This window comes from Pseudorasbora parva, chromosome 1, assembly GCF_024679245.1.
Source record: "Pseudorasbora parva isolate DD20220531a chromosome 1, ASM2467924v1, whole genome shotgun sequence".
Taxonomy (NCBI): Eukaryota; Metazoa; Chordata; class Actinopteri; order Cypriniformes; family Gobionidae; genus Pseudorasbora; species Pseudorasbora parva.
Genome location: NC_090172.1, coordinates 39,280,431 through 39,388,481, shown reverse-complemented (window position 1 = coordinate 39,388,481; position 108,051 = coordinate 39,280,431). Strand labels below are relative to the sequence as shown.

Genomic DNA, 108,051 nt, shown 5'->3' with positions numbered 1-108,051 from the left:
CAAACAAACAAACAAACAACAAAACAACAAAACAACAACAAAAAAACACTTAAATGCATTTTTTTTGGGATGTTTTCTTTCCAACAGCTTGAAAGAAGATGCAAAATTAAAAAATTGACCTGTGCATAAAAAACTATGGTTTTGCATAGAACCTTGCCTTTGGAGTACCAAGTAATGTAAATGTTCTTTAACAAAACTGATGTCAAACATGTTCATTTGGAAATGACATGCAGCCTCTAAATCTAAAACACACACATACATCACAACAGTAACATTTATAAATGTTGTAGTCAGTTCAAACATTTAGCAAATCACTTTACTAGGCCTAAGTTAAAGACTGGAGGCCATGACCTATTTAGTTCAATGTTAAACTATAATCCATCAGTTTAGAAGCAACTTTGTCTAGTTTCATTATCCAAATAAGTGTCAAAGCTAAGTGCTGAATCACAAACAAGGTAAGTTTTGTCGATAGCTTTTACCTGTTCTTTTTTGCACGTGAAAAATATTGTGGTGTATGCAGCTCTCTTTAAAAAGAGCATTGCTTTTTCATCCGATGTAAGTATTAGATATGCCATATAAGTAGATATGCCAATATATAAATGTAATAGGATACACAAAAAATAAACAATAATAATCACATACATTCTTGCTGCCCACCTGTTTCACTGGTTTTAGAATCAAACAATTGCTGTATAGAATTCAGACAATTGCTGTCCCTAAGCTTCTGGCTTCAGCGATGGTTTGAATAGATTTATAAACAGTTGGTGTCCCTGGTGTCATCTTATCAGGCCTTGCAGCTTGTGTTTTGACTTTTGAGAAGTATGTCGACATCGTCCTCTTTGACATGAATGAAGTGGACATTTTGAGATAGACAGGTGAAGTGGCAAGGGTGAGGTGTGAGTTTGTACAATACATTTCTTCCTTGTGTGATAGCAGTTGGATAATTATAAACAATTGATTGCTAAGGACATTATTGTGTAACATTTTCCTCACCTGACTGATCCGATTATCACATTTTTTTCTCCTAACACAGACAGGAAATAAACAATGGCGTGAAATAACAACAGTTATTCATATAGCGTCTATCTCTCAACACAGTGTTGTTTTTTTGGCACCATTGGGTGTGTGTTTTTCGGATCTTTCAACAGACACCCTCGTCCACACACGTCACCCCTTTTCAACCATGGCCATCTTGAGATCTGCATGCTGTTGCCTCAGTGTGAAATAACATCCATATCATTATATGATATATTTCAGATTTAGACAATTCACCTTTAAATCAATTCATCTTTGAAAACCAAGGTTGTTTGGCAGTCAACAAGCATTTCACACTGCATTTTGAAAATAAATTGAAAGAAAAGTCAAAGAGAGGCAACTATGATTAGTGTTGCAATGTTAGCAGTGGTGTTACGTATAAGAGAGGGGACTGAGATGTTTAAGGGCTGGGTAACACTGATAATGTTCCCAGCTGCTAGAAAATAGCTGGTGCAAGCTTTTGGAGAAAAGGGCGGGAGAAGCTCTTTCAGTTAAATATTATTTTAAAGCCTTTTGGCTGTCTTTATTCAAGGTGATTGTTTAGAAACTCTTCGGGGAGGGGGTGTGATGAATGCTCTGCCTACCCTTCAGTCGAGGTCTCCAAATGAACTCCTTTCCAACATTCTCCCTGGACTTTTTCTGCCATAACCTTAATCTTTTTGTACTGTTGTGTTTGTTTTAAAAAGTATCCTCTCAAATTCCATTTGTCTCTCTGGCACACAGAATTTGAAAACTTCTGTTCAAGTTTGGTTGTGTATAATAATCAGAAACCAGAATTGTTTTGTTGAGTTGTGAGTTGGTCTGTTTATGTTCATCTCTATCACAATTCCTATTTGTCTTATGAATGGGCCACATGCTCCTCATTATGAGGGTTGTTGCAGTGGAACATTGCTAGTGTTTTGTTGCACAGTACAGTCGTTTTTTGAGCAGACGTTAAATAAAGAGAAATACAATAAACACAGGTGTACATTATGCATAGACATCAGACTAACCCTGATAACTTGATCTAAAACATTTTGAATTGTGTTATATGTTGAAATGAGAGGGATTATTAAAATAGATTTTGGCAAACAAAGAGCAGTAATGTTGCCAATTCATTTTGCACCACCATTTAATTAAACATTTTTATTTATCTTCAGAAATCTTTTGGAAATTAAAATCAGTATTTAAACAAATCTGCAAAATACTTTAGAATCTCAGTGGGTTTTCCATTCACTTTAGGAATAAAAGTAGTGAATGAAACAGGAATAGAAAATGAAGGCTGTGGGACTGTGGGTATTTACAATTTACAAGTCAAAATTGAGACTATCTGAGCTAAACAAAGAAAAGGGTACGCAAGTGTTATCATGACAGACAGTGGTGTTGAGTGAAGGATTAAAAAAGGTCTTTTAAAGCCTCAGCTCACACAAACTCATCTGTTGTTAGAAGCAGTATCAAAGCATAGCACACTTCCTGTGTCCCAGGTGGGCTGGAATTCTCAAGGTACTGTATGTTCATGCTGACTTTGACTAGGCAGTTGGCAGTTTTGATCTTCTCTGTGCAACTGTGGGCAGAAGGAACACACACGAACTGATTAATAGAGGATCAGGTGAGCACCTCAGGTTCATAATGGCACACGTTATTCCCAAGGGAGGACTCAAACCGAGGTAGAAAAGAGGCAAAAGAAAAAAGAGGGAGTCTTGTTAAGAAAGGACTGAGACTACAGAGATGTACAGCATTTGTCTTTCTTTTTTACAGCATTTATTCACTGTAGAATTTTTTTTTTAAATGGCTATGATAATTTTGTCATATAATTTTAACAATTTCCCTAAACTCTTAACACAGTTAGCACAACACCTGTCTGTGCAGGCTATACAATTAACAGATTTCTTGTTGCTTTTACACAAAAAGCATAAAGTTAACACACATTTCAAATGCTTGAACTTCTTTTACACACAAGCTCACCAAAGACCAAAACAATGGATTTTTACTGCCAAATTTACCAGCGCTTTAACACTGTATGTCAGAACAGATAACACCATGTTCTACATCTAACCTTACAGGCTGAAGTCAAGGTAGACAGCTGTTCATATTGTGAATTGAAACACAAATATATCCTTCGTGTTTTATTCCATTGGTACTGAGAAACAGCTGATTGAAGTTATGCAAATATATAAATCACAGCTGATTCTCATCTAGGAATTATTCATGTGTTGATGTTCTTTCAATCACACGACCAGATGGCATAAATGAGAGCCTCTTTGGGGCAATCTTGTGTGAAAAAGGAACAATAGAGCAACACAAAGTAAGAAAAATGCCTGCACGAGAGATAAGAAGATGAGTATCATGCAGGACAATAGAGAGGAGTAGGACATGGTCAAGGAGGGAGGGAGAGATTGAGGATTTAGAATACATGGTGGCTCTCAAAGAAGGGCCAGAATTAGGGTAAGTGATGAAATAAGAGCTACTATCATATACCATGTCATAATCCACTGGCTATCAGACAGAGAGGCTGGTGAACGAGTAAAGACAAACAATAGTCATGTGCCCCAACAAGTAAAGTCATAACATGATACCTATATAAATCATTAGCTAATGATTAACTAAAGCAGACAACTGGAAGTTGAATTGCATGGCTTTGACCCCTTGTGGTAATTAACATTTGCATTATTAGTTAATATAATATGTTATTAAGGAATTAATAAATTATGGCACATTTAACTAAAAACAATTGAATGATTATTTAATCTATTAATCATGTTGAATGTTCATTAGTTGCTGATACAGTAATCTAAATGGGTTAGTTCACCACTAATACATTAACTCATGTTTATCTGTGCAATAATTAAGCATGAATTAATGCATATGAGTGCACCTGTATTGTAAAGTGTTACCTACGAGGTAATAAACTTCATTAACCATCAGTAAATTTTGGCCATCATTCGGACGAGGTATACGCTACATTCTGTGTCCAAAAACATCTTAGGATAAGGTTTTCACACTGACAGCTGTCATTGTAAGATATAGCAACTCTGTTTGTTTGTCCGAGTTATCAACAGTAACTAAGGGGGGCGGGCCTTACGGATAGGTCAATTGGTGATCCTCTGCCCATCTTGATTTCTGAGAGACACTGCCATTCTGAGAGGATCTTTTTAAACACAGTCATGTCGCCAATTGACCTAATAAGTTGCAAATTGGTCCTCCAGCTGTTCCTTATATGTACATTTAACTTTTCCGTCATCTTATTGCTGTCCCAACTTCTTTTGAAATGTGTAGATCTTTAATGAAATCCAAAATGAGCCAATATTTGGCATTACATTTCAAAATGTCTCACTTTCAACGTTATGTTATTCTATTGTGAATAAAATATTTTCCAATATTTTAAATACTTAAATATAAGTTTATGAAATCTGTAATTTATCGCATTCCTTCTTTTTATTCCCAATTTGTACTTTTTGGGAATCGGGTTTGTTTATGTTGATGTTTTATTTATATTTTATTTTTTAAAGTGCATTTATTGATTGTTATAGTGTCATAGTTAACAGTTAGTGCATATTTGCAGATACTTCCAGAAAATAAAAAAAACATTAATGTAATACTCAACTGTGGCAATTCTAATCAACAAATTTTCAGAAATGTATAAAGCACCCCCCCCCCCCCACACACACACACACACACATGACTGAAACTATGAACATCTTACTGCGAGAGGTTTATGCAGAGGCAGAGCCACAGATAGTATTACTAGTTGAGTGTTATCTCTTGTGATCCACTGAACCCTCTCAATAGTCAGTCCTGAGGAAATTGGCAAGTGTTGTTCTATATTATCTTTCAATCAATCCAGCTGTTCTCAATGGCCTTGAACTCCCATGATCCTTCTACTAATCTCAAGTGTTCAATTCTGGTCTAATCATCCCTGCAAAAGCATAAAGCTGGATGGTGGGTGAAGAGTGGCTGACGCAAGCAAAGACATGAAAAGCAAAGCTCCACAATTGCTTGTATTTGATTCACAGTGACACCTCAAGGCGGCATTCACCTCGAAACTATACTTTCATGTTTGATTTTTTGTTTGTTATTCAGCTGATGTCTAACCAAGAGCTGAAGAGTCCAAGCTTTTAGCAAATATATTTTATTCTTGAATTTTTGAAGGCACTCTTTTTTAGCTCTGTCTAGAGACAAGATAACAGCTTCTCCTATCGTATCATTTCCTTCATCTCCTCTCTGCACCTTTATTTTTCTACATCTCTATGTGAATCAACTGACCGCTGTTGTAAATGTGTCTTCAGAAAGATCAGGATGTTGCCATGGAGATATTAAATTGATATGAATATATTTGATATTTGATGATTTAAAAGCTCTATTAAATATAAGCTCCCACGAGGCAAATAAAGCCTTATGAGAACTGTTTTGACAATGCATACATGCTAGAAAACAAAGATTGTGTTGATCAATACAAATGACTGATCTGCCAAAAATATACTGCATTAGTGAAGCTTTGTGTGAGCCTTTATCGCCCTCCTCTGTCAAAGCTGCACAGGACAAGTAATAGTCATCTTATTCTGTGTTCTACAGGACAGTCATACACCTTCTACTTCTACATTTGCAGAATCTGTTTGAACTAACCAGACTTTAGAAATTAAATATTGACTATTTTAAAAAAGACACTATAACATTATATGTTGTATGTATTTATTAAACTATTACAGACATTCTATAAAAGCAATAAACCACCCATGACAGCTTTCAGTCACTGTATATTTGTCTTGTTTTGTTAGGTGCTGTTCAGTGATGTAGAGGAATCGTGTCTTTAGTTGGAAGCCAGAATCTGATCCACCCAGTCGCGAAGCTCAGTGACACGGGCGTACACACCAGGTATACTGGTGTCACAACGACTGCTTCCCCAGGACACAATACCCACCAGTGTCCAGACATCACCCTTCTGACACACCAGAGGACCACCAGAGTCACCCTAAACAGAGAGAAAGACAAGAGAATTATGGAGAGAGAGTTTTTTAGAGAGAAATATAGGAAGTTAGGAAGAGATGATAGTTTTACCATGCAAGAGGAGGCACCAGCAGCACCAGCACAAATCATGACATCGTGGATATTGCTTCCCCAGTAGTTCTTACAGTCCTGGTTGGACAGCAGAGGCAGAGCGACCTGCTGGAGTTCATTAGGGGTTAAGAGAGCTACAGACAGAGAGAGAGAGAGAGAGAGAGAGAGAGAGAGAGAGAGAGAGAGAGAGAGAGAGAGAGAGAGAGAGAGAGAGAGAGAGAGAGAGAGAGAGAGAGAGAGAGAGAGAGAGAGAGAGAGAGAGAGAGAGAGAGAGAGAGAGAGAGACCATAAAACATGTTAGTCATGGCAAATATAAATGTACGATACCATTCAAAAGTTTGGGGTTTAATTAATACAAAAGTGACAGTAAAGACATTTAAAATACCACAAAATATTTCAAATAAATGCTGTTCTTTTGAACTTTATTCATCGAAGAATCCTGACAAATAGGTATCATTGTGTATATATAACATCAATATCAATTATATTATCATTATATAATAATAATAATAATAATAATTTATTTCAATAGTATAATATGATGTATTATTATTATTTTACTGTAGATATATATATTCTAAATATTATATCATTATATATATATATATATATATATATATATATATATATATATATATATATATATATATATATATATATATATATATATATATATATATAAATAAAACATAATTCTATATCATTATATCATATAATTAAATCAAATATTTCTGCTGATCTAGAAACAAAAGCATGCATTAAAAAACTGTGATGATATGTTATAGATAACCAACCGTTGTGTTTGGTCACTCCCCAGCCAGAAGTCACACATGTCATGCCAGGAGCAAATTCATCTGAAGCCTCAGCAAGACAAACAGGAGACACGTGGGCGTTCAGTGAGACGGGGGAGGTCAGCTTGACTAAGGCAATGTCATTCTCGATGGTATTAGAGTTCCACTGAGGATGGGTGAACACCTGTAAAAGTGATTAAGTCATAAATGTTGTGTCAAAAAAGGAAAAGCAGTAAATAAATAAATGAGAGCAGTAAATAAATAAATGCATATACAGAGTAAAGGCTTAGTACGGTATAAATAAAAAGCATTATCATGCTGAATGATAGTTAAAGTGGACATTTCAGTGTACATCTCTAGTTTATTATTGAGGAATAAGTTTGGAGTTTTTGAACCTTACTTTCGACACTTTCATAGTCTGCGTGTCCTCCTGAGTGTTGCCACTTCCCTTGTTATGCTCTCCCAGGATCACACGGTGACTAGTTCTGGAGATAAGCAAGAACGGTTACTCCACGTCTATCCCAGAATGTATGCATAGTTAAAGTAATGATTTAACTGAGATTAGTCTCACCTCACACCGCAGTGAGCAGCAGTCACAACCCAGTACTCATTGATCAGAGAGCCACCACAGAAGTGCCAGCCAGTGAAGTCCTGTAATTTAAACAACACAACAGGCAAACAAATGAAATAAAAAATAAACTTTGTATCAGCTGTGTAAGTAAGAATCTAACATTAGCTAGCTATAATACTAACTTTATACCTGCAAGGAGACCTGCCAGGGCCAGGAGTGAGGAACTGCCTCCTCACCATTCACAATACGGGCATAGCCACTGACAACAGGAGGAATGGCAGGAACACCACAGCCTGGAGAAAAAGGACAACAGATGCAAGAGGACTGTAAATAATGAAATTTGGTAGTAACAGATGGAACTTAAAATGTAAAAAAGCTTCCTCACCATAGGCTGCACTAACAAAAGCAACGCAGGACAGGAGCCACAGGAAAGACATTGTGCAGAAGACAGCATTATTGAAGGCCGGACGTCCTATTTAACAGCAAACCATGATTTCACACATACCAATGAGGGCATGCCAATCTGATGTTATGGTCAAAAATTAACCCTGATAGTCTGCATCAGCTGGTCTTCACCTGTGCAGAATCCCATGCTTTTACCCCACAGCACTTGAACATTGTCATGTTTAAAATGCAAAGTACATTGCATTTTTATATAAACTGGGTAGTACTTCATAAATGTGCAATTAAACACTTCTGTTGATTGCTTTAATTCATTTAAATTATTTTATTAATTATTTTATTTGTTATGGTATATTTTTTTTAGAAAAATAAACAAATAACTCAATATTTTGCCAACCAATCGTTTACTGGAAGATTCACATTTATTTGGACTCTCTTTTAATGCATTGTAAAATGGTAAAAACAAATAATTGTGGAAGATGGTATCTTTGTACAAAAAAATTATTTATCAATGTTAGTATTTTTCATTTCAATTTGTCACTGGTAAAACATGATTTGGGAATGCAAACGCTATTGCTATGCAAATGCTAATGTATCTTTACTTTAATATTTTCTGTTTTCCCATGAAACGTACGTCATATTTCAATTTGTAAAGTCCTGAAAAACTTAAATACATTCCTATACAATCCTAAAATGGTGAGGTTTTTAATACAGTTCAGGTCAAATTTCAACCATAAAAGTATCTTTATATTTTTACTTATCCTAAAGCATAACAAATTGTTTTGTATCTTATTATTCTTGCATCATTATTATTTTAATAATATGTAATATAAACATATGTGTGTGTATATGTGTGTGTGTGTATATATAAGTGATATAAAAGATAAAGAGGGATGAGATTTTTCAGGCATCTGGAAAATTCTGATTATGTATTTAATGATAATGTTAATAATAGATCATATGATGGTTTTTGGAATGTGTCAGCACATTTTTAGAATGACTCACATAAAGATATGTATGTTGCAAAATATAATCACCTTCCTAAAATAATTGCCTCTGTCATTTCACAAGTAAAATGATGTGGGCAATTATTTTAGGAAGGTGACGATATGTAAATGAGCGGGGAGGACTGGTATATAAACCCCCAAACTTTGGTGAGACAACACTCATTCAGAAATGGCTTTCATCTGGATTCTGTCGTGTCTTGCTTTCGTTGGAACTGCCTATGGTTTGTTGCTGTTTTTTGTTCTGTAATATTTAATTTATATATTTGTATGACAGTTTCTACAAATACTTTTTTTAATCTCTAGGCTGTGGCGTTCCTGCCATCCCCCCTGTTGTCACTGGCTACGCCAGGATTGTGAACGGTGAGGAGGCACGACCTCACTCCTGGCCCTGGCAGGTGTCTCTGCAGGTATATCTTTTTAACAGATGATATATGGAAAATATAAGCAACTTTAAAATAACAAATAGATATCTTGGCTAAAACATCAATACATAAATATGTCTCATTACAGGACTCCACTGGCTTCCACTTCTGTGGTGGCTCACTGATCAGTGAGTACTGGGTTGTGACTGCTGCTCACTGCAATGTCGTAAGAGTATTCAAAATATAAAGTATTATTATTATTAATAATAATAATCATCATTTTTTATTTTGGAGAAATATGATTCTCTACTGAGTAAAATAAATATGTACAACTCTGAAAGTAAAAATGTCAATCTTTTTATTAGGACCTCTCATCGTGTCATCCTGGGTGAGCATGATCGTTCCTCCAATGCTGAGCCTATTCAGACCATGACTGTTGGAAAGGTGCTTTGACTCTTAATATTTTCTTTATCATACCTGAACTACTAAGACACTGTTTAAATAGAAAGATGAAAAATGTGTTGCCACTGAATATGAGAAGTGAATGCTGATGTGTCTGTATCCTCTTCCCAAAGGTTTTCAAGCACCCTAACTACAACAGCTTCACCATCAACAACGACATCCTCCTGATCAAGCTGGCCACTCCTGCTCAGCTCACCACGCGCATTTCTCCCGTGTGCCTCGCTGAAACCACTGACAACTTCCCCGGAGGCATGAAGTGTGTGACTTCAGGATGGGGCCTGACCAGGTACAATGGTGAGTTTCAGAATCTCTTTTCAGTTTTATGACATTTGTTCAGTTTTTATAGTTTAAGAAGTTCAAACTTGAGTTAGATCTCCGTCCTGATATCTATTTTCTATGATGAAAGCTTTTAAAATGCTGCCAATCTGTCCTTTCAGCCCCTGATACTCCTGCCCTGCTCCAGCAGGCCGCTCTGCCTCTGCTGACCAACGATGACTGCAAGCGTTACTGGGGAACCAACATCACTGATCTGATGATCTGTGCTGGAGCCGCTGGTGCTTCTTCTTGCATGGTGAGCTCCCCAATAAATAGATATGACAATTATTAATTCATACATTACTATTAATGAAACTTCATTTTACATGTATAGATAACTGTTTTGATCACAAACTCTTCTATGTGTTTTCCAGGGTGATTCTGGTGGTCCTCTGGTCTGTGAGAAGAATGGAGTCTGGACTCTGGTTGGTATCGTGTCCTGGGGAAGCAGCACCTGCTCCACCAACTCACCTGGTGTGTACGCCCGTGTCACCAAACTCCGTGCCTGGGTTGACCAGACCATTGCTGCAAACTAATGCACAATGTTTATACAGTAGTTCTTGGCCATCAATAAAGTTTTATTTTGAAAAAATAAAACAACCTGCCTGTGTTTTTTTGTTGTTGTAAAAAACATTTAGAACTATGTAAGTCACTAAATTTGTTTACAGTGGACAATTAATAATTGATTGACAATTGCAAATTACACAAAACATGAATTATTTAAAACTGCTATAAGTGCAGTATAAAAAATTTGAAGAAAATTTTTTTTTTTAAATTTAACTTGTTACTATTTTCTATAAAACCATATGCTATGACAAATGTTTATAATAGCAAAATAGTAATAACAACTAATAGGTTATTATAGTTAGCATGCTTTTTGAACATATAATTTATTTTTTGTAGGCCTATTTAACATCACATGTTAGGAAGTTGTTAGTAAGGACAAAAGTTTATTAACTTATTTTGCCTGCCATTCGTTTGTAAGCTATAAAAATATATCAATGATGCTAATTATATATAGTTAATATTTACAACACTGTGTATGCTGCGTCCAAATATGGGTCAAATATAGGTCAAGTGAATACAAATAGGATAGTTTATAGGAATTATAGGTAGGGGTTGAGTGACTTCAGATTTTTTTAAGGTCGACATTTATGTAATGGCAGTTGAGTTGATGTCGACTAGTCGCTGGTGACGATCATTAATGAACCAGGAACCTTGATGTGGCCTGCCTTGTGCAGTTATATCTAGTATGATGACACAGCTGCCAACAGTATTTCTACTAATGGAAAAGCTGTGGGATTTAGTTACTAAGAAATATATTCTAGAACTTTTCAGTTTCTAAGCTAATGGACACAGCTGCCCACAAGGATTTTGCTCCCTATAACAGCTCGTTTTTTACAGGTTCTTTTGTCTTTGTGTTGTTATATTTCTCAAGCCCCTTTCACACTGCGATTCCGGCATAATACACGGATAATGCGACCCTGCATTTGTTCCCGGCCCGCTATTTGGTCCATTCACACTGCCAGCGAAATACCGTAATATGTGCGCTTTCACACACAACCCATAACGGTCCCGAAACGAGTTGACACGTGACATCCTGATGTGACATATAACAGCGAGTGATCTCAGCTTCAGCGCGGATAGTAAGGAGCTCCGTGGTCTCGACTTGTGTCCAGTTTGCGCACATTTCTGCTTGTTTAATTTTAGTTTCTTTTGTATACGAACACTCTCTGCGTTTAAAACACCGACGAGCTCTTCTGGCACTGCAGGGTTGTATTATTGAAAAAACAAGCTCTAGGAGTCGCACGATAACTACGTACACGTTGCGGCATTAGTTTCGGCTTTTGTTCACACAGCGCTCGTCCCGGGTCGAATACTCAATGTTACTAGGTCCCCGACCCGGGTTCAATTTGGTAATCAATGCCGGGACGTGGTTGCTTTCACACAGAAGGCGACCCGGCAATGTTCCGGGAATATTGCGGGTCCGACGTGCAGTGTGAAAGGGGCTTAATTCAGATACAGTAAATATTACATAGTACATAATTGCATTAATAGTGAGAGTGGGAGTGTAACGAATTAATTCTATCCGACAGTATTTCTACTAAAGGAAAAGCTGGGGGATTTAGTTATTAAGAAATATATTAATTCTAGAACTTTTCAATTTCTAAGCTATTTTACTGATAAATCACAGAGCAGTGTTCACAAATAGCCTACATTTCGGCACTAAATGTTTCTATGTGTAGGCCTAGGCCTACGTATGTTATGCAATAGCAGAACTTACGAGTACGCTGTTTAAAACTTGCATTTACCCGACCAGCATCCAGATAGTATATTCAAACATATCTTGTGGAGCTCTCGGAGTATGCATTTACCGGCATTATCATTTTAACTGTGGAAACTTGACCTCAAAGATTCCTTATCCTGGTGCACCCATAAACCATGATAGTGACTAGTCGAAGCCAGTGTTTCCCAACCGGGGTGCCGTCTGACGTGAGCAGGGGTGCCAGGTGCCTGTACGCACTTGCACCGCGGTTTATCTCACTTCTGATGACTTATCTAAAATATGGGTTGTAATAATGCATGTATTTTTGTCGATGATATACATGCTGACTCCTCAGTGATATTACAACCACGATAAAAAAGAAAAACGTGGGCAAAACCCACTCTTTGTAAAAATGTTTCAATGCATGCGAGAGGAGTGCTGCCTTATGTTCGAATATGACCAGTGAATACCAATGAATAAATATGTGTATAGGCATATATTTGAAAATTAATACAAAATAACTTATAACTTATAAGTTCAGTTTCTCTTGGAATGAAATCTCATAATTTCAGCATTTTGAAGTAGCCTATTTTACATTACATTATACTCTAAAAAAACCTGGGTTAAAAACAACCCAAGTTTGTTTGAAAATTAAAAAACACAGCGATTTTTACTCAGAGTTTGTAAAATGTTTGCCCAATGTGCTGGGCAGTTTTATTTACTATTATTTACTATTGTTAAAAAACATACTGCTAGCTTAAAATTAACCCAAAATAGGTTGGAAACATAGCCTAACTACTAGAGGCAACAACACTCTAAATAATGCTGGGTTAACCCAAAATACTGGGTTACGACTGTTGGGTAATTTTTGTTGGTTTATTTGATCACAATTTAAACACCATTGGGTAGTTTCACATTTCCAGTCGTTGGGTTAAACCTGCTGGGTCGCAATGCTTGGTTGATTCTACCCAGCGCTTGGTTGTTTCACGTGCTTCCCGCCTTGATTCGTTTGAATTCACTCCCAAACTGCCATTTTGAAAGGACAATGCAAAAGGCAAAGTCACTGGTTGCAGATGTTTTAAGATAAGTTCATATATTTTCATTAATAATCATTTTAATTAGCATATTTATAGGTTTTTTCGTTCTTCGTGGCAACAATTCTTAAGCTTACATGACGGTAAGACGACACAAGTTTTACCTCAGTATCCGATGCAATGTACTGACTCGTGTTAGTTTAGGTAACGTTAGGCATGTGAGACGATAACGTTAGATTAATACAGTTTGTGATTACACGTAAACATGATCCCCTTACGAAAAATAAACAAGGTTGTATGTAACGTTAGGGATGTCACAAGTAACTTACCGGTACTTCGGTACCAAGTGTAGTATTCTTATGTTTGTCACAAACCAATCACATGTCAGCAGCAACGCATGCTGTATTCTTATTGGCTATAGCACTTGCCAGTGCAGTTTATGTAAAGTATTAGCCACAGAGAGTAGTTGTGTGTTTGCTGCCAGATAGTTAACACTCATGTCATGGACGTGAAACAAGTTTAATAAATCCTCATTGCAAACGTGCACCCAGAGCCTCCTTGTACACTTCATCGGTCATAAACACAACATGGTGTCAGAGTGAACGGATTATATGCAAGGATGGAGACCGCTGGAGTTCCTATGCCCACGATGAACTGGGAAGCAACGAATCTGCCTGAAGCATGGCGCAAGTTTCAACAGCACGCAGAGCTGATGTTCAGCGGACCCCTGAAGAAAAAGGGTGAGGATGAGAAATGTAGCTATCTTCTACTATGGGTCGGAGAAAAGGGCCGTGACATTTTTAATACATGGTCGCTGTCTACTGACGAAGCAAAGATCCTAAAGTCATATTACGACCGATTCACGGCGTATGTTGAGCCCAAATCGAACGTTATATTTGCACGTTACAAATTCCATGAAAAAGTCCAGGGAGACCGTGAGCCCTTTGAGCAATTTGTGACAGAGCTTCTTCTACTTGTCAAGGACTGTAATTATGCAAACAGTGACGAGATGATCCGCGATCGCATTGTGTTCGGGATACATTCGCCGAAAGTGAGAGAGAAACTTTTGAATGTGGGCTCTGAGCTAACGCTCGAAAAAGCGATAGATGTCGCTAGATCTCATGAGTTGGCACAAGCACAGTTAAAAACCATTTCAAGCAGCATGAGTACTTCACGTGAACATGCAGTGCACGCAATCACCCGCCACACATCACAGGGCGCGGTTCCAAAACAACGTAATGCTAAATACACAAAGAGTGAAAACCGGCAAACTAGAAATTCTACCCCAGTGCACACCAAAGGATGCGGCTATTGTGGAAACAAACCTCACGCCAATCGATCTCACTGTCCTGCAAAAGGAAAAGTGTGTAAAATATGTGGTAAATTAAACCATTTTGCCAAAGTCTGTCGCTCCAGCTGTGAGAAAGCTGTCCATGCAATAATCAATGAAAGTACAGACCAGGTTGAGGAGTGTGATGAGCTGTTTATTGACTCGCTTACACAGGGCAAACAGAGTTCAGACACAGAACAAGTCTATGTGAACATTAAAATAGGTCCAAATCACGAGAATGAAATCAAGTTTAAATTGGACACTGGATCCTCAGCCAACGTCATTCCTCTGTACGTGTACACCAAATTGAACACTCCGTATGCTCTGCAGCCAACATCTCGTCCCCTGTTTGGCTACGGTTGTGAACGTCTGGTGGTGAAAGGGAAATGCGACCTGAAGTGCAAGCACAGAGACATTGAGATGGTGCTGACATTTTATGTAGTTGACACAATGGCGCCCCCTGTCATAGGTCTAAAAGGATGCATAGATTTTGGCCTCATAAAGCTCGTACTATCAGTTACAGAGAGACAGACGGAAGTGCCAGTTTTGGAGGAGTTTGCAGACATTTTCAAGGGGATCGGACTGTTTCCTGGTGAGTGTACCATACACTTAGACCCGCACGCAACCCCAGTAGTCCATCCACCCAGACGCATTCCTCTCGCATTACGTAATCGCCTTAAAGAAGAGCTTGAGAGCATGGAAAGGCAGGATGTCATCATTAAAGTCACAGAGCCAACCGAATGGGTTAATTCCATGGTCGTGGCCGAAAAACCGCGCACCGGTCAGCTAAGGGTATGTCTGGACCCAAGGGACCTTAACAAGGCCATCAAGCGACCACATTACCCCCTGCCAGTTCTTGAAGATATAACGTCCAAGCTAGCTGGTGCCCGATATTTCAGTGTTCTAGATGCCCGATCAGGCTATTGGGCTATTAAGCTCACTGAGGAATCATCGAGATTGACCACCTTCAACACAGTCTTTGGACGCTACCGTTTCCGACGCTTACCCTTCGGACTGATTTCGGCCCAAGATGAGTTCCAGCGGAAAATTGACGAAACGTATGAAGGCTTAGATGGAGTCATGGCCATAGTCGACGACATTCTCATTTATGGAAAGACCAAAGCCGAGCATGATAAACACCTCCGCGCTATGCTGCTGCGTTCTAGGGAGAGAGGAGTCAAGCTCAATCCAGAGAAGAGCATTATCTGCTCTACAGAGGTGAGCTATTTTGGACACCTTCTCACTGCTGAGGGAGTAAAGCCTGACCCCGCCAAAGTTGCTGCAGTGAGAGACATGGAGCCACCTAAAGACAAAGGAGAACTTGAAACCGTGCTAGGTATGATTAATTATCTCTCCAAATTTGCACCTGGCCTCTCTGACGTCAACGCGCCACTTAGACAGCTCCTGAAGGAGTCAAGTGAGTTCTTCTGGGACGTCCAGCAGGACAAGGCCTTCAAGAAGATAAAAGAGCTAATCACATGCGAACCAGGCCCAGTCTTAGCCTATTTCGATCCTCTTAAAGAGCCCAGGTTGCAAGTTGATGCCTCCAAGTACGGGCTTGGGGCAGTATTACTTCAGGATGGAAAACCCATCGCATATGCGTCAAAGTCCCTCTCTGAAAGTGAAATCAATTACGCCCAAATTGAGAAAGAACTCTTCGCCATTCTGTTTGGCTGTAAACGTTTCCATCAATACATCTATGGTCGCCAAGTCATCGTTGAGAGTGACCACAAGCCCCTTGAATCAATCATGCGGAAACCCCTGGCATCAGTTCCCCCAAGGCTTCAGAGGATGATCCTCCAGCTCCAGAAGTATAACTTCACCATTGTACATCGACCAGGCAAGGACATCCCTGTCACAGACACGTTGTCCAGAAAGTCACTATCAGACCAGGATACGAGCCTCAGTGAAGGCATGGACATTCAAGTACATACAGTGTACAGCAATCTTCCTGTCAGTGATTCAAAGATGAAGGACATCAGAGATCAAACCGTAAAGGACCCTCAGTTCCAGATACTGAAACGAGTTATTCAAAGTGGTTGGCCAGAAGAGAAAAGAAAATGTCCCATGAGTGTGTCAGAATTCTGGAACCACCGCGATGAGCTTTCGTACTTGCATGGAATAATATTCAAAGGTGAAAAGATTGTCATTCCCACAAGTCTTCGCCCAGACATGCTGTCACGTATACATGCCAGTCACCTAGGCATCGAAAAGAGCAAGCAGAGAGCCCGTGATATCATGTTCTGGCCTGGGATGGGGAAAGAAATTGAGAACATTGTCAGCAAATGCTCAATCTGCCTTACATTTCGCCCGTCTAACACCAAAGAACCAATGATCAGTCACAAAGTCCCAGACAGGCCATGGCAAGTAGTGGCTACCGATCTGTTCACTTGGAACAATGAGGACTATCTTGTGACAGTTGACTATTACAGCAGATATTTTGAGTTAGACAAGCTCAGCAGCACAACCTCATCTGCTGTGATAAACAAACTAAAAGATGCTTTTGCACGACATGGCATCCCGGAGGATGTCATTTCAGACAACGGCCCCCAGTACAGTTCGGGTGAGTTTGAGACATTTGCCAGAACATGGGAATTTACACATACCACCACAAGTCCATACCACCCGCAAAGTAATGGGTTGGCAGAGAAATCTGTGCATACTGCTAAGATGATGCTGGAAAAGGCCAAAGCTGACAAAAGAGATCCGCACATCAGTCTCCTGGAGTATCGCAACAGCCCTGTTGATGGTTTCAAGTCTCCGGCTCAGCTGTTAATGAGTCGCCGCCTGCGGTCAACCTTACCGAATACCAATCATCAGCTCTTGCCAAAAGTCGTTAGCTGGAAGGATGTCAGAGCAAAAAGGTTGCATAAGCAACAAAATCAAAAAAGCTACTATGACAGATCGGCTAAACCCTTATCTCAGCTCAAGGAAGGGCAAGCAGTTAGAGTACAAGAGAAAGGATACTGGAAGCCAGCTGTCATCGTCAGAGCGGCCAACACTGAAAGATCATATCATGTGCGTACTACTGCTGGACAGGAATATCGACGAAACAGACGTCACCTTTTGGACACAAAAGATCCTGGAAGCAGCAACTCTGACGATGGTGCTGAGCTATGCACAACACCAATCCACAGTGAGCCACAAAATGACATTGTACACACACCTGCCCATACTGATGAGTTGCCCAAATCCACCGCTTACAGAACCAGATCCGGCCGCCAGATAAAGCCCAGAGTAATTCTGGATCTGTAATTGTACAAGGGTGTAGGCGGATCGCTGCCCTTTCAAAAGATAAAAGAAAAATGTGTTCACACAATGTTCAATGCAGTTTATATGTTATGCAGATGTGACAATCTATTGATATGTGAATACAGGCAGTATGATTTTTTTTTTTTTAGTCTCATAATCTATTGCTGTTCCAGTGTGCATGTGACTTTTGGTTACAGAATTCTTCTTGCACTAATGTAATACACATTATTTTGTATTTACATTGTTTATTTCAAAAGAAGGGGGATGTAGTATTCTTATGTTTGTCACAAACCAATCACATGTCAGCAGCAACGCATGCTGTATTCTTATTGGCTATAGCACTTGCCAGTGCAGTTTATGTAAAGTATTAGCCACAGAGAGTAGTTGTGTGTTTGCTGCCAGATAGTTAACACTCATGTCATGGACGTGAAACAAGTTTAATAAATCCTCATTGCAAACGTGCACCCAGAGCCTCCTTGTACACTTCATCGGTCATAAACACAACACCAAGTACACTGAAATGTTAAAAATGTGACGATAGTATCTGTGTACAGCATCGACTTACAAGTAGACTAAGTTATATTCGGTCCCGCAGCTGCGTTCAGTCGCGTCACGCGGGGCTCCAGACTGTAGCCGAATATATACCAGTGTCTGTGTATATTAAATACTATATAAATATTACTCTTCCATGTTTTGCGTCTCTGTGTGAATGACGGCGGCGCGTGTCATATCATGAACACAAATACTCAAAGGTCACGGCAACCCGTCAAAATAAAAGTTTGATTTAAACGTGAATAAATTGACAGAATATATTAGTTTGTAGTTGTCATTGTTGCCAATTTTAACACATGTGTGTATTGTACCATTTGTCAAGCAATAAAAATGATTGTTTTAACAGTCTAAACATGCATTCTTCATTTGTTCTTTCATAATTGTCTAGTTTTACAGTAGGCTAATGCACAGGAGATTTTTTAAGAACAACCCAGCAAGAATAACCCAGAATAGCAAATCCATTAATGGTAAAAAATTGAATACATTTTGGGTTTTCTCAACAGCCCAGCCTGCTGGGTTAAAATGCCACTGGGTTAATTTAACCCAGCATGTGTTCTGTCCAATATTTACCCAGTGCTGGGTTGTCAATCGGGTTGTTTTTAACCCAGCCATTTTTAGAGTGAATAATAATCAAAAGGTGAACAATTATTAATAAGCAATTGAAATGTTTATTGTTTAATTATTATTAATTAAACCTATTAATAATGTTAATTTATTAAACATAGCCTATTAATAAATGTTAATTTCCAACATACTTTGGGTTCATTTTAAGCAAGCCATACAGTAATTTTTAAACAATAGTTGAGTTAAATAAAACTACCCAGCAGATTGGGCAAACATTTATTGCGAGTTAAAACAACCCAATTGCGGGGTTTGTCCATTTTCAACCCAGCTTGGGTTGTTTTTTAACCCAGCATTTTTTAGAGTGTAGGCATATCCAGTACAAAGTAAACTGGTTGCAGATAATGTAATTATGTACATATACAGTATACAGCTGAATTCATGAACATATGGAAAAGGCTTAGATATGAGTTGGGAATCAGTGCAGATGTGGACACAGAGGCCTTGGAACCAGGAACATGGTTTTATCAGTGTGTATGAAAATAGCTTGTCAGGTCAGGGTTACAGCAGTCACCATAACAGCTTTTGAAAAATGTATGTTATGCAACAAAAAGTAAAAGAGAGCTGAATTCACTGAATACGCTTATTTAATCAATGCAAAATATAAAATCCTCTAATTAAACCTAAAGGAAGCTTTTTGTGCAGTCTACATGAAATAAGCAAACAGTAGCAGCTCACATGTGAAATATACCATGGCCATTTCCACCACGCAGGCATAATATCGACTATATTCATGGAGGATGTCACTTTTCTGAGTACAGTTTTCCTAAGAAATGTTTTGCATGAAACTGAGATATTGAAAATAATATTAGAGCAATAATTATGGCAATTAATTCACAAATGAATAGCATTCATCTAAAATAACCTCCATGTAACTGTATATGAATGTCATTAATGAAATCATTGTAAATCTGAGAGAGTTAACAACATTCTTTAATAGGTAAGTAGGTAGTATTTCTGTAGTTACAATAGTAGAGCAAGGTGTTAGCAATGCCAAGCTGAAGGTTTTACACCCATGTAATGCATGAACTGATAAAATGGTTACTTTCAATGCATTTCTCATAAGTCTGTCAAATGCATAAATGTTAATGTAATTAATTAAGGAAAGTTTTACACCTGATTGAAAAAGCAACCAGAGGGAGGGAGCATTATCTTTTGTAGGGGTGGAAAAAGCAAGGTGCACAATATCCCACAGTGGAGCGATAAGATGTCCAGCATATGAATGAGGACTGGATATATAAAGCCCTCAGAGGAGCAGACAGCATTCAAGAGCAGCAATGGCCTTCTTGTGGATCCTCTCCTGTCTTGCCTTCTTTGGTGCAGCCTATGGTAAGATCCTGTTTTTCTTATGATAAGATACTTTTATACCAGCCTTTATGACTGGCTAACCTTTATTAAATAGTGTTTAGGATTCATCGATCTGTTAAATTGCTTTGATGTAATTTTTTGGTCTGTTAGGCTGTGGCGTTCCTGCCATCCCCCCTGTTGTCACTGGCTATGCCAGGATTGTGAACGGTGAGGAGGCACGACCTCACTCCTGGCCCTGGCAGGTGTCTCTGCAGGTAAAACTGGTGCAAATAACACTTCTTTATTAATCCTCAAATGATTTATTCATTTTTTATATAATTAAAAATATATTACAGGACTCCACTGGCTTCCACTTTTGTGGTGGCTCCCTGATCAACGAGATGTGGGTTGTAACTGCTGCTCACTGCAATGTCAGGTAAGACAGTATTAAAAAGTAAACTCTATTGGGGAATAATTTTTAATGTAAATTATATTATTACACCATTTTGATTACCTATATATTTTTATACAGGACCTCCCACCGTGTTGTCCTGGGTGAGCATGATCGTTCATCCAATTCTGAGGCCATTCAGACCATTGCTGTTGGAAAAGTACGTCGAACCTCAATATCTATTTTATTGACTATTTCTTTGTTTCTTGCTGAATTCTGTTTTTCAGTGGGAAACCTCTGTCCACATTCACTACATAAACATATAAAGCGGAATTGGTTCATTTATTTACGAAAAATATATAGCATCTTTAACAATATGTCATATCGAAAATCAGTCAGTGATGATGTTTACGCAAAATATTCCTAATGCATTCGACATCACTGAAAATATTCAAAATGACTATTCAGGACCACCTCTTTCAGTGTAATACATGTAATGTTTTCCTATGTAAGATTTAAAAGGATGGCATAGAATCCCATTTGAGAAGAAAACTGATTATACTGATTTTTTTTTTTTAAATAGGGCATTCAATATACAGCACATTCAATGTTTTATGGCCCCTTATAAAGACAACTTTCACTTCAGTAAATAAGTCAGCCTTAGTAGTTCATAAATTCTAGAACCATTTTCACCATTGGTCATTGATCAACTTTGCTTTTGAGAAACACAGCCCTTATCGATTCAGTTCAGTAAAGGATCCTTCAAAGAGGGAACCTTTTGAACTATTCATTAAAATAGCCAGCTCTTAAGCGTCATTTGTTTCGTGAATTACACTGGTCATGCTGTAGTACATGTTTTTGATTCACTAAAAAGTCATTTGTAGAGTAAACTTGCAACTTCACAATCACAACGTATAGCTAATATGATTTATTATTGATAAAGTTTCAGCAGTGGCGGCACAGATTGCCCATTGTAGAAAATCATTGCTAAAAAACTATCCTACGTCACCCACTGCCGGAAGGTAGTCTTTTAATAAAAACCTGAAAACAGTGTTTCCGAAGACAGCTTAAAATTAGAATGCTGACGTGCCTGTATCTTCTTCCCAAAGTCCATCAAGCACCCTAACTACAACAGCTTCACCATCAACAACGACATCCTCCTGATCAAGCTGGCCACTCCCGCTCAGATCAACACACGCATTTCTCCCGTGTGCCTCGCTGAAACCACTGACAACTTCCCCGGAGGCATGAAGTGTGTGACTTCAGGATGGGGCCTGACCAGGTACAATGGTGAGTTTCAGAATCTCTTTTCAGTTTTATGGCATTTGTTCAGTTTTTATAGTTAAAGAAGTTCAAACTTGAGTTAGATCTCCGTCCTGATATCTATTTTCTATGATGAACGCTTTTAAAATGCTGCCAATCTGTCCTTTCAGCCCCTGATACCCCTGCCCTGCTCCAGCAGGCCGCTCTGCCTCTGCTGACCAACGATGACTGCAAGCGTTACTGGGGAACCAACATCACTGATCTGATGATCTGTGCTGGAGCCGCTGGTGCTTCTTCTTGCATGGTGAGCTCCCCAATAAATAGATATGACAATTATTTATTCATACATTACTATTAATGAAACTTCATTTTACATGTATAGATAACTGTTTTGATCACAAACTCTTCTATGTGTTTTCCAGGGTGATTCTGGTGGTCCTCTGGTCTGTGAGAAGAATGGAGTCTGGACTCTGGTTGGTATCGTGTCCTGGGGAAGCAGCACCTGCTCCACTTCCACTCCTGCTGTGTACGCCCGTGTCACCAAACTCCGTGCCTGGGTTGACCAGACCATTGCTTCAAACTAAAGCAGCCATAAATACTGTCTTTATTTCTTTTAATAAAGATGTATGACATGACATTTGTTTCCTGTTTCTTGGACTTGTTATAGTAAAGACTTATATAAAATATTTAGATTCAGATTTAATTTAAACACTACCAGTCAAAGGTTTAGACACACTTATTTTTTATTATTATTATTTTAAGAATAATCATAATGTAATCAATACATAAACATACATTACACAAATTAAATTGTGGCTATTCCTGTGAATGTAATGAACAAAATGTTAAAAAGATCAAAACTAGCTTATATTTTATTTTCTACTAAATACCTATGCAAAGACAGCATTATTAGTTGTCTCAACCAACCCAGCACTTCATCAAAATTTCTCCATTCAGCTCGGTTCATCAACCATAATGCTCTTCTAGCTGGCCTTCCAGCATGCCCAAACCCTTGCAAATGATCCAGAATGCAACGGCGAGAGTGGTCTTTAATGAGCCGAAGAGAGCGCATGTTACGCCTCTCTTCATCAGACTGCACTGGCTGCTAATGGCTGCTCGCATCAAATTCAAGGCACTGGTGCTCGCCTACAAAACAACCACTGGCTCTGCACCAATATAAATCAATTGTTCAGACTTACACACCCTCCAGAAGCTTGCGTTCTGCAAGTGAATGACGCCTTGTGGTTCCATCCCAAAGAGGCATGAAATCGCTCTCACTGACCTTCTGACCTTGTCCTGGAACATTCCCACCTGGTGGAATGACCTGCTGATCTCAATTCCTGCAGCCGAGTCTGTAGCCATTTTCAAGAAGCATCTTAAGACACATCTTTTCCAACTGCACCTGACCAATAAAGACTAGCACTTAACTATCCAATTCAATTTTCTGTTGTTTGTTTGGAAGAAAAAAGAAAAAGTAAATTGTTTGTGTACTGTGCTGAATTAACTGAGACTTCTTACAGCACTTGCAGGTTGTTGCTATTGTTTGTTTCGTTGCTTCTATTGCTCTCCCCTTTTTGTAAGCCGCTTTGGATAAAAGCATCTGCTAAATGATTAAATGTAAATGTAAATACCCATTTTATGAGGTGCATCCTGGAATGCCTCTTAAGCAGAGGTGTCAAGTAACGAAGTACAAATACTTCGTTACCTTACTTAAGTAGAAATTTTGGGTATCTATACTTTACTGGAGTAATTATTTTTCTGCCTACTTTTTACTTCTACTCCTTACATTTTCAAGCAATTATCTGTACTTTCTACTCCTTACTTTTTAAAAATAGCCTCGTTACTCCTCTTTCATTTCATCTTTTTTTTTTTTTTTTTTTTTTTTTTTTTTTTTTCATTTCATCTTGTTTAAAAAAAAACTATGCAGATAAATCGCGTCATCGATAGTGTGAATTTGATTGTGGTTGGATGAGAAGTGTAAACATATACCATTCCAACACCCTATTGGTTACATCGCGCCTGCACATGACTCAAAGCACAAATCACACACGGTGTTGCCAGATTGGGCGGGTTCCAGCGCACGAGCGCGCGCACTTTCAGTCAATCAGCGATCAGCAGGCAGACGCGCTCATTCGTGACAGCCAGGTTTTTAGCGCGATAACTCGTTGTAGATGTATATTCAAGTGATTGCTATGCTAAAGTGGCATACATACAGTATATATATACACACAAGCCGTTTCTACAGTAAGGAGTGGTAGAGTGAACCAACTCTCAAACGTGGATTACACCTGTGACTCGAAGACTATCATCATGATCCTGTCCATCATAATACACACTCAGGACATCTGCAACTAGCAACCCCAACAGCTGCTGAAAGAGGTTTGAATCAATGATGAATCAGTTTTGACTGGGCTAAGTGCATGAACTTCACAAGGGTACTGTAGTTTTGTCAGAGCAAAGCTAAACGCATTGTTGTTATTTTTTTGTCGGCGAATTATTGTACAGTATATCAATGAATTACGCATTTTGGCAGTGGTGTGTTTTAACGTGTGAAATGCCTGTTAATTATTTGCTTTTTCCGATATCTTATATTGGGCACTGTTTGCACTTAAAGTGGCTTCTTCAATAAAATACCATCACATTATTTTGCCTGTTTTGGTGACCTTTGAGCCAGTGGCGCCACCAGGGGGTGGCCAGGGGTGGCCACGGCCACCCCTGGCGAACCCCTGGCCACCCCACTGGCCATGGCGTAGGTTTGGGGGGGACGCTAGGTACTAGTCCAATCAATTTTTAAAATAAGCAAAATGACGCGTCCCGTATCAAACCAATATGGGACGCGATGCACAAGATTGCATTTTAGCGGCGCTTTGCTGCCATAGCGACGGAGTCTCGAGAACATGCGCTGGAAACCTGCGCGGTTTTTTAAAAACATGTCGAGCGTCCACAGTTTGGTTTGAACGCAAGAGGATTTCCAGATATAGGGCTGTCCAGTAACTTAAGATGAACCTAAGACAAACTGCACCCTTTGCAGAGAAGCATTTCAGTGTCTCAGGCTGTCTGACTTAAAGCATGTGATGACAGACACATCCGTGAACTAAAGGTAGGCCTATTGTTTTTTTTAATGGATAATATAATATAATATTCCATACTTTATCAGAGCGTGGCAGACTTATTTTTTCTAGACATTAGAACGGTTAATTTAATAGGTTATAGCCTATTAATGTTATCAATTTATCATTTAGCAGTTTGATATTTAAAAAATATTTAGATTAAAATGAGACAAATAATTACATAATAATATAGTCATAATAGTAAATTAATAAAGAGGATTAAACATTTTTGAATTTCAGATTTGTCAGTAAAGTGGTTACTGGTTCAGAATGACTGCTTAAAGAGACAGTGCACCCACAAAAAATCTGTCATAATTTCCTCCCCCTCAAGTTGTTCCAAACCTGTATGCATTTCTTTATGTAGAATACAAATGAAGACACATTCCTACCATGGAAGTCAATGTTGCCCCCAAAGCAAACATTTGGTTACAAACGTTCGTCAAAATATATTATTTTATGTTCAACAGACCAAAGAAACTCAGAAATTTAATTTTTGGGTGAACTATCCCTTTAAAGTACACCAATACAGGCTTCTAAAGAGCTCTTCAGAAATAAATAAAATAATCAAAAGTAAAATAATTTAAAATGTGTTCTGTTGCAAGTTTACATACATGATTCCATGTTTATTGTTGAGCTGCTGTCATTGTTTCATTGTCACTCTTATCACTCTTTAACTGCCAAGTTCATAAATTATTTTCAAAAACGGATTCAAAACTGATTTGAAAAAAAAAAAACATACACACAAAATAACTTATTTTCAATATAAAAAATGATTGTGGACTGGATATTTGTTGACCTTTTATCACATTCTTGTACGTCAAAGATTAGTAACAACACTGGCTTTGATGCATTGTTAGTTTTTGTGCAGCATCAGATTTAAATTTTTTTTAATCCCTCATTTATATGCAGTTATTCTATACAAATGCCAGAAACTAAGCTTCTTTTTTTTCTTCAGCACAGGCCTATCTAAAGGGTTAATGGTGCCACCTGGTTATCAACTGTAAAAATTACACATTTTACCTCTTCCCAACTGGGAAAACCACCAACAATCAAAAATGCATGATTATATGGTGTCATTGCTTTCCAATCAAAAAATGTGGCTATAATGGAAGTCAATGGGGCAAAAACAGCCACGAACAATAAATGAGGGAGGAAAAATCTGATGCTGCACAAAAACTAACAATGCATCAAAGCTAAAGTTGTTACTAATCTTTGACATGCCCAAGACTTTTATATATTTTATATTTAAAACAAGTCATTTTGTGTGTATGTTTTTTTTTCCAAATCCATTTTGAAAATCATTTATGAACTTGGAAAATAAAGAGTATTATTATTTTGGTACTGGATAATTTGAACTGAAGAGCCTCATAAATTAATAGACTTATTAATAAGTCTTTGTGCGCTCAGACAGCTACAGGTCAGCTCATGCCCGTCAGTCAACAATTTCAAAAGAAGTTAACGTTAGAAGACGTAGACTACTGGTAAGTAAATAAGTCAAAAAATATTTTTTAGTAAAAGACGACGCGGAATTATGTGTCGTGACGTGCTACAGGCCGGTTTACTACACCAGTAGAATAAAATTCTGAAATTATGGTTTCTAGTTTTGGTGTGCCACCCCAAGATTTTAAGTGATCCCATCTGGCCACCCCTATGAAAAATTTCTGGAGGCGCCACTGCTTTGAGCCCTGCACAATCCTTCTTATGACACACTCCTGCAGTCATTAAAATAGTTCAGCTTTGTTTGTAATGTCCAATAGTTATATTTCGTTTAGTTTCTTTAATAAAGTTAATTTAGAAAAATGTTTGGATAATTTGTTTGTTTGTTAATTTTTTTTAAAGTGACAACCAAGCAGTCAGCGGCCGACAGTGGGTATGAGGTTAGGGGTGCAAAAGTCAGGGCCCGTAGGGCTCTAAAGCGTCGACTCAATCTGGCAACACTGATCACACATGTAGCCTACATTTACATTCCGATAAAGGTTATTCATAACTTATAGGCAACTAGACATCATATCTTCCGCTTCAGGAAACATGCTCAGCAGTACACATATGTCCATTGTACTAAAATGCATACATTTTCAATGGGTATATGTGGCTGAAACAGGTAGCCAGTGCATCCCAAATTTTTCAACATTAACATTTTAATATAACATTATAGTCATTATGGCCTTTAGAAAAATGTTTTTTTGAGGAGGTGGGGTAGAGCACTATAGGCCCCGTGTTGTGTGGCCTTAGCTTTTGTCTTTAATGGCATTTTTTTCCTTACATTACTTTTACTTTTATACTTTAAGTAGTTTTGAAACCCAGTACTTTTACACTTTTACTTAAGTAAAAAGCTTGAGTTGATACTTTAACTTCTACAAAAGTATTTTTAAACCCTAGTATCTATACTTCCACTTGAGTAATGAATGCCAGTACTTTTGACACCTCTGCTCTTAAGTAGTTCCCATAAATGCTGGGCTTTTGTTGCTTTTTTTCTAACCAATCCTTTCCCCACTCACTAGTCACTAGGATGCAGCTTTCCATTTAAGAAGCACCCTGACCCAGTAGGCTATACAGTCCCTGACAAAAGTCTTGTCGCTTATCTATTTTCTAGAAATACCTGATATTAACCTGACTTTAAATTAATTAATTGGTGTTAGAAATAGCTCATATGAAAAGCTAAAACCCTCCCAAATGATGTTTTAATGCACTGAAATAAATAATGTTCACAGAAAAAATATTTATCATTTAATCAAGACGGAAAGGTCAAATTTTGGCAAGACAAAAGTTTTGTCGCCTATACAGAAATTAAACAAATTTACAGCAAATACAAAAATATGTTAGCAAATTAAGTTGTGGTGCTGTGAGATCCAAATTTAATATCTTGTATGACTTCCATGAGCTTGAAGGACTGCATCCATGCGGTTTGGCAAGGATTCATAATATTTATTGATGAAGTCATCAGGAATAGCTAAGAAAGCAGTCTTGCATGCCTCCCAGAGTTCATCAATATTCTTTGGTTTCGTCTTCCATGCGTCCTCTTTCATCCTACCCCACATATGCTCAATGATGTTCATGTCTGGTGACTGGGCTGGCCAATCCTGGAGCATCTTGATCTTCTTCGCCTTGAGGAACTTTGATGTGGAGATGGAAGTATGCGATGGAGCACCGTCCTGCTGCAGAATTTGGCCTCTTTTGTGGTTGGGAATATAAGAGGTAGCTAAGATTTCTTGGTATTTTAGACTATTGATGTTGTCTTCCACCCTGCAGATCTCTCGCACACCCCCATACTGGATGTAACCCCAGACCATGATTTTTCCGCCACCAAACTTCACTGTTTTCTGGGTGAATCTCGGATCCATTCTGGCTCCAGTAGGTCTCCTGCAATATTTGCAGCGACTGTTGTGTAATTCAACAGAAGATTCATCTGAAAAATCCACCTTCTGCCACTTTTCCAGCGTCCATCCTTTTAGCAGGCTGTGGGCCTTGGCAAATGCCACACAGTTTTTCAATTGTCTTTTGTTTAGTGCTGGCTTCTGGGCACTGATTCGACCATGGAGGCCATTTCGAGACAGAACCGACAAACAGTTCTGGTTGACACAGGGACTTCAGGTGACCAGGTCTCGTGGAGCTCTGCTGCTGTGGAAAATGGGCTGGCCTTGGATTTTCCAGCCAACAAACGGTCCTCTCGAGCAGTTGTCTTGCGGGGTCTGCCTGACCTGGGCTTGTCAAAAACGTCTCCAGTCTCTTCAAATCTTTTTTTTATCCTCTGTACTTGACGCTGAGACACATTGAAGGTGTCTGCCACATCAGCAGTGGATCTGGTCTTCAGCCTCTTGATAATCAAAACTTTAGTCTCTGGGTGAATCTTAGGCATGTTTGCAGAAGTCTAGTTGCAGTTGATGTGAAGGTCTAGTGTACTGGGGTTCTTTTTATACACACTTGAGACCTAATTGATCCATTTTTAGTCACAGGTGAAGCTCATATGACAAGGTGACAAAACTTATGTCTTTGCAAAAATTGACTCAATTGGCTTTACCAAGCAGTGAATATTAGAATACTTTTTGAAAGTTTAGTTTTTCACTGAAACATTATCACAAAAGCTGGTGGGATTAAAATGAGCCATTTCTTGTAAAAAAATCTTGATTAGAAATATATTTCAGCGGCACTTTAGGTCAATTTGTACACAAGCGACAAGACTTTTGTCAGGGACTGTATATCATGTTGATAAGGCTTTGTTTGTGTTTTAGGATACATTTACAAAAATACCAAAAACCATCCCCGTTCACACGGATAATGAGAACCGAAAACAGTAGCATGGCAGTCAAGTAGTTTGTGAGGTCACTTCGTAAAGAAAAAATGTGCCGATAGACTGAACACGTAATAAGCATGACGTCATAGTTTTCATGCATTTATGTTTTTGTAGTTTTCACAGAGACAGTAGCGTTATCGTTTTCAAAAACATGCGTTTTAAAATTGTCATTGTTATTTAAATTAACGGCAAAAACACATAAAAAGGTGTCGTGTAAACAGCTCCTTAGCCTTCAGTTTAGCCTGTCTGTGGAGTTGTTTACACAACACCATTTCTTTACAAAGTGACAGCGCCAACTACTGGCCTGGCATACATAATAATACAACGATCTGTGTGAACAGGGATTGTTTTGACAACGATGTTCTCTTGAAAAAGGCAACGGAAGAACTTTTCTGTTATTAGTAAATCATTGTCATGTATATGACATAACCTTTTCTTCCATGTTTTCTTCCATGTTCCATGTGTCAGGTCATGTTTTCAAATTTTCACTGATTGATTAGGCCTAAGCTGTATTCCTATCACCCGTTTGCACTTGCACTCACTTGTTGTCTGGCCGTGTTGTTGAAATGTTTCATGGACTCACCTTCTTTGCTGAGAACGCTTTAGAAAAGAGCTTACCTGTAGATATTTACTGTGTTTTTAGATTATGTGCCTGTGGCTGTGGGCTAAGATAAGTCACTGTGGATTTACGTATACCTAAGATTTTACCTGATTTCCTCACTTTTTGTGGACAGATGTTATCCTGAGCTACTGTCACCTTGTTTTTCAACTGGGTTCTTCATTGTCTTTTTTCATAAGCTTTTTTTCAAGCATAGATTTTCCCCTCAGTTTTTCTTCTGCCTTTCAGTGTATGTGTGATGTGCTTTAATGTCAGTTTGTTTGATACCTTTTATAGCTCTTTCAGTTAATACTCTACACATATGCAATAAGAGTTTATTGAATGCATATATACAAAATATTTCAGATAATGAGTTGACCTTAAAATTGCAATAAAATTGCACCTTAAACTGCAGCAATAAAAATCTGAATTGTTAAGAGAAAATGTGCACTCTATGCTTTGTGCAGCTTTATTAAACAATATGAACCATTTTGTTTGGTCTATATGAAACTTTTCTGTGGATAGTGTAAGGCTGTATGTTTGCAGTAGTATCCACGTATACATTCTATAGCTGTTTAAACTGTAAACATTAAGCCACCATTAGCCATTTCAGAGTAGAATTGGGCTCTATGCATATTAGTTTTTGCAGGTGTGGTCCATGCTACGGCAGTAACAGAAGGCTTTAAAGAAACGGCAGTAACATGTATCGCAGGGGTTACAGCAGGGCAGGTGATGGCCTAGGCAGGACTGCTGATGTGGGATACAGCGGCTAGGGGAGCGTGTGCCTCTTCTCTGCAGTCGTACAGCTTTACCCAGATCCTGTGGTAATGGCAACAAAACCAAACAAAAATACTTAAGATTAATTAAAATAAAAGGAAGATTCTAAAATATTTGTTTGTCATTTGGTGTACCACATTCGGACACAAACCCCTGATGGCACACATAAATTCTGTAAGTTACATGTTATTAAATATGAAAGCCAAATATAAATGAACCACCTCTTCATAGGATCCAAAATCTTCTAGCAGTTTTTCTTCTGCAGAGTTTATTTCAAGGTGCTCCACTACAGGTAGTATGTCTATGACATAAAAATACACACATTTGCCAAAAACACAAAAAAGCAGTCCAATTTGAAATGCACTAATTTAACACTTAATGTTACACAGGATTTACACAATAAATATTATGCATTCCTTATAATGATCAAAATGTAAAGATAATGTCTAGATAAAATAGAATCCACTTTAAGAACTGAAATTATTTTACTTATTTATTAAACAATTTTTTTTACATTTTAAAAAAAAAACATTCTGATAAAATATCCCATATAAGAGATGGGTGAACATGTGTAGTGCATTAAATTACATTAAAATGCATAAACAACAACAACAAAAAATACTTTTTAAAGATAGGGCCATCTGAAATGATAAGTACAAAAATAAATAATGAAATAAATCAAAATAAATAAATCAAAATAATATCGGTCAGGAAACCTTACCTGAGTCAGACAGAGCAAAAGTGTGTTCACTACGTCTCAGGTTTGGATGTGATGCCATCACCATGACATTTATCAAAAAACAGCATAAGATCGCTGTGTTCAGCATCATAATCATTTAAACTCAACAAGATAAACTTCAGCCACACTTTTAGTGATTTGGTTGTATTCACTGAAAAAGAGAGTGTAGTGAAGAAAATACAGATTGAAAATACAGACTGAAGATTGTTTGAAATCTTGTGTATATGTTTGTATGCATGTAGAAGATGTGTATTTGCCATTCAATATGTATGTGTGGATCTATATACCCTCGCACATACACGTGTCAGTTAAGTATGTATGTTTGACCTACCTGCAGTGTTCCACGTCCCAGGCTGAGGGTCTGCACAAGACTCCTTGATTTATAAGGCTCCTTGAGCTGGGAGGTGAGGGACACATGGTGCTGATCAGTGGATGGAGGTGTGGTCTCTTGTGCCTCACAAAACCACTTCAACACATCAAAACAGGATAAGATAAATAAACAGAATATGCTGGATGATGGTGTCTGATGGAATATTACTATAATATGTAAAAAAATGCTGAAATATAAGAAACTAAATCTGAAAACACCTATTTCAGATTTTAAAATGTTCAATTTATGTTAAATGTATAAAATAATAGGTATGAACAATTAATTGCTAGTTAGTAAATCTCTTGCATTTTTGTTGTTGGTGTTGTTGGTTTAACTTAAAAAAGTAAGTAACCTGCTTGCCTTAAAATGTTGAGTTTATTGAAATTAAATTTTTTAGTTGATACAATGAAGCAAATTGGTTAAATAAATAGAAACTCAAAATATAATTGTATGTGATAAATCATGAAAATAGCACAATTTCACTGCGTAATCACAAATAAAACACACACAATTATCCAATATGCTTACAAAATATTTTAATAATATTTAAATAAAGGTTGCCGATTCTCAAAAATGTTCATTGCATTAACTCAATTTTTTAATTTCAATGAACTCAACATTTTAAGGCAACCAGGTAACTTACTTTTAAATATTTTTACAGTGTAGGATTGAAACATGTTTTTGTATTTTAAAACCCTTTTTGGTACAATAATCTGTGAAAGGCTTGAAAACATGAGCTGAGCACTGCATTTGCACTTCAGATAACTACATTTATGTCATGCTCATCCTATAGTTAATGCTCAGTATACTGACCAGTAAACAATTCATTATGAAGCTAATAGATCTACAATCAGCTGATGACTTCAGCCTGCTTATTTACTGCTGATGACGCAATACAGCATCCATTTGTGTGAAATCAAATTGTTTATGAAAAAGAACTTTGAGTACTTATCTTTGTACGGTCAGATAGGTCAGAATGGTTTATAAGTGGAAACTAGAATGTGTATTTAACAGAAACCTATGTGTTATTCAGATAATTTTGTATAATACAAACAGGCCAAGTAATAATTGCTAGTTTATTGAAAGACTGATGTACAAGGACTCTAGGGCATAGTAGACGGTCAGGCTAACATATAATGTGAGTAGCCTAGTGCTTAACTGTCACCAGACCTCTCTTCAACAAATAATTGATGCTATTTTAAACCCTGACAAGCTTTTAGCCGTCTAATATTGAATTAAGATGATTTCAGTTCATATCCTGCTCTCTGGAAAATATAAACCACATTTGAAGAAATAATGGACTGAGTGTTTCAGTGGAAAGACAATTTATCTACATTTAATTTAGCAGCAAAAATAATTTATCAGAGGGCAATGACAAATTCACAGAAATCTATTAATTCTCCAAAATATACATTAATTAATCTTCCAGTGAACACCATCATCTGGACAATTCTCTCCATATAACTTATAGGTACGTACGTGCAATGTTCAGTGTACCTCTTTCAGACGCTGGTCTGAGTGCCTCAAACAAACAAACATAGAATTTGGTGGTGGATGGGTGCATATATAATTCAAATAAATAAATTTTGCTGAGCAACCAATCCAAACATTCATTTAAACAAACAAACAAACAATCCATGTGGAATCTTTAGTTTGAGGTCACCATTTAACACAAATAAAAACAAATTACATATATACATTTTTTTTTTTAAATAAGTAGGAAATACAGACCTTACAGATAGCCTATATAGCACCTGTTTACCCCTAGATAATTATAAAAAAGACACAAATAATAGCCTACTACAACTAATAATCATTTGGCCAATAATGTCAGCCTGCTATAGAGGCTAACGTTATAGAGGTATGCGTGCGTCTCAATCAGCTCCCTACAGTTCAGTCAGTAGTCAGGGAACTGATCAGGACATAAGTCAATGGGCTGACTCCCTGATCACTTCCCTGACTACTGAACTGTAGGGAGCTGATTAAGTAACCCCTAATATTAGGCTTACTGATACTGCATTATCGACCGCGGCTTGAACTTCAACCACACTCTCCCGCGAGATTTCCGTTGGTATGGTCCCGACGATACCTATACTTGAATCCATTTGCAGCCATATGTTGTGTAGAGCTGGTCTGAGATCAGTGTTTAAGGTCTGACCATAGACCGTAAAAAAATATGGACGACTCGACATCATCCGTTTCCGCTTGCCATATTTGAAGCTTTCAGGCGGCCTTGCACGGCGCGGACATCTTGGGACCGAGTCTGCGCAGTAGCGATTTCGGGACCGGAGTTGCGCAGTAGAGCGCAGGAAGTAGAGCAGGAAGTACAGTCGCGATATCAAAAGCCCGCCCACACTCTCGCAGATGCAGAACAATTAATTATGTTGGTGTGAAATAAACAGTTATGGAAATGTAGAAATTAAAGCTAAAGCTCTAATCTGCTCCCAAAAATTCCGAAAAAAGTCCGTTAGTGCCTCAGTGACAACTTCACTCAGAGAAGCCGTCAGTCTCAGCTGTCAATCATGACGTCACACCCCCCGTTTTTATAGCATCAAATAACTAACTCAAACTAAACTTATTTTTAAAACGAACACCTGAAATGAAATCATCGTGATGATAACTGCCTTCAGTGACATACACTAACTTTGGGGAAAACATTTTTGAAGTGTAATTTTATTATTTCGTTTGCCTCGCGTCCATTAGAAAACACAGAGGGGCGGCTATACTGGGACCGGTCACCGGGGGGCGATCGAGGCGCGAAAGCTTCAGTAAATGAGAGGGAGACTGCAGGCTTGGGTCTGACGGTCAGGTGCGCAGTCACATGAGCGTGTGTGTGCGTGCGCGCGCGTGTGCATGTATCCATCCGGGTAATCGCAACTTCCCTCATTCAGTTAAGGGAAGTCTGACTCATTTCCAAGAATCGGTTCTTTCCAACCGCTCGATTTAAAGGTTCTTGCTTCAAAACGATTCTTAGCTGCTGGTAAATTGTATTAATAATTGTTAATTGTTATGTATTATTATGTTGTAGTATCCCAGTTTAGTTTATTACAACTAGGATTCAGCTACATAAAGTAATGTAGAAATTTTGAAAGTTTGCATTTATAATAAACAAAATTAAAATGTCTTTAGATTTTTACTAAAACCAACTATTTCTTATGTTTGTTGATTAAACTGCCATACAATCAAGTTGTAAACAATCCAGTATTTGGCTCATTGAATTATTCGGACCTGTTTTGTGAATCTGTTCAAATATTTGATTAAAAAGATCCGACTCTGAAGAACAAATCATTTTCGAATCGGACAACCCTGTCACTCCAGACTGCGTTATAGAGCTAACGTACAGCTTGCTTTATCTTTAGCTAGCACACAGTTCGTCTTATTGTTTTCCACCATGCCTTTCTCTGAATTATATTTTAATGTGGATAATGGCTATCTGGAGGGGTTGGTGAGAGGTTTTAAGGCTGGTATTTTATCTCAGGCGGATTATTTAAACCTTGTTCAGTGTGAAACTCTGGAAGGTGAGTCGAATATGTGTGTAGGATGCTAGCTTAATTGATATGTGTCGGTTTACATTTTCGACATTTTCACATGCAGTTGCGTGTCGTTATTGACATGTAATCCCATTTAAAGACGCATCAAGACCGTATTTTGTCATTGCTATGTTATCTCGCTCATAAATCATCATATAAGTTAACAGCAGCACAGCTAATGTCAGTTAGCTTGTTTCTTCAGCCAGCACAGAGCCTCCGAGCGTCTAAATCCCCTTCTGCAGGTTAAGTTCAGTTTTTACATCCCTATATTCCCCATGTTCCTCTGCTGTGATATTAAGTAAATAAACGAAGCCCTCTGATAATTACATTAACTTATATTACTTTCTAATTAAAGAGCATTAAAAAATACATGCTAACTGTGGTGCTGTCAGCTACATTTAATGTATCAGCTATTTTCTAATGTTTATTTACGTATTTATTTTACACGATCGCACGCAAAGGTTAAACCATGGCTCTATTTAAAACGATGTACTAGAGCAGTATTAATGTAAAAGGCCTGCGTTTAGGTTTAACCTGACGGTATGATGGTTACCAGGGCATCATCGGTTCTGATATCAACCTCGTTTTTCAATTAAGACCAGCCAGTCATAGATTTCGATCCTTTTAAAGCAATGATCGTGATAAATAGTAAATATGCCTTTTTTTATTATTATTTAATAAACGAAATATGCAGGTCTGATTTGAGGAATGATAGTTGAGGGTGCTGGTCATGTGATACAGTGTGTCATGACGTCAATTATGTACTGATGGCATTATAATTAGATTTTTTATGATTTTACTCTTCCAGCAGTTTACTTCCTCTTATTTAAAAAACAAACAAAAAACCCTCCTAAAAACAACAACAAACATTTGCTTCAATGAGAGAAAATATTGATAACCAAAATGTATTGAATCTAGCCTTCTGGATAAACCAAAAGAAATAATAAACATCTAAATCAATTGCATAGTTTATTTACACATCCATTAGATGTAGAATATATATATATATATATATATATATATATATATATATATATATATATATATATATATATATATATATATATATATATATATATATGGAAAAGAGCTTTGCTTCTCCCTGATAAATACTGAATTTCTCACAAAATAAGAGAAGTACATTTTAACAATCTGCATAATATTGATCCAACTACCGGTAGCTCCCAAATTGGTACTTTTGTTGATGTTTCCAACTTCTTTGTATCTGTAAAATTGGGTAAGAAAACTTGCCTAATTTATTTAATCAATTCAATCAGATACATTCCTTTGGGAGAGTTTAAATTATATTATCTCCATAAAAACAAAACAAAAAACTGAAAGATATGTTACTGTATGTTTCTGGTTGTAACCATGCAGTTTAACTTATTGTTAATCTCTTTGTTTCGATTAGCAATTTGTTTAGCAAATAACACCTTTCTTTTAACATTCTGTAGATTTGAAGTCTTTATTAATAATATTTCCTATACTGTAAAACCTATACTGTACAAATGGTGTGCTGTATTATAGCCTAACATTTCACACTTTACAATTAAATAATTTTTTTAATAACCTTAATGTTAAAAACATATATATAAATTATAGCTAATTTTTGTCACCTTTAAGAATCAATGACAAGTGACTCGCTTGGAATTTTTGCCTGTTTTAGGGAACTGGAAACTGTGTACAGATATTTCTGAGTTAAATATAAATTATTTCCAGAGCACAACCCTTTAGCATTGAAGAATAAGAATTTGTATTTACAATTTCTTTCTTTCTTAAATAATTAAAGGTTTTGCTTGTATTTCTCCTCAGACCTGAAGCTTCATTTGCAGAGCACTGACTATGGAAGCTTCCTGGCAAATGAAGCCTCCCCCCTCACTGTCTCCGTCATTGATGACAAGCTGAAGGAGAAGATGGTGGTTGAGTTCCGCCATATGAGGAACCAGTCTTATGAGCCTCTGGCCAGCTTCATGGATTTCATCACGTGAGTGAAGTCAGATATCAAAGTGGACAAGTCTGCACAAGACTAGCAAATATAGTGCTGTATTTTACAAGTATGTTTATATTGGATTTAGTGAATATTCATAACCAGGAAAAATTTTGCTTGCTTTAGCCCTATTTGGACAGTAATTGTTTCTGGTGGGGTCGTAAGGTAGTTTCATCATTTACATGGGCTAATCTGTGATTTTATTGCCGTCCGAATCCAGAATGTCAGTGTTTTTGTCTCCCACCACCCGCGTAAAAATCCCCGGCAGAATTACCAACTGTTTTTTGACAAACATCAAGGTTGTGTGGTGATTTAATTGCCGTCCGAGAGTTTTCAAGAAGATATCAAAACTAACTTTTATATCCTTTCTGACCACTGCAGAGCACCGTATCGTTACGCTTCGCTGTAATATGGATGCATTTTAAAGCTCTATAGCCTACACTTTTATTACTGAAATGCTGGAAAGTATTTACAAGAATAATCTTTCGTCACCGCTCAAAAGAGAAAGAGAAGAAAAACACGTAAAAATTTGAAATGAGCCGTTATTTCGGCAGTAATTGGTATATAGGTTAAATTTGCAGCAATGTAGGCGATTACATTATTTCTGCTCATTTTCCTTTTTTTAAAAAAAGGAGATTTAAATAATTAAATTTCCTATTATTAAATTAAATATGATTTTATTTTTATTATTGTCAGCATATGACATTTTTTCAGCAGACAATAATTCGACTGACCCCATGAGTAGTGTTCCCAGATGCTCAGGATCACAAAACTCGCTGCTCCACCGTGAATAAATCACCATCCGAATGCACAAGTTTTATCACTGAGGTGGCATGCAAATTTATTTATACGGATGTCTAGGGCCCTATAAAATCCGTTTAATTTTTTCCCAAATTCCTTTTTTTCCTTTTTTTTATTTTTTATTTTAGTCGTAAAAAGAATGTGCTTTTAATGTTAATATTGTTAACAATTTAATAGAACATAAAACATAAAGTAGGAATGACCTTAAATTTATTCAGGTAAAAAACATCACATTTACTTTTTAGGACAAATACTACAAGATGCAACATAACACTGCACATAACACTGTACTTCAAGTCACAACAAAATATTCATGGTTATGAGCTTTAAACTTTCCAGTAAAATACATTATATTTGTTTATATAAGTTTAAATGAATGTGCTCCATTAGCTTTTTCTTTCAAGTAAAAAAAAAAAAAAAGAACTAATTTTTTCACAAAAATCGTCTTTCCCAAACAGTACTATTAAGTAAAACATTTAAAGCTGAAAAATAACACATTTCACCATGAAATCATGTAGTGAAGTGCTCTGTGTGTTTAACAATCACCATATGTTATCCAGCACTGTGAAAAATAAAAATAAAATACACGAAAACACATTGCCTGTGAAACCGGCGTGAACATCGAGTTTCTTAACCTTTTCGCTGACGAAAGCAGAGCCGTGGAGACCAACTTCGCCATACTTTCATTGTTTTGAAGGGGGGGCTGAAATGATGGGAGGGATTGTGTCACCCATATTTGCTTCCCCCGGTCTGCATTTTCTCCAGACATACGTTCTTCTCGCACACAAAACAGTATTTCATTCCAAATATGTAAAATTCCGGGAAAATCTGCATTAACACTAGATTCCGTGTTAATATGCAGATTCCGCAATTCCATTATCGCGAAAATGATTGGGACCTAGATGTCCACATGGGAAACAATAAAAATAGGTTTTGTCGGCTAGATTTTTAATGAATCTCCATGTTTTAAAATATTTCACTGCTAAGGACCCATTATTAAGCTATTTTCTGACATGCTGCTTTTTTATTATTTTTTAGATACAGCTATATGATTGACAACGTCATCCTTTTGATCACTGGAACTCTGCATCAGAGGGCCATCTCTGAGCTGGTGCCCAAGTGCCATCCGCTTGGCAGCTTCGAACAGATGGAGGCCGTTAACATTGCCCAGACTCCAGCAGAGCTCTATAACGCCATCCTGGTGGATACACCACTTGGTACGACAATCTTGATATAAAAAAATTAACACATGAATCGAATTCACTTTAAGTTTTGAGGCCAGAGAAAGTAACTGGGTGGCGATTCTTGTAATTTACTGCCTGCATTTACAAATCTCCAAAACATGTTTAAATACCAAGGTGCTCATCCCAACATCACAGTTAATGGTTGTTTCTATTTGTTTCAGCTGCTTTCTTTCAGGACTGCATCTCTGAGCAGGATTTGGATGAGATGAACATTGAAATAATTCGCAACACCCTATATAAGGTCAGCCTTGCGATGGAAAATACTGGGACGTAAATCTTAAAAATTCATTCGAAATTTCATATGGCATGACAAATATGCTTAAAAACAGAAACTGGCTGGTTTATCTGGATATTATGTGCGAGCTGGGTATTAATCTAACTTTGACAAGGGCTAGTCAGAATATTTACTCCAATTAATATTTTTTACAGATTGATTTCTGTATAGGCAAATACCAAGACTTGGCTACAAAAACGTTATTGAACAGCAGTGTTGTTGAGCAAGAAATATGATGCAGTAAATATTTGTTTTTATTTTAATTTGTCATATACACAGTTATATAATATATATATATATATATATATATATATATATATATATATATATATATATATATATATATATATATATATATATATATATATATATATATATAATGCACATACACGTATACAAAATATACAACTTAAAGTGAAATGTAAACCTGGTCAGAATATAAATAGTACGGTAAGATAAGATGAACACAAGAAATAATGACAGAAAAAATTGTGGTGGTAATAATAATAATAACAAATTAGCAATACGGTCAGTAGGATTAAAAAATGCTGGGTGTGTTACCAGCAATATGTGTCAGTATTCTTTCTAATAGAGTCTGGCCTTTAACCATGATCTCCTGTCTGTGTCTCCAGGCTTATCTTGAAGCTTTCTATAAGTTCTGTTCATCACTGGGTGGAACAACCGCAGACACAATGTGTCCAATTCTGGAGGTGAGTAAATGTCTGTAGAAGACAAGTACAATGAAAAATATTCTAATGGGATTTTTAAATTGTTTTTGATGCATTTCAGTGTTTTAGTAGCTAAAGCAAAACTTTGTTTGTGTATCAGTTTGAAGCAGACAGAAGGGCTTTCATCATTACCATTAACTCCTTTGGTACGGAGCTCTCCAAAGAAGACAGAGCGAAACTTTTCCCTCACTGTGGCAAGCTCTACCCAGAGGGTCTAGCACAGCTGGCCCGTGCAGATGATTACGAGCAGGTCAAAGCTGTGGCTGAATATTACCCTGTAGGTATCTGTAGACCTAAATGGGTGCAAACGTACATTTCATAAGGTGTGTTCACAATTGGCATGTTTGTTTCGATTAAAACTGACCCTGGTGCGATTGCTCCGTTAATGCGATTTATTTGAAGAATTGTGAAACCCTGGTTCGCGCCAAACAAGTGGACAGGCCACTGAAGCAGGGTCTCGCTCTGCTGCCAAACAAACTCCGATATGGTTTTGAATGAAATATGAATGCAACATGCACCAAAGACATGTATACAACTAAAAACCCTAAAAAGGACAGAATGATCACGCATGCCTTTTTTTTCTTGTCATAGTCGTGATCTTGCCATCGCAGTTTAGTACAAGCATCAGACCTGTGTTTCCTCTCAGCAGATCTTTGTTTGCTTGTTTGTTTGTTTGATGGAGGGATTCCTGCGCTGTTTTGACTGACCAATCAGGTTGTGAATGTATTCATATGCCTTTAGGTTTGGTGTTGAGGATGTCAATCTAAATGCTTAAAGGGATAGTTCTCCCAAAATGTTTAATTTGAAGTTTATCTGCTTACCCCCAGTGCATCCAAGAGGTAGATGTGTTTGTTTCTTCAGTAGAACATAAATGAACATTTTTAACTCTTAACTGTTGATTGTATAAAATGCATGTCAATGGGGTGTCACTATAAGAGTAAAAAACAGATAGACATACAAATCCATATTAAACCCTGTGGCTCGTGGCAACACATTGATATCCTAAGACACAAAATGATTGGTTTCTGCAAGAAATCGGTCAGTATTTATGGTATGTTTTTTTACCTCACAACCAGGGATGAAAATTAGCTCCCGCCACCAGCCAAATGCGGGTGATTTTGAGTTGTGAGGGGTAAACTCGTTTTACCTACCAGCCACCGTGGTGGGTAAATAAAAATAGCAGACTGTTTCACCTCTTTGTAAACTTTGATCAATGCATGCGAGTGCTGCTGTATGTTCGAATATGAGCAGTCATTTTTGCCGTCATCACACGCGTGTAGCTCCAGAAGATGCGAATGAGGACTCGCGCGCGCTATGAAAAGATCTGTCTCTGTGCATCATCCGAAAGCACATACACGTCATACAGCGCACAAATATTGAGTTCTCTTTCAAGTCTTGTGGTTAAACGGACAAACTCACACAAGAAGTATGTCAACATGTCTATATTGATGAGTATCCAAGCAGACATAGTTTGTATATGGCTTAAGTGAACTGTATACAGTTGAGAAAGACAACGCATTAGGTGTTAAAGGGGCAGTAGCCTTTACTGCTGTCTGTTTAATGTCAAACAAAAGGACATCACTCACTTCTCTTGATTGAATAACTTTTGTAAGTTTAATAAGGATTAATCTTTCATTTAAACAGTTAAATATGCCGTTATTTTACATTTGATTACTTTATTCAATTGCTGTACCTTTCTGCAGGCCAGTACATTATTATTTAATGTACATGAGTGAGGTCAAGTTAAAACTCCTTACTGCAGCTTTAACAGACTAGTACTGAAGTTTTTTTGTTGTTGTTGTTCTGGACTAAACAAGCCTAGTCAAACATAACACAAGTGTGAACACACCCATAGACAGCATGATCAAATTATGACTGAATGTTCATTTTTGGCTGAACTGTTCTTTTAGTTTAATACCAAAGAGTTTTTTTTTTGATGTAAAGTTCTCATAGAGTGTGTCTGGTATTTTTGGCCATCAAAATGATTTGAGGATTAACACTGAATTTATGTTGCTTTAGGAATACAAGCTTCTCTTTGAAGGTGCTGGCAGCAACCCGGGAGACAAAACCCTTGAAGATCGCTTTTTTGAACATGAGGTCAGCATGAGTTTTCACAGATAGAATGCTACTTCATTGAATCTCATGTAATTCAGGGATTTTTTGATTTTAGCAAATGTGTCCTTTTGAAAATTCTTTGCTAATGGGAGAATGTTGGTTATGTGTTTGCAGGTGAAACTGAATAAACTGGCTTTCCTGAACCAGTTTCATTTTAGCGTGTTCTATGCCTACGTCAAATTGAAGGAACAAGAGTGCCGGAACATTGTGTGGATTGCAGAGTGTATCGCCCAAAGGCACCGGGCTAAGATTGACAACTACATCCCCATATTCTAATGGTACTTAATATTAGTCTTGAATAAGAATCCACATGGCATGTATTAACTGTGCTCTGTTATATTGAGGTTTGAAAAAAATGATGATTCTGTCTCCTCCCTGTTTCTTGCACTATACCACTCTTACCTTTCTTTGTGATTGTCTTTATTAGAGTAAAGGATCATTTGTTTTTGTCTAAAAGACAAAGCAATGCAGTTTGCATTCCCTCTCAAAACTTAGGATTTTTTTTAAATGAAAAGTTTTATAAAAGTAGTCAATGTTATGTCAATGGCGTGACTGTAACAGTGTCACCTAGAAAGCAATCACAGCCCGTTGCAAGTTAAGAAATGCAGGGAGTTGTTTTAGTGAAACGCAAAACTAAAAGATCTATTGTGTCATACTCTTCCTGTGCAAGGCTGGGAAAACATGCATTCCATCATCATTATTATTTATGTACATTTTCAGATTATAAACTCTCTGAACTCGAGATCTCAGAAGATCCAGTATCCACATCTGATGAGTGTTAGAGAACCACTTCTGATCTAGACAGTTGTCTAACTCCTTATTCATGAAACGAGCAGAATGAATTTCAGGACAGATTTTGTGTAAAAATCATTCTTGTGTAAATTGTTCCAGTCAAATCAACAACATGGTTTACGCAAGAATGGATTTATGGTTGATTTACAGAGAAGTTGTTTTGCATGCGTTTCATGATTAAGGCGCAATAGGATTACCCTTATTAAAAAAAGAGAAGTGTGGGGGATTTACATGAAAATGTTTTTTTTGCGTGTATAGACTCTTCATGATGTATGTTTGTTAAAATGAGAATTGTGTGCTTGACATTTGTAAATTAGTGCTTAAATATGTGCTGACATAATTTATGGAGTAGATCATATTTCATGATTGACAGCTGAATTGGTGAGGTCTAATGGATCTAGTATTAAGAAAGACCTTGCCCTCTGCTTGCAATGTTAAATCTATTGTACTGTTGTAACCATATTGTCTGTGTTTTAAGTGATCTAAATGAAATCTATATCTATATACATACAGTAATTCTGTGGTTGTATTTTTTTAAATTCTATCTTTTAAGAGAAAATGAGGCTCAATGAACAGTCACTACTGCATATGGAGATATCTAGCTTGATTTAACAGTAGTTGCATTATCCACCACAAGATGGTGCAAAGGACCCAATCATCTGTCAACAATGTGTGGCGCGATTGGATTGGACTTGACAAATTGGGCATAGACTTAGCTATTTAAATTTTACTACGGACACACATTCAACTAAAAACAAAAGGATTTACTGTACTTTCCAAAACAAACTGAAGGTATTCTTTATGATTATAATTAGTCTGAAGCATTGTACTATTGTGTTGAGAAGTTTAAGCATGTGGTGTTCTAGTGCACAGGAAGATGAGTATCTGCCAAATCCCACGAGAGGCCTCTGGGGCTAATGATGCCATGTTAGAATTAATGCAGTGTTGCTCTCTGTACTCTGCCAGAAGCTAAGCTATACCTAAACATGTGAATGCCGTGCCAGCCATTTACCGACAAAGCGTCACACTTTTGTAAATACCAGACGTGGTTTGAACATGTAGTTGAAAGGCTGGTTATCTGTGTTTTAAAACACTGGATAAGAAATTGTCTTCAGGCTTTGAAATGTTCTAAACACCCACGCAGTACATTGAAGTTTGCATTTCTGTTTGGATGAACATCAGTTCATCAGGGGGGTTTTTTGGTTAATTTTTGTTGTTGATGGGGCTTTGGATCACTCCCTGATGACCCCATCCTCGCTCTTTCTACGTGCTAAAACATTAAGGTTCAGGCCTCATTAAAATGCTTAATTACTGCAAACAATCGCAGCCTTTTAGTGCCGCAGTGCTCTGGACCTATTGCAGAAGGCAGAAAATGGTTTGGACTCTAGCAACCTTTCTGAATGCAAATTATCATAGCAGCCATGTCACCGCAGCCAAGAGAAGAGCACAATGAGTTTAAACTGAGTTTATCCTCTTATTGTCACACAAGCACAGGTCACAGTAGTACTCCTAGGGAAAAAGAAAAAAAGTATTTGCCACCCCCAGCCGTTTTTATTATTTAGAGTTGTAAATATGCAATGTAGTTGTTTTGACCAATGTTAATTCTGGAATATTACTTTTTACTTAATTCAATTACTGTAGTTCTGTTAATTTTTCTGTTTCCAGAAAAATTTACAGCTAGATCTAATGCTGTGTGTGTGTGTGTGTGTGTATGGATATATATGGATGGATATATGTATATGTGTATATATATATATATATATAATACAATACACACACACTTGGAACATGGGACTTGATATAAATTAGAAGATACATGTGCAAAGTTACTGTTGTGTCGTCATCGTACATTCCAGGAACACCATCTTATATAACTACCTTCATTTCCTTCCAAACATGTAGGGCTTTCTTTTTTCTGTAGGAACGCGACAAATATATTGTGAAATATTTCAGTTTTTTTGTTTTGTCCGTAGAGTGGAAGAAGTAATTGCTCACCAAAACCTTGGTTACCAACCTTCTTCAAAATATGTCCTTTTTATGTTCTGTAGAAGAAAGAAATGCATACAGGTTTGGAACAACATTAGGATGAGTAAATAATGACAGACGTTTAATTTTTGAGTAAACCATCCCTTTAACTTCATGCGATGTAATGTCTTTACTATACTGTTAAAGCATAGTAAACAGTAGAGTAAAGAGTGCCAAGTGCATCTTCTGTCACTGAGACTTTAAGCATGCATTCTCTAATTGGATTTCGAATCCCTGCAGTTCAGCAGGATGATGCGCTCTTCACCTTCACTGGACACGTCCCCATAATGAGTGGTGAGAGGCCGATGTTAAGATGTTCAGAGAAATGCCTTTGGTTATTTTTTGCTGATACTAGGAAACGGTTATAGTGTTTCCATGGTAGTCGCAGTGTTCCTAGTACCCAGAAGGACAAGCATTTGGTTAGCTCTAATTATATACTGCAATAAAGATGATATTTAAGAATATGGGCAGACACTGTGATGCAGTGTCACCTGCTGTACAGGAAAAACGATCACCAGATGTCAATGTTTTTTTAAAAACATTTATCTTAGTATACTTCCTGGTGAAGAAAGGAAGATGCATAGAAAATGAGTTTGCATAAAATGCAGGGTGCAGATACATTTGATAGTAGTTACAAGTAAATTTTTTGTGTGTTCCTTTGCACTAGCAGGAAATGGTTCGCTGGTTGCACAACCCTCACTGATGCCCTGGGATTTGACTGGCATTATTACAAGTGCACTGGGCAGCATCAACTCCATGGGCTTTTTCTTTGACAAGAAGATCTCTGTTGGAAACCAGATGAGCAAAAATAGCGTGCTAATGATGTTTTTGTGGGCCCTTGTCAAGCAGTGAATGAGAAGAGAAGTCGAGGGCTGATGTATGCAGACTTGTACCCGTTGACCGCCACTTACAAAGCAACATATAGGCTTCCTTAAAACTCTGTAGCCTTTGTGTCTTTATACTGGCTGGAACTGCTTTACTGTCACTGCATATTAAATGACATTACACAGTCCTATGCTTATGCAAAGCTTCTGTGAAAGCTTGCATCAGATGCAGGGTGGCATTCTGCGAAAGTGAACATGAAGAATAGCATAATTGAATCTGATGTTTTAATTATTTGAAAAAAATGCTTGTTCAAGGTCATGGCCTCGTTTCCAATAAGCCAGTGGGAGAATCTATAGTGGGATGCCATTAAAATTGTGCTGTGGTTGCCAAACTGTTAATTATTTGCGTGGATGTAATTAATGATACATAACCACAGTTTCCCCAGATCATTCTCTACTCATTAACGCAGCCAAAACATTAAGCCCCCATCAATGTATTTCTAACAAAGGCTGCTGTATTGGATCTGCATGTGTCTTAAGCCCCTCTGTGCCCCTCATTTCGCTTGGCCATCTGACAAATGCCCCGGTGGCAAGTTCTGGGAAGAAATATGCTATACATTGTTTACAATATAATTGTGTCCCACAGTCAAAGAACAAAACAAACAAACAGAGGGAACACAATGGCCTTTGAAGCACACAACGTGAACTGGAATATGATGACATGTTCATTGAGAGTTTAACTCATTCAAGGAGCACTGCAGATGGTCTTGTGAATATAATTTATGATGCTTCGTATTTCAGTGTCAAAAGTAGAAATCAGTATGTGGTATGTCCACCAGCTACTTTAAGTGCTACACTGGATCTCATCTTTATTGTAGCGGATGGATCAATCAGACGCAATTATTCATTATTTTAATGAATAATCCAGCAAACCCTCTTAATCAACCACAAAACAAGGTTCCAAGCTGGCTGTGACAACCCCCCGAAAGGACAGAACAGGTCCCTTGTAAGACTGGTTAAAAAATGTGGAAGTCACAGGCCATCGGAAATACACGTGAGGTCCATAAGGACTTCCATTAATTTAAAACCTTATTGGTCTTATATAATTTATTTTCTAATTGTATACTGTTTCATGCATGTTTTATAATATAACCACTAGTTAATGTATCCTCACCTATATACTATATTTGATATCTATGAATTTCTATTTTAATTAGACTATTTAATTAATTCTATTTTAAATGCTTGATGTTGATACCTAAACATATTAATATTGCAAGAATCTTCATCAACACCTAAGAATTCTCCATCAACACCTAATCAATTTATAACAGCATGCTCAAAGACAAAGAGTCATAAACTTTCCCTCCAAAAGTTTAGGTTACCATTGCCTTAGGATACTGACCCTTTGTGGTGTGACCTCCACAGAAGTTAAAGGGCGCTGTCAGAGTGACCTCTTCTCTCCTCTTCATTCTTCTCCTGGTTGTTACTTATGTGAAAAGACAGCAGAAACTGACTGCAACTTCAGCATTTTTTTTTTTTTTTTTTGCACATTCATGTGAGTTTTGATTCTGGTCTCTGTTTGTAAATCAACATCCCTTAGATGTATTTTTTGGTGTCCAAAAAAAAAAAAAATCCTTTCTGAGAGTTGTTAAAAGATCAAGTTATGTGTATTTGGCGTGCTGTCCAGGGGAAGGGATTTTGGCCCGAACCCAGAGTATTCCCCTTAGTTGATATTAGAATAGTTATCTAGAATTGAATAGGACTAGAATTAAGGAGATTGGGTGGGGTTCCTGATAAACGAACAGGTGTAAGTCTGCTGTATATACCTCTTATTGTTAATTGAGTTGGTTAACTAAATGTGCTCCTCTTGGGATAATTAGGTTAATTAACGGAATGTGCTCCTTCTGAACTTTGTTAATAAAACCTTTTTTTTGACCTGTCACAGAAGCAAAATATTGTTAATCTCCTAACAAGGCCGCTTAATAAGGTCTGGATAGATCATAAGCAGACAGTCAGTTCTCACAATCAACTTGTTGGGTGCTGGAGAAATGGACAGGAACAAAGATCTGAGCGACATTGACAATGGCCAGATAGTTATGGCAAGGAGACTGGGTCAGAGAATCTGTGAAATGGCAGGGCTTGTGGGTTGCTCCTGGTCAGCAGTGGTGAAACATTATACCAACAGTGGTCCGAGGTATGACAACTGTTGTTTTGGGAATCCAACAGGGTTTTGACCAACAGAGTTTTGGGAATCCAAGGCTCATTGATGCACGATGGCAATAAAGGCTATCCTGTTTGGTCCAAGCCAGTAGAAGGTCTAATGTGGCACAAGTCGCACACAATTGTAATGATGGTTATGGGAGGAATGTGTCACACACACAGTGCATCACATTACATAGCCTAAGCCAACAGTGCCTAAGATGACCCCTGTCCACTTTTAAAAGCACCTGCACAAGAGTGTCGGGACTGGATTTGGAGCAGTGGAAGAAGGTTGCCTTCCAATGAGTCCTGTTTTCGTTTACAGCACATGTTTACCTGGGGAAGTCACCTGACCTGAATGCGTGGTAGAGGAATTGTAATGATCTGGGCAATATTTTGCTGGGAAACACTGGGTCCGGCCAATGTGGATGTACATTTGACATGTACCACCTACCTTAACATTAGCCCTGTTTTCTCCCAAATGACCTGAAACAATTTGTTGCACATTTGTTGAACTTTTTTCCCTCAGACCTGCTGTTTCCCAGGAACTCTTTTTCCCTCCGCGAAGATTAGTCCATTGACTTAGGACTGCGCATGATGTCTTTCAGGTTCCCACTGGTTTTCGTCATCCCCAAATAAACTTAATAAAGCCTGAACCTCATTGTCGGCCCATCGGTCGTATTTTTTAATCCCCATTGTTGATTTGAATAGCAAACGACTCTTACTGCACTAACAGACTTTTAGGTTGAAATAAAATGCTGCATGAGCTCAACCAATCAGCATGTTCAGTGGCCAAGTTCCACCCCCAAAAGTTCCTGATCTTTTAAAAAGTACTACCTCTCGAGCAGGGGAATTTTAAGGGGGAAATCTTTACCCAGGACGTTATTTAGACCCCTGTTCCTAGGGTCAAATCACACCTAGTACCCCACCAAAGGCCCTAGTTCCAGGGAAAAGTTTCTGCGGTGGAAATACAGCTGAGACCAGAGTTTGGTGCTGCGCCTTTCCGTCTTACTGGCAAAGTTCTGGTAAGATCACTGGAGGTTAGGTTATTGTTGGTTTATAATGTTATACAGGGGTTTTCCTGCATAGATAATTAAAAAACGGCCGCCTCCATCTATTGCCAAAACTCAGACAGGCAGGCAATTGTTTGGGGGGTTGATTTACTCTTTTTTTGACCATACATGTGTGTGCATCCCTGCCCTGTCGCACTGCACAAATTGTTTGAGGAACATGATGAAGAGTTCAAGCTATTGCCATGGCCTCCAGATCCCCGTATTCCCCAGATCTCAATCCAACTATTCCTTGAAGTCTACTATGGCTTTGGGTCTACTTCTTCAGCCTAGGGAATCTGGCCAGCACAAACCATACCATTTTCCATCACTCCAACTATGCTCAGTGTTAAGAACTTAGTATGTTGATGTTGGCAAGTGTCCTGTTCTGGATTTTGACATCTGTAGTTCTGAGACCGTGTGCAGCACTCCTCACTCCTGAGGGGAATTGGCAAGTGATAACCATTACCTTAAGGCCTGTGGCACACCTCTGCAAAGGTTTTGAAAGGCTAAGCTTTTAAGCAGACTGAAATTTGTTGTTAGCAGGCCAGATACTCACTTATGTTAATAATAATATCAGTTCTACATAGAAGTACTTCAAATACTGCTAGATGTGCTGACAACATGAAGTGGTAGAGTGAAAAATCTTGCAGATAGTCTGTGTGTGCTGAATGAGACCAGCTGTGAGGTAATGCTGGGTGACTGGCCTGCAGTGTTTATTTATGTTAGTGGTGTGTTATTGTTCTCTCTTTTGAGTGGCACAATCTCCTGGCTTTTATCCTAAAGACCACACCACCAGTCAAGGGTTGAGTTGTGTGTGAATTCTTTTCTGAAAAGAAAGAAGAGAATCACTTTCTGAAAAGAAAAGTGAAACTTTTTTTTATTTGAGTAATTTTCCTCTTCATAACTGGCTGAACTTTTGCCTCAGGACACCACTAGCATAGCATTATTAATCTGAACTCTTTGCTTTTCTTTCTTCTATGCCAGATTTCTCAACTCTTAGACATACATACTTGGGTCCAGTATCTTGTTTCATTTGATCCTTTTTGCCATGTTACCTAACAGCATAGTGTAGGGAACAGTAACTGATGGATAGTTGCAGATTTGAACTTGTATTGCATACATGAGCAGCATGTCTCAACATGTCAGAGCATGTGTCTTGTTAACATAATATCTTGGAAGTATGCCTCATTATTGGTAAAGGAAACATTAACATTTGAGAATTAAATATATAAGGATTCACCTTATTTGTTCCTTTTTGTGTTTTGTGTCCTTAATGTCCTAATGTCTCATCCCAATTTTTTAGTTGTGTGTGAAACATCTTGAGTTTCTTTTCCCTTTTTAAAAGTAATTTTCCCTTCCAGTATTGGCTGAACTTTTGCCTCAGGACACCACTTGCATTATTAATCTTGACTCTTTCTCAGAATATTCTAAGGGGAAACAAGATTTGGCAAATTATGCAAACTTGTCGCAGACTTGAACTTGCATGACCTACGTGAGTACCACATCTCATTGTGTATGAACATACATGCAGTACAAGGTGCTAAACGATGCTGAGGTATATGAAGTGTCATAAATATATATGACAGTCTGGCAAAACCACACATGGCAGCTTGCTTTTTTTTTTTTTTTTTGATAATCAAACATATTGCTGCAGCTGGTACTGGGAGAGGGGCTAAACATGTTTTTCTCTGTTTATTACACAAGTGGCAGTCATATTTACAGGGCAGGGACACTTTGTATTGTTGTTTGTCATCAATTATGGACCAATCGCTGTTTGGTTAATCACAGGACCCAGTGTGATATGGTGTGTGACAATGTGTCCCATTTAGCCCTTATGTTTCAGCTATCAAAGAAAGTCCACACTGCAAAAACAATAAGTGCAGATAATGAGATAAACATGATTACCAATAAATCTTCTGGGATTTAGACCTTGCTCCAAAGGCTAAGCTTCTTAACAGTGGGTGTTTTGAGCCAGTTCCCCTGCTTGTTGAATGTCTGGATCCCGATTCCATGAAATTAGAGTAAGGATTAGTTCTTGGTATAACTTTTACCAGGAACTGAGCCTGCTCTGGTCAAAAAACTTTAAAAATCATTATATTGAAATACGTGTGGTAAACGGCCTAGGTCATGGCGGGACACAGATCACTATTAACACAGCAAAGTCTCAAAGACTGAAACTGAAGCCACTGTAGATCTGCTCACAATTGACTGAATCTGAATCTGTTCAGTGTTCAGAGAATCTCTCAAGTAGAGGCAGTGATGGTCAATTAGATTGGCTCTTTCAACTCTTCCCACTCCTATATAGTTTATTAGTATTTACTTCCCCTATAGCAGATCAAATGTACTGCCTTTTATAACAGGCCATATACATGGTACTTAAGTTGTGTTGTTTAACTGTTTAAAAACATAAACCCTGGGTTTGAGAAACTAGCAGTGTTTCAAGACAATGATATGTAATTTTAAACGGTGCATGGTGGTTATCCAAAATGGGGGTTTCAGTGAGTTATTCTTTAGTTAATAAGATTTGTTTAATGTTTCTGAAATATATCTTATAGTATCTTATATGTCGACTGTATACAAATACACAGTAGAACAGTAATACTGGGAAATATTACAATTTAAAATGATTGTTTTTTTATTGAAATGCATTTTAAAATGCATTTTATTTCTGTGATGTCTAAGTTGTATTTAAACACAATTTCTCCAGTCTTCAGTGTCACATGATCCTTCAGAAATCCCTCTAGTGCTGATTTTCAGCTCAAGAAACATATTTTATAATAAATGATTAAAACTGCTTATTTTCTGTGGAAACCATGATACCTTTTTGTCAGGATTCTTTGAAATGAGAGTTCAAAGAACAGACACAGAACTCTTTTGTAAAAGTTTTTACTTTGACTTTTGATTATAATGTATCATTGCTAAATAAACGTATACGCCTATTTCTTTAAAACAAATTCTTACTGAGCCTAAATTTTGAAAAGTAGTGTATACTAATATAATTCTAATTATGTTATTTAGTATATGAAATATATTTTAGATTTTTATTTTATTTTTTTAAATACTATTACAATAAAATATTTTTTATTTTATTTTATTTTTTATCATTTTTCTAGCTCTGTTAAATCTGGCTTGTAAGACTCTGGCTTCATTACACAAACTGAAATTTGCAATTAGCATAGCTACAGCCAATTGCTAATTAACACAACCGAGGTGGGTGGCTGGGTCTCATAGAGGAGGTCATTTAACATACACAAAGATCTTTGACCAGCTAAAGGGAGCCATTGTTCATGTTCTCTGACAGGAAATGCAAAAACTCAGAGGTCGATTTATTTTTAAAAAAAAGTCAACTTTAATGTACTCTAAAAATGATCAGGTGAACATTTTTTCAGTTTTTTTTTTCTTTTCATATTTGTATAAAATTCACAGTTTAAGTGATTTCTTGAGAACAAAATGGCAAAAATATAACATTGAAAAAAAAATAAACAAGCATGACAAATACAAAAACTATGGAGAAAAATACATTTAAAAAGGGACTTCTGACTTTAGGAAACAAGTCAGACCATTGGTCACTTATCTAAAAAAAAAAAAAAAAACCCAACCCACAATATTTACTTGATGTTGCATTCGGACTATATTTGACCCTGGACTAAAAACAGTAACATTATCATCAGGCTCTCTGTGTAGTATACGGAAAGACTGTTGTCAGGTGTTTGGCTGTTAATGATCACATCTATGGCGCATCAGTTAAGGCCTGTTTAAACCAAGGACTATAACGTGTCCACACCAAAGGAGGATAGTCTTCTGTTTATTCTAAGCACACGCTGTAGTTATGCAATCTGACACTTTAAATACTCCAACGCTTCTGTTTCTGTTTCAAAATCTGTTTGTATTGCGCTTGACGTGAGAACTTGCATTCATTATAAATATGGCCTGTGGGCACAACCTCTTCTTTATTATTTTCATGATGCTTAAGAGTGTCAGATGCCTTGTAAGCGCTGGGTTTACCATTGATGATTTGGTGCAATTCAGTGATCCCCTAAAAATATTACACAATATATACAACAAAACGAGACAAGAGAAAAGAAAAGAAAAGTATACACAATGGAAACAAATCTCTATAAGTAGATCACATTAGTGGTGCTAAAGGATGTTTTTACACTCTTCACCAGAACTAATCAATAATCTTCATGAAGCTGTTATTGTTGTTACTGTTATTCATGTTTTCCTTTATGCTGTTGTTATTGTCATTGAGGCTCAGGCCTTGTTGTTTCGTAAGAGTGCGAGGCATCACCTTCTTCTGTACAAAAAGTTTCTGGAGGAACCTGTCGCTGATGCTCAGAGGGAAGTAGCTGCAGATGAAGTACATGAGCATTAAACCTGGCCCGGCGTAGTATCGCACCTGGGGTTGAGGAGAGAGGAGCGCTTCCACAATGGTGTTGATGACAGGACTCAGATCCTCATTAGCTGTTTTTGAGTAACTCTGGAAGAGCTCCTTGGTCTCCAGCAGATATTCTTCCCCATATTCTTCGAGGAGGCTTGGTGGCAAGTTCTGAATCAGGTTCTTGTATTCCCTCTCCCAGTACTCTGTGTTGCTGCTCTGCCCTGAAAGGTAAGAAGAAGAGCAGAAAACATGATGCAATGGGCTATCAAAGGTGGGTGGGGGTGTGTGTGTGGGTGGGGGGTGACCGATTGGAGACATAGAAGGGAACGAAAATTGTCTGGGGACAATTTATTTAGATATTTATATTGTAACTCCAGACCTGCATTTGGCAAGACTATCTGTTCAGTCTGTGTGTAAAGGAGGGCTCAAATGTTAACTCAAAACCTGATGGATCCCTGAGGCTCAGATGTAAATAAACCGCTTAAATGAGAACTTTTTCTCTCAAGATGTGACCCATTTGTCTAAGAATATTTGACAGGCCTATTCACTAGGACAAAGCAGCGCTGTCTTTATTAAATTTGCTTGTATAGTACTTATGTTTAAAGTGTCCAATAACAACACAAAAACATAAACATAATCAATAATATAAATATAGACAATGAAAAATAAATACATAATAATTTAAAATATTTAAATATAATTCATTTTAATGTATTTTTAATGATGTAGTGGTTTTAGAAAAAGAAGAACTAAACGGTAATTTCACATTTTGCCTTTAAAATAATTTATAATAAGGTACAAACAAACTAATATCTAGAAACATTCATTTAACTAAACGTTGAAAAGGTGGTTTGAGGTTCATATACCAAATGTTTCATAGTGGGTTGTTTGGCCATGTTGCCTGAACAGTGTGTGTTTTATAACAAAGGAAAGTCTAAATTGAATCAACAAAGAATGGCAATATACAAATCAGCGTATCATCACACTGGAACCATATTTGTAAGAAAAAAAAAAAAGGAAGAAAAAAAGATTCACCTGTCTTAAAGGCAGATGGTAAGATGGTGGAGACTTTGACACCCCATGGCTCCAGCTCATGACGAAGTGTGTTGATAAAAAGATTCAGAGCAGCTTTTGAAGCCCCGTATGACGCCAAACAAGGGAACGGATGCTCGCCTGCAGAATTACAAAGAGAAAGAAAGATTAAATGACATACAGATATCTTAATCTCAATTTACTATATAAGAAGAGCTAGTGCATTACTGTTTAAACCTGCCACCTTGGCAATAAAACAGAACAATGTTGTGCTTCATTGGGCTCATTCAGAAGTATAATTGTAGTTTGTTTGTTTTTAACGGCGTGGGCGTGCCATTCATTTGTAGGTGTAATAAAAACCTGGATTGAATCCAGGAAGCCTGTGGAAGTTAATTGCAGATTATGTTTTTGCCTCAAGCCTTTGACGAATAAAAGAACTTGTGTTCAAATCACCAGCAGAATGTACAGGAAGTTTTATGATAACAGACCTAATGTAAATCCTTTGAGAGAACAACTGTTCGTCTCTATTGTGACAGTAGCATCTGTGGCCCATGACAGCTAAAACATTTAGTTTCCTTCAACAGTGAGACTGCACCGATGGAGACATCTTTATTTAAAAGGGCTGTGTGCCAGTGTTTACAGAGAACTCAACGGCGTCCTGCGCCAGGCTGTTACTCATAGTATCACACAGTTTTGGCACAATGAAGGTAAACAAATGAAGACAAAATCAGGGGAGCCAGGAAAAGCTAAAAACTGCCGATTTCTCCTGCTGACTGTATTTCAGCATGAGCTTGAGCAGAGAGTTGCTCTCTGTTGAAATTGTTAGTGGATACTTGAGAAGAAAAGAAAACAGGTGGATTGCAGTTTGGGTTCGGACTCGTGTTTGGTTAGGTGTGATGAAGCCAGATGGAAGGCATAAAATAAACATCTGATGGACAGATAAATTTATAAGAGCTGGCAGCTTTATTTGAATGAGAGAGAGAGAGAGAGAGAGAGAGAGAGAGAGAGAGAGAGAGAGAGAGAGAGAGAGAGAGAGAGAGAGAGAGAGAGAGAGAGAGAGAGAGAGAGAGATTAAATCTAACTAATTAGATTTAGCACTGAAACAAGAACCTGAAAACACTCATAAACTTGTCGTCATGTGTATAATTTAATTTACTCTTTCTTTTCTTTCTCTTCCATTAGAGGTGAAGTTTGAGTAGTGACTTGGATAGATGATATCTGCATAAGTGCACTAGCTGCACTGGTTCTCACATGTACATGCGTACCTGAAGGGCTAGAAATGGTTATAATCCGTCCTTTGGCCTGTCTGAGAAGTGGCAGGAAGGTTTTGGTGACGTGGAGCGTTCCAAAGAAGTTGACCTCCATGCATCCTCTGTAGTTGGACATGAGGGAGAGCTCGGCATCTCCAATATTCACACACAATCCAGCATTATTTACAAGCCCCCACAAATCTAGAGGAAAAAGTCATGTAATAGTATTATTCATGTAAAAATTATGAAAGTATAGACTCTAAAGCAATGGTTGAAGGCTATATTCAAACACAATATTCAAAGGCTCCCCAATATAGGGGAGATATTTTCTGCTGCAGTCAAGATAAAAAAGAAAAAGTCTCGTTTTTTAACCTGTGTTTATAGAAACTGGGATTATTGAAATACTATAAATTAACCACGATTTCAGAAGTTTACGATTTTGTATATTTTAGCATTTTAATTTAGATTGAAGTTAGATTATTTAAAAAATGTTTGTAATAATTGACTAATATACCAAATACCTATACCTAAAGCGCTGAAAAAAATTAAGAGACCACTGCAAAATTTTCAGTTTCTCTGGTTTTACTATTTAAAGGTATGTGTTTGGGTAAAATTAACAATTTTTTGTTTTATTCTAGAAACTACTGACAACATTATTCCAGAATTCCAAATAAAAATATTGAGATTATTTAAAGCATTTATTTGCCGAAAGCAACAACTGGTCAAAATAACAAAAAAGATGCAGTGTTGTCAGACCTTAAATGATGGAAAGAAAATAAGTAAATATTCATTTTTTAAACAACACAATACTAATGTTTAAATTTAGGAAGAGTTCAGAACTCGATATTTGGTGGAATAACCCTGATTTTGAATCATAGCTTTCACGTCTTGGCATGCTCTCTAACAGTCTTTCACATTGATGTTGGATGACTATGTTGGGAGTTGGGTGACTCCTGGTGCAAAAAATTCACGCAGCTCGGATTTGTTTGATGGCTTGTGACCATCCATCTTCCTCTTGATCACATTCCAGAGGTTTTCAATGGGGTTCAGGTCTGGAGATTGGGCTGGCCATGACAGGGTCTTGATCTGGTGGTCCTCCATCCACACCTTGATTGACCTGGCTGTGTGGCATGGAGAATTGTCCTGCTGGAAAAAACACTTCTCAGAGTTGGGGAACATTGTCAGAGCAGAAAGAAGCTAATTTTCTTCCAGGACAACCTTGTACGGGTTTGATTCAAGCATACTTCACAATGAAAAATCTGCCCGATTCCAGTCTTGCTGAAGCACCCCCAAATCATCACTGATCCTCCACCAAATTTCACTGTGGGTGTGAGACTCTTTGCTTGTAGGCCTCTCCAGGCCTCCGTCTAGCCATTAGACGACCAGGTGTTGGATAAAGCTGAAAATTGGACTCATCAGAGAAGATGACCTTACTCCAGTCCTCTACAGTCCAATCCTTATGGTCTCATGCAGACCTTCTTTCCTTCTCATTGATGAAGGGCTTTTTTTCTGGCTTTGCACAACTTCAGCCCTGACCATAGGAGCCTGTTTTTAAATTGTCTTCGCCATGCACTTCACCCTAGCTGCCTTTTTCCATTCTTTTTGTAGGTCACAATGTCATTCTAAGGTTGTTGAGTGACATTCAAATGAGTTGGCGGTCATTCGGGTCAGTGAGAGTCGTTTTCGCCCTCTGCTGGTCTGTAGTTTTGTTGTCCCGAAAGTCTGCTGCTTGACCTTGTTCTTATGAACCGCCATCTTTGAAATTTTAAGGATAGAAGCAACCCAACGCTCACAGTATCCCTCTGCCAGTAAAGCCAGAATTGAACCCTTCTTTTCATCACTCAAAACTTTCCTTTTCAACTTTTTTGGCATGGTCAATAGTTATTTTTTGATTCCAATTACTTTTGAGGTACTACTAGTTTTTGCCATCCAGCTGGTCCTACTGCAAAGGGATAGTGATGACCACAGAAGTGCTGTGCTTTTGCTTATTATATAAGATTTGGTTCAGGTGATCACCTAATCAGCACCTCATTCTGTAGAATGAAGTGTGCCTGTGTGTTGGAATTCAACAGACATTGGAATGGTATGGCTTCTATACTTGTAGAGATGCTGATTTAAGAAAAATTGCATTTTCCAGAGCTGTATATAGTATGTCTTGTATTAAAAATAAATAAGCTATAAGCTATATTTAAGCATTGGTCTGTCAGAGTTAAACACCTGGTTAAATGAGAAGACAGTGTGTTTATTCTGAGATAATGATTATACATTTCGTCTGCTTAATAGATTAATAGATAAATTATTAGCAGAATAAGGGTACCAATGCCTTAACCAAGAAGGGAGAGACACAGTGAGAAGAAATAGCAAAGAAAGCCTGAAACATTTTTTTAAGAGAAAGTGAGTTAGTTAAAAGTTTCACACTTAAAGGGGTGCTAAAACACCTTCTTTTGAAGGCCTGATTGTGTTTGTGGGGTGCACTGTAACATTGCAAAAATTGCATTATTTTTCATATATTTGACCTTTATTCTACACTGCTCTGTCCCTCCTTGTAAAAAAGATCTGATGGTTTCCGGGTTCTATGAAGTCCCTCAAAAATACGCTATGGTCTCAGATTGGTTAGCCGGCCCAGCTGTGTTCTGATTCGCTAACCGCCTAGTTCACGTGTTTGATGATTGGCAAGTCATCACGAGCTGTGGGCAGGGCACATGTCTTAGCCATCTCTATTGGAGCTGCTGATATCACACAGTCTGGAGGTAAACACTGTAGTTCCCTACCGGCCGTTTGCTGTAGTCCTCAGAATTGGATTTCTTTAAAAGCAAATACCTCCGTTTGCTTTAAACTTTGAAGGTTGTAACTTTGCAGATGTTGTTTATGCTCAAACAGCAACATTACACACTATATAAAGTTAGAAAAGTGAAATTGTGTTTTACCACCCCTTTAAAAATAAATGTTCTTTATTGGGATGTATGTTTTCATGTGGAACCTTTAACATTCTTGGAACCTTTCCATTACAATGAAAGATCTCTGTAGTGAAAAAGGTTCTTTGAATAAAAAGAACAAAAAATGTAATCTACAAAATTTTTCTTTTGTATCTCGCTTTTCCTTTAGCTCAGCAACTGCAGGGTAACACCACCAAAATTTTTTTTTTTGTTCCCTGATTGGTTCATAAGCCACCTAGTGCTGTGGTGTGTATGATGTTTGAAAATAAAACAGCCCCTTGATGTACTGCCAAATTATGCACCACCCTTCCACCCTATCCCCTCCTCTTCCCAATACTTTCTCAGAGATTAGACACCCTTGTCTAATCTCAGAGAAATAAAGAAAAACGCTTACACACTACACTATACAAACACATATACACCCGACTATGCTTAATCTCTTGTAAAATAAACATGTGCCTACCGAGCAAATCAATTGATTTATTTGACCTATTGCAGTAATTCAATGAGGTGCTTTGTTGGGAGCTGGATTTAGGATAACCAAAATCATTGCCAGTTTTAAAGATAAAACATTCTTGCAGGGGTATTTTAGGTCCACTGTGTTCAAAGATATTGGAGTGAGATTGTGTGTGTATTTTCTGGCATAGTGCAAAAGTAAATCCTCACCTCTCATGCCAAGTTTGGCCTTGGTGTCGAGCAGGGCTTGCTGTACCTGCTGAGGCTGGGTGATGTCTACCTGCAGGAGGGTAAGGCGTGATGAACAGACTCTGCGCAAGTGCTTGGCTCCCTCTCCTTCCAGGTTCAATACAGTCGCGAACACTTCAAACCCCATTGTATCTAACCGCTTTGCTGTAGCATTACCAAACCCTGTATCACAACCTGCAGAGACAAGGGAGGGAAACATGAATGTTATGCCAATATATTACAATCAGAACACTAAGACTCTTTCTAAATACTCACATTTTGGCAATGTTAACTGTTAGCTCACATAAATGGCATGCTATGCAACACCACAGCAATACTGATATTACCATAATAGCTGTTTTGGAATATTTTTAGAACACTTTAGCCTGTTTCAGGAAATTTTCATGTGTGAAAAAAGAAGAAACTAGAAAACACACCATCAGCACTGGTAACACAGAATCTCACTACTATGACCTCTGGACATCAATAAAGTTCAGCCAAAATAGAATGGTATAACAGGAAACAAAACAAAAGCATGATTATATAAAGTTTTCACCCCACATCAGGTTTTAATGACAGTGTGACGTACCAATCTCTAAAACACAACTCTCTTATCTCTTTACTAAATTAAACAAAAAAATTACACTTCATCCCCTTGGAATGGTAAGGTTCTGTCTGACTTTTTGTCAAAATCGAGTTATTCACATATTCTTATTCTGTTATAAAACTTATTTACATTATGTGATGTTTTTTTTTTTTTGTGTACATTTGGGGACTTTTTATTGAAGAAACAAAAAGGTTCTATCTACAAAGTCAAACTCTGACTTGGCTCTATAAGGTTCTATCTGCATGAGCCAATCAGCACTTCGAATGCACAGAAGAGGACCAATCAGGATTCACTTTATATATTGTGTCGCTGGCTTTTTCCTTGACAGGAAAGATCGCAGACACACAGTGGCTAGTCCGAACACCTCTAGGCAGCTGACTCTTTGCCTCGTTGCCTTATGAGACAATGGTCTTTGGTTTGAAGACAATGTCCTTATCGTCCCAAGGGACAAGAGCTGTAATACTAAAACAATACTATGATGATACTAAAATCCAAATCAGAAATCAACAAATCTGACATCAAGCATCTTTATGAGGGTCATTTGAGTACTGATAATGTGTAAACACATAGGAACTTTACCACTGTTTAACAATGTTAAAAAAGACAAAAAAAGAGAAAAGAATAAAATATTTTCTTTTTAAACAGACTTTGTTTTTTCTACCTCTGAATTGTTCTTGGAAATGAATGGTACTCTACAAATCCTGTAAACAAAATTGACATGAATAGATACACAGCCATGAATATTTCTCTCAATGTGAGGTCTACAACATAACTGGGCTTTAGAAATCGACATTTTGTGAGAGTACACATTTTTATAATCTTTGTTCTTTTGCAATTGATTATTAAGAATTTAGTTTCTATCCAAACTAAACTTGTTCCTAATTCCATTCTTTGTCTCTTTTGTTTGGCAGGCAAGCCAAAGTTGTAAAGCAGCAACAACAAAATAATAAATCAATCAATCAATCAATCAATCAATCAATCAATCAATCAATCAATCAATCAATCAATAAAAGTTAAATAAATAATAATAAAACAGTGATGCAGAATGACTCAATAAGCTTATCACACACTGTCCAGAGGTCAGTGGCCTCACTTTTCACCTCTAATTTAGAATGTGTGGCAAATTATACACCAGTTATGATAACAGCAGTTACGCAGTGTACAGGGTGAGCAAACGCACAACAACACATTCTCAAGTTTCTCTGACATGCACATATCTGTCAGTAGTCAGTACACTAGCTGGGGACTCTCTTTGTTAGTGTGTTATCCATCATAGATACACCAAGTATTCCTCAATAAAAAATAAAAAATACATGAATCAAGACTAACAGGTTTTAGCTTATTATTATTACAACTGTTTCCCGATTTACCTGGATTTACAGTTTATCATAACCCTATTTACCTGCTTTTTTAATATTACCATTACCCAGATAAGTTATTCCCAGCTAGGGGTGCGTGTTCCCCAGCAGGTACTTAAGAAGGCTCCGGGTAATTCTAATTCTGCTAATTCCAATTCTGTGGTAATGCTAGGAAGTACATGTCATAATTAATACTTTCCATTTAAAATAAATGAGTGAAAAGCCAGAGATTATCACACAGGGAAATCTGTGTACTATTCCTCATGGGACAGTAAAGTGTCCATGTGCTCATGCCAGAAGGTCATGCATTTTTTTGTTAAATACTATGAATTCGGACAAACTACTCTTTCGGCGTATTATTTTTATGCACTATATAGTAGGAAAATCTTCGATTATAGATGCTGCAATAGATTTGCCCTCCTGTCGATGTATTTCATGATATCAGTCTGGCTAAAAATATATGCTTTCCTTATATATTCATATACATTTTTTATTTTAGATGTCACAATAAAATAAAAGCTTATGAACACCTATATGTTACAAAGCGATCTGTTACTTAGTGCATTTTATTGCAATTCAAGCTAAATCAACCCACACTACTTGGAAGATGCAGCCACAGATCGTGAAAGATGGAGGCTCACCATTAAACTAGAATCAGAATCAGAAACATCAGAATAGGCTAAAAGAGTAGCGAGCACCAGTGGGAAGAGACAACAGAGAACAGACCCAACATCCACAGAGAAAGGCATGTTCTTCGCTTGCAGTAGTTGCAACAGAACATGTTTTTTTTAGAATCAGGCTTTACAGTCACAGCAGGCCCTGTAACTCAACAAATGTTCTCTAGAGACTCCAAGGCGCAGATTCCATTGTCTTTCGAGACAAAAGGATGCCAGTGTAAAATGGTGATGCAGTGGAGAGGACTGCATTTGTGCATTTGTGACAAGTAAATCCTGTCTGAACTCTTCCCCCACGATGCTACACTTAAACCTTCCTTATCCGTTTAACATCTTCACCTGGCTTGAACAACTAAGCATAGCGAGAATGCCACAGTTGCCCCTCCCCTACATTTTCCTCCAAATATTTACTGTGTACTGTTATGTAACATTGATATGGGTATTATTAGACACCTCGGGTCTAGCATATTTCACCTCGCACTCAACTGGCCTGCATTCTGGAGTTGCTCCAGGGACATTGGGTAAGGAAAAGGCCTGCCAGAGCCCTGATGAGCCACTTCTGAATTCCCACAAACAGATATATGTGACTGCAGGGTTTGGAGGACAGTCGGTACTGGCAGTGTGTGCTAATCAGTGAAGCAATATGTGGAACTTCCCTGGCCTCAGTGAAAAAAGAGCTAAACACAAAACAATGAGGCTAATGGAGAGACATTGAAGCAAAAACCAAGGCAAACACGTGGCCCAAACGCAGCAGGACACTTTGCGACATTTAACAATGTCTGAATAGCCAGCTTTCAACCCTTGCGAAAGGAAAATATATTTATTTTTATATAACAATATTTATATTATTGTAATATATTATTTTCCAATATATTATATTTTGGAAATACATGGAATAATATATTGATGATATTATACAATATATTATATATTCATATAATCCCATACGGAAATGTAATATATGTGTATATATGAAATATCAATATATGCAATATATAAAGTAAAAACATATATGAAACATATTAGAAATTGTAACAATTCCATATATTGACATATAAATGTATCCCATATATTATACATGTGATTTATGTATAATACATATTTTGACATACACTCTAAATAATGCTGGGTTAGCAATAATAAGGCTTTTTTTTAACCCAAAATTCTGGGTTAAGATTTGTTTAATTTTTGTTGTTTTATTTGATCACATTTTAAACACCATTTGGTCATTTCACATTTCCAGTCGTTGGGTTAAACCTGCTGGGTCGCCATGCTTGGTTGATTTTACCCAGCGCTTGGTTGTTTCACGTGCTTCCCGCTTTGATTCGTTTAAATTCGCTCCCAAACTGTCATTTTGAAAGGACAATGCAAAAGACACATCCATGGTTGCAGATGTTTTAAGATAAGTTCATATGTTTTCATTAATAATGATTTTATTTAGCATAATTATTGTTGTTTTTTCTTCTACTTCGCGGCAACAATTCTTAAGCGTACATGACTTTAAGGCGACAAAAGTTTTTCCTCAGTAATCCGATGCAATGTAACGTTACTGGTAGGCCTACTGACTCGTATTATTTAAGGTAACGTTAGGCATGTGAGTCGATAGAATAATACAGTTTAATTACACGGAACCATGATCCCCTTACGAAAATTAACCATGGTCAGTTAGGTCACAAGTACCGGTACTTCGGGTTACCAAGTAAGTTAACTTACATTCTGAAATTTTATAAATGTGACAGGCTATCTGTATAGCGTCGACTCACAAGTAACGTTAGACTATATTCGGTCCCGCAGCTGCGTTCAGTCGCGTCACGCAGGGCTTCAGACTGTAGCCGAATAGGTATATACCAGTGCCTGTGTATATTAAATACTATAAATATTACTCTTCCATGTTTTGTGTTTCTATGTGAATGACGGGAGCACGTGCACGCGCGTACACACACACACACACACACACACGGGCGCGCCACACACTCTTTTTAGCCTCTTCCCTGTCACTGGGGACATGAGAATTTACCGTTTCATTTTAGAAAACTGTCATATCATGAACACAGACACTCAGAGATCACGGCAACCCGTCAAAATAAATGTTCAATTTAAATGTGAATACATTGACAGATTATATTAGGTTTGTAGTTGTCATTGTTGCCAATTTTAACACATTTGTGTGTTGTTGCTACCATTTGTCAAGCAATAAAAATGATTGTTTTAACAGTCTAAACATGCATTCTTCATTTGTTCTTTCATGATTGTCTAGTTTTACAGTAGGCTAACATTAATGCAAAGGAGAAATGTTAAGAACAAGCCAGCAAGAATAACCCAGAATAGCAAATCCATTAATGGTAAAAATTGACTACATTTTGGGTTTTCTCAACAGCCCAGCCTGCTGGGTTAACTGGGTTAATTTAACCCAGCATGTGTTCTGTCCAATATTTACCCAGCGCGGAGTTGCCAATTGGGTTGTTTTTAACCCAGCCATTTTTAGAGCTTATGTATAAAACAAATGACATTTAAAATATAAAATATTTATAATGTTACTTATTGTCAGGTGAGGCAAAAGATGAAGGACTCAAGGGTGCAGAGGTTAATGGTCTTTTTATCACACTTCAAAAATAAACAATTGCAAACCCCTTCATGCTCGTAATTGGCTCGCCTTAGTTTTTTATACAATAAGAAAGCCTTAAAAAAACGGGAATTCACTTTTGCCAATAGTTTGTGTTCAAACTAACTGTAAGATTCTCAATGTGGGAGTGAAAATAAATTGTATCTATTTAACCACTGAATTAGATAACATAGTAACAATTAGCACATGGAAGGAAATCTAAGACAGCATTGTGAATATCAAAGCTCAACACTATAAGTAAACAAATAAACAGTAAATCAATCCCAAACTCAAAATACTAGTGATACACAAACAAAAAACAGTACCAAACAATTCAAAATGCCGTAGAGGGAAAAGAATTTACAGTCTGCAATGTATGAGTGTCTTATATAAATGTTGTAGAAGTCCCAGTCCCAGCAGGCAATGAAGATATACAATCCTAAATCCTAGATTAGGCACTGGCACAATCCAACACAGGTAAGTAGTAGGTATCAGTGCACTCAAGCCCCATAACAGAATCTTCTGCAAGCTTCTCTGCAAACTTCCAAACACTATGAAATAACATTTTTATGGGTACATAAAAATGTGCATTTGAATAAGATTGTGAAGCATTAGAATGTACAATTAACTTAACTCTCAAACACAATTTGATTCCAGGCATTTTCACCCATGCTCCATTGCCATGCCTCTCCTCTATGCTACTCTTAACCTTAAAACCACTTCCTCCCTTTGTTGCCCTCTAGAGGACAGGATGAAAAATGTCACCCATGCACCAGGGTAACTGTTACATGCTACACAGAACAAAACATGAAAGTGCACGCCATGGTTATGATGAGCACAAGCCGCATGCTAAACAAATAACCCTAAACACATAGACAAAAGAGTGTATACTGCCCATGCAAAACTAGATGCTCACACGAGACCAAGCGAATGCTCAAACTGTACACTCACAACGGGGAGAAAAACACACATGGAGCTTTTAATGTCTGAAGCCTGAACCAAAACTAAATTAGAATGAAATGCCAGGATTAAAACACCACTGTATAAATCCATATAAAGTCCTATACAAGCATACTGAATGTTTGCATATGTTTAAATAAACGTACATATATAAATTTGTATTATATTGTTTACATATATGGCATTAACATACTGTACCATATAAAAAGTCATCATATAAATAATTTTAATATATGTATATATAATAATTCTTCTGTGGGTATTTCATACATGGTATAAACCTATATCTTCATATATCGTGAGAAAGTATGTGCTAATAATGAATTAGCACATAAGCAATAATTAGCAATAATGAAACATATGACATCACTACCTGGAAATAGGGACATATATGTACATATTTTAGATTTCCATATGGGATATATTGCAGTATATTGCAAAATTTGCAATTTATTGGAAAATATATGAAATCCCATATATGTGAATATATTGATATTTTCCAATATACCGCAAAATATTTTTGTTTTGTAAGGGAATGTGCTGAGCTAGGAGCCTCAAACCGGTAGCACCGAGCCCAAAACCACACTGCATTTCTACCGTTGGGCTAGAAGTTCCGCATCGCTTCACTAAAACCCGCCCTTAACACGCCTCTTTGGAAAAATGTCATATATTTACTATAGTATTGGTTAGCATGCTGGTCTTTTACATTGCATATAAATATTTCTGCCTTATACGGTGATCAGAATCCACACTGGATCACAAACAGAAGTTATTTCAAACATTTGCTGCTGTTTTGATCTAAAATGATTTTGGTATATATGAAATCAAACTCTGTGTCCACTCCTCAAGCCCGAGCTGGCCAACTTTGGACCAAGGTATTTGGTGGTCCAAAAAACCCTTGCCATTGGCCCCGAGGAAGCCATGACAAGGGCACGAGGCTCGATTAAGCCCCGGAGGTGACAGTGGAAGCGGGACTGGTCCTGGCATGCACTAGCACACCTGCTTTTGGCCTGACAGTGGAAAACCGTTTTTTTTGTTTTTTTTTGTTTTACAATTACTTTTAACTATGATCATGCTAACTGTATATATATATATAAAGTCAGTTCTCTGCAACTTTTCTGTAGACACAATAAATATGACAAACAGAAATCCAAATACTTTTTTTGTTTTAATTTAGCTAATAATAATAATAATAATAATAATAATAATAATAATAATAATAATAATAATAATAATAATAATACAAATTAAAAAGATAATTAAAATGGCATCTAAGTCTTGCTTAAGTGTTTTATATTTTGTATTTTGGACCAAAATACATCTTTAGCCTTGTTTATTTGTGATTCACATGCCAAACCAAATGCAAAACTGATGATAGAGGGGATGGCATTCAGATATCTGAATGGTGTGGGATTAATAGTGCTTCTTCCTGCTGTCCTCAGCATGTAAACACAAAGAGTGTGTCTCATGGTACCTGATCAGATTTCCTCACTGCCCATCATAACACATGCAGACTAATGTCACTTGGTACTTAGTAGCTCATTTAGAGATCCGGATTGACGTCATACATTTCAAAGAATGTGGGGGTTATACAATGGTTGATCCTGATAAATCTCTATAACTCAAGTGGGGAGAGTCAAAATAAGCAAGTGTTAGTGCGGACAGATGAAGAGATGAGAGTGTGTGTTTATTTAACACTAAAAGCTCACACCTTCATGTTGCTAGAACCTGGTGTTAATCACAGCTTAGTTCAGTCATCTTGGTTTACTGGCAATGTTAAACTGAGAAACAGAGAGAGGTAGTAAAGATGTGAGTATACAAGTTTCAGCAAGCTATGAGGTCTTTTTAGAGTATTATTAAAGTTAAAAGAAGAAAAGTCCTGGAAAAACATACATTTAAGCACAGAGAACATAAATGTGTGCGCCATTCCTTTTTATTGGCCAATTAATGGAAATCCGCCGTAACAATAAGCACGTTTTTATCAAAGAAAGCGCCTTCATTATTTAGAAAGGAAGCATTCTTTGAGCAACAGATGCCTCAGCATAATTATATAGTCAAGATACACGTTGGGAGTCCTGCATAGTGAACATTACACTTTCAAGTTATATTACCAAAGCTGGTGATTAACATGTACAAGGTGTACTGGCCTTGCAGTCTATAGGCGTTTTTTCCAGATTGACTCTAGCCAGACTAATGGCTTTAAGTTGCATAGTCAGCCAATTCTGTAACCTTAACCCCCTGCCTCACAGCAATTCAAGCCCTGACTGTGCCTTTCTGCTGGCTTTGTAAGAGGTTTACAGGTTTTCCACTTTCTTTTGGTTTTTGGCATAAGAGTGGCTTAGAGCTTTGAGAAGGGTAATTTAAGAAAAGATGATGACCAACTGCAATATTCCTCAATATGATAACATGTCATTATATGCTAGCTCTGGTACAAAAGAAACAAAAGACAAGAAAATGAAGAAAACTAAAGTCAAGTGGTGTGCTCTGTGCCAATCTCAGAAGCTCACGCTGGTTCTGTGTGCATGTATTAAAACAAGCAATGAAAGAGGTTGACTGAGTTGATGGTTACCATGCCAATAGACGGCAGACAGCTTTGGAGGATTTAAGGAACCCATATGAGTTATTTCTGAGAAGCCCATGTCCGTCAAACGATTATAAGGTGCCTTGGAGTAACTGGTTGTATTTAACCCCTTGTAATGCTAGGTAAAACTTAAGGAGAAAACTTGACAAGGTCACAAATTAACTCACATTAACTTTTTTTTAACTATGAAAAAGAACGAAAAAACTCATTTAGCTGTCTGTGCACACAACCTTTAAAGGAAAATATGCCAAAATATGATGAAAGATTTATCATATACATACATAAAGTGCATATGGGTTTCTTAAACTCTTCAGGGTTCATGTAGTGCTCCTGTACTTGTACCCTGCAGTTTTTCCAAATATGGTTTAAAAGTTAGAAATCAAGCCATTTTTTGTAAAGTAGGTTTTTAGGGCTGCTTTGGACTTTAATGGATAAAGAAAGCATCAAGGTCTGAGCTAGGAATTACACAGTGTTGTTGAGATTATTTTTACGAGCTGCTGATTGCAATGTTCACACATGAACACATGCACACATTTTCTTAATGAGATAATATATGAGCTAATATAATGTTATATCCCTCATGCCTAAAACTACTGCGAAAAAGGGATAGTTTACCCAAAAATGAAAACTCTGTCATCACTTCCACTGCCTCATTTAGTTCCAAACGTTTATGACATGAGGGTGAGTAAAGGATGACATCATTTTCATTTTAAGGTGAACTACCCCTTTAAAGCATTGCACTCACTGCCAAAGAGCACTCAAAGAAACAGTACACATAGGTGAATAGCTATAGTTTGTAAATTAGTTGTAAGTAAACCACCAGGTACAAGACTGTAGCTCTTTGGTTTGATTTATGGCTTACACAGCTTTTTTATTGGATAAGATCATTTAACTTCAGATTAGCTCAGCCAATTAAGAAAAAGCCAAATTATCTTAGGGTACTCTCTCCCAGCAGGACACACACAACACATAAGATGGACAATATGATCAGAACATACCTTACCAATTCCACTCAAACTTGGCTTAGCTTGAATACAAAGGTACATGACAATATAATTCAGTTCATACCACATGTTTTCCATAAAATATGGGTCAATACAGTTGTACATAATGTTTGGTTTTCTAGAAGTGAGTCTAATCCGGAAATTAACTCATATGGGACATTCCATATAAAAGCATACCATGCCATGCTCTGACAAGGAATGTAGCTACAAATGTGTTGCTCATTCAGTCACAATACATGCTGAAAATGTTCTAATGCTACCTCTAAAAGTCAGTGAATCATTAAATAGCAAACAAAAGTAATCATATTATAATTGTGGCAATTTTGCACAACAGAATCCACCCAGCATGACCCACATTCCCCTGCTATTTGTACAATCTCTGCTTATCAGTTCACGTGCATTTCAGGTCATTACATAATGATCCTCTCAGTCACCCATGAATCAAAAAAAGAAAACAAAAAATATCATCAGGCACTTAATATAAACAGTCTAAACTATGACACAGGTGACCACTTACTTTATAATCTAAGTTTAGTTTTGGTTGCTCTTTATCTTTCTGTTCTTACCTGTGATGAAGACTGCCTTGCCTTCAACTGGCAGGGAGGGTTTGGGGGTGGCCCACGTAAAGTACAGCCAGCAGGATACACAGAGGACCAGCCTTGCCAGCACAGCGGGCATGCACAGGGCACACAGTCTCTCCACCAGCAGAGTGGCACCCAGCCATGCCACCACTGAGGGCATGGCACCGATGTAGAATGCCAGAAACTTCTTCACCGCTCCACCAACAAAGATGGACATTACTCCGATGTAAATCCAGAAAGACACTGCACAGTCTTCCATTGTACAAAAGGTGAAAATGCTTTGTACTCTCTCCCTGCTTCTTTTCTCTTTCTTTCTGGCTCTCTTATACTGATACTGGCACCTTTCCCTCTTTTCCTCTCTCTTTATCACTGTCTCTTTCTCAAGTGGGATCACACTTACAAATGAGCAACCATGTGCCTGCTCGGTTCCCTACAATCTCAAGCTCACACACATCTCACACGTAGAGTAAGAGAGTAAGAGCTAGTGAACAGATTCGTCTGGCTGCGTGTGTGTATATATAGTGTACTCTGCAGGAGAGGGGAGGGACTATGCTCAAGCAGATGTAATCAAAGCCCAATAGCCAAAGCTTTGCAACACTTCTAGTACCCCTCAACCCCCCCATCATACATACATTTGTCTGTTTTCCAAAGTTTTCACAATGAATTGTTGAAGCAAAACAACTGAGTAGAAGGGTGAAAAAGACACAGAGCACATGTCATGTCCTTTTCATCATTTACTAGTTTCTTTGGCTTCAACAATCCATTGTGAAACCTTTCTTCTGTAAGTAATCAGAATTTGTGATTCTGTGAGAGATGTATTGTCATTTTTTTAAAACTGCTAAACGAGAACCTTTCACTATTGCTGCAATATTGCTAAGCTGCTTTTGAAAAAGAAAAAAAGAAAAAAAACGTGTAAAACTTACTTGACTTGAATTACAGGTGAGACATTGTGACTTTCTCTTTGTGGCTGGTTGTACTTCACATTGTAAGTGTGAGCTTTTGATCCTATGACTTAAATCAATCTTTCCTCTGTGATTAATTCATGAAATGCCCCTTTGATGGGTTTTGGCATCAGTTGATATAAGTTATAAGCCCGGCAGGTCTAATCTGCTGCTCCTTTCAAAGACACTTACATTAAACTAATGTTTATTCTGCACAAAAGGAGGAAAAAAACAGGACAAAATGTGCTGCCGGCAAATAAAAAGTAGAGAAGGTGTTTGTATGTGTGGAAAGAAAGATCTCATTTACAGGGTCACTAACTTTTCTTCTGAAAATGGATTTCACAACGATATGACAAAAAGTCCAGAAAGATATATGTAGCTAATATCACCAAAACAATAAAACTTTTTAAGATCATCTTTACTTATAAATCTTCTTTTGGTGACACCTGTAGATTCATGCTCACCCCTGAGAGAGCCGTATAACAAAGACATCAAAAGTAGCATAAATCCTAGGAGCAAGAATCTGACCTTTAAACTAAGAAAAGGTGAAGCATCAAAGAATTTGAAGGAATGAGGAACAGAGGGAGGAAGGGGGGCAAAGAGGGCTTGTGAGACACCTACGGACATTGACCTCATTCCCTCATCAGGTGTGTTATTTCATCCTCGATTGATTTTCTGCAGAACCTAATGTCATAACTCACCCTTGCCCTATTTCTGTCATTTACACATCTTTCTTTAGAACGTTTGTGAAGCTTTTCAGTTTTTTTAATATGTATTTATCTAAATTTCCTCCCTCCCTCGGAAGCTATTCAAGTTGAGTTTGTCTATTACACATGACAGTACAGTACATCCAGCTTATACAATACAAACTCCAAACCCTGTTATTCATCTCTAAACCTTGCCCACACAGCGTGTTTCCTGCACATACTTGCTTAGGTCCTGTGCTGAACACAATTTTCCTTGGCCTTGAAGTGAATGACCTTTGTAGGTCATAGCACATATTGCCATTCCTCAATAGCACTACTGGTCAATCCATGCCACACGCTCCACAACATTGCCATTCAGGTTATCACATCACATGATCAAAATGTATCATTTTGAGATGTTCAGTGTTTTCCAACCTAGGTCATTTTAGAAAATGTTTATAGGCACATACTACCTAGCATGGTAGTATTATATTAGTTTATGATTACAAATGGCATGGGAGTAGTTTAGCAAGCTTAGAAAAAAAAAAAAGTTTAATACTTAGCATGAACAATTGCAGTGTTGATATGCTTTTACATATCTGAAGTCACAGTAGTGATATTCCTGCTCAAATCTATCACTGTTTGTCCATGGGGGGCGAGAGAGAGCTGCATAGCTATCACTGGTAGAAGGACAAACCTTCTGGAGGAAATGTTCTGGCCTGAGCACACTCAACAAACTGGATGGCTTACTTCACAAAACAGAAAATATTTCTGAAAGAACTGTAAAAATTAATAATAATGGAAGTATTTTTGTTTTGCTTTAAGTAGCTGCATGAAAAAAGTTCTTTCTTTTTGACAAATAAGTGTGTGTGGTTATTGGGCTTCTGTATAAGGTGTTTGTCTTTGTGAAATGGCTGGACAAAATAGCAGAAAGCCAATTTATTAGTATCAATGACCCTCAGAACAGCTAATATACAATCCTTCATGGAATGCCATCATACAAACATCATCCTGTGTATTGTGAGATATTGCACTACTATGCAACAAAAAAAAGCCTGTGGTTCTTGAATGGATAAAGGGTGTGAAATTCTGCTTAGCACTCTGAGATCCAGCACTCCCTAAGTGACATTTCATTGGAGGAGTTTGAGATTATCACTGTTAATGAACACATTTACATTTGTTGTATTCATATGAGTGCATTATCAACCAGGAATGTTGAAACATCAAGAGGGAGTGATGATTTCTTCAAAGGCTGCTGCTGGTGTCAAACCTCTTGACCTTTATACAGACATGCATTGAACCCAATGACTCCCGCGAGATGACTGCTTATAGATTTATAGACCCAGTATAAACTACTCATTTTTCTAGAGTACATTCTTTGTGCATAAACAAATCAACACCCTCTCTCAGAGTATAGATCCTTCAATATTTCATAATTTCTTTATATATATATATATATATATATATATACAATCTGATTGGCTTCTAGCTAATTAAATGTTATGACAAAAGCAGAAATTAAGCCAGTGTTATACACATAGTGCTCTGTGTGTTTAATGACATTGATTCTAGGTAAAATCCTCTCACATAGTAAATGCCATTTCACAACACGGACAATCACCAGATGTCACTTCTCAGACATTCCATGACCCGACGGCAATTGAACATTCACAAAAACAAGCAGCGACCAACGTAGGCAGGGGTAACGCTAATCTGACAAAACCTGAAAAAAGTGTCTGTTGCCGTTATTTGCCATCTGTCAGTGCAGTGTGAATTGACCTTAGCCAAGTGTAACTGAATCGACCAAAGGGGCAGATGTCAATGGTCTTAGGGCCATCTAATAAGGTCAAGATCAAACTCATTCCTCAACCTAGCTATCCCAGATCAGTTCAGGACACTTTGAACAGCCCTGAATGAACAAGCTTGAAGGTCATGGCCAACATCGGTTTAATGTTCACTCGTTTTGTACAATACATTTGGCTGTAATTTCAGAACCTTGGTGTCATTATTCAATTTTTTTTTTTTAAAGAAACTTGCACTTGCAGAAATATTGGTTTAAATATCCCAAAATATCATATGAACAATAATTTATATCAGCATAACAAGATACCAATAATTTAATGTAATTTTAATAACAATGTGTAAATGCAACACATTAAAGAGACTAGTTGAGAGAATACTACAGACACATTGGAATCATTGAACAAATTCTTTAAATACCATATTTTCTTAACAATAGATGCTATTTACACTAAGTTTAAATAGCAATAGATTCTAGTGTCCTGAACTGATCTGGGATAGGTTGAGGAATGAGTTTAATCTTGCGTAGAAGAAGGATCCAGGTACCGAAATGGCCAGCCTGCAGTCCAGATATTTCACCCTTTATATATGTTATTTACACAAAATGAAAATAGAGATTTTACACTTTTAAGATAGACACTTTTTGAATATTTTCTTATTTTTTATTGAAAATAAATCCCTTTCCAATCTGGTATGTAATGGTAAAAGGGAGTAGTGAGTTCAGCAAAAGGCAGATTCCACCCTATCTAAAAGCATGAACATGGGGCATAGAAACAATGTCAAAGATTAACTGGTTCATGAGCCACAGTAATTGGTGTCCATGGATCTTGTTATACTGAAACTTTCATAATCTAAATATGGAAAGCTATGCATTAGGAGAAATGTAACTAACTTATTTTGAGCAGTTGTTTTAATGGATTATCTGATATTATCTAACATTATCTGATATTCGTGTCAACATGATTGTAAAAAATATACAAAACTGTAATATTTAAGTGAATTTCCTTTATGCATATTACCTTTCCCCAAAACATTATAAATATTATGAAGAACTATTAACCCTAACATGCATCCTGAGAGCAAAGAAAGAACAAAGAAAAGTGGAAAGGGAGGAACTTTTTTTTTGTCTCAGGTTGTTCAAACCTGAGTCCAAAAAAGTGGGGACACTGTACACATTGTGCATAAAAACAGAATGCAATGATGTGGAAGTTTCAAATTTCAGTATTTTATTCACAATACAACATAGATGACTATCAACTGTTTAAACTGAGAAAATGTATTATTTTAAGGGAGAAAAAATAAGTTGATTTTGGCATCAACACATCTCAAAAAAGTTGTGACAAAGCCATGTTTATCACTGTGTGGCATCCCCTCTTCTTTTTATAACAGTCTGCAAATGTCTGGGGACTGAGGAGACAAGTTGCTTAAGTTTAGGAATAAGAATGTTGTCCCATTCGTGTCTAATACAGGCTTCTATTTGCTCAACTGTCTTAGATCTTCTTTGTTGCATCTTCCTCTTTATGATGATCCAAATGTTTTCTAAGGGTGAAAGATCTGGACTGCAGGCTGGCCACCCGGATCTTTCTTCTACGCAGCCATGATGTTGCAATTGATACAGCATGTGGTCTCTCATTGTCATGTTGGAAAATGTAAGGTCTTCTCTGAAAAAGATGACATCTGGATGAGAGCATATGTTGTTCTAGAACTTGGATATACCTTTCAGCATTGATAGTGCCTTTCCAGATGTGTAAGCTGCCCATGACACACACTCATGCAACTCCATACCATCAGAGTTGCAGGCTTCTGAACGGAGCACTGGTAACAACTTTTGTTGTCCTTCTCCTCTTTAGTCCGGATAACATGGCGTCCCAGTTTTCCAAAAGGAACTTTAAATTTGGATTCTTCTGACCTCAAAACAGTTTTCCACCTTACCAAAGTCCATTTTAAATGAGCCTTGGCCCAGAGAAAACCTTCTGGATCATGTTTAGATATGGCTTCTTTTTTGACCTATAGAGTTTTAGCTGGCAACAGCGAATGTGGACACTTTTCTTGACAGTGGACTGTGTTCACCGACAATGTTTTTTGGAAGTATTCCTGAGCCCATGTTCTGATTTCCATTAGAGTAGCGTTCCTATATGTGATTCTGTTCCATCTAAAGGGTCCAAAGATCACGGGCATTCAGTGTGGTTTTTCGGCCTTGACCCTTACGTGCAGAGATTGTTCCAGATTCTATGAATCTTTGGATATTATGCAGTTTAGATGATGATAACTTCAAACTCTTTACAATTACTTCCCTGAGAATCATGGGGGCATTGGGGGAATTGGCGATCCTCTGCCTATCTTGACTTCTGTTTGAGACCGCCACTCTGAGAGGCTCTTTTTATACCCAATCATGTCGCCAATTGACCTAATAAGCTGCAAATTGGTCCTCCAGCCGTTTCTTATATGTACATTTAACTTTCTGGCCTCTTATTACTACTTGTCCCAACTTTTTTGGAATTTGAGATTTGTAAATTATTGAATTAATGTTTTATTCACAATTTGTACAGTGTTCAAACATTTTTGGAATCAGGTTTGTAAATAATTTTTTTTTTCCATATTGCTGAAATAACAAAATGGTCATTATGCAAGTCTTCTTTCTTCTTGAGGGGTCTGGATGGGAAAGACCCTACAGGCAAGACATTTCTAACTAAAATCACTCCTCTCAACTCCCATCTGTCAGATAATGTTGCTATCAGTTCAGCAGGTGTGATTCACACACACGCACACACGCACAGGTTTTTGTGAATTGTGGGGACTTTCCTAAGGTGTAATGGATTTTACACTGTAAAACTGTATATTGTGGGAACATTTGGTCCCCATTGTGGTCATTGTGATTATATTATTGTGTAGATTATATAGACATAATGGTTTTTATACTGCAACTGTACAAACCTTACCTTAAAACTACCCATGACAGAAAACTTTTAGCATTTTTACATTTTCAAAAAACATTACACGTACACTTACAAAAACATCAGTCTGATTTATAAGCTGTTTCCCCATAAGGACAAGGATTTTGGATATTGGCATCTTTGTAAGGTATACTTAAATCTCACACACATACACTCACACACGTCAAGTCACCTTTACTTCTTTATATCACATTTATTTTATACAGTATTTATAATTCAGAATATTTCAAAACAACATTTGCAGTGATAACAAGAAAATTATGCATTTCTGCTCTTGTACTGCTGATCTCAGTTCAGTGTTGATTCAGTTCAATTGTAAAGATCATTAGTTATTAAATTAGTTCATTTCATAAAAATTTTCTGCAAAAAAACCCCCCAAAACATTGATGTCAATGTCCAGCTCAGTTCTCATACAACAGCATCAGTACAGTCAAATAATATTGTTGATTATTAAGCGTCCCCAATTAAGCAAGCCAGAGTGGCAAGCAACCCAAACTCCATCAGGTGACAGAATGGTGAAACAGACCTTTGAAGAACCCAGACTTTGTCAGGGGGGCAGTTTTCCTTTGGCTAACAAATGAACACAATGTGATTATGATTTAAGCTGTATCACGAGTCAGAATTCAGATTAGGATTGGTATCATTCAAATAATCATCCAGTCTCTTTTGCTTAAAGATCGACTCATCACGCCAACTTGGAGCAGAAGCTGGCCATAAGGACCTGTCTGGTTCTTGTGATCTCTCAAGGATAAGATGGACTAAAAATCCTAGTCTGAAGAAGGGGTATGTCAATGTGTGTCTTAAAGCTACACTGTGTAACTTTTTTAGTTTATTCTTAGCTAAAAACACATAGTTCTTTCAAAAATATATGTGCTCATTAATGTATAAATTCAAGCTTCGCCTTTCGCGTTTTAACACTCGATGGCACCATGTCGAATGTGAAGAGGGGGAGTGCCATGTTAATCTTGGACTAAATCGGCCACCGTAGGAGTTAAAACCAAATCAGAATTGAGAGGAACAGAAACTATTATTCGCTGGATGGTCATATACCTTTTCACCGCTAGATGGGGGAAAATATCACACAGTGTAGCTTTAAAAATAAAGGTTGCTTATTGGCATCTGAAATCATGAAGAACCTTTGAAGTCCATTGAAACTTTCAAATGTTCAAAAGGTTATTTTTGTTGGAAAGAGGCTATTTAGATTTTAAAATGTTCTTCAAGCTATAAGAAAATTGTTATTTTAGGCACTTTTCACTAAAAGGTTATTTGGGGAACCAAAAATGGCATTTCTGAGAAAACCCAATTTTGGAACCATTGTTTTTAAGATTGTAAACTTTTTTTTTTTTTTTCAAAAAACAAAAACAAAAAAACAATTCCTAATAAAGTTTATACTTAAACAGCCAGTTAAACATTGCTTACATTTTATAGAGCCCTTTAAAAATGTATATTTGGAAAATGTAGCACAATAATTTAATCAAAAAAAATATATGATGACATCACTATAATAAGCTTTGTCTTGTTTTACAAAAACATTGGTAACACTTTGTTTCAGGCTGAGCAATTTAGGACATAGGGCCTACTTGAATAACATCTTGCATAACGCCATACGGATTATGTCACTTAATTGGCAGGTTACAGTATTGCGTTTTTTCTTTAAAATATTTCTGCAGCTTTTCACATAGCTTTAGACATATCATCAGTTGTTGTATTTTCAATAATATAGTGATATTATTTGCAAAAGTGAATGATCTCTCTTTAAATGAACTGCAATGTGCTTTCGAGCAGACATTAACAGTCCATTGTGTGAGAACAGGTGTAAAGATGACCTTGGAATTTACTATATTGTAATCATCTTATTTTCCTGTTGTATTTATTTGATGAAGAGAGCCTTGTTTTCATTTTCAACATTGTTCCAAAATTAGAGGGGGGTTACCAAGATAAAAGTATGGCTGGTAATGTGACGTCAATATGATGAACCCCATGATGTGACCTTTATGTACAACTAAACAGCTTTCATTGGGCTACTATGACTGGAGTCTCTTCTGAGTGTGACAGTAAACAAACAAACAAACAAACAAAAAGCTCAAGAATAACTTCTACAAATTATGATACTAGCTAAGTAAAGCGCTTATTGAACCATATGGAAATATAACAAACCAAGTTGATCAAGCATGTAGAGGACTCGTTTTTGTTGTTGAAACAGAGTTGTTGGAGCTTTGCTACTGAGAAACACTGAGAGAAAAGACTCACCTCCTTCATATAGATAATCCTCTTCGATGTCTTAGACTAAGAACAAAGACTTGATTCAGCTCCCTGCTCATCTCAATCGCAGAGAGAGAGAGAGAGAGAGAGAGAGAGAGAGAGAGAGAGAGAGAGAGAGAGAGAGAGAGAGAGAGAGAGAGAGAGAGAGAGAGCAGAGAGAGAGAGAGAGAGAGAGAGAGAGAGAGAGAGAGAAAGATGTGGAAAAACATCTTTCCCGGGACAATGTGTTCTTAGGATCTGTCAGACATATACTGCAGAGTAAATATTGGACATCTGCCAAACACAGCACAACTCATACAATCTGCAAAACCCCTTCCCACGCACACACGAACTCACACATGATACACAAGAAAATTAACTAACAAATACGAACACAAAAAATCACGCTATGGCATGAATGTGACATAATCTGTGACGGCAACACAATCTGTACTGAATGTTCCATAGTGAAGTCCCCACATTCTCTCTTGCACATTCTACTTTAAATAAAGTAGTTTAAGAAAAACTACTTTATCTCTGCCCCATTTTTCTCTATCTTCCTTCCATCTCACATTCTCACTTTTTGTGTGCTTCTTTATCAGCTTTTTAATCCCTGTCTCTAAATTTGTCCAATGCTTACAACATTTTTTCCCTCTCATTGTTTACTTGGTTAAATGATGATGGGCATCATGTACAGTAAACAGGAAAGAAAGAGACTTGAACATAGCCTTATCTTCACATTATATAAGTGTCTCTCTCTGTGTGTGTGTGTGTGTGGGGGGGGGGGGGGGGCATGTTTTTGTGACATATGAGGACACAAATGTGTATAATGACATGGGTATGACATAGGTATTAGAAGGAGAGGGTGAAATATGAGGACATGTCCCCACTTTTCAAAATGCTTATAAATCATATAGGATGAGTTTTTTTTTTTTTTTAGAAAGTAAAAATGCAGAATGTTTCCTGTGATGGGCAGGTTTAGGGGCAGGGGCAGTGTAAGGAGATAGAAAATACGGTTTGTACGGTATAAAAACCATTACGCCTATGGAATGTCCCCATATGTCATAAAAACAAATGTGTGTGTGTGTGTGTGTGTGTTTGTGTGTGTGTCTTTGTGCGTGTGCATGTGAGCGCGCGCAAGCCTTTGTGACTCCCAGGATCTGAATCTGCTGAAGTGTAAATGTACAGCATAGTAATTGGCCTAAGTAAAGAGCATAATTAAGTAAAAGTAAGTTAAGCACATTGTGTAAAAATATGTACAAATTCCAAAAAGGGATAAATCCCAAGGCACAGGCTTATACAAAAAAACAAAAACAAAAACAAAAAAAATCTGGGGAAAATGCTGTTGGGTACAACTGGTTGATTTGACATAGAAAAACACCCACAGAATAAAATTTGTCATAAATGTGAAAGCTGCGGTAACATTTTATACGTTTTATAAGTTACCCATTTTTAAAGATGCAGCTGGTCCCTACCAGTTTGTGTTAGACACACCATTACTGCATTGCTGTATACTATTTGTTATACTCTTCTGTACAATTATGTACACTTTAAGAAACCCTGTAATCTTGGTTATTAACTATATCCTCTATATCCCTAAAAAAAAAAAAAAAAAAACATATTGGCTCATAGCCTGTTCTATTACACCCATTTTCCAGTAATAATGGATGATTACAAATAATGAGATGATTACAAATCATGTTTCATTGCTTAATTCACTACAGGGGTTCTTTACTTTTTAATCAGCTAAACCACTATGACCTATTTACTTGAACTATTCACAGTGATCACAGTGAAACAATTTAATAGTACAATTTTAATAAAATATCACTTTTAAAGCTACACTGTGTAACTTTTTTAGTTTATTCTTAGCTAAAAACACTTAGTTCTTTCAAAAATATATGTGCTCATTAATGTATATTTACTTCTTTCAAGTAATAAAATATTCTCGTAAGTTTATAATATGCCATTGAAAATACATACGGGTGAGGGGTTCGAATGCCGGTCGCCATGTTGCTCCTCCATCTTGAAAGTACATTAGCCAAAGAGGGACATACGCTCAAATTCAAAGCTTCGCCTTTCGCGTTTTAACACTCGATGGCACTCATGGACGAGGTTGAACTGGAAGCCATGTTAATCTTGGACTAAATCGGCCACCGTAGGATTTAAAACGAAATCGGAATTGAGAGGAACAGAAACTATTATTCACTGGATTGTCATATACCTTTACACCGCTAGATGGGGGAAAATATCACACAGTGTAGCTTTAAATAAAGATGCTGAGTGGGTGCCAGTGATCTTAATACTGCTTATAGGAAGAGGAAGGAAAGAAAAAAATTAACGGTGTGGTTGAAGGTGTTCTGCATGTGTCTTATTAATTCATTAAAATGTAGGCATCTAATATTAGTTCTGACTCCATGAATAATTTAATCTGACTCCAATTTGATGTGACTTCATTAAATTAGTTACGTTTGTAATTTAGCAGCTGATCATAAAAATAGTTGTGATATAATTGAGATCAGTGTTGTAGTCGAGACCAGCTCATTCGAGTCAGAGTCGAGGCCGAATTGAGAGAGGATCGAGTCCGAGTCGAGACCGAGACCGAGACCAGAGAGGGCCGGCTCAATCATAGATATATTTACATAGAAACTTCATTCGACTGATCCACTCAGGCACTAATGAGGAATCCATATAATATATATATATATATTATAGGGATGCAACAATACAGTTAGTCCACGGTTCAATACATTCCTCTGTTTTTAACCACGGTTTTCAGTTCGGTTCGTTTTTTTGCTATTCTATTCTTAGGCAACAGGAACAGAACATTTTTATTGCAATACTCTTTCTTTATTTTACTTAAAAGACTTGAAAAACCTACAAAACTACTTTAAAAAAAAAACCTGTACACATTCCTAGTTTATTGTATAATATAAAATAAATATATATGTATAAAGATTTAGGCTACAGTGGCAGCTCAGAGATGTACAGTAGCATTTAAGTATGAAATTGAATTAATAAATGTAAGCTAAAATTAAAACTACATTGTCATATGCCTGTCTTGTCTTGTGTGCACATGAAGGTTTTGTTAGTGTGGCCATGTGTGTCTGTCATTGTTTGATCCCTCCCCTCTTGTTATCTCATTATTGGTTTCCTTTGCCTCACCTGTGTTCCCTCATTCCCTGCCTGATTTGTCCCTGTTTATAAGCTCATTGTGTTTATCGGTCTTGGTCAGATTGTTGTCTTGTCTATGTCTCCTGTTTCGCCGTGATTCCTTTTTTGGTATGTTTTGAGTTCTTGTTGTTATTTTTGGTATGTGTTTTGCCCCATCGTGAGCTTTGATTTGTGTTTATGTTTTATTTTATAATAAATGATTATTTTTCTGCAATTCCTCGCACCAGTTTCCCTTTGTTCCAGACGTAACGTACATAGTCTTCAATATACAATATACATTGATTTTAATCTACTGTATTAAAGTTTTATTTTTTATTCTTTTACAGTAAGTGATTTTCTTTGTCTTGTTGTTTTATTAACATAATTTTATAATTTTAGAGTGTTCATGCCCTGCTGGCATCTCATATACAGACACACACAGAATTTACTTTCACTTTAGACATAACCGACTGTGTTTATATGTTAACTTTATGTGTATTGGACACTGGACAGTATTAGCGCAGTAAGACTACTTAGTCCAGTAATCTTGTGTGTTTGACAGGCTTTTAGTGCGTGCGCTCAGCACATGTAAAACAGTGCACACACACGAATGAAATGTTTAACCGGCAAGGCTTTAAAACGCATGCAAATAATGAACTTTCGTGATTGTGCCTAACTAGTGTTCTGTGAGTAACTCATATCAGCATGTAGACTCACAATTTTTCAAACGGAGAGAAATAGAAATAATTAATTAAATGCAAAGCCGAGAACGGTTCAATAATTGTGGCATCCCTAATATATATTTTATTAGTTTTTTTTACAGTATATATATATATATATATATATATATATATATATATATATATATATATATATATATATATAGAGAGAGAGAGAGAGAGAGAGAGAGAGAGAGAGAGAGAGAGAGAGAGAGGGCAGGTGGCCTTCTGTTAGACATTTTCGATGGAGATGCTCATTTTATTATTAATTAAACAAGGTTTGGATTTCTCTTTCTCTTTGTAAACAGTAAATATATTAAAAATAACAGTTGAGACAAATAATGTAGCAGCAATGTGACTTTCTGGAAAATGCGATCACTAGGCAGATGCCAGGTGGACAAAGGGTAAAATAAAAGCATGAGCACTGGTGTAAAAAGTCACTTGCAGACTTCTACAACAAACTAACTACTAAGCATTAGCTGTCAAAATGCTGAGATTTTATGCATATACAGAAATTATTCTTAATATTTGTGCCTTCACTCAACATGTCGATGAAAACTGGACGTTGTTCCCTTGCTTCGGTAATTGATGAACTGCAGAATTTACACATCGCAAAATGTTTTAATTTTTCTTTGTCTTACTACATATGAACTCTTTGTGGCTCTTATATGCAAACTGAATAACAGAGGATTTAGCAGACATTTCCACACATAGTTAAGAGCTAGACTAGAGGCTCGCTCCACATGACATCCTTCCTGATCTGAGTCCTGCTACCTTTGCATTAGTTATGCCCAGTTACAATTAAGAAAACCACACATCATTGGATGTGTCAAACATCAATTTAAAGAAATATTAACATAGAGTAATAATCATGAATATTTTGAATGGGACTTAGTCCTAATATGAAATAAGTCCGAGTCCTAATATGTTCAAGTACAAGTCTATTCTGAGTCCAAACGCACACGAGTCCATGACAAGACCGAGACCATTAAAATATGGTCTCAAGACCGAGTCTGAGTGATTTTTCTTAGTATCTTAGTTCCCTTTCAGTCAGTACACTACAAGTTACTAGCCTGACAAGCCAGACCCACATCAAGATGTTTGGTCTGGAAACTCACCATAGACAGGGCGCAATCCGAGGGGCGGGATAAACGGTTGTCTTTCAAACTCCCTCTGCACGCGATAGGATAGCGCTACACCAACCAGAGCAACGAAGGTGAAGCAGAGCTCGCTAATAGATTAAACATTCGCCGTATCCAGTCGGCTAAACTCCGAACACATCTTTTTAAGAATGACTTCGGTGCCGTTCTTTGTTCTTTTCTCAGAGAAAAGCTTAACTCCAAGTCTTCCAGGATCGCGGTCAAAGCTGATTCGCCAGTTTCTATGTTTACTAGAAGCACGCAAATGCAACTCGGCCGTCGTCATTATGGCCCCGCCCACTGACTCTATACACGATGTGATTGGGCCGTCCAGATTCTGAGGAATACAGCTCAGACGTGTATTGAGAGTTCCTAGACGACACTTGCGGTCAGATTAGATTTGCTGCCGCTAGGGTGCGTCTAGATTTCTAGGCTAACAAGTTACATCAGTACTGACGAAATGGGGGTTTCACTTAGAAAGCCAGCTGCTTTCATACTCAATCAAAACGATGCCAGGCGGATGACGCCATATCAAATCGCCGCATCACAAGGCAGGCTGGATTCTTCCGAAGATGAGGATTCGGCTGTGCCGCCTCCCGCGGGAGTGGCAGCATTGTCCGAGTCTGATCCAGAGCTGACAGTCATGTTATTCAGAGTGGCCAAAAACCTCATGCTCGAGTGGAATCCTCCACCCGAGTGCTCGAAGCTGGATGATTGGTATCTGGGGCCAGCCCGCGCGGAGGTCCGGACGTGGAAGTCCCCGTTGTCTTTCTGCGATCATTCGGCGACCGATCTGCACTGCATGCTTTGGACATCCTACATGCTTTGGTCATCCTGAACTGAAGCATGGAGGTGGCCGCAGGAGGGCCGCCCAGCCTGTCTCCACCCCAAAGCCGACTAAACAGCAGGCTAAGGAGCGGCCAAGAGACAGGCCATTCAGAGGTGAACTCGGTTCTCTCCAGGAGACGGTGACAGGACCGCTCCTTCCCCGGGAAGAGGGCTGGAGGAGAATCTTTTGTTTTCCCGAAAACCCCAACCTGCTGCTGGCCTCCAAAAAGGGAAGATTAAATCCACCTCACCCCTTACAGGTACCCTCTCGGGACTTCGCAGTGGTCCTAACTGCCCTGCATGTGGCTCCCTTTGAGCCACTGCAGACGATGGAGCTTAAGTTCCTGTCAATGAAGACAGCACTCCTCTCTGCGCTAGCTTCGATCAAGAGGGTATTTTCAGTTGACGAAGCATGCCTGGAATTTGGGCCGGCCAACTCTCACCTTAAACTGAGACCCTGGCCTGGATATGTGCCCAAGGTTTCTACCACTCCCTTCAGGGACCAGGTGGTGAACCTGCAAGCGCTGCCCTTTGAGGAGGCAGACCCAGCCTCTGCACTGCTTTGTCCAGTATGCACCTTTTGCGCTTACGTAGACAAGACGTAGTGCTTTCAGACCTCAGACCAGCTCCTTGTCCGTTACGGAGGGAAGCAGAAAGGGAAGGCTCTCTCCAAGCAGAGGGTGTCTCACTGAATAGTGGACGCCATTGTCCTGGCTTACCAGTTTCAGGGCTTGCCATGCCCCCTTGTGGTCAAAGCACACCCGCTGACAGACATTGTATAATCTGCGAGTGGAGCCTGTGTCCTCTCGCATACTCGCCCCAGATGGCCAGTGACTGGACACACCCTGGTGTCTTCGCTTGCTGCGCCATTCCACTCCACTGACTTGATACGTGCGCTTATTTGCTTAGGTGAGTCTCCCTGAAGGCCCTGAGCTTCTCCAGCACTGTGCATGCCCGAATGGTCCCAGCCCTCATGTCAGGCTAGGTGCCCGCGTACATGGTTCCCCCGCAGGCCAACCGTCATGTGTATTCTCCATGGCAAGTTTCCTTGAGTGTGTGTCTTCTCTTGGCAAGACCCTTGCCACCCCTGGGGTTGAAAAACTTTTCCACCTGCACCTGGATACTCCAGGTTCTTCCGTATGCAGCCCATACATGGGTCTTACGTGTATTCCTAAGTCCTCCCTACAGGTAGGCATTGTAATTGCATTTCTCCAAGTGGGATATGCCTCCCAGTGTACCTTGGTAGCTGAGTCGGCCCCTCGTCATATTAAACTCCGAGGCAGGGTGCACAGGTCAACCCAGGATGCTGGAAGACAGCCGCTGTGGCGTGATTAGACTGGGACCCCTATTTCTTCAGTACTGACGTTACTCATAGTGTATTGACTGAAAGGGAACGTCTTGGTTACGTATGTAATCCCCGTTCCCTGAAGGAAGGGAACAGACACGTTACGTCCCCATGCCACATCCGCTGTACCACTGGTATGGCCGGGGAGGTCGGCCTTGGCTCCTCAGCAGGTAACATAAATGCGTGACTGCTATGCAACGCTGTTTATACCCACGCAGTGGGGCGGGGTTGCATTAGGCAAATTCCACAGACCCATGACATTTTCATGTCATTGGATCGTTTTGATTGAGATTGAAGGCAGCTGGCTTTCTAAGCAAAAACCCCATTTCGTCAGTACTGACGGAACATCTCCGTTCCCTTCCTTCAGGGAACGAGGGTTACATACGTAACCAAGACAATTAATTTTGTTCATCAAGGGACCCAGTATCGCACAGAAACTACGCATCATGATTCATGAGGTCACAGACACAAGCTAGCAAGTTCTGTTACTAGACAGAGGATGCAGGGTGAAATATTTTACCTTTAAGTGCTGCCCATGCTTGCTCATAACAAAAAGTGTAGTTTATGTAATGAAAACTGCAACTTGCTATTGATAGTCAGAAATTGGATGGCCCCTAATGATGTGCCTCATGCTCCATTCATTGGGTCCTTGGGTATGACCTATCCTGATAGAGATTTGCGGAAGTACCAAACTCCACATTGATAAATACTAGAATAAAGATGTTAGAATAATACAGTATAAATCAAGATTAACGTTTTTTTTTAGCTAGACAGAACATCATTTTTTTTTTAAATAATCCGTTGTACACAACTGATCAGCATCAAGATTGACAGAATGATACAACGACAGATCACAAACCCCTTTTTGGTAACCCTGTTCTTTAAGGCATGCAGTCACTTGACTACTGCAGTTTGTTTTTGGTGTAACATGTGCTAGTCATTGGTGAGTTGTAATCCACCCTTTATCCATTTGAACAAAAACAGTGCCCAAATTAAATCCTCGAAACATAAACAAGGATTTCTGGAAAACACAAACACCTGTTATGATGCTTATGGAATGTTTGTACTCTGACAGTTTCTCTCATGGCCTTTTCTGCTGAAACGGATTTTAGTTCAGGAACAAACTGTTACGTTTGTGTTTTTACATGACTGAAACTAAATCATAAACAAGAAACAAATCTTTTAAGCTTTGGATCCTCAAGCTTTGGGCAGCACAAGACCTGATCCATTCAATTATGCCTTTCCAGGGTTATACTGGAACAAATCAAGAACAAAAATAAATTTGCCCATAGAACCAAGCACAGCATTACAAATAAAGTTCCCAAAAAGGGGGTTTTCACAGAGATGCCATAGAGGAACCTTTTTGGGTTCCCCAAAGAATCAGTGGCCAGTTCTTAAAAGAAAAATTTTGTAAAAATAAATTTGCATGCCACCTCAGTGATAAAACTTGGATGGTGATTTATTCACGGTGGAGGATTGAATTTTGTGACCCTAAGCGCAACGCGCTGCTCTTACCATAACGGGGAGATGCAACCGCTGGATGCGCTCTTCTCCACGTGAGAGAGCAACAAGACCACGCCCCCTATTTTGCGTGTTCTTGTGGGCAGAGGGTTAGTCAAAAAAAAGTTATAGTGACGTCATTCAAGTAAGGAAGTGCAGGGGTGTAGTCCAAACCGGCCGTTCGCTGTAGGCTTTGAAAGGGAACTTCTGTTAAATAAAATATCTCGCTTGGCATTGAACTTTGAGTGTTATAATTTTACAGGTATTATTTATGCTCTAACAGCAACATTACACACTAACTAAAGTTTGAAAGATGGAATCGCGAAGAACAGGACCTTTAATGGCGATATGAACTGAAATTACATAAAGTCATTACTCAGAATTAAAAAAAAAATATCTGAGAAGTATTTTATACAATTTTGTTTTTATGGATATTTTGATATATTTATTCTAAAACATAAAAAGGATATTGGATTATTGTCAGCACTATACTGCGTAAGGCACAAATGGCATTTATAGCGACTTGTATATTAATATTTTTAATGTCTTTTACCTTTGACAGTGTTAAAGGGTTACTTCAGTGATTAGCATGCTTTGTATCAGTAGAAACCCTGGAGTATATTCAAATGATTGTGCTTTTCTACAATATTTAGGACATTAAACATAAAACATATGTAATATAATATTACATTAAAATATGTTTAAGACTAAACTTAACTATGTCTCACTTTACCCCACCACCACATTTTTTAGAAAATTTTTCTCTTTTAGAAATTCAGGCTAATCTTCAACTAGCATCATCACATGGTTTAATATGTTGGTAGTTCATCAACATGTTTGATATAAGTTTTTCTACCTGAATCTGTTTGTTTTGGCACAACAGCTGATTAAGTTGACAGTGAGAAAATTTACTTTTACATGCAAAAAAATATATTTTTGTGAAAAAAAAAACATGCTGACCACAACACCATGAGGTCCTCTCCTTCATGGCCAAGGGGAAATTGGAGGGGCTTGAAAACATAATGATCATATGACCACAAATGTATTTTGTTGACCAGATACAGGGGGTGTCTCACATTACCCCACTCTCCCCTAGTCCAAGTTGAGACCAGACAACTGCTGGGACCTGGGGTTGATGAGTTTGGTGATTGCTTACAGGTGGCAGTGATCAATACTGAATGGTTTCGGATTGAGGGAGTGATGGTGGAGCCTGGTGAATCTATGACACTTAGAATCACTGATGCCAATAAAATACTTTTTTTTAAAGAGCGTAATTATTGTAAATGCACAACTAAAACACAGCTTTCCTGTACATATATCAATTGATTTTACTGAAGCATATTGCCTTTACATTACACTTACAATATTTTGAACAGCATTATCTTTCTACCTTGTATCTCATGTTGATGAGGACTGAAACTAAGACAAAGCTTTCAGCACATGGTGTCAGCCTCCATTATGTGGTCTTTGGCAGAAATATGAGTCAAGGGATTCAAATGTGTTCATAATGCTTCAAGCATTACTTTTCACGCCATGTGCTGGTTTTCTTGGCTGTGAAAAGGAACACTGGGATCGTTTCCCTTAAGTGTTCATGAGAATCCACTTGCTAATCTCAACCCCCACCCCCCTTGGCAGAGTGGGGTTTTGCAATCTGTGTGGCTTTCACAGATACACACACACTTATGCCTTCTGTACATTTCAGACAAATGACATATCACATGCTAGTATCTCTGCAGCATGTTTCCATAATTTATTCTCAATCTTATAAAAACATTACATTTATATCTAAATAAAGGAACCAGGTCAGTGGACCTGTCCACACACGCCTCCTTCCTCTTGAAATCTACTGATCCCAGGAAGCCCTAATACACATCCAGTGTGCACTGACACTCGTGCATGTACTCGGTCACATGGTATTTGTGCGTGAAATTCAAACAAGGTACTCTTTAATCCTGTACCATCTATGCTTGAGCTTGCAATGGTCAGAAGAGAAAATTTGTCTAAAAACATGATCTGCCTTCAAACATGCTGCAAGTTTACTCGGCTGCTGCTGCTGGACTATAATGGGCTACAACGCTGTTTGTAACTCTGAGAAAGTCTCTGTCTACCTGTCGAGTTTGGCCAACAATCTACTATTCTCTTTATACATGTTAACCCTAGGATCTACTACTGTATGAGTGGATTTGGTGTGTCTTACCACTGCTATGTGGATGACACCCAAATCTACATACCTATAAAACACGAAGATATAGCTTCGCATTTGAGATATTAAAGGCATGTTTTAATCAACTTAAACTGTGGCTGTTACTGAATGACGATAAAAACTCAAACTATATGGTCCAAATGAGCTCTCTAACGATAAATCTGATCTAGGTACCCTCACACCGCATTTTACCATCATTATTTTTTCTGGATACTAGTCTCAAACTAAAAAATAAAAATAAAAATACTACCATTGTTAGCATTCGTTTTTATCTACGCCAGCTAGCCAAAGTCAAATAATTTTTAAGTAGAGACAGTTACGAAACAGTTATTCATGCTTTATTTCCACACAACTTGACTATTGTAACTCCCTATATGTCGGGCTTCCTCTCTCTGCAATTTCTCATCTTCAAATGGTCCAAAATGCAGCTGCCCGTCTGCTTACTGGCAGCCATAAACATGATCATATTACCCCATTTTTGCGCTCTCTACAATGGCTGTCAGTTCATTCATATCGAACCAATTTTCATTTTTAATTTTCATCTTGAAAGCTTGTTGTAATCAAGCCCCTAAGTATCTCTCTGGCTTAATTGTCACACACAGTCCATTCTGATCACTTAGGTCAAGAAAACAACATCTCCAGTCTGTCCCCCTAATCTCACTTACAATGCAGAGGTGATCAAGCTTTTGCAGTGGCTGGCCCTAAATTGTGGAATAACTTACCACTACATGTTAGAACTGCTCCTAAGGTAACACTTTACAATAACAGGACATGAATAATCATGTACTAATACCTGAATTAATAGTTACTTCAACGTGAACTCATGATTAGTGAAGATATATGAAGAGCTATCCTTAATTATGAAAGGAGTTACAAGGATTCATGCTTGAATAACAGTGCCTTAACCACGTTAGTACACGTTAGTACTTAGTTTGATAATTAATGCATTAATTAACATTTAGGGGTAAACTAAATCTATCAGGCTCCATAAGTTATTTTGAAATATTTTGACTTTGAAATAAATTATCTGACCTGCATGTGCTCACCTGCTGTTTTGCTGCTTTGTTTGGAGCAGGAGGAGAATGAACTCGAGGTCCACACTGGTGCGTTTCTTGACCTGGCGAGCCTTACGGACATCATTCCCTGTGCGTTTTCTACTTTGCCAGTTTGAACAAGCGCAAGAAGGCTTGCCTGCCTGATGTGGGTCCTTGGGGATCATTTGCCGAGTGGCTGCTATTGAGCAAAGCGTCACCACTCACCATCTGCTCGGTCAGGGGAGGATTTCACCAGTCCAACTCCAACTCCAGCGCCGCCAGAGAACAGCCAACCACCACCAATGAGTGAACAGAGATATTTCTTGAGCCCACCGCAAACCGAGGAAGCCATGATTGATGGACCAGGACAGAGGATAAGGTCGGTTGGCACTATTGCCACAGAGGCCACTTCATCGAAGGAGTCTGGCCAGTAAAACCATGCATTGAGAGAGTGCTTGTGGATCTCAAGGGCTGGGAGGAAAGCCCCACCCTAAACTCTGCACAAGTGGATGAAATTAATTTGTTCTCTGGTAATTTGCATAAGGTTATTTTTATCGAGGACCTTATTGACTTTTTTGGAGAGGTTTTTCCTAGATCCCTAGTATTTCCAGAATTCCCTCCCAGCCTTCCACTCCCACCTCCTCAGTCAGCCAGTTCCTTTGCCCCATCTCCACTGATGTCCTTCAGTCATCTCCTACATGCCAGGTAGAGCTGTTTAGTGTCTTCAGCTCGGTCCCATACAGAGGATCTCCTGTCTTCTCCTCTAGCCTTTATACCCCCTGCTTCGCCCATGCCCTTAGACATTTTGGATCTGCCATTGCTCCTTTCTCCCTCGGCTCGACTGGAATCCATCCGTCATATGCCTTCACTAGGCTCCCTTGTCTATCTGGCTCCACCTTGGTCAGCCATCGGCCTGCCTGCTCCTTCAGCTCCGTCTAGCTTTGCCCCTCCCGGCTTCGTCTTTGTCCTCTGTACCACATCTCATCTTCTGGCCACCTCGGACACTCGTCGCCATGGCCATGGTTCCATCTGAGTCTCCGCATTTGACTACATCTCTGTTGGTCAACCCCAGGGTGTTCTCCTCCATCAAGTTGACTCCACCAAGGCTCCTCCCTCTTTTGACTCCACCCTGTGGCCGTATCCTGGCTGGTCTCTTGAACGCCACCTAGCTGGCTTCTCCTGCTCCTGGCTCCTCCCACCTTCCACGCCTTCATGGCCTGTTTCACATTCCCTAGACTTTGTTTTTCTGTTATTTGCTCCATGCCCACCTCCAGAACCCCCTCCCTTTCTTCTCTGTTTGACTTTGTTATGGTGCGAGGACACACCTTTCCGGGAGGGGCAAACTGTTATATGTCTGCTGTTTTTGTGTTTTTCATTGTGACCTAGTTTTGCCCTCTCAGTCCTGATTAGTCATGTCTTTCACCTGTGTTCTATTTAGTTTACCCCTAAATGTTAATTAATGCATTAATTATCAAACCTGTACTAACGTGGTTAAGGTACTGTTATTCATGCATGAATCCTTGTAACTCCTGTCATAATTAAGGATAGCTCTTCACCGTTAATGTGTTCTGGTATTTATACTCCATATTTATTTCAGTCAGTGTCCAATCTCGTCAATGTTAACCTGTCTGATTCTACATGTTTGCATTAAAGTACTATTTCCTGGATTCCTTTGTCATCGTGAGCTTCTCTAACTCAGCCACCCGTAACAAGGCTAGTCCTCTTTTAATATTAAAGAAAGTGAACAGACCAGGACGTGGCATGCCCACTTACCTACAGTAAGTACAGACTCAATTTACTCAACGATTACAAAGTCCTTGGCTTCTCAACACAACATTTACCGCATAATCCATGCCAGAACTCTCCCTCTCGTGGAACCTCATTCTCACCGCATCAGTAGAAAACCTTCAGCTGCTTGGTGGAAAAAAGTAGGCCTAATTAAAATTTAGAAACAAATAATTGTACAAGCTAAAGAAAGCTTTGTTTTTGTTAATTCAGCCCAGGCCTCTGATTAATTTTTAACATACATTTGATGTCCCTGGAAAATAATTATTAGTTTCATTTCATCCAACATTTTCAGGGCAACATCCATTGACAAAAAAGGTCAAGGTCTCTTCTAGGAAAAGAAACCTGGCAGATTTTCAGTCACTGATGAAAAATTCTCTGTTTATACACTGGCTCTGACCATGCTTTCTTTTGTTCTTCTGGTGGCCAAATTGTGTTGGGGTGTTTTGTATTACATTGAATGGGCTCAAGTTCCATGTGAGTTCCAGGGTCACTGTGCTTTTTAAATAAGCTTAACAAAGCAGAGCCAGCTCCTGGTTTAACAACCCCTTGAGTGCAAAGTGGCACAACCCCTTAAAAAAACTTATTTTACTATACAGCACACATACAAATAAAACAACTAATACAATTATTATAATATATTCTAATTGTCTAATGTATTATTTTTTATTATATAAATATTCTGGATCATAGAATCAAATGATGTTATGTGAGTGATAATGTTGATGCCAGCACAACTAAGTCAGGAGAGACCTTTTGTTATATCAGCAGCTTTTTGTGTTGTTGTTAAAAACTCCCACACAGTGTGACTCAGCTGCAGTTCCATTTAGTGTGTCATGTCCTAGTAACCAGTATTTTTGGGTTCATTGACCCTTAATGCATATTTAAGTGCTGTAATCTTTTAGGATATTGTACTTAATGAGGTGCATTAGTGAGAGAACAAAGGGTACTGACACAAAGCTATTGCGCTCACTTTTTTCAATCTGCACACTCTGAACTTGTCAAGAAATCTTAGGGTGTACTCACACTATGCTCCGTACCGCGCCTGGGCGTGGTTCGTTTAGCTGGCCCTGGCCCGCTTGGAAGACAGGATCAAGCAGTATGCATGTAGTGGGATCGCTAACTGCGCTGGAGCACGGAACAGCGGTGCGCTACTGTCATCATTACGACAGAAAACACCAAACTATTGCTACTTGGATACACTTTTCAATGAATTCAAATATATTTAGGTTTATAACAGTCCCGGTTCTCACCTTATTGGTTAACATGAATTGTAGTTTGTGAGTAAAGCTGTAAATTCCTACATCAAAATCAGATGCCTCCATAATAATCTTCTGATACATCCAGTCAAATCAAGTTAAAATCGCTGTGCAGCATAAATTCTAAATGTATTAAGATTTCTATTAACGAAAGTACTTTTCTTCCTGTATCCTTCAAAGCAAAAAGTTGCTTAATGATGATGGTCTTCTTACAGAGCCAACCAGTTTCTGGTTTCTTTCTTTCTTTCTTTCTTTCTTTCTTTCTTTCTTTCTTTCTTTCTTTCTTTCTTTCTTTCTTTCTTTCTTTCTTTCTTTGATTGCCTTGAGAGTACACTTACTGATGGTCTGCTTTGACACTGGGGACCACTTCTTGAGAGACCCAAAGCACACTAAAAGATGGTCAGGCATCATCCATGGTGAGGACCAATGCACATATAGGTCTCAAGTCTCTAAATGTAGCTTCTCTAGATCTGCCAACACATGCGGTGGAGGATGAAATGGTAAATGGACTGCATTTATATAGCGCTTTTAACAGACCCTATGGCCATCCAAAGCGCTTTACATTTTTGCCTCACATGTCAGGCGATGTCAGCCATGTAAGGCACCATCCAGCTCATCAGGAGCAGCTGGGGTTAGGTGTCTTGCTCAAGGACACCTCGACACTTGGTCAGGTGGAACCAGGGATCGAACCACCAACCTTTCGGTTTGTAGACAATGTACATGAACCACTGAGCCACTGCCGCCCCAACTTCATCATAGAGAACAAGAACAATAGACCGAGCTACATGAATCAACATCTTAGGCACATGACCTGGTCTAGGGTGGAGAAAAGCTTTAGCTCTCACAGTAGCTAATTATTATAATTATTATTAGTAGTAGTTGCGAACTCCACACAGGAAGGAGAGGTGAACAGGGCTTGGAAGTCCCCCACTGTCTTGAGGGATGTGGTAACAAAAAAGGTACCTTTAAAATAAGGAACTTTTCTGACAATGGGTTTGAAGGGTGCCAGAATAACCCTTCTGGAACCACAGGCAGGTCGCACGTTGGACTCGAACCTCAAACAATCAAATCTTGTCTCCCCAAGACCACTTTATGATGCATGGAAGGCACTATGGCCGCCACTGGCTAAAATATCCCATGAAGGGCCTGCTAGGAGCATTATGAGGTCCAAAAAACATACAGGATATCTGCCCCACATTCTGGTCTTCAAATATATATATATAGCTGTAGAGACTACTGGCATATTGTCTGTTCGAATAAGAACATGATGGCAGCTAAAGTCTGGGAGGAAGTAACTCAGAGTATGAAATACAGTCAACATCTCAATGAAATTTTTGTGCCACAAGAGATGATTCCCTCTCCACAGAACCTTCCATGACTGCACCCCAGCTCGTGAGGGATGCTTTGTTTTCTGAAGAGAAAACACTCTTCTTGGCATTGAGCCTCACCCCCAAGTACCTTATGTAAGCAAGAACGACATCTCTATGTCAAACTGTCATCTCTCATGACTGGTCCATGGGGGGTGGGGGGGTGGGGGTGGGGGGGGAATAGACCTAGGGAATAGGCCTAGGGAATAGACCTAGGCAAAAATAGAAGAACACAATACGCTGTACACTGTAGTACCGGGACTTCCTTTTAAGAGGACGAATACGTTCTACCGCTTCGTTCGCATAGAGGGCATGCACAACCTCAAGCAGCTCATCATATGCGGGAGAGGAAGATGGTAAATCTTCAATCTCATCTGCCTCGATTCAGAGAACTTACAGTTCCTCAGAATTGGAGAGCTCAAGCATCAGGCTCTCACTTGGGGTGGAAGAAGCCGCAGAATAGGCTTTCATATCCCTAACACAAGAGCTGGAACCTGCAAATAAAGACTGTCTCTAAGTCCTCTACAAGTTCCATTTTGCAAGCCCACAATTTAAGAATGGGGTCCCGTACTGCAAGGAAAGCAAGCGTGGCCAGCCTTATCAAAACATTCTGAGTGGCAGCTGCTCACAGTGACTACAGGCCCTCAAGAGCTGCCTGTGCATGCTCCGCTAAAGAAGAGAACACACAACTTATGTGTGTCCACCCATGATGTATCTGGAGAAGCGAGGCACACACTGTTTGTATAACCTTTCTTTTTCATTGTCAAACAACACAAAATAGAACATACAAGAGTTTTGAAGAACAGAAGCTGATGCTGTTGTGTGCCGGCTTACCTTTGTAGCTTCTGTAGCTTCTGTGGTGCGGACATGCTACGTCATGATGCAATGCCACTCAGGATTGGACTAGTTTCACACGTTTCAGACACTAAACGTCATCATTCAGTGTAGCGCAAGTTCTCTCGAAAGGGAACACTGAGTTCCCTTTCGGGGAACTCGAGCTGCGTCGAAACGCTGTGAGAACGCCTCTGCGTTAATGCGTCGTGAAGCGCCTGTAGAACCATTCCATCGGAAAAAAGATCGATCGTCGGCGTGATGACGTCATCGACCGGAAGCTATAAAACGTCCGTGAAAACAAACAGGAACTAGCTTCTGTGCCTTCAGTAAGCGATCTGTGTGAACCTGTCTGTCTATTTGGTGTTTTTGTCTGTCTATTGAAAGAGTTTTTCCACCCTTTGTTAAATATTCCATATATTTACAAAAAAGAGAAAATAAAATAGATAGAGAAATGGCGAGCGAAAGCAGTAACTTTAAGAGGTGTGTTCATCCCTGCCCACGCTACATCACGAGTGGGGATACACACTCTCTTTGTGTTGCCTGCTTGGGAGCGCAGCATGCCCAGGCAGCCCTCGAGGGGGCTGCTTGCGAGCACTGTGAGCGTATGCCACTGAGAACGCTGCGCTCCCGCCGGGCACTCTTCGAGGAGGGTGCCTCGGCTCGTGTTCCCCGCGGCTCTGGTCCCGCTGCTGCCGAGGCAGAGCGGAGGCTGCAGTCGTGGGGTTCACAATTGGATGTTGCGGAGGGGTTTGAGACGGGCGCTGCCTTATCTCTGCCCTCACCCGCTCCATCCAGCGGTTCTTCTCGGGGCTTGGAAGCACGCATTGCGGTTTCTTCCCCCCCGAGAGAGCCGCCGGTGCTCCAATTATCCAGCTCCGAGGAGGTGGACGTTGAGAGCATCGCGACTGAAGATTCGCCACTTCAGTCCCCTGCGAGTGATGAGCTCGTTGAGGTTCTAACGCGAGCCGTGGCCAGATTAAATATTGACTGGCCCGTAGAGAGATCTGAGGCAGGAAAGAGACGATCTAGTAAATTAGATGAAAGATTCCTGCCCGCTCGCGCTTCAGAACCTCAGCGGCGGGGCCTGCCATTCTTCCATGATTTGCACACCGAGGTGGCAACATCATGGAGGAGACCGGCATCATACCGTGTGTTCAGCCCTCAGACTACGGTCTATAGCAACATCATGGGGCTGAAGCACTACGGTTATGGGGCGATGCCAAAGGTAGAAGAGACGCTTGCGAGCCATCTCTCGCCTTCCTCGGCATCGTCCCTAAAGGCCCCGACTTTGCCCACCAGACCATTGAAAACAACGTCGGCACTGGTGGGCAAAGCGTACTCGGCGGCAGGTCAGGCTGCTGCATGCCTTCATACCATGGCAATTATGCAGGCTTATCAGGCTGACCTGCTCAGGGATCTAGATGGACGCGATGAAGTGGGGGGTGACGTCATAAATGAGCTTAGAACAGCAGCCGATCTAACTCTCCGGGCCACCAAAGAGACGGCCAGATGTGTTGGCCGCTCGATGGCAGCATTGGTGGCTACGGAGAGACATTTATGGCTCAACCCCACCGAAATCAAAGAGAGGGAGAAGAGCTTTCTGCTCGACGCGCCGCTGTCTCCTGGTGGCCTCTTCGGTGACGCAGTACACACTGTCACCGAGAGGTTCCAGGAGTCAAAGAAACAAGCTGCGGCGCTAAAGCAGTTTCTCCCTCTCCGAGTCCAGGTCCCTGGGGCTGCCGCTGACATCAGGCAGCCCAAGCCGAGTACGAGCTCAGCTCACAGGGCACAACAAAAGCAGAGCGTCGCCGCTCGGGCTCCCCCTCAGCGCGGGGACGAGGGGCGGCGCTCTCAGACGAGGCCTTCGAGGGGCAGGGCTGATCTGCGGACAGTCCTGATCGCCAAGAAGGCCTCGTCGAAGCGTTCCTGACGCCAGAAGCGTCAGGACGCTGAGGGTGGTTCCCCCCGTAGGGAAACGGTGTCTACCCCTGCCTACGGTACCCGTTTCCCTGCGGCACCCTCGGGGGGCCGCGCTGCCAACCCCGCCGCAATGCCGGGGCGCAGTCGGTCTCCGCGGGCCACCCGAGGGTGGTCCGCACCCCCTTCGGGGGGTCCCCGAGCAGTCAAGTCAGTCGTTCCCTGCCGGTCCGCCGCTTCAGGGCACTGCATTTGTTGCTCGAAGAACACCAGAGGCCAGCCTCGAGAGGCTGGTTCCCTTAGTAGATTTTCTAGACGAATGGAAACGTCTATCAAATATATCTCATTGGGTCCTGCAGATAGTAGAAAAGGGGTATGCCATTCAATTCAGAAGTCGGCCACCTCCTTTCTGCGGTGTCCTACCTACAGAGGTGGGCCCGGAGCAGGCTCTGGTAATGGCACAGGAAGTAGAGACACTCCTGCAAAAAGGGGCTATAGAGAGGGTTTCCCCTCCCAGCAGGGAGTCTGGCTTTTACAGCCGTTACTTCATCGTGCCGAAGAAGGATGGGGGCTTGCGCCCGATATTAGATCTGCGGCTATTGAATCGCTCGGTGGCCAAGCTCAAATTCAAGATGCTTACACTCAGACAGATTGTAGCGCAGGTCAGATCGGAGGATTGGTTTGTCACCATAGACCTCAAAGATGCGTATTTTCATGTCTCCATCCTTCCACATCACAGGAAGTTCCTGAGGTTTGCCTTCGGGGGAGAGGCATACCAATATCGTGTACTTCCCTTCGGTCTAGCACTGTCACCCCGCACGTTCACCAAGTGTGTGGATGCAGCTCTGGCGCCGCTGCGTCTTCAGGGCATCCGCATACTGAACTACATCGACGACTGGCTGATTCTAGCGAATACAGAGCAGATGGCGGTTCAGCATCGAGATGCTGTTCTCGCCCATATGTCGAAGCTGGGGTTGAGGCTGAACGCCAAGAAGAGTGTGCTTTCTCCGGCTCAGAGAACCACTTTTCTAGGTGTGAACTGGGACTCGATAATTATGCGGGCGCAATTATCACCAACACGCATAGCGTCGATCCTGGCAGCCGCCAAAGAACAGAAGCTAGGCCGAGCCGTCACTGTGAAACAGTTCCAGAAACTGTTAGGTCTCATGGCAGCAGCGTCCAACGTGATACCTCTTGGCCTACTGTACATGAGGCCACTGCAGTGGTGGCTCAAAACACAAGGGTTCTCCCCGAGGGGAAATCCGCTCCGCACGATCAAAGTCACGCGGCGATGCCTACGTGCTCTGGTCATGTGGAAACCCGTGGGGGTCCCGTGTTGGGGGCTCATGTTCGTCGCGTAACGCTAACGACAGACGCCTCCCTCACGGGCTGGGGGGCGACCATGAGTGGTCGCTCATCCCAGGGTCTATGGCAGGAACATCAGCGGCACTGGCACATAAATCGGCTGGAGATGCTCGCAGTGTTTCTTGCATTGAAACAGTTCCTGCCCGACCTCAGGGGCCACCACGTACTAGTCAGAACAGACAACACGTCCGTGGTGGCCTATATAAATCACCAGGGGGGTCTGAGGTCTCGTCCGTTGGACAAATTGGCACATCGGATCCTCCTGTGGGCCCAAGGGAAATTGCTGTCAATCAAGGCAGTATATATCCCGGGGGCCCTAAACCAGGAAGCAGACAGCCTGTCGAGACAGGGGCCGAGGCCCGGGGAATGGAGACTCCACCCAGAGGTGGTGGAGCTCCTATGGAAGGTTTATGGGAAAGCAGAGATAGACCTGTTCGCTTCGGCGGAGAACTCTCACTGCCCGCGGTGGTTTTCTCTGACCCATCCGGCCCTGCTGGGGCTGGATGCCATGGTACAGGAGTGGCCGAGGCTGCCTCTGTACGCCTTCCCCCCGATTGTTCTGCTTCCAGGAGTTCTGGAGAGGGTACGCCGGGACGGGGCCCAGGTACTCCTAGTGGCCCCGAACTGGCCGACCCGAGTATGGTTTTCGGACCTGATATCTCTCCTGGAAGGCTCTCCGATGGAGATTCCGACCAGGAGGGATCTACTCTCTCAGGCGGGCGGGAGATTCCTGCACCCACGCCCGGAGATGTGGAAACTGTGGGCCTGGCCTCTGAGGGGGCTAGGCTCATAGAGGAGGGTCTCTCGGCCGAGGTCGTAGAGACCATCCTTCACTCCAGAGCTCCGTCCACGAGGAAGCTGTACGCTTTGAAATGGAGACTTTTCTCAGCTTGGTGCAGAGAACGCCAGTGGGATCCAGTTAACTGCCCGGTTGGTACAGTGCTGGAGTTCCTGCAGGAAAGGTTCTCTGCAGGGTTGACCCCCTCCACACTTAAGGTGTACGTGGCGGCCTTGGGTGCTGTCCACGTCCCTTGCAGTGGAGTGTCTTTGGGAAGACACCCTCTAATTACACGCTTCCTTCGTGGCACATTAAGGTTGAGGCCAGTTATGCACTCAAGGGTCCCGGCATGGGACTTGGCCATTGTTTTGAGGGGCTTGTCCGGACCTCCGTTCGAACCTCTGGAGGAGGTTTCGGATAAGTTCCTCACCCTGAAAACTATCTTCCTTTTGGCCATTTCATCTCTTAAAAGGATAGGAGATATTCAGTCCCTGTCAGTAGGGCCCTCATGTCTAGAGTTCGCGCCTGGGATGGTGAAAGCATTTCTGCATCCCAGGCCGGGTTATGTCCCCAAGGTTCCTACGAGCCCACGGGGCCCCATCACTCTACAAGCCTTCTGTCCTCCTCCATTCTTGACGTCAGACCAGGAAAGATTAAATCTGCTGTGTCCGGTGAGGGCACTGGATACTTATGTCCACAGAGCTGCCCTGTGGAGAAAAACTGAACAATTGTTTGTTTGCTTCGGACCCCCTAAGAAGGGGGCTCCTGTATCCAAGCAGAGGATGAGCAAGTGGGTGGCCGAGGCCATTTCACTTGCTTATGAAGCTACCGGGCAGCCATCTCCTTTGGCTGTCCGGGCACATTCTACCAGGGGTATGGCTGCTTCTAAAGCACTTTTGTCGGGGGCTTCCCTCCATGATATATGTAACGCGGCCGGATGGTCGTCTCCTTCTACCTTCGTCAGGTTCTACGAGCTAGACCTGGCATCTACAGTAGGGGCACAGGTTCTCTCGTAACCGTGTGCGCTTCGGTTTCACACATACGAGACACTTGGTCCTATGGCGATGTGGGTATAAGCGTTCTCACAGCGTTTCGACGCAGCTCGAGTTCCCCGAAAGGGAACGTCTCAGGTTACGTATGTAACCCTAGTTCCCTGAGGGAACGAGACGCTGCGTCGCTCTGCCATACTCCCGGCGTGTCCGTGATCACTTACTTCAGGCTTTATCAGAAGTTAGTTCCTGTTTGTTTTCACGGACATTTTATAGCTTCCGGTCGATGACGTCATCACGCCGACGATCGATCTTTTTTCCGATGGAATGGTTCTACAGGCGCTTCACGACGCATTAACGCAGAGGCGTTCTCACAGCGTTTCGACGCAGCGTCTCGTTCCCTCAGGGAACTAGGGTTACATACGTAACCTGAGACGTTTAGTCACATTATTTATTATACTAAGGGAACAAAAAACTAGGTATAAAAAAACAGCCCTAAACTCTTCAGTAGACACTATTATGAGCAAGCAGACACATAAATATATTCACCTTTATTATTCATAAGAGTGGGCGCAGCAACTTGAAAATGTAACATGTCTGGCATCATCTGCTTCCAATTGTCTTTAGCTGTATAAAACAGCTTGTTACATTACTTGATTTTGAAAACTGGTATTTCTTAGAATATTAGTTTAATGACTTGTCTTACAGTAATTATAAACACACTGGTTTGTAGTGCAAATACTTTGAACAAATAAAATTAGGTGAAAAAGGGTGAATCTACAGCAAACCAGTTTCACAATTTTTAGAGCCTTTTAATAAAATACCACAGGAAAAATACTGAACCACACTGCAGACATCTGCATTGACACATTACCAGTGAACAATGACAACATTAATACACTATATTCCCAAAAGTTTTGGGACGCCTGCCTTTACATGTACATGAACTCAGACTGAGTTAAGCTTTCAGGAGTGCAAACATTAGCTGTAACACATAACAGCTCACCTTGCTACACTAGTTATACACAAATAAGCTGAGAGACTGCACAGCTTTTTACCTGACTCTCTCCCGCAGAGGGAAACCTTAGTCTCTTTCTCAGACTGGAAATCTCTGGGTTCCTTTGTTCTCCACTTAACAATCTGGAACAGGATTCAGGTGGCACTCATGAGCCGTCAAGCAGACAGTATAGGAGGAGCAAGAGCAACAAAAGAACTCAAAAGTACACAGAAAAAACAGAAATCTACACAAATAATCAAGAAAATAAAATAGATTCCTACTATGTATGGACATAATATCCATTCTTCCCATTCTTAATCCATTGGGTTTAATATGGAGTTTGCAGCTATAATAGCTTAAACTCTTCTGGGAAGGCTTACTACAAGGTTTAGTGCGTTTATGGGAATTTTTGACCATTCTTATAGAAGCAGATTTGTGATGTCAGGCACTGATGTTGGACAAGAAGGCCTGGCTGACACTCTCTGCTCTAATTCATCCAAAAGGTGTTCTATTGGGTTGAGGTCAGTCAAGTTGCAGGCCAGTCAAGTTCCTCCACATCAAATTTGCTCAACCATGTCTTTATGAACCTTGTGGTATTGGAACAAAGTTGGGAGCATGGAATTGGCCAAAATGTCTGGGTATGCTGAAGCATTGAGTGTTCCTTTCATTGGAACTAAGGGGCCAAGCCCAACCCTTGAAATACAACCCCATACCACAATCCCCCTCCACAAAACTTTACACATGGCACATACTAACCCAGAATAGTACCGTTCTGCTGGCCACCACCAAACCCAGACTCATCTATCAGATTGCCAGACAAAGAAGTGTGATTCGTCACTCCAGATAACATATCTTCAGCAGTGTGCTTTATACCACTGCATCCAACACTGTGTATTGCACTTGGTGATGTAAGGCTTGGACAGCTGCTTGGCCATGGAAACCCATTCCATGAAGCTCTCTACGCACTATTCTTGAGTTAATGTGAAGGCCACATGAAGTTTGGACCTCTGTAGCTATTGACTCTGCAGAAAGTTGCCAACCTCTGCGCACTGTGTGCCTCAGCATGCACTGACCCCGCTCTATGATTTTACGTGGCCAAATTGCTTTTTTTCCCAATTGCTTTCACTTTGTTCAAATACCACCAACAGTTGACCGTGGGATATTTAGTAGCAAGGAAAGTTCATGAATGGACTTATTGCACAGGTGGCAACCTGTCACGTTACCATGCTTGAAGTCATTGAGCTTATACACAGACTACTCACTCTGATTCTGACATTTTTAATTTGAATATTCTCAATGATATTCTATTCTCGACTGATCTTTTTTTCATAATCAATTCATTGTGATGATCCCCTGTAGTTTCCCAACTGATTATCAAATGCTGATGTAATATACTAAATATTTGACAGTATTCAAACTACATCATATAAAAATCACCGTTAGCATCAGTTGTTAAAAAGATTAAGGCAATTATCAAGTTTGATAAAATGTTGTTTAATTTTCTAATAAAAGATCCAAATCTTTCTTTTTTAAAATAATTACCTCTTAGCTGATTTTGACACACACACACACACACACACACACACACACACACACACACACACAAACACACACACACACACACACACACACACACACACACACACACACACACACACACACACACACACACACACACACACACACACACACACACACACACACACACACACTTAACAGTAAAAGACTGGAGAGCATGCCAAGACGCATCAAATATGTGATTGTAAATCTAAACTTTAGTAAATACATTTTTTAATTCTTTAGTAATTTTTAGTAAAATTAAAAAGTAAAAGTTTCCCAAAATAAGTAAAGTAACATAGTAAAAATACTTTGTCACTGTCCATCACTGATTACTTGACTATAAAGAAATTGGCAGTCAAACTCATGTCGGATAAATGTCGGAGTTCTGGCAGGCCTGACCTACTGAATTTCTAGGAATTTATCTGAACTATTTGTTGGCTTCCCTATGATTTCAGTCACATGTACCTAATAGCATTAGCAAGACTTGGACTACACGCACGCACACACCTATGATTATTGTAAAAGAAATATATAAGAAATAGATTTTTTTTAAACTTTAGTCTGACAATGAATTCATAGTAAATCAGATGATAAAAATAAATTGGATTTATTAGTAAGCAAGTTGATTGATTTTGTTCTTTGTTCCTTTGTTGTTGTTTTTTTCTGAAGCCCACTAAATATTCACCCAAAGCCTCTAACACAGTCATGCCCCTTTCAATGGGCCCTTTTCAGGATCTGGCATTATAAACCTCTTAGCTATAATACTGGAATTAAACATACAAATTTGTCATTATATTCCTTTAGTTCTTTTAATTTATATATCATTATAAACATTTATGTTATTTTAAATTTTCTTTCTCTTAAAAAATTGAGAAACGTATGTACAATACGTACATGTACAAACAGAAATCATTAAATTAATTTTAGAAAGACAAAAATCCAACACAATTAAAAAAAAAAAAAAACATCTCCTGGAGGAGGGAAGGGAGACATCCGTCAGAACTGATTGACGAATTGGGGATTGCTTTCAGAGCTCAATCTACTTTGAGTGTAAAACAAGCCAATGATTATTAGCATGCAGTTTACACATTACACACTCCTTTCCACCATTCAGGTATAAATAAAGGAAGTGAATGCACTGCATCTTATCTTTTCTGCTGAGGAGTTGAACCTAGTGACTCGGTGGAGGTACAGCAACTGTGACGTACAGGGAACGAGGGTTACATACGTAACTGAGACATTCCCTTTCGGTTGGTCAAGACGTATGTCGGATCTGATCCATTAATTGGGGAAGTACCAACAGGCCGCTGCTGTTGGCCCTTCCAGCGCTCTGCCTGAGCTCCCTGGTTCGTTCCGATCAGTTGGAGTGGGTAGTGAGGGCTCTAAGCAGGGCTCTAAGGAGGTTCCGTCAATGCTGTTTCGCAAGACCCAATCAGTGTGACTGTTGGATAATGCTGGGAAAGTGTGTCCCTCTAGGGGAAGAGAATGCTGTGGAAGCCACATCCTTCCCATAGGAAGGTGAAATTTGGAAGTTACACATATGGTGTCAAAAGACACGCATGTGGCCCAGCGGGCAGGAGGGGTATTAAGTCTAGTTCAAACTGCATGATTTTCAAACTGGGTCACTGCTCTTTTCACACTGCATGACTATCTGGGGTAGCATTCAGTCACTGCTGTGTTCACACTGCATGATGGATCGGCGACAGAGGGGTTCACACTGCATGACTGTACAAGAGGAAGAATCGCTGACAACTCTCTCTCTCTCCGGTGCGCAAACTACGTTTCCCAAATACACGTGCGATGTGACAAGTAAACAATGCGAGATCACACGTGCCTCAGACCGGAGTTCTCGCGCGACACTTGAAATTGTTATTAAAATTAATAAACTGCACAATGTTTGCTCCAAATTTACTCCAAAATTTGCTCCAGAAAAAGAAAAAAGTATTTTGTGGAGGAAATTGTTGGAGAGACAGAGGGAGCAAGGATTGTGTTCTGCAAAGAGAGTTTGAGGTAAATAAATAATTTTGGCAATGTGCTGCTGCTGCGGCTGGATGTGCAAATGTTTATGCTTTGTTTCTGTTTGTTAGAATTGTAAATATATCTATTAAAATACTGATATTCTGTCTATAACTCCTCGCTGAACATCCCGCTGCCCTGTATCTCGCTCTCATTGGCTGTCGCTCATCGGCGATGTGTTTTTCAGTCAGAACACATTTCACACATCAGGAGTTTGAATCGCCGACAGGTCCAGATATTTAGCATGCCAAATATCTCACGGGCATTGGCAACTCATCTGCGATTCTCTCTGATCATTCACACTGCGTGATTGTCACTCGCATGCATGAGCACTGATTTGCATATGAGCATATGATCTCTAGCATTTGTACGTAATTTCGCAAAACCTGTTGGCGAGTCAAAATTGGGAGTAAAACCGGGCAGTGTGAACTCGGCTTTCCAGGCACACACTTAGAATGGGTCCTTTGTGCTACCGGCCACTAGGGGCGAGTATACGGGAAGATGTTGGATCTACAAAAAGGCTATACAGTAGAACCTAGCGAACATGTTAGGTGTCACAGCTCTTCAAATATCTGTTAGCGAGGCACCTTGGTCAATACACCAAGACAATAGCATCCACTATTCAGTGGGCTAACCTCTGCTTGGAGACAGCCTTTCCTTTTTGCTGGCCTCCGTAAGATGGGGAGCTGATCTGAGGTCCTGAAGTTTTGTGTTCTGTCCAGAGGAGGAAAGGAGTGGCAAGACATTGCAGCTTTGCATACTGCCAACCTCGCTCTCTTGTGACTCTGGGGGAAAGGAAATAAAACACAACAGAAGATTCACCAACCAGCCATCCTCCAGGGGAGGGAAAGGTGCGGACACCATCTACCGAAGAGCAGCTCCTTCCCTTACGAAAGGAAAATATAGATTACCTCAGATTACTATTGTTCAACATTCACTGCTCGTTAAAACATCTGTGTGTTATCAGTATAGTGATGGGGACACTGTACTGTCAAAGAGCACCGTCCTTCGGGTGAGACTTTAAATCGAGGTCTTGACTCTGGGGTGAACCGGGGTGAAACACTCAGTTTCAGTCAATCTCACGTCAAACTTGAGTACCTATAGAGTAGTATTGCATCCTTCATATCTCTGAAAAGTTTTTAGTTTTATTATATTTATAAAAGAAAGATGTACAGAGTCTTTCCGGAAAAAAACGAGCGCCTGGAGGCGTATCGTGTGGGCGGAGCTAAAGAATGTAGCTACTGCACGAGAGCTTGCTGAAAGCTGACATCCTCAAGCATGGAAAAGAAAACGTTACTCTAATAAACCATGGCTATCAATCAGATTCAACTAATACAGATATGATCCAGAATCAGATCCGGAGGATGAAATAAATTGAACAGAAAAAACAGCAGCTGTATTTAGTGGCCTGTCAACATTTGTGTGCGTTTACTCGTGGTTTATGATGACATGATTCGGTTTATGGACTATTGTATGCGACTAAACCTTAGCAGTAGCAAGCAAAACGGTTTTGAACGTCAAATAGTGTATAAAAAAACAGTGGAGTAACATTAGCGCATTTGAATAATGAAGCACAATTTGTGAGAACGTCCCCTAGCCTAGCTTTATGTTTGGGTGGTTTTACAATGAACAAACTGACAAATTAGTCAGCTAAACAAATGTATTTAAACACACACCATACATCGCATGCTCCATCGATAAATTAACTAACGTATACACGATCGTGTTGTTTACTGATGTTTACTTACGTGACGATAGCCAACAACACAGACATTTGAAGCAGTTTTACTCACCGCCTGCTTCCAAAGCATGACCGTGAACCTTTATCGCTGGAACCGCTCCATCAAAAACACACTTCTTGTTGATTTGGTGCAGTCCTGTGATAGCAGAGACCGTGGAGATCGACTATTGCGACACGACCGAAGCGTGATGTGACGCTTCTCGTCATTTCTGCGTTTAAATCGGTTCAAATGCAGCGCTGCCTTCCCGGAATGCTGTGCGGGCGCATTAAAGTCGTTTGATGTCACCCATAGGAATAAAGTGGAGCGCGGCGCGACAGAAGTGTTGCACGGATGACTGTATCTGCACCTTGAGAGCCGTGTTTATGGGCGTGCATTTGCTCTTTCGCCTCAGTCACGTGCGCCCGCACCCTTCCAGGAGAAGAGTCCGTACGGCCCATACAAGGACCTTCCGCTCTGTCGACGTCAAGCCGACCCATACTCAAAAAAACCTCTCCGAAACTTATGAGAAACCGGAAGGAGTATTTTTACATTTTACATTACATTTACATTTAATCATTTAGCAGATGCTTTTATCCAAAGCGACTTACAAAAAAGGGGAGAGCAATAGAAGCAACGAAACAGACAAGGCCAACAACCTGTAAGAGCTGTAAGAAATCTCAATTAATTAGCACAGTACACTTTTTATTTTTTTATTTTTTTATAGACATCTACAACAAAAACTCACGTACGCAAAATACAGAACACTGGATTTTGATAGCGATGATAACAACCCATTAGGACTAAGGCTGTTGCCCCAACTGTTGTCGTTAATACAG

The 108,051-nt window shown here is 39.1% G+C and overlaps 6 protein-coding genes across 10 annotated transcripts; 3 read left to right on the top strand and 3 right to left on the bottom strand.

Annotated features, from left to right (window-relative positions):
* Positions 1-5,692: 5,692 nt before the first annotated feature.
* On the bottom strand, positions 5,693-7,868 carry ctrb.3 (chymotrypsinogen B, tandem duplicate 3). Its single transcript, XM_067450680.1, has 7 exons — positions 7,817-7,868; positions 7,621-7,724; positions 7,432-7,511; positions 7,261-7,345; positions 6,864-7,044; positions 6,070-6,203; positions 5,693-5,983 (listed from the first exon to the last, which is right to left on the bottom strand). Exons 1-7 carry the CDS (start codon positions 7,866-7,868, stop codon positions 5,822-5,824), a joined length of 798 nt encoding a protein of 265 aa, XP_067306781.1. The 3' UTR covers positions 5,693-5,821.
* A 1,114-nt stretch (positions 7,869-8,982) lies between these two features.
* LOC137084415 (chymotrypsin A-like) lies at positions 8,983-10,573 on the top strand. Its single transcript, XM_067450666.1, has 7 exons — positions 8,983-9,061; positions 9,144-9,247; positions 9,351-9,428; positions 9,566-9,646; positions 9,778-9,958; positions 10,102-10,235; positions 10,354-10,573. Exons 1-7 carry the CDS (start codon positions 9,010-9,012, stop codon positions 10,513-10,515), a joined length of 792 nt encoding a protein of 263 aa, XP_067306767.1. The 5' UTR covers positions 8,983-9,009; the 3' UTR covers positions 10,516-10,573.
* Positions 10,574-20,243: 9,670 nt separating this feature from the next.
* LOC137084408 (chymotrypsin A-like) lies at positions 20,244-22,610 on the top strand. Its single transcript, XM_067450654.1, has 7 exons — positions 20,244-20,363; positions 20,493-20,596; positions 20,678-20,757; positions 20,854-20,932; positions 21,822-22,002; positions 22,146-22,279; positions 22,398-22,610. Exons 1-7 carry the CDS (start codon positions 20,312-20,314, stop codon positions 22,557-22,559), a joined length of 792 nt encoding a protein of 263 aa, XP_067306755.1. The 5' UTR covers positions 20,244-20,311; the 3' UTR covers positions 22,560-22,610.
* Positions 22,611-30,297: 7,687 nt separating this feature from the next.
* On the bottom strand, positions 30,298-34,012 carry agrp (agouti related neuropeptide). 2 transcript variants are annotated; one of them, XM_067450631.1, is made up of 5 exons: positions 33,340-34,012; positions 31,822-31,956; positions 31,473-31,641; positions 30,973-31,052; positions 30,298-30,793 (listed from the first exon to the last, which is right to left on the bottom strand). In XM_067450631.1, exons 3-5 carry the CDS (start codon positions 31,585-31,587, stop codon positions 30,611-30,613), a joined length of 378 nt encoding a protein of 125 aa, XP_067306732.1. In that variant the 5' UTR covers positions 31,588-31,641; positions 31,822-31,956; positions 33,340-34,012; the 3' UTR covers positions 30,298-30,610. The 2 variants fall into 2 exon arrangements, with proteins under 2 accessions (XP_067306732.1, XP_067306742.1); XM_067450641.1 differs by lacking the exons at positions 30,298-30,793; positions 30,973-31,052 and having other exon boundaries at positions 31,628-31,641; positions 33,870-34,012.
* A 1,155-nt stretch (positions 34,013-35,167) lies between these two features.
* atp6v0d1 (ATPase H+ transporting V0 subunit d1) lies at positions 35,168-46,579 on the top strand. Of its 4 annotated transcripts, none has more exons than XM_067440394.1 (9): positions 35,168-35,378; positions 37,203-37,374; positions 39,217-39,395; positions 39,584-39,663; positions 40,329-40,406; positions 40,525-40,701; positions 42,444-42,521; positions 42,654-42,817; positions 46,027-46,579. In XM_067440394.1, exons 1-8 carry the CDS (start codon positions 35,252-35,254, stop codon positions 42,813-42,815), a joined length of 1,053 nt encoding a protein of 350 aa, XP_067296495.1. In that variant the 5' UTR covers positions 35,168-35,251; the 3' UTR covers positions 42,816-42,817; positions 46,027-46,579. The 4 variants fall into 4 exon arrangements, with proteins under 4 accessions (XP_067296495.1, XP_067296494.1, XP_067296493.1 ...); XM_067440393.1 differs by having other exon boundaries at positions 46,024-46,579; XM_067440392.1 differs by lacking the exon at positions 46,027-46,579 and adding an exon at positions 43,260-43,843.
* Positions 46,580-52,759: 6,180 nt separating this feature from the next.
* On the bottom strand, positions 52,760-70,556 carry hsd11b2 (hydroxysteroid (11-beta) dehydrogenase 2). The gene is made up of 5 exons (XM_067440390.1): positions 70,070-70,556; positions 59,700-59,912; positions 56,113-56,298; positions 54,851-54,988; positions 52,760-54,036 (listed from the first exon to the last, which is right to left on the bottom strand). Exons 1-5 carry the CDS (start codon positions 70,341-70,343, stop codon positions 53,606-53,608), a joined length of 1,242 nt encoding a protein of 413 aa, XP_067296491.1. The 5' UTR covers positions 70,344-70,556; the 3' UTR covers positions 52,760-53,605.
* Positions 70,557-108,051: the final 37,495 nt, after the last annotated feature.

What these genes read in the sequence shown, in the direction of transcription:
- ctrb.3 (XM_067450680.1), bottom strand. Translation starts at nt 7,868, where the DNA reads ATGTCTTTCCTGTGGCTCCTGTCCTGCGTTGCTTTTGTTAGTGCAGCC. An exon ending in GGGAGTGACCAAACACAACG is followed by an intron (nt 6,204 to 6,863) that starts GTTGGTTATCTA and finishes CTCTGTCTGTAG; the next exon opens with CTCTCTTAACCCCTAATGAA. An exon ending in CTGGTGCCTCCTCTTGCATG is followed by an intron (nt 5,984 to 6,069) that starts GTAAAACTATCA and finishes CTCTCTGTTTAG; the next exon opens with GGTGACTCTGGTGGTCCTCT.
- LOC137084415 (XM_067450666.1), top strand. Translation starts at nt 9,010, where the DNA reads ATGGCTTTCATCTGGATTCTGTCGTGTCTTGCTTTCGTTGGAACTGCC. An exon ending in TTTCGTTGGAACTGCCTATG is followed by an intron (nt 9,062 to 9,143) that starts GTTTGTTGCTGT and finishes TTTAATCTCTAG; the next exon opens with GCTGTGGCGTTCCTGCCATC. An exon ending in CTGGTGCTTCTTCTTGCATG is followed by an intron (nt 10,236 to 10,353) that starts GTGAGCTCCCCA and finishes TGTGTTTTCCAG; the next exon opens with GGTGATTCTGGTGGTCCTCT.
- LOC137084408 (XM_067450654.1), top strand. Translation starts at nt 20,312, where the DNA reads ATGGCCTTCTTGTGGATCCTCTCCTGTCTTGCCTTCTTTGGTGCAGCC. An exon ending in GCTGCTCACTGCAATGTCAG is followed by an intron (nt 20,758 to 20,853) that starts GTAAGACAGTAT and finishes ATTTTTATACAG; the next exon opens with GACCTCCCACCGTGTTGTCC. An exon ending in GGGCCTGACCAGGTACAATG is followed by an intron (nt 22,003 to 22,145) that starts GTGAGTTTCAGA and finishes CTGTCCTTTCAG; the next exon opens with CCCCTGATACCCCTGCCCTG.
- agrp (XM_067450631.1), bottom strand. Translation starts at nt 31,587, where the DNA reads ATGATTATGATGCTGAACACAGCGATCTTATGCTGTTTTTTGATAAAT. An exon ending in TTTTGCTCTGTCTGACTCAG is followed by an intron (nt 31,053 to 31,472) that starts GTAAGGTTTCCT and finishes TTTATGTCATAG; the next exon opens with ACATACTACCTGTAGTGGAG. An exon ending in ATTTTGGATCCTATGAAGAG is followed by an intron (nt 30,794 to 30,972) that starts GTGGTTCATTTA and finishes CCATTACCACAG; the next exon opens with GATCTGGGTAAAGCTGTACG.
- atp6v0d1 (XM_067440394.1), top strand. Translation starts at nt 35,252, where the DNA reads ATGCCTTTCTCTGAATTATATTTTAATGTGGATAATGGCTATCTGGAG. An exon ending in CCTGGTGGATACACCACTTG is followed by an intron (nt 39,396 to 39,583) that starts GTACGACAATCT and finishes TATTTGTTTCAG; the next exon opens with CTGCTTTCTTTCAGGACTGC. An exon ending in TTCGCAACACCCTATATAAG is followed by an intron (nt 39,664 to 40,328) that starts GTCAGCCTTGCG and finishes CTGTGTCTCCAG; the next exon opens with GCTTATCTTGAAGCTTTCTA.
- hsd11b2 (XM_067440390.1), bottom strand. Translation starts at nt 70,343, where the DNA reads ATGGAAGACTGTGCAGTGTCTTTCTGGATTTACATCGGAGTAATGTCC. An exon ending in GGCCAAACTTGGCATGAGAG is followed by an intron (nt 56,299 to 59,699) that starts GTGAGGATTTAC and finishes TTTTTCCTCTAG; the next exon opens with ATTTGTGGGGGCTTGTAAAT. An exon ending in ACCATCTGCCTTTAAGACAG is followed by an intron (nt 54,037 to 54,850) that starts GTGAATCTTTTT and finishes CTTACCTTTCAG; the next exon opens with GGCAGAGCAGCAACACAGAG.